Raw genomic sequence first — 144,179 nt, forward strand, 5'->3', positions numbered from 1 at the left:
GTCAACTGTAACTTTCGCCTACCCTTGCGTAGTATCGTTGGAGTGGTACGCAATAATTTTCTTCCATCGGTTGTGAACGTGTAGCTGAATGCATTGCACTGTACTCTTCGCGACCTGGCTTTTCATTATCAAGTATTGGTTCGGTATCTTGTCTGGCTAACCTTGCCGCTTCATTGCACGATCCAGACTGTCTTGAAACATACATTTGTGGTTCTGCATGTATTTGTGGTGCCGTTTGTTCATCAAGAATTTCGAAACGTGTTTGTTGCGGTGCAGGCTGTCTGATTTCACGTATGTTATTTTCCGCCCTTGATTGGAGTCGAAAATGCATGATATCTTCGTTAATTGCTTGTTTTTCCGGTGCTGTTACAGATACGGATGTGGTTGCAGACTCAGTGCTTGTTCGATCCTGTTCACTACGCTCTTCAATGGTTTGCGACAACTCTGTTCGCAATTTCTGAAATTGTTGCTTCGTTTGCGCTTCTATTTTGGCTATGCGGTTATCATATCTTTTCAGCGCTGCTTTTGTGATACGTTTGTGTAACACACTGTTTTCAACAATTTCACGCGCTGTACCTGCTGATTGTCTAGTAATTACGTTTACCTGTTTCTCTAGTTTCTTGACTTCTCCCTGGGTGTTGTTACGTAATGTTTTGATCTCGTCCTGAGCGTCATTACGCAATGTTTGTACGTCCGCTTGTACCGCGTCAATGTCCTCAATTGATTGTGACCTGTTACTAAGCTTCCTATCACTTCTCGAGATTCTTTTGCCTCGTCTTCAATACGACTTAGGTGTAATTGAATTTTTTTGTTTTGTTCTTTAATCTCACGCATTTGTCTCGTGGTTTTTGCAATTTTGTTCGTCGTTTCTGCATTCCGAATTTTAATTTGGTTCGCAATTTCTTTATTTTGTCTTGTCATGGTTTCCGTTATTAATTGTAATAATTCTGCCAGATTGGTGGGTCCTATTGCGTTTTCTTCCGACGTCCTACGCTCTGTGTTTTCGCCCAAGTGTTAGTTTGCAACCGATTGCATTGAACTGTGCGGTGACACGTTTCTGCTCGAATTCCTTGTACTCTGTGGTGAGGGAGCTCTGATTACTTGTACTATGGGTTCTACGTATTCAAGACGCAAGTTAGAAGCCTCATCGCCTGTCTCTCTACTTTCCTGCTCCTCTGTCGTATGCTGACCTAGGTTTTCTGTGCCTTGGCGTACATTATCCTCGTTATGGTGCGTTATCTGTCCTATTTCTCACTATACTGCATCGTCTGTTGTTCTGTCCTCTATTCTCTGTCCATCTTCATGTTGGGTCTCTACCTCAATTCGGTCAAGGTCTCGATCTGCCATTGCTAATCTTACCGAATCCCTTATTTTCTGTTTTAAAAGCAATTCACGCGCCCTACTTCGCGTCAACATGCGCTCATACGATCTCATGCGTTTCATAAAATTTTTGTTCACACGACTTGACACTTATTATACCCAAGACTGATATTCCATTCACTTACTTGTTGGGTCAGAACCAACTTGTCAACGATGTATCCGCCACCTGTGCGCTTGCATTGGAGAGAAAACTTAATTCTAACAATATTAAAATTCATAACTTAATTATGCTATTGTCTCTGCTAGAATGTCTCACGTTCTATTGAATACTTTCTTGCTATCTATCGCTGTAGCTGCTGTTTTCGACTGTTTATAACTTTCAAAAAAAATTTTTATTAGGAAAATTTTTCAACAAGATATTTTTCTGACCTAGTTAGGCATGTGGTCGACCTTCAATCATGGTATTTTACCATCCTGGCAGGGTCGCCATTCTCTAACATTCCGCCTGGTGTCTGTCTGTTCTAAGTCGTGTCTCCCTACCGCTTTCGTGCAACGACGCTCTGAGCGTGTTTTTTTAGGGAATTGACTAGTTTGAACCCAGGACCTGTCGCTCGTAAGGAGACGCTAGACCACACATGACATGTAGACTTCAGAAGAGTTCAGTGAAACTAGCGATGATATAAGCAAATACTTAATGATTTCAGCGTCAGCTCCACTGCACTCCCTGTAAAAGAATCTTAATACTAACTAAATTTAGTGGAAGGGGTTCAAGGCTTTCTTATTTTTAGTTAGCTGGTAAAAGAACGTCGAAAAAGCAGTTAAGTTTACCATTGAAAATTTTATTCTACTCACAAAACATTGTTTATAAATTGCACTATTGATAAAAGGAAAGATTTTAATACAGATGATAAAAACCAACTGTGTTCAACAAAAATGTGAACGAATATTCCCTGAGTGGGTTTCCAAGTTCTATAATGGATCGAAGGATGACCTATGCTATATCACATCTATAATCTAGGTTTAAATTAAGTTTCACAAAAGAGAAAACTATTAAAATGGTCTACAGTGACCCTCAATTATCTTTAATTGCTTATCTAACTTGTCGTAAATTACAGTGGCTGATGTGGCTTCTCAATAATTATATAACAGAAAAATCATAGCGTTTCAGATTTTTACTTCAAGTAGCAAATGTGAACACCAGGAGATTTAATTGACGATCGACACTACTATTACGTAAAAAGGGGATGTAACAGATGTGACTTCTGCAGTTCTGTGTGAAGACTTATGTGCTCAAAAATGCGGCATCGCGTGCGTTCATCACCTTGTCGGTGTTCGTCAGGGGGCGGCGGCCGGCGCAGCTCCATACAGCTCGCCGTCTCGGAAGCAACTCTCTCCTTACTACAATTTACCGAAGTTGGTTAAAAAAAACTATCTGGCTGTGTTTTCATCTGACCAATCAGGGTCTCAATGTTAACCTTAAGCTCTGCCTACAAAAATTCTGTCTGTCCAATGAGAAACGTTATACTTTTCGTGGTGGGGCAATGTTTTTAACGTTTGCAACGTAACAGAGACGCGAAAAAGTCTCACGCTAAAACTTGCAGCTGGTGTGGCCCTTTTAGTGTTATCGTAATATATATACTGTTCTTCTGGAGGGCTCTATCTTTTAACATGGGCTGGGGGGTGGTCCTGGCGGTTACTTTTCGTGGTGGGGCAATGTTTTTAACGTTTGCAACGTAACAGAGACGCGAAAAAGTCTCTCGCTAAAACTTGCAGCTGGTGTGGCCCTTTTAGTGTTATCGTAAGATCTATACTGTTCTTCTGTAGGGCTCTATCTTTTAACATGGGCTGGGGGTGGTCCTGGCGGTTGCTGGCGACGTGGGTGTCCGTCCCTTATCGTAGGGCCTTCTAGCTTAACACGGTTCTGCTCTCGGCTTCTGTTCTCGTTTCTCCCCTTGGAACTGCGTCTGTCTCACGGTGGGAAGGTATGACATGCATTTAGGCATTCTTGTGTTAGTCTGTGGTATTCCATTTGCTCACTCGTTACTCGTATTACTTTGGTTAATTTAATGTCACGATTTATTCGGAGGTATGTGACATACTGCTGGATTTGCTGTTCATGTCAGGGTTTTCATGGAAGGTGTTGGATTTGCCTGACACCTTACATACTATTTACCTGCGGAAGCCTACCAAGGATTTATCGAAAGCTGGTACGCAGAGTCGCTTCTGTATTGCTTTCAGAAAATGGACCAACGCGCTATTAATCAGATCATGAAGTTTTGGTTCGCCCGTGTATGATTTCTGTGTGAACGGTATTAGCCCTTTCTGCGAAGACGTCTTGTAAAACATATTATTGCACTATGTGTAACTACGCCTTAAAGGATAACTAGTTTCACGATAGGCTCCACGACAGAGTGTTTCGCGTTGGGTTGCATGCCCTCACACTCCATCAGTTCTCATCAGCCTGTTACACTAATTTGATTCTATATACATTCTTTAAGATTGGATCCTAGCTGAAGTACTGCATGATTTGTAACTACCAAGGAGTTAGCCTTCGATCTTGATAGTGAATGTTTGTGATCACTGTGGCGCGCCATTTTTCGTTCGCTGCACATGGTGCAAGTAAATGGTTTGTTTTGAACATTTCTTGAATGTCGACGATGTCCATTTTGTGAACTGTAAGGCCCTCAGAAGGTTGGTCTCTGCACCTCCCGGACACTCATTTTCTGTCGCCCTTGTGATGCCCTTGGTGAATTATTAGCAGCCAATATTTTTCCTGTCATAAGTGTTAACACAGTGCCTTAGAATGAGCTTTACTAAAGACTGAACTTGCGACCCCGCATTCGAGGTGTTCCTTGTAAGCCAATCCAAGGCCAAGTTACATCTTTTATTTTATTATATGTCTGCCCCGACTTCTGCCCCTACCCCTATCCTCTCGACCCACTGTGCTGATACCAACCGTTATAGCTGTATATAGAGGGTCGTGTCAGTTTAGGAGCCAAGTATCGACATGTTTTCTAGTGAAGCTGAAGATGCCGACGAAACCGCAATTAATAATGCACAGATAGTTAATTTGATATCTGGGCGTACAATTGTGTTACAAAAACTTAGAATACCGAAGGTACTGTTAGACAATAAGGATGCATGTAATATTATTGTACATGAACACTACCACGGAACTGACAAACAGTACAGTTTTGCACGACTTAATCCTTAAAATACCAAGGAGGAGAGGGGGGGGGGATTCTTTATGCTCACCTTTTGAAAAAATATTGTAATCTAGTCAGTTACTTTGTATCTTAGAATTTTCAAAAAAATATTGTTTTTAATGAATTCTTCTACCAGATTCTGTATATGTTTTAAATTTTTCTGTTAAATTTAACCCAAAAATATAAGCCTCCGTAGCAGATGTCCCTTTTCTCCAGTGAATGTCGTATTCAGTATTTCGAGGTTCTGAGTCTTACTTAGAGATCACTATTTTCTTAACAAGTATGTTGAGAGCAAAAGTCATCAACAATGAACGGAATTTGCATTTTTTAATTTTTTTGTGGTGCTCACGAAGTCTGTAGAACACGTTGTTGAAGTGAAGTCCTGAGGAGCGGTCGTCAGTCGTGCTTGGTTAGCTCAGTTAGTAGAGCGCTTGCCCGTGAAAGGGAAAAGTCCCGAGTTCGAGTCTCGTCCCTGCACACAGGAAGTTTCAACGAAGAAGTATCTCCATCTGCTTCGGGAAGTCTTGGCTTCTCCACGTGGTTCATCAAGTTCTGGCATAAATTCAGCAGTTAAAACGTTCATATTTTCAGTTTCACATCTAACAGCTCCTTACATCGATTAAGATCCCTCCGAATCTGGTAACTTTTCTCACGTCTGAGGTACAGGAACATCGCCGTGGCGCAGACTGACTAACTATGCTTAAGAGCTAACATGCCCCACCACTACCTTACGAATAACCTAGGTGTATCTCAGAAAATTAGATTGTACTCTTTATTCACAGCTTAAATCTAGCCCACCCGAAAAAGCCAAGATGCACTTTCGCATGTTAGAATCTACAACTTAGATAGGTATCGTTGTTATTGACAGCACTCACTGATTGACGTTGGAACACATGGGGCTGCGGCAAAGCCTCATGTCAACATGTGCGCTGGACGGCGTGCTCCGAAACACTTGACTGCACCAGCTTTTTCCTCTGTCCTCTAATCTGCCACAGATCGCTGCGTTGTCTGCTCTGCAAAGCGGGTAAGTCTCCACACCGGCGCATAACGATCCGCCCTTTGTCAAAGTCGCTTACGCAATTGACTTTCCAGATTTTCAGCCCGTATCGTCGCTATAATTATTCCTCTTTCGTGCCTGTTCCTCTTATACAGGGTGGTCAGGACCAGTATGAAAAGCTTGTGTGTTCCAGAGTAACTAGTTAAGAAAAAAAATTGATGCATTGCACCGTTTCCGATTTCATTAGCACTGAAGTTAGCCAATGAGGACGTTCCGCGGGCAAATTCAAGCAGCTTGCCAGAGATGGTGTTACCAAATGTGTTCTTCGTTTGGTTTCCTCAAACCGAACAAGAGAGAGCGATGCAAAAACTGGGACTTGAATGGCAGCAAGGATCGAACACGATACCGACAATGGTTTCCTGCGTTTTTTTCCAATTTGTTTTCCAATAACAAAGAACACGTTTGGCAACACCACCTCTGGCAGGCTGCATGGACTGAGCGCGCAAAGACCTGATTGACTAATTCAGTGTTATTTAATTCGGAAATGTTGCAACCTATGGAATTTTTTTCTTAACGTTTATTTCGTAGCACAACCTGCCCTGCAACATCCTTACAAGCTTTTCGGACTGTTCCTGACTACCCCCTATTTTTCCTATCGCATCACGTGTCCTCAACCTTACCTGACAGCATTCATTCTCGCGGTGGGCAGTCTCAGAGGTTTATGGCACATCTGTGTATTTTTTTATAAGAAACATTTAAAGAGACATTTATGTGAAATCGAGACAGATGAGAAAAAGTGTTAAGCCAAAAGTAATCGTCATGACTGTTAATACGTTTATCCCACTGTGACACAAGTGCCTTCATGGAAAAATGTTTTCATGCCATGATTGTACCCAGGTGTGAACCCTCTGTCCGAAGCAAATCGACGACCACGAGTGTCTCCCTTCAAGGCCCCAAAAACATGGAAATCGCACTGTTAGACATCAGGACATTATGGAGGATATCTAAGGGCTTGCCAATGAAACTTCTGCAGCGTACTCGAAATAACCTCGGCAACAAGTGAGCTGGCCCCATGAAGGCATCCATAAAGGCACTGCCCTCCTTGTCTTTATTCATTTGTTTGCTATTTTCTTTTACTCTGTTATCTATATAAAAGAACTGACTGAATGTTGCACATGAATTGGCATGAATAAAGCACATAATATTTTAACATAATTTCAGATGTGTTAGTAATAACATTGAGGTTCGCCGATGACATTGTAATTCTGTCAGATACAGCAAAGGACCTGGAAAAGCAGTTGAACGGAATGGACACTGTCTTGAAAGGAGGATATAGGATGAACAGCAACAAAAGCAAAACGAGAATAATGGAATGTAGTCGAATTAAATCGGGTGATGCTGCGGGAATTAGATTAGGAAAAGAGACGCTTAAAGCAGTAAATGAGTTTTGCTGTTTGTGGAGCAAAATAACTGATGATGGTCGAAGTAGAGAGGATATACGATGTAGACTGGCAATGGCAAGGAAAGCGTTTCTGAAGAAGAGAAATTTGTTAACATCGTGTATAGATTTAAGTGTCAGGAAGTCGTTTCTGAAAGTATTCGTATGAAGTGTAGCCATGTATGGAAGTGAAACGTGGACGATAAATAGTTTAGACAAGAAGAGAATAGAAGCTTTCGAAATGTGTTTCTACAGAAGAATGCTGAAGATTAGATGGATAGATCGCATAAGTAATGAGGAGGTACTGAATAGAATTGGAGAGAAGAGAAATTTGTGGCGCAACTTGACTAAAAGAAGGAATCGGTTGGTAGGGCATATTCTGAGGCATCAAGGGACCACCAATTTGGTGTTGGAGGGCAGCGAGGAGGGTAAATATCGTAGAGGGAGACCAAGAGATGAATACACTTAACAGATTCAGAAGGATGTAGGTTGCAGTAGGTACTGGGAGATGAAGAAGCTTGCACAGGATAGAGTAGCATGGAGAGCTGCATCAAACCAGTCTCAGGACTGAAGACCACAACAACAACAGTAATAACTAAGTAGTGTGCTATTTAAGTGGGGAAAATCTACGTAGAATAACTACATTAAAACGAGAAAAAAAATAACTTCAACAAAAGTTTGTGTACTACCATTTGACCATCTGGCGCACAGATCTCTGTTGATCCGGAATCCAGAAAACACACGCTACTGCTCTATTACACTATGCGGCATCGGTAGGCCACACATTTTGTAATTCTGGACTACACTACCAGTACAGTACACTACGCTCCAAAACAGTACCCTACACTATTGTATCTGGTATTAAAACCAGGCTGGATCTCTCATTTGTCTGGATGGTTAACCTTGGCGTGCTGAGGTTCAACTCAGGATTCACAGAGGCTGTGCTGCTGTGCCACATAAGGTGTAGAGGTTGGGGGATGGCTGTCGGGGTCCCAGGAAGTCCTTCCTGAGGCTCATCTCCTCATTGCTTCCTGAAGGTTGTTGTAGGTGGATGTTCTGCCGTGGCACATCTCGTTGTCATGCTATAGGGCCTCTTCTTGGTTGTCTCTCGGCCATGTAGGCTTGCTGTTCATCGGCTGATAGCTGTAAGCGAGTTCACCTTATGTCACAGTTCCTCACTCCTTATTATAAGAGACTGTTGCATTTCCAGATGCGTTCCTGCCCTTGTCTTTAACATCTTATCTAATGGCACACTCCCAGACGATGTGATCCGGGGTACAGATTACTCCGTGTTCACAAGTGCCTGTGGTGACTGTCGTCTTGTTAGTAAGTCGCTGTGGTATGAGCCATACCCTGACAAGTAATGTATAGCTCCCTCGGTTGGAAGGAAGTGTGTCACTCTTGTTCTTTCTTCTATGTTGGCAAGAAACTGGTAGGTTCCCCTTCCTGTTTCTGCCGTGTCTCAGATTCCTTGCCATTCTCTATCAGTGCATGCTTTTATTTCCTTATTCGATAGGGCTCTTGTGCCCAGTATATGCTTTACCTTATGATATTCTCGCTTCTTGAACCAATACCGTGCACCTAGCCTACAAAAGTAAGTAAGATTGCCTTATGGTAAGTTCTTATTGCAGCTAAAAACTTCTTTGGTTAACTGTTGCTATTTTATTTAGGATTTTAATGCCTCTCTGGCAGACGATTGTTACATGTGCATGAAAATTTGTCATTTCATCGATGGTAATTCCAAGGTACCTATATACACTTCTTTTCTTTTCACAGATTGGTTGTTTATTCTAATTGCGGCATTTCTCATTATTGATAATGTTCATTTTAGTGAAAGTTGTGGACTGCTATCTCTAGTTTGTTTTCCATGCATCACTTGAATAGTCTTTCGAGAACTACCCTGTTGTTTTCCTACAGTTTAGCGCTCGTGTTAGCAGATACGATAATTAGCAGATGGTCTGCGTGGGCGATGCAGCCTCTTAATTTTTGTTATACTCTGAGGCTGGTTCAGTAATGGCTCTATGCCAACACCTCAGAACTCTGTATCACAAACAGAACCCTATAGGCTGCCTTCGGTGATGTCTTTCACAATTATCTTTCCAGGACACTCTAATTGCACCTGTCCCTCTGTGAAATAATGTCGTAGACTGTTATAGAGATAACTTGAACAGTCTTTTGAACAGGACAGACCACCACAAATAATCAAACGCCCCAGTATTATCAATGATTATGCCTGTAACATACTTGTTGTCTGAGGTATTCACAATATTTATTGCGCGATTTATCGCATCCTCGCTGCTCACTGGCTTACTCTTTCCTGAAACCGTACTAAAAGAGGCTCTTGGCTTCAAACCGTCTGTGGTCCCCCAGGCGGTGGCACAGAAACTTTTACTTTTGCTCTTATAAGCAGTTTACTTTCTCCCCATAGAGGTGTCGTATATGTGACTGTAGGCTTTCCCGGCGTATACTATTGATGAAGGTTTCTCGGGTCTCCAGCCGGGTGGTAGCGTTGATATCTCGCGACGTTTCGGGAAGTGTCATACTACCCATGTTCTGGCGACTTCGCCAGAAGATGGGTAAGTCGAAGTCGCCAGAAGATGGGTAGTATGACACTTCCCGAAACGTCGCGAGATATCAACGCTACCACCCGGCTGGAGACCCGAGAAACCTTCATCAATAGTTTACTTACTTTTTTCATAAACCACCACATTTTCATTTAACTGGCTCTTATAGTTGAAAAGCGAATACGTGTTCATCATGGAGTAAGGCAGCCTACACTACTGTCTTGCTTCTTGTGTGAACTGATATCCTGGCTAATGTCTCTGATCTTATTGTACCGTACTAATTAAGTGGATTCCTTTTCTCGTTTTGACACACATTTGTGTTATATTTTGCAGCAGCGCATTGCCTGTGGCGCTTGGAACCGCCCAATTTGCGGGTGGCTCTGGGCAAGCACTACCGGAAGTACAGCATACACAGCAATTTCACCCAGATCAGGGACGTGAGTACGAACGCACGTGTTGCTTACCCATCTCTACTTAATTTAACGAGCTCAAGTTTCTTTTGCTCTACCTGTCTTATTTCGCTTCTTTCTTTTCAATTATTTTGTTTCGCAGTAAGAAAACTCGCGACCAACGCAAATACGCTGCCTGGCAAAAGAAGTGAAGCACCCAGAAGGCGAGGATATGAAATGAAACTTGTAACCTTCCCGTATAAATAAAAAATATATGAAATAGTGCTGTATAACCTTCCCGAACAGAAAATAAAAATAATTAAATTTGGATGATTAAATTCTGACGTATGAAAACTGATAAATCTTAACTAATGAAAAACTGATAAATTTTGACGTAAGCAGCGCTACGCCACGGCCATGTGAATTCAATCTGAATCTGTCCGTGAGAAATAAACTGAAAAATTCTTACCTTGTCACCGGATAACGCTGTCTATATATCTGCTCGTACATGGCACAGCTTAATGCAATGCTGGCCTATCCACTAATACTGGATAACATTTATCTGAGATCTGAATTACGAGAAAAATTAACATTACTTAGTGACACAGCTGCACAGCTGGTCGTCTGATTAATAAAGAACACATGACTACAATCAGAAAAAATTTTGGAATAATTTAATTTAGATAAATGACTGGATCGGGACTGGCGATGACTTAAGGGGAAATTATACTTTTATAGTTGACTGGTAAAAACAATTATATTCTGAAAATTTTTTACGTTATTGATAAGGATCTACAGTCCATTACACGGAAAAATTGAATATATTACGCATTACAAAAGAGAAGATTGAAACAAATTCAGATTAACATGTCAGACAAGTGACTTAACTTCGCGCATGCCAATAAAAATAATAAAATTGACCTTACAATAGATGGTTGATTTAATTACGCTATTGATTTTTCATTATATTAACAATTATTCATTTGTTCATCATCATCTCATTCCATGGTATCATTTAGCTCTGCGGCTGATCACAATTATTATTCAGTTCCATATAATAAAATTTTACAATTTGTTCTGCACTGTGACCTTAATTACTACTAACTGTAAACTGCGCTGTACCAGCGACAGACTACAACTATACTGTAGCAGCGAGCGACTGCAACTGCGGCAGAGACTGCTCTGAACTGCGACTCTATTGCAGCTCTCTTTTTAACAGGGGCAAAGATATTTTATGTCTCAGGCAGCGCCTGTGAATTGTCGTTCTAGCAAGTGAGATTACATTTGCTCCAGCCGAGTGGTGAACCCCTTACAAACTTCACTGCTTTGGAGGGTATAATATGTTTCAACGATTACGAAATCGAGTGTAATTTAGATAGGACTTGGCAGTGTGGGCCCACTTATCACTATGACGTTATCCCCCCTCCCTCTGGTCTGGAGGCGTGCACTGATTCAGTTGAGAAGGGTGTGTTGAAGCAGCGGCATCGTCTCCTGAGGCAAGCTGACCCACGAGTGTTGTAACTGGTCCTTGATATCTTGGATACTGGCCCATGGACAGAGTTAATGTTTGTGGTGATCCCACACATGTTCTATTGGGGACAGATCTGGGGATCTTGCTGATCACAGGAGTACCTCAACATCATGCACACAGTTAACAGACACACGTGCAATGCGTGGATGACCTTTGTTCTGTTGAAAAATGGCACCATGATACTGCTGCAAGAAAGGTGACACATGGAGACACAGGACGTCTATGACATACCATTGTGCTATCAGAGTTCCCTCAATCACTACCGTTATAGGTCTGAAGACGAACCTGATGGTTCCCCATCCATCAGACCAGGAGCAACATCTCCAAATGTTGGAAGAAGGTGATCTCTCTCCAGGTCACCACTGTACTCGCCCACGATGGTCATCCAGGGTAGTGCAGATCACTGAACGCAATGCAATGCCATTCACCAGGAGTCCATACTTCTCGATTATGATGCAGTTCCAAATGCAGTTGTTTGTGATCTATAGAGTTTACAATGAAATTTTCCTCGAGACATTTGAGTCTCATTTTTATGTATGATAATGATAGAAACTGAAGAAATGAATTAAAATTTTTCCCACTGCGTCCATCGATGGGGTGCTATTTCAATGCCAGAGAGCCTCGGCAATAATGACTATCTAAGAAGAGTAAAATAAGCTCAAGATATGAAATGGAGTTTGTGTTGGGGTGGGCCCTGGACTTCGGTAGCAGCAATGTTAGCTGATATAATGCTAGCATTCTTGCCTAGTAAGCAAGGAGACCCGGGTTCAAGTCCTAGCTGTGGTACAAATTTTAATTTATTTCTTCAGATTCCACCGTCATCGCAGTTGTTTGTGTTGTGTTGTTAATGGCACGGGACGGTAGGTCCTTTGTCTAGCTGCAGCTAGATTGTGACCAGTGGTGTGGGATTGCACAGGATATTGTAGGGAGTCCATTAAATGTTCTTTGGTGACAGGCGCAGGAATTATTACGTGCGTGGCGCACAATACACGGCGATCCTACCTTATATTCGTCAGACATAGAGGACCGTAATGTTGACGACACAAATATTTATGCCCATACTCTCCCATGCAGTCCTACATTGGGCTACTGTCACATCCAAATGACAGAAAATCTGAATATTGCACGGTTCGATTTGCTGGGCAAATGGAGACCCACAATGAGCCCCCTTTCAGAGTTTACGCCAACCAGACAGAATTTTCACACTACTATTACAACTACAAGTTTTGTCCAAAGGTGTATTTCGTCTGTCTATGATATTTCTTTCATAACAGGAAGAAGTCAATGACAGACAACCTATAAAAACTGACGAGCAATTTTTTAACCCTGTGGTTGATAGTTAAGGACGTGAGGATAGGCTTGGTTCTGGTCTCCAGCTCGGGAAATTTATTTACCATTTATTAACTACAGATAATGCATTTACGTGTGGAAAACTGAGTTCAGAAATAATAGTTAAGCTGATGAACCAAAGTGTGGTATTTGTAATAATAAAATAGAACAATTAGGTGTACCAGCTAGAACAATACAATTAATTTACATCCTAATGGTATTTATGTCTGCAAAATTTACCTACGTTCGAAGACAGGTAAAGTAATTATAGTTATATTTTCAAAATTTACAGTTTACTCTGAAATGTCTAAACCAAAACAACTACCATATTTCCATAACAAATTAACATCTACAATTACATGCCAGATTCGTTAATTGTAATCTCAGCATCACTTTCTGGTTGTTAGTTATTACTGTGAGACAAACGGAACGACGGTCGGCAGACTTTTACTCGAGTACATAATAATCCAAATTCCAAGGAAGCAGGTGCTGACAGGTGTGAACATTGCCGAACCATCAGTTTAATAATCCATACTTGCAAAACACTGAGATGAATTATTTGCAGAAGCTGGGAAAAATTGGTAAAAGCCAACCTTGGGGAAGATTGGTTTGAGTTCTGCAGAAATTTAGGAACACACAATACAATGCTGACCCTGTGACTTACAAGACAGACTCAAAAAAGGCAAACGTTCGTTTATAGCACTTGTAGATTTAGAGAAAGCGTTTAACAATATTTATGGGAACGCACTGTCTGAAACTATTAAGGTAGCAGGAATCAAAGTGCAGTACTGAAATGTAGTTGAATTAAATCAGAAGATATTGAGGAATTAGGATAGGAAAAAAGACAATAAGTTTCGTTATTTTCACAATAAAAGAAGTAACAATGGGCTAAGTAGAGAGGACCTAAAATATACAGACGCAACAGCAAAGAAAGCGTATATGAAAAGAAATTGTTAACATTGAATATAAATTTAAATGTTAGGCAGTATTCTCTGTAGGTATTTGGAGTGTAGCCTTGTACAAAAGTGAAACTTGGACGCTACACAGTACTGACAAGAAGAGAGCAGATCCTTTGGAAAAGAGGCGCTGCAGGAGAAGGAGGAGATAAGTAGATCGGGTAACTAATGAGCAGGTAATGAAGTGAACTGGGGTAACAGCAGGGCGGAGGTGGGTGAAGGAACGAATCGAATCGATTTGATAGCTGGTGACTGTAGAAGATGTCGTGCGTTATTTTCACAATAAAAGAAGTAACAATGGGCTAAGTAGAGAGGACCTAAAATATACAGACGCAACAGCAAAGAAAGCGTATATGAAAAGAAATTGTTAACATTGAATATAAATTTAAATGTTAGGCAGTATTCTCTGTAGGTATTTGGAGTGTAGCCTTGTACAAAAGTGAAACTTGGACGCTACACAGTACTGACAAGAAGAGAGCAGATCCTTTGGAAAAGAGGCGCTGCAGGAGAAGGAGGAGATAAGTAGATCGGGTAACTAATGAGCAGGTAATGAAGTGAACTGGGGTAACAGCAGGGCGGAGGTGGGTGAAGGAACGAATCGAATCGATTTGATAGCTGGTGACTGTAGAAGATGTCGTGCAATGAAATCAATCCACAATGATTAAATCTTCGATCCTCTGCTCTGGCAATGCGGACTTGTTGGCCTACTTGCAGAAGTGCTTCGTGTCCTGTGTCAGGGAGAGCATAAGGGAACACCTGACAGGAATGGGGGAAAGAAATACAGTAGAAGAAGAATGGGTAGCTTTGAGGGATGAAGTAGCGAAGGCAGCAGAGGATCAAGTAGGTAAAAAGACGAGGGCTAGTAGAAATCCTTGGGTAACAGAAGAAATATTGAATTTAATTGATGAAAGGAGAAAATATAAAAATGCAGTAAATGAAGCAGGCAAAAAGGAATACAAACGTCTCAAAAATGAGATCGACAGGAAGTGGAAAATGGCTAAGCAGGGATGGCTAGAGGACAAATGTAAGGATGTAGAGGCCTATCTCACTAGGGGCAAGATAGATACTGCCTACAGGAAAATTAGAGAGACCTTTGGAGATAAGAGAACGACTTGTATGAATATCAAGAGCTCAGATGGAAACCCAGTTCTAAGCAAAGAAGGGGAAGCAGAAAGGTGGAAGGAGCGTATAGAGGGTCTATACAAGGGCGATGTACTTGAGGACAATATTATGGAAATGGAAGAGGATGTAAATGAAGATGAAATGGGAGATATGATACTGCGTGAAGAGTTTGACAGAGCACTGAAAGACCTGAGTCGAAACAAGGCCCCCGGAGTAGACAACATTCCACTGGAACTACTGACGGTCTTGGGAGAGCCAGTCCTGACAAAACTCTACCATCTGGTGAGCAAGATGTATGAAACAGGCGAAATACCCTCAGACTTCAAGAAGAATATAATAATTCCAATCCCAAAGAAAGCAGGTGTTGACAGATGTGAATATTACCGAACTATCAGTTTAATAAGTCACAGCTGCAAAATACTAACACGAATTCTTTACAGACGAATGGAAAAACTAGTAGAAGCCGACCTCGGGGAAGATCGGTTTGGATTCCGTAGAAACACTGGAACACGTGAGGCAATACTCACCTTACGACTAATCTTAGAAGAAAGATTAAGGAAAGGCAAACCTACGTTTCTAGCATTTGTAGACTTAGAGAAAGCTTTTGACAATGTTGACTGGAATACTCTCTTTCAAATTCTAAAGGTGGCAGGGGTAAAATACAGGGAGCGAAAGGCTATTTACAATTTGTACAGAAACCAGATAGCAGTTATAAGAGTCGAGGGACATGAAAGGGAAGCAGTGGTTGGGAAGGGAGTAAGACAGGTTTGTAGCCTCTCCCCGATGTTGTTCAATCAGTATATTGAGCAAGCAGTAAAGGAAACAAAAGAAAAATTTGGAGTAGGTATTAAAATTCATGGAGAAGAAATAAAAACTTTGAGGTTCGCCAATGACATTGTAATTCTGTCAGAGACAGCAGAGGACTTGGAAGAGCAGTTGAACGGAATGGACAGTGTCTTGAAAGGAGGATATAAGATGAACATCAACAAAAGCAAAACAAGGATAATGGAATGTAATCTAATTAAGTCGGGTGATGCTGAGGGAATTAGATTAGGAAATGAGACACTTAAAGTAGTAAAGGAGTTTTGCTATTTGGGGAGCAAAATAACTGATGATGGTCGAAGTAGAGAGGATATAAAATGTAGACTGGCAATGGCAAGGAAAGCGTTTCTGAAGAAGAGAAATTTGTTAACATCGAGTATAGATTTAAGTGTCAGGAAGTCATTTCTGAATGTATTTGTATGGAGTGTAGCCATTTATGGAAGTGAAACATGGACGATAAATAGTTTGGACAAGAAGAGAATAGAAGCTTTCGAAATGTGGTACTACAGAAGAATGCTGAAGATTAGATGGGTAGAACACATAACTAATGAGGAAGTATTGAATAGGATTGGGGAGAAGAGAAGTTTGTGGCACAACTTGACCAGAAGAAGGGATCGGTTGGTAGGACATGTTCTGAGGCATCAAGGGATCACCAATTTAGTATTGGAGGGCAGCGTGGAGGGTAAAAATCGTAGAGGGAGACCAAGAGATGAATACACTAAGCAGATTCAGAAGGATGTAGGTTGCAGTAGGTACTGGGAGATGAAAAAGCTTGCACAGGATAGAGTAGCATGGAGAGCTGCATCAAACCAGTCTCAGGACTGAAGACCACAACAACAACAACAGGTGACCATGTCATGCGAGCGTTAGGTAACACCTTCTTACATGCGTTACTGAATACAATGATAAGATAAAATTTTCACTGAGAAAAAACTGCCTGAACTTTATTATGGAATTTAGACAATAGTAGGGGAGACCAGAGCACATTTACACGGATTTCTTTTCGGAATTTTTTGGATTTTATTGTTGAGATTTATCGTGTTTAGTCTTATAACATGGTTATTAAAGTATAACTTGATATGTATATACTCCTAACCCAACACTACATTTAAGAGTGAAAATAATTTTGCATAGGTCAAGTCGAGTGCATAAAAGTGCCCCGGCTATGGGGCAGGTTTACTCACCTGTGGTGGCGAGTTTACGCATATCATAGAACAGATTAATAAGAAAACAAAATACACTATTAAATTTTTCAAAACACGTTTTAGTGGCAGTAAACGAAATTACAAGCTTGCTTACACCGTTTAACATGGCAAAATACAAACATTTTACTGGCAGTAAACAAGTTTTTTTGCCGAAGTTCCATCTGTTAGCATAAAATGGCCTACATAAAAGTGTGACTGTTTATTGAAGCCTTATTCATCAACATTTTCCGAGTTGCAATTTATGCACACGAAAAATTATATGTTTCCCGCGGCACACTCGTCAAGAGCCCACATTTAGCATTTAAGGCACTGGACCCATTCTTAATTTTTTTTTTGTTGTTGTATCGTTTCAATCAGTAAATACAAAGGCAGTTTTCATTCTCTTCATCAGACTGCTGCATGTTATAAGGGAAAGGAAGAAAAACTGAATGGGACTGGAGTACATGGCACTGTGGAAGGACTAGTGTCTAAGAGGAGACTGGGAGGAAGGTGGAGGTACAAGATGACAGACGATATAACAGGAAACAGAAATTAAGCGTAACTGAAGAGGATCGCAGAAGACAGGAGAGCATGGAGAGTTACCATGTGAAAAACTGCCTTTGGGCAGAATGCTAGTGATGACATCAGACGTAGACCTATCCACTTTTTTTTCCTGTTCTTACTTTCATCAATTTCTCCCCCTTATCAGTGCCTGCTCTCATAGAATTCGTTGAGAATTGCCTGAGATACGTTAGGTTCAAACAGCTTTTTAGCACTTTCTACCTTTTATTCTCTTGTGCCTTCATTGTTTTTGGATTAGGTTTCCAATTGCTGGGGTATAAGTCAGGAACACAATGCAAAATAGTACGTAAGCGTGCAGCAACAGAACTGTGTAAACGTACCATATCGCCATATATGAATTAATTTAGAAAATACAGTAGTAACTTACAGGCTTTCAAATTACTCAAATGTACCTTCTGAAGTAGAATAATCTCTTGCAACGGAACATACACAGGGTGTCTCAAAAGAAGGTTTATATTAAATCTGTCAGAATAAAACAGAGGTTGAAGTCTATCGACAAAATTTTTTATTTATTGTTGAAATATACAGTTTAGGGATTTCCTTCTTAAAAATAATGGCATTTAAATGCAATTCAGCACACATGTGGCACTCATTTAAACGACGAGCAAAATTTTGCATGACTGCTTGGCATACAGACACTGAGATGGCTGCCATTTCGTTACGGATATTTTCTTTCAGTTGCCCCAGATAAGTCGGATTATTTACATACACTTTATATTTGACATATCCCCATAAGAAAAAATCCATGGGACTCAAATCTGGACTGCATGGAGGACAATTTATGTCACCCTCCAGGAGATCAATGCGTCAGGGAAAGGTTCACGATTTGGCAGTATAGACGCCTTGGACATATGTGCTGTCGCTCTGTCTTGCTGCAACCATGTTCTATGGTTATAACTAGGTAAGTTTTCTAATTCAGGCACCAAAAAGTCATTTAACATCGTCACATAACGTTCCGAACCTACTGTAGCTTCACAACCGCTCTCGTCCTCGAGCCAACTTAGCAACTCTGGCGAATGAAAGGGTTTCTCATGCTTCAGTTTAGGGTTCTTTGCACTCCAGTAGCGGTAATTTGGTTTCTTGACGCAACCATTCACATGAAAATGAGCTCGTTAGAAAAAGAATGTTGTTAAAAGAAGTGCACACAGTCACATCATTAACAAACTACAGTCTATATCTGGCATCCTGAGGCTTCAATTCTTGCACCATTTGGATTTTGTAAGGGCACACTTTAAGGTATTTTTATAGAATTCGGTGCAGTGATGATATACGCACATTTAAAGTACTTGCGCACTTAAGAATGGAGAGGTTGGGATCGTCACGAATTTCCACCTTCCATGGATTCGCCTGTTCTTGATGACCTTGATCGCCCGGATTTCGTTGTGGCCAACGTTGAACCGGCCTCCTCAAACGTTTTGATCTATTCCCACGTAAAGGGAACACTTGTAGTATCACTTACATCATGCGATCCACGATCACTTCAATATTTCCTCCGTGCATTTGTTACCGAATCACCGTTTTTATAAAATTTTCGCACACAACGCGATTCGTTCCCGAGAGGCGCTTCATATCGACTGAATTCCTAAAGGCCAAGCAAGCGATGAACGTACGCCCACTTTTCTCCGATTTGTTGCACATGCGCAGGGAGCTCTTCAAGTACAAACTTTCTTTTGAGACAAACTGTGTTTTTCTATTGTCGATTCTAAAAGGTATGCTCCCTAGGAGCTCCGTTGTTTGAGTATGAAAATTTACTCACCGTACTCAAAAACTGAAATACGTTCTCCGCGCTGTTAGGTACACTCGAGTGGTAGCGTGAAGCTTGTGAGAGTCCTCAGTAATGACAGTACTAATCGTCCATTATCGGAACTCTAGCAAGATTGCTTCTCGAGAAAAGTGCAATTTGTAACAGGAAACGATCAAGAGTCTTAACACCTACAGTGCTGTTCCCCCTAGGTTATATGGCCTTTCGAAGGTACACAAGGAAGGGGTTCCCTTCTTTCCTACAGCGAGCAATATCGGCGCTCCGACATATCGTGTAGCCAAGCATCTTGCTTCTCTGTTAAGTCCACAAGCTGGTCGGTGTGAACATCATATTACAAACTCAGCTGATTTCTTGCGTGGTTTGGAGGGAATGCGTTTGAATGACTCTGATATTTTAGTAAGTTTTGATATGGTCTCTCTCTTCACTCGTGTTCCTCTGTCTGATTCATTGCGGTTAATTGAGTTTAGGTTTGGTATTGAATTAACTAATCTCTTTCGGCATATGTTGACATCCACTTATTTTTTATGTAATGACCAGTATTACGAGCAGACAAATGGAGTTGCGATGGGTAGTCAGTTGTTTCCTGTGATTGCAAATTTGTTTATGGAAGACTTCGAGGAACGTGCATTGGAGTCACCATAACTTTACACCGCTCCATTTGCACCTTCAACACAACAGGCTATGCTATCGGTATACTACGCCTTCCACATCGCTGGCAACGGGCTCTACACAACGCTGGTGAATACTTTGAAGGACAGTAACACGTGCAAATATGTAACTCTTTTGTATCGGTTGCCACTATTTAAGTTCCAATCCTCGTATATTGATCAGACTATCAGGACCGTAGCGGACCGATGTACTGAGCATAAACGCCACACACGATTACAGAAGCCAAGTACACCTGCTTTTGCCGAACATTGTTTGGATACTGGTCAGCCTATGTTACACAAGCATACCGAGATAGTGACATGCTCTTCCAGCTACTGGGAAAGTGTTATTAAGGAGGCCCTTGAGATTAAATTAGCTAACAACCTTGTGAATATGGATGGAGGTTTTTGCTTAACTCTGATTGGAATCCTGCTCTCTCCCTTGTCAAAAAATAGAGGGACAGAGTCAATGTTACCTAACTTGCTAGTCCGTAGTCTTTCACTATCGATACCACTGATTCGGTCATCTTTGGTGACACTAGTGTTCAGTGTGTGTGTGTGTGTGTGTGTTATCTTTCCTGAATTTCTCCAAGAACCGACGTTTTAAATTTGTCTGTACATCGCCTATCCGTTACATCTTTTGTACGTAATCCTGTTTGTTTAAAACAACGGTGGCATTGCCCTTGTCTGCAGGTAAAAGAACAATATCAGGATCCACTCTGAGAGGGCGTAAAGCAGCTCTCTCGGCTGCTGTTACATTACTCTTGGATGGACGAGCCCTAGTCAACACACAGTATGCATCCCTCCTCCCCTCGTCTACAGCGTCAGGAGGTAGTTTGCCAACTGCCTGTTCAATTGAAGTAATAAAATCAACTACCGGTAAACTCTTCGGTGTGGGTGCAAAATTTGAACCCTTACCTAGCACCATTGTTTAAACGAACGTGATTAGGTATAAAACTTAAACGTTTACTATCTGACTCAGCGTACCGCAGAATCGATGCTGACCCCACGAAATGTGTTGGGAGAAAGACCAACACCCTCCTGTAGAAAAGTGGTTTGTCGCAGGACACTATCAAGAGTATTAATACCTATAGTACTGTTCCCCATAGGTTACATGGCCTTCCGAAGGTACACAAGGAAGGGGTTCCTTTCCGTCCTATAGTGAGCAAATCGTTACTCCGACATATCACGTAAAAAATGGTTCAAATGGTTCTGAGCACTATGGGACTTAACTTTTGAGGTCATCAGTCCCTATAACTTAGAACTACTTAAACCTAACTAACCTAAGGACAACACACACATCCATGCCCGAGGCAGGATTCGAACCTGCGACCGTAGCGGCCGCGCGGTTCCAGGCAGTAGCGCCTAGAACCGTTCGGCCACTCCAGCCGGCCATATTACGTAGCCAAGCACCTTGCTTCTCTGTTGAGTCCACAAGGTGGTCGGTGTGAACATCATATCAGAAACTCAGCTGATTGCTTGCGTCGTTTGGAGGGAATGCGGCTGAATGACTCTGACTTATATTTTAGTAAGTTCTGATGTGGTCTCTCTCTTCACTCGTGTTCCTCTGTCCGATTCGTTGCGGTTAATTGAGATTAGGTTTGGTATTGAATTAACTAATCTCTTTTGGTATGTGCTGACATCCACTTACTTTTTATTCAACGACCAGTGTTACGAGCAGAGATGGAGTTGCGATGAGTAGCCCGTTGTTTGCTGTGATTGAAAATTTGTTTATGGAATGGGTCATTGGGACATACAGTTTACCGGAAACGCACTCTCACTGACTTGTATTTACGGGCTGATAGTTGTCACAATTCGGCTCAGTGTGAAGGGGTACTTCGTACCTTGGTACACAGAGCACATCTCATTTCCGACACTGAGACTTTGCCAGCTGAGCTGTCCCATCTTGAAGTTATATTTCGTCAAAATGGGTATAGTGAAAGACAGACTGAACGTGCGTTGCCTATCGACCAACTGTGCATAGGGTGTTGATGATAATACTGAGTCGACACATAAGGCTACTGGCTTTTTGCTTTACGTAGGAAGCACTTCCAACAAGATCGGTATATGATGTGAAATGTATTTTCCGACCTCCTTCTAAAATCAGAGTGCTCTTGGGTTCTGTTAACGATGATCTTGGTTTACGTAAGGCGGGTGTATATCGTATTCCTTGTAGCTGTGGTATGGCATACATTGGTCAGATTATCAGGACCGTGGTGGACCGTTGGACTGAGCATAAACGTCACACACGATTACAGCAGCACAGTAGATCTACTTTAGTCGAACATTGTTTGGATACTGGTCAGCTTATGTTACACAACAATACCGAGATATTGGCCTGCACGTCCAGCTATTAAGACAGTGTTATTAAGGAGGCTATTGAGATCAAACTCGCGAGCAACCTTGTAAACACAGATGGAGGTTTTTGCTTAACTCTAATTGGATTCCTGCTCTCTCCCTTGTCAAAACACAGAGGGACAGATCATGTTACCTAACTTGCTACTTCGTAGTTTTTCACTATCGATACCTCAGACTTTGGTCTTCTTTGGTGGCACTAATGTTCAGTGTGTGTGTGTGTGTGTGTGTGTGTGTGTGTGTGTGTGTGTGTTTTATCTTTCCTGAATTTCTCCAAAAACCGAGGTTTTAAATTTGTCTGCACGCCGCCTGTCCGTTGCAGTTTGGGCCTTGAAAATGGCGGTGTGTACTCTAGCCGAATTATCGGCGGTCGCTGTAAACATTACTTGGCTGAATTCCCGCAAGTTGTTTGAAAGTTGTATACGCCAGGAGAAACTCAGGTCTCAATTTACAGGATGTGCATTATAGTGACGTACTACGTTATGCACGTCAAATTGTGCGCGACAAAGATTACAGTGATTTCGAGGGAAGCAGTGGATGGTTGCGCGACTTCAAGCAGTGCTATAAAAATGGAAGACGTAGGATAACGAAATTTCAAACAAAGATGCAGAGCAAACTGCGAAATTGGCCCGAAAATATGTGGATGAGTTAAACAAACTCATCCCATCGTTCAGTAAGGAGTTTGTTCTCAACTACGACCATTTGGGATTTGAAGAGGACGTGCATACTAAAGGAACCCCGGAAATTAGAAGTACCAAGAGTTGTATCAAGATCAGCTAACATTATTGCTATAATGCATTCGTATACAATCATGCCGACTGTTAATCTGGAGCCGGCCGGAGTGGCCGTGCAGTTCTAGGCGCTACAGTCGGGAGCCGAGCGACCGTTACGGTCACAGGTTCGAATCCTGCCTCGGGAATGGACGTGTGTGATGTCCTTAGGTTAGTTAGGTTTAATTAGTTCTAAGTTCTAGGCGACTGATAACCTCAGAAGTTAAGCCACATAGTGCTCAGAGCCATTTGTTAATCTGGAAAGTAATTTATAGTGCTCCGAGAAGTTGGAGATGCTTTGCCCCGTACGACTCTTTCTCGTGTGCGTGATGTTGCAAGGGGAGTGGTGAATATTTACGTCGCAGCAAGCAAGAGTGGGAGATTGAGCGTGAGACAACTACTGCTCTGGTATGAGTCCTGCTTTTGGCCAATAACTGGTCAAAATAATTTGTTTTTGTTTGATTCCTAGTGTACATATAAAAATCATAATGTCTTTTTACAAAAAATCAAAATTTTGTAAAAGTGATTAATTGCGACTTCTTGTAATATCTTTCTTCTTGTTTATCGCTGTGTATGTAGTTGTTGGAGGAAATGCGTTGTGAGTCCTTGAACTGTGAAGTAGTGTGTTGACAATGGAGAAAATATTTTGTTAACAATGGTAGTTTGTAGACTGAATTAATGAAGCTGTGCATATTTTAAAAACGTTTTAGCATTTTAATAGTAAAAGTAAGAGAACCCGAACCTATTACAGTCCCACAGCGTAATTTTAATTTATCCGAGCGAGGACTATAAAGAAATCTATCGTGAAAAGCTTCGTCAGAAGTTAAATAGCAGTGAACTTCGTTATGTTTTCATGTTATTGCTACGTGAATACTAACATTTTCCCCCGTGTCTTCATTAATATTCGAAACTAGAGACAATGATATGGAACTGTGTGCACGTATGCACGTGGCTCTTCGTAACATTACTTTTAGTTACTTGCTCAATAAATGAAAATTTCAGACATTTCAAAAGGAAGAGTATGTTAAGGTGTGCATACAAAACACTGCCTGCAAAATGTTTTCAGAATGAGCCACGCCGCCTTGGCTGTATGTGAGCTGTACATCTCTGCCTTCATCTTTGTGAAGATGGTGTAGAAGTGTGGGTGAAAGAGCGAGGTGCCGCGCCGCCGCGGGCTGGTGCTCACCTCATGCTGCAGGTCTGGAACACCGGCCCGACTCCGCTATCGCTGTTGTAGACGCCACCGCCTGCGGCACACAGAGCAGTGCAACAGAGTTGTATCAAGATCAGCTAACATCACTGCCTTAACGCATTCGTATACAATTATGCCGCCTGTTAACGTGGATGGTAAATTGCCTGGGAAGTTATTTATTGTGCTGCGAGAAGTTGGTGGTGCTCTGCCCGCTACGATTGTTTCTCGTGTGCGTGATCTTGCAAGGGCAGTTGTGAATATTTAAGTCACAACAAGCAACAGTGGGAAATTGGGTGTAAGACAACTACAGCTACGGTATTAGCCATGCTGTTGGCCAATACCTGGTCAAAATAACTTACTTTTGCTTGATTCTTGGTGTGCGTGTAAAAATCGTACTCCTTTAGAGCAAACTACCCCTCCTGAAAAGCGTGTGACATTTCAATTCATACCACCCTGAATCACTGGAAAAATCCAGCCACTAGTTATTTGTACCTATAGAAAATATTATCGCACTATCTGCAGGTACCCCTTAAAGGATAGCCAGTTTCACTATAAGCTCCACGACACACTGTTTCACATTTGGTTGCATACCATCACATTCCATCAGTTCTCACCACATCGTTACACCTGTATGATTCTATATGGATTCTTTAAGAGTGGATACTTAGCTGAAGTCCTGCACGGTTTGTAAGTACCAAGCAGTTCGCCTTCGATCTTGATGGTACGAACCTCTGTGATCACCGTGGCGCTCCATGTTTCATTCGGTATTCATGGTGCAAGTAAATGGTTTCTTTTGAACGTTTCTTGGATGTCGACGGTGTCCATTTTGTGAAGTGCAATACATACTCGTACTTCCCATAGATGGTTGATGTCTGCAACTCCTGGACACTCATTTTCTGTCACCCTCCTGAAGAAAATGGTGATTCATTAGCAGCAAATATCTTTCCTGTCATAATTATTAACACAGTACTTTCAAATGAGCCTTACTAAAGATTGAACTTGTGACCTCGCACTCAAGGGGTTCCTTATGAGTATGCCACAAGGGAGAGCATTGATGGGAGGGCTCAGCTCCAGGAAGCAGCTTATACGCCGGTTGCACAGGCGTCAGAGGCGGACCGCGGAACATCACGTAACTCGAATAGCGTCTGCGAAAAATTGAAAGAAAATGAGAGAGGAAAACAAGGTGCTGGTGGTTTTGTAAACTCACGGTGCAAGGTCCACGCCACCTGGCACCGCTATTAGGAAAAGTGGGCGTGACTTGTAAGAATTACCCACCGACTGTTCCCTAGCGCAAGCTAATGGCGCTCATCCTCTACGGTTGGCAGGACGTGACCAAGTAGTGCCGAATACAGTGGTGGAGTGCAGTGCTTGGGGCCCCTAGTGTCAAGCTGTCGGGACTGTAGTGTATCCCTTGGCCCAACAGCCAAAATTGATGGCCTTTTTACTGGCCTGACGGTTCCCAGGCAGCAGTCTGCGACGACAGAAAAGTGGGAGTAGAGTTTAGCGGGGTGACTAGCTGTTCTGGCAATATCTTTAATTGGCCAATATTTAAACTATAAATTTTCTAAAAGAGAGATTGGCAGCTGTTCCTTCGCACTCCGTTTTAGAAACGAAGAGCTACAGGAAGAAAATAAATTTATGGCAAAATTTGACTAAAAGAAAGGATCTGTTGCTAAGACACCTCGTGAGGCATCAGTGAATCGCCAGTTTGGTTAATGGAGGGACGTGTTGGTAATAATGATGGAGATAGAGCAAGGCTTGACTGCAATAACTAGGATGAAGTGGATGCAGGTCGCAGTAATTACTCTTACGGAAAAAAATATCGCAATACCAAAAAATAATTAATGTAGATAATGAAATTTTGGGAATACATTTGTCTAGGTAACGTATTTAAGTGATTAACGTATATATATACTACTGGCCATTAAAATTGCTACACCACGAAGATGACGTGCTACAGACGTGAAATTTAATCGACAGGAAGAAGATGCTGTCATATACAAATGATTAGCTTTTCAGAGCATTCATACAAGATTGGTGGCGGTGGTGACACCTACAACGTGCTGACATGAGGGAAGTTTCCAACCGATTTCTCATACACAAACATCAGTTGACCGGCGTTGCCTGGTGAAACGTTGTTGTGATGCCTCGTGTAAGGAGGAGAAATGCGAACCATCACGTTTCCGACTTTTACAAAGGTCGGATTGTAGCCTGTCGCGATTGCGGTTTATCGTATCGCGACATTGCTGATCGCGTTGGTCGAGATCCAATGACTGTTAGCAGAATATGGAATCGATGGGTTCAGGAGGGTAATACGGAATGCCGTGCTGGATCTCAACGGTCTCGTATCATTAGCAGTCGAGATGACAGGCATCTTATCCGCATGGCTGTAACGGATCGTGCAGCCACGTCTCGATCCCTGAGTCAACAGATGGGGACGTTTGCGAGACAACAACCATCTGCACGAATAGTTCGACGACGTTTGCATCACAGACAGGAGCGCCTGCGATGGTGTACTCAACGACAAACCTGGGTGCACGAATGGCAAAACGTCATTTTTCCGGATGAATCCAGGTTCTGTTTACAGCATCATGATGGTCGCACCCGTGTTTGGCGACATCGCGGTGAATGCACGTTGGAAGGGTGTATTCGCCATCGCCATACTGGCGTATTACCGGGCGTGATGGTATAGGGTGCCATTGGTTATACGTCTCAGTCACCTCTTGTTCGCATTGACGGCACTTTGAACAGTGGACGTTACATTTCAGATGTGTTACGACCCGTGGCTCTACCCCTCATTCGAACCCTGCCAAACCCTACATTTCTGCAGGATAATGCACGACCGCATGTTGCAGGTACTGTACGGGCCTTTCTGGATACAGAAAATGTTCGACTGCTGCCCTGGTCAGCACATTCTCCAGGTCTCTCACCAACTGAAAACGTCTGGTCAATGGTGCCTGAGCAACTGGCTCGTCACAATACGCCAGTCACTACTCTTGATGAACTGCGGTATCGTGTTGAAGCTGCATGGGCAGCTGTACCTGTACACGTCATCCAAGCTCTGTTTGACTCAATGCCCAGGCGTATCAAGATCGTTATGACGGCCAGAGGTGGTTGTTCTGGGTACTAATTTCTCAGGATCTTTGCACCCAAACTGCGTGAAAATGTAATCACATGTCAGTTCTACTGTAATATATTTGTCCAATGAATACCCGTTTATCATCTGCATATCTTCGTGGTGTAGCAATTTTAATGGCCAGTATATATATATATATATATATATATATATATATATATATATATATATATATATTGGAAAACTTCCCCTGGAATGCCGCCACGAATGACAGCACAATCTATAATAACCAGACTGATGTAAAATTTTCCAGTTAGGGTGCGAGGGACGAGAGAGCTCCTGCTGTCATACCAGGTCATAACTCAGGTGTAGGTCCGCTGCCAGTTGATGTGTGGCTGGTGTGTTGGCATTACGTGACTCTTTATTTTTACAACGGTTGCCTGATCACATACCATTTGCTGCTCTTCAGTAACACGTTGTTGCACTATGCTTAACAAAATATGCCGAAAATATTTTCTCCTAACAGTATCCCAGGTGACCCATTCTCCGTGTCCCTTTGGGTCTCTACGTTTATGGTCCTTAACAGGACCCTGGACCATCGAGTGTGGTCTGTCCTAGCTGACACTGTTGACCAACAACGTGCAGAGGTTCTTCTTGCAAGTAGAATAGCGATTGGAGAGGGACGTCTTATCTGGCAAGACGTATGTTTTTCTTGTCTGTGGTCTGTCTTTGTACAGACAAACGAAACTTTATTAAGGGCTGATGTACACAACGTTTTAATTGTTATGGGGGGGGGGGGTGGATTGTCTGGAAATGGTATGTGCCAGAAATTATCTTTTGTTTAATAGCAATATCAGGATTTATCGATAATTGCCTTGTGCTTAGAAATTAAGGCCTTAGATCACATTAATAAAATAAAAAAATACAAATAATGAATGATCACAATGCGGCTGGGAATGTAGCACAGTCCCAAAATGACAATAACAGCTTTCCAAAAATTTTCTTTAAATGCAAGTAAAATAGTACTGCAGTAACCTCAGCAGTGACTTATCACACTAAATACTAATCAGTAGTCTACGTTAAAGTAAACTGCGGAGTACCAGACAGCCGCAGAATGACCAAAATAACGCTTAACAAAATTTTCCTTAAGGCACTTTAAACAAGACTCCAGCAACCACAGTAGCGATTTGTCAGCTTAAATGCTAATGATTTCACACCGTTAAATTATATTGTGGAATACCACACAGCTGCTAAATGACGAAAATACCACGTAATAAAATTTTCTTTACGGCAGGCTACATAGTACTTCAGGAACGTCAGCAGTGACTTATCAGCTTAAATACTAATGAGTAGTTACCGTCAGACTAAACTGTGCAATACAACATAGAAGCAAAATGACACTAATAAATTTTAATAAAAATTTTCTTAAGGCAGGTTAAATAGTAGTTCGACAACCTCAGTAGCGATTTATAATGAGTCACCGTTTAATTACCAATAACAGACACAGCGCGAAAAGGCAATAATAAAAATTATTTTAAGGAATATTTGTTTAAGTGAGTTTTCATTAGTTGCGAAAATCAGCTGACTTCAGGAGTAATTTATCGTGTTACATACTGCTGAGTAAACAACTAAACAGCTAAATACGACGCGCCACCAAAATGCCAGTAACAGATTTTCAAATTTTTTTTTAAAATCATGAAATCCTTAGAAAAAACCTTAGGGCATTCAATACATATGGCCAAATGTTCACAAGATCTCCTTAGTATAAAAATTAAGATGAGCAAATAGCTCCTTGCGGGTTTGCGTACTCTCATTACGCCTGGACGAAGGGGACTTCCATGGCGACTCAACCAGTCAATCGCAAAACAAGTGCAATGCTAAGTTAGTTTAACACTGGCCTCTACTACAATAGGTAAACCACCATTAGGTACACTGATCAGCCAAAACATTGTGACCATTGCCCACCGCGACGTTGGATGCCGCCTGGTGGCGTTGCGAACACATAACGTGGTAACAAAAGTATGTAAGCGGAGCAGACACTGACGGGGGATCACCCTAGCGAGGATATGGGGTGCAAATGGGGGAATCCATTTACATAAGAGACTTTGCCAAAGGACAGATTATTATTACGCAGAACCTGTGAACGGGTATCTCGAAAATGGGGAAGCTGGTCGAATGTTCACGTGCTACTGCCGTGAGCATCTACGGAAGGAGGTAGAAGGACAGTGAAACCACCACTAGGCACTAAATGGTTGGATGTCCACGACTCTTCATAGAACGTGTGGTTCGGAGGCTTGTCTGGTGTACCGAGCGAGGTGGCGCAGTTGCTAGCACACTGGACTCGCATTCGGGAGGACGACGGTTCAATGCCGCGTCCGGCCATCCTGATTTAGGTTTTCCGTGATTTCCCTAATTCGCTCCAGGCAAATTCCGGGATGGTTCCTTTGAAAGGGCACGGCCGGCTTCCTTCCCTAATCCGATGAGACCAATGACCTCGCTGTCTGGTCTCCTCCCCCAAACAATCCAATCCTCCAATCCAAAATCCTCCGCTTGTCTGCTCTGTAAAGAAGGATAGATGGTGATATGTGGCATCTCTGCAGAAAGAGCACAATACTGATGCACGTACAAGTGTTTTAGAGCTCACCGTTCGTCGTACATTATTGAATACGGAACCCCGCAGCAGACCACCCCTACGCGTTCGCACGTTGACCCAACGACCTAGTCAGTTACGACTGCAGTGGGCACAGGGCCATCGGGATTCGTCCGTCTATCAATGGAAACGTGTCGGCTCTTCGGGCGAATCATGTTTTTGCTACACTAGGTCCATGGTCGTCTCCACAAACGCCGCCTTCGAGATGAACGGCGTTTCGAAACGTTCAGCGCACCACGGGTGCAAGCTGGTGGGAGCAGTATTTTGCTATGCGAGACATTCTCCTGAGCTTGCATGGGACCTGTGGTAGTAATCAAAGAAGCACTGACAGCTGCGAACCACCTGCATCCCTTCATGCTTGAGCCGGCCGAAGCGGCCGAGCGGTTCTAGGCGCTGCAGTCTTGAACCGCGAGACCGCTACGGTCGCAGGTTCGAATCCTGCCTCGGGCATGGATGTGTGTGATGTCCTTAGGTTAGTTAGATTTAACTAGTTCTAAGTTCTAGGGGACTAATGACCTCAGAAGTTGAGTCCCATAGTGCTCAGAGCCATTTGAACCATTTTTTGAACCTTCATGCTTGATGTCTCCTCCGACAGCGACGTTATCTTTCAGCAGTATAGATGTCTGTATCTGGGAGCCAGAATCGTGTTACAGTGGTTTGAGGAACATTATAGTGAACTCACGTTAATGTCTCAGCGACCAAATTAGCCCGATGCAAATCTTATGGAAACCCTCTTGGTCGCAATCAGGCGCCATCACCGCGTACGCAGTTCAGCGGCCCGTTATTTACTCGAATTACGTGACCTGTGCGTATATATCTATTGCTGCTGTGTCGTCCGAACAAGACACGGCCGGGGCAAAAGCACCAAAGGCCCAAAGATGCCAGATTGGGCCAGTGCCACATTTGCGCGAGTTCCACCATCGCCACGAGCGGCGCTGAGGATGAAGATATCGACTTCGCCTCGGCCAACTGCCAGCCGAGTACAATCCGCAATTGATCGGGCGACAAGGGACAGAAGCCTACTCGGAAGATATAAGAGCAGTTCTCACCCACTTGGTTATAGATCATCGTCCAGAGCTGACTTCTACAGGGAACGTCGTTTAGTGAACTCTTAGAAGTGAACAGACAGTTGTTGTAAATTGCATTTGCTATGTACTGTGAAGTTTACCTACGACTATTTGCACTTAGCCATTGAGGGCCTTTTTTGTGTAATATTATATGCAGTGTTGAAGACTTCATTATCCAACAAGTCACAAAGATAAGTAAATCTTTTTAACTCATTTGTGTGACTTTGTTACTAATCTGTTGGAGGATTGTAGAACCTTCGTTCTCCTATTCTGTTACCTGACGCTGGGGCATAGCAGTGTAATAATGTCAGGGAGAAATTATCTTAGCGGTGTACTGCACCAGAAAAATGGTTCAAATGGCTCTGAGCACTATGGGACTTAACTTCTGAGGTCATCAGTCCCCTAGAACTAAGAACTATTTAAACCTAACTAACCTAAGGACATCACACACATCCATGCCCGAGGTTTGGATTCGAACCTGCGACCGTAGCGGTCGCGCAGCTCAAGACTGTAGCGCCTAGAACCGCTTGGCCACTCCGGCCAGCGTACTGCACCAGAAGCTGTTTCACTAACTCACAGCCTCGGCCTACCGTAGCAACACTGCAACTCGGCCTCCGCAGCAGTAGCGACGAGGCCTTTAAAAACCTATTGACAAGGGTTTACAAAAAATACCACATGCCTCCACAAACCTACCATCAAACTGTCGGACCCCTGATATCCAGAATCAGAGCAAGCTAATAAGAAGGTGGTCATAATGTTTTGGCTCACCTGCGTACAAGGTAAATATTCTGTCTGAAACAGCACTATAACTGAAACTTTTGGGGATCACATGGATGCAGCTAGTAAACGTTGAAGGAGAAACAGAATTAAATACTAAATTCTTTTCCAAAGTTGAAACTTATCCACTGACAAAAGACTGTGAACGTTCATCACTGCAGAACATTAAATTCAAAGTCAACAGTCACTTTGATCCAGACAAGAAGTGTTCGAACCTTGCGGCAACGGAGAAAATTTTCGCGTTCAGGGAACGCGTCAATTATTCAGTTTTTGCTCACCAAAAGGTTGCTCCCGGCGCCACAGTTTCCGTATGGGCAACGAAGGTCGGCCAATATAAATTAGCTTAGGGTCATCCTCGCTGAAGTTGAGATCCCTTCTGTTTTCTCAGCGGGTACCCTGACATTCCGTATACACACTCGCCGCGCGGCCCTAACTTCCTCGTTCACGCCGCACCACCAGCACAAGGAAAAAAGCCCAACTCCCTGTAGCGCCTCGTCCTAGCTCTCACACGGCGACCAACGTTTCAAAACCGCTCGCACTGCCCCCTTTCAGCAGACCAGAGAAATTCCCTGTAATTATCGATCCGCAAAGATAATCGAGCATTAATAGATCGAGGTACGAACTCGCACAGCTCGTTAATGTCAGTGGTCGCCTGATGCTCGATCATTGCACTCCAGGTGCGGGATCTGATTCTGCCGCCGACGTACCAGGACCAGGAGGGACACTATGCGTCTGACCTGGCGCTCGTCGTGCTGGCCGCGCCCGCCAACTTGTCGGTGGCCGTGCAGCCCGTCTGCATAGACTGGGAGCTGCGCCACATGGACCGGCAACTCGCCCCGGGCAGCATCGGACAGGTAAACAACAGTGGCCACGACCTGTATGGTTGTAAGTACATCTGGAGTAACTCAATCCACTGAAAGTTTCTTCTTCAAGAGGAGACATTCTGGAAAGAAATTCTTTCAAATTGCATTGAATACTTTAACTACTCGGTATTATTTAGCGGATGAACGTTTCTAAGCTCACCGGGCAACAAATTAGTCACCCCTAGAGATATCCTTTCAAGCATCATTTAATACCATGTAATTCCACTCCTGGACTCGATAACCGCCTGAATTCCGTTAGTTGTGCGGGGACTTCGCATCCTGGTTAGGTCAATGGCTGAAGATTTGGTCATACATTTCCGCCAAATTGTGGGGATTCTGATGTTGGCGTTTTAGCCCCCCTGTTATGACACGTCCCACCGATTTTCTATGGGGTTCAGTTGAGGTGCTTTTGCAGGCCAATCGAGACGTAACAGTTATTTTGCAAATAAAACCGCCATTTCTTGCTGCACTGTAATTTATCTATCCCAGATGCGTTTTTTTTTTTACTCAAAAGCATCTTCAGTGGGCTCTAAAACGATACAGTTTTGTTTTGGTATGCGTTACTTTTCGATTATCAAACAGTTCACGTCGCCTTTTTTTATGTAAATAAGTAATTACTTAAATAACCCGTTGCCAGCGATGAGGAAGTCGTAGAATACTCTTAGCAGTGCCAGTTGTGTTGACAATTCGAGCGGCGCGGTCTATTGCCCGACGAATTTGTAGCAGTTTTGAAGCGACTGCCGCAAAGTGTTTCCTTCAGTTTAGAAATCGAGTTGAACTCGCGAGGGCTCAAGTCAGGTGAGTGCAGTGGGTGGTATAGCACTTAGCAGCTCCGTCAGTCAAACAAATCAGTAACAGCTTGCACTGCACGTGCTTGAGCATTATCCTGCAAAATGATGGTCAGGTCCTGCAGAAAGTGTCATCACTTCTGTCTTTAAGCTGGTCGTAGGTTGTGTTCCAAAAAAATGAACAGCATAGAGACAGAAGTGATGACACTTTCTACAGGACCTGACCATCATTTTAAGGACAATGCTCAAGCACCTACAGTGCTCGATTTTTAAACTGAAGGAAACACTTCACGGCAGTCGCTTCAGAACTGCTACAAATTCGTCGGGCAATAGACCGCGCCGCTCGCACTGCTAAGAGTATTCTACGACTTCCTCATCGCTGGCAATGGGTTATACACAATGCTGGTGACTACTATGTTGTTGTTGTTGTTGTTGTGGTCTTCAGTCCTGAGACTGGTTTGATGCAGCTCTCCATGCTACTCTATCCTGTGCAAGCTTTTTCATCTCCCAGTACCTACTGCAACCTACATCCTTCTGAATCTGCTTAGTGTATTCATCTCTTGGTCTCCCTCTACGATTTTTACCCTCCACGCTGCCCTCCAATACTAAATTGGTGATCCCTTGATGCCTCAGAACATGTCCTACCAACCGATCCCTTCTTCTGGTCAAGTTGTGCCACAAACTTCTCTTTTCCCCAATCCTATTCAATACTTCCTCATTAGTTATGTGATCTACCCATCTAATCTTCAGCATTCTTCTGTAGCACCACATTTCGAAAGCTTCTATTCTCTTCTTGTCCAAACTATTTATCGTCCATGTTTCACTTCCATACATGGCTACACTCCATACAAATACTTTCAGAAATGACTTCCTGACACTTAAATCAATACTGGATGTTAACAAATTTCTCTTCTTCAGAAACGCTTTCCTTGCCATTGCCAGCCTACATTTTATATCCTCTCTACTTCGACCATCATCAGTTATTTTGCTCCCCAGATAGCAAAACTCCTTTACTACTTTAAGTGCCTCATTTCCTAATCTAATTCCCTCAGCATCACCCGACTTAATTAGACTACATTCCATTATCCTTGTTTTGCTTTTGTTGATGTTCATCTTATATCCTCCTTTCAAGACACTGTCCATTCCATTCAACTGCTCTTCCAAGTCCTTAACTATCTCTGACAGAATTACAATGTCATCGGCGAACCTCAAAGTTTTTATTTCTTCTCCATGAATTTTAATACCTACTCCGAATTTTTCTTTTGTTTCCTTCACTGCTTGCTCAATATACAGATTGAACAACATCGGGGAGAGGCTACAACCCTGTCTTACTCCCTTCCCAACCACTGCTTCCCTTTCATGTCCCTCGACTCTTATAACTGCCATCTGGTTTCTGTACAAATTGTAAATAGCCTTTCGCTCCCTGTATTTTACCCCTGCCACCTTTAGAATTTGAAAGAGAGTATTCCAGTCAACATTGTCAAAAGCTTTCTCTAAGTCTACAAATGCTAGAAACGTAGGTTTGCCTTTCCTGAATCTTTCTTCTAAGATAAGTCGTAAGGTCAGTATTGCCTCACGTGTTCCAGTGTTTCTACGGAATCCAAACTGATCTTCCCCGAGGTTGGCTTCTACTAGTTTTTCCATTCGTCTGTAAAGAATTCGTGTTAGTATTTTGCATCTGTGACTTATTAAGCTGATAGTTCGGTAATTTTCACATCTGTCAACACCTGCTTTCTTTGGGATTGGAATTATTATATTCTTCTTGAAGTCTGAGGGTATTTCACCTGTTTCATACATCTTGCTCACCAGATGGTAGAGTTTTGTCAGGACTGGCTCTCCCACGGCCGTCAGTAGTTCCAATGGAATGTTGTCTACTCCCGGGGCCTTGTTTTGACTCAGGTCTTTCAGTGCTCTGTCAAACTCTTCACGCAGTATCGTATCTCCCATTTCATCTTCATCTACATCCTCTTCCATTTCCATAATATTGTCCTCAAGTACATCGCCCTTGTATAGACCCTCTATATACTCCTTCCACCTTTCTGCTTTCCCTTCTTTGCTTAGAACTGGGTTTCCATCTGAGCTCTTGATATTCATACAAGTCGTTCTCTTATCTCCAAAGGTCTCTTTAATTTTCCTGTAGGCGGTATCTATCTTACCCCTAGTGAGATAGGCCTCTACATCCTTACATTTGTCCTCTAGCCATCCCTGCTTAGCCATTTTGCACTTCCTGTCGATCTCATTTTTGAGACGTTTGTATTCCTTTTTGCCTGTTTCACTTACTGCATTTTTATATTTTCTCCTTTCATCAATTAAATTCAATATTTCTTCTGTTACCCAAGGATTTCTACTAGCCCTCGTCTTTTTACCTACTTGATCCTCTGCTGCCTTCACTACTTCATCCCTCAAAGCTACCCATTCTTCTTCTACTGTATTTATTTCCCCCATTCCTGTCAATTGCTCCCTTATGCTCTCCCTGAATCTCTGTACAACCTCTGGTTCTTTTAGTTTATCCAGGTCCCATCTCCTTAAATTCCCACCTTTTTGCAGTTTCTTCAGTTTTAATCTACAGGTCATAACCAATAGATTGTGGTCAGAGTCCACATCTGCCCCTGGAAATGTCTTACAATTTAAAACCTGGTTCCTAAATCTCTGTCTTACCATTATATAATCTATCTGATACCTTTTAGTATCTCCAGGGTTCTTCCATGTATACAACCTTCTTTCATGATTCTTAAACCAAGTGTTAGTTATGATTATGTTGTGCTCTGTGCAAAATTCTACCAGGCGGCTCAGTAAAACTTTGAAACACGCATCTACGAGGGCAGTTCAATAAGTAATGCAACACATTTTTTTTCTCGGCCAATTTTGGTTGAAAAAACCGGAAATTTCTTGTGGAATATTTTCAAACATTCCCGCTTCGTCTCGTATAGTTTCATTGACTTCCGACAGGTGGCAGCGCTCGCTGTACGGAGCTGTTAAAATGGCGTCTGTAACGGATGTGTGTTGCAAACAACGGGCATTGATCGAGTTTCTTTTGGCGGAAAACCAGGGCATCTCAGATATTCATAGGCGCTTGCAGAATGTATACGGTGATTTGGCAGTGGACAAAAGCACGGTGAGTCGTTGGGCAAAGCGTGTGTCATCATCGCCGCAAGGTCAAGGAAGACTGTCTGATCTCCCGCGTGCGGGCCGGCCGTGCACAGCTGTGACTCCTGCAATGGCGGAGCGTGCGAACACACTCGTTCGAGATGATCGACGGATCACCATCAAACAACTCAGTGCTCAACTTGACATCTCTGTTGGTAGTGCTGTCACAATTGTTCACCAGTTGGGATATTCAAAGGTTTGTTCCCGCTGGGTCCCTCGTTGTCTAACCGAACACCATAAAGAGCAAAGGAGAACCATCTGTGCGGAATTGCTTGCTCGTCATGTGGCTGAGGGTGACAATTTCTTGTCAAAGATTGTTACAGGCGATGAAACATGGGTTCATCACTTCGAACCTGAAACAAAATGGCAATCAATGGAGTGGCGCCACACCCACTCCCCTACCAAGAAAAAGTTTAAAGCCATACCCTCAGCCGGTAAATCATGGTTACAGTCTTCTGGGACGCTGAAGGGGTTATTCTGTTCGATGTCCTTCCCCATGGTCAAACGATCAACTCTGAAGTGTATTGTGCTACTCTTCAGAAATTGAAGAAACGACTTCAGCGTGTTCGTAGGCACAAAAATCTGAACGAACTTCTCCTTCCTCATGACAACGCAAGACCTCACACAAGTCTTCACACCCGAGAGGAGCTGACAAAACTTCAGTGGACTGTTCTTCCTCATGCACCCTACAGCCCCGATCTCGCACCGTCGGATTTCCATATGTTTGGCCCAATGAAGGACGCAATCCGTGGGGGGCACTACGCGGATGATGAAGAAGTTATTGATGCAGTACGACGCTGGCTCCGACATCGACCAGTGGAATGGTACCGTGCAGGCATACAGGCCCTCATTTGAAGGTGGCGTAAGGCCGTAGCATTGAATGGAGATTACGTTGAAAAATAGTGTTGTGTAGCTAAAAGATTGGGGAATAACCTGGTGTATTTCAATGCTGAATAAAACAACCCCTGTTTCAGAAAAAAAATGTGTTGCATTACTTATTGAACTGCCCTCGTATTTTGTACGAGCTGTAAATAAATAGTTGTGACTATTAAAGTTCCAACCCTCGTATAATACTCCTCAAACAAATGTAGCACGGTTCTGGCTCCTAGACACGGACAGTTGAACTGCTGAAAGACGACATCAAGCATGAAGGGGTGCAGGTAGTTCGCAGCTGTCAGTGCATCTTCGATTACTACCATAGGTCCTAAGCAAACGCAGGAGAATGCCTCCCATACCATAATAACTACCACGTGCCTGCGTCAGTGGCGCACTGCACGCTTCGGGCCGCCTCTGTGACGGTGTTTGTGGAGACGAGCAAAGGCCTAGTGTAGGAAAAATGATTCACCTGAGGAGCCGACACGTTTCCATTGATCGACGGTCGAATTCCGATGGTCCCATGCCCACTGCAATCGTAATTTGTAATGGCGTTGGGTCAAAATTTGAACACATAGGGATCGTCTACTGTGGAGCTCCATGTTCAACAACGTACCGTGAACGGTGTACTCTGAAACATTTGTGCGTGCACCAGCATTGTGCTCTTTCGGCAGAGATGCCGCACATCACCATCTATCGTACTTTACAGAGCGGACAAGCCTCCGAAACCCATGTTCTGTGAACAGTCCAACCATTTAGCGTCTAGTGGTACTTTCACTGTCCTCTCACCTCTTGCTGTAGATGCTCACGACAGTAGCGCGTGAACATTCGCCCGCCTTCGCCCTCTCGAGATACTCGTTCACAGGCTCTGCGTAATAATAATCTTTCCTTTGTCGAAGTCGCTTATCTCAAGAGACTTCCCCATTTGCACCCCATATCATCGCTATGGTGATCCCCTGTCCACGTCTGCTCCGCTTACATATGTTTCTTACCGCGTCACGTGTCCTCAGCACCACCAGGCGGCATTCAACGTCGCGGTGGGCACTGGTCATAATATTTTGGCTTATCAGTGTGGTACTATGCTATAATTTTGCAGGTACATCAAGTAGTGTGCATATGGGGTGAATAGAGTTAGTAGTAAAGCAATAATAAATTAAAACGTCATACCTGTGAGACTCGGCTCTGTTTCGGAAGTGTTGTTTTAAGCGATGATTTATTGAGAAAAAGCCGAAATTCCAACGCAGGGATCCAGAAATTGCAATGAGAATTAGGTGCTTTGTATTAAAAATGGAAGCAGCTACAAAAATATGCTGTAATATTGTAGGAGTTTCAGAAATGAAAAGTAACACTTTTCTTTTATAACCTGGGAACATAGATCAGGTCACTTCTTTAAAAGTCATTACTATGGAAGAAGATACCAATTTTTAATCAGTCGACGGTTGATGACAAAGGTTTATGCATGGAATCGATCATCTGAGAAATAAAGATTCTGAGTGTGCAGTTGCAGACGCGAAGAGACGAGAGTATAGCGAATATGAAACTCAACAATTCACTAAGTTGCGAAGTTATGCACTTCGTCGTCATCATCTTGGACAGTTTCCAGCCTCTGGCCGGGTCTGTATGGAACATGAACCTCTCCATCGTCTTCTGTCTTGCCACCATCTCTCCGTCTTCACCTTGGTCCAGTCTTCTCATTCCTTCTGGACGCATTCCTCTACTCCTTTCAGCCATCTGTCTCTCGGTCTTCCTCTTGAGCTCTTTCCTTCCAGTTTCATCTCGTGTATCCTCCTGGGTATCCTCTTCTCCTCCATTCTCTTAACGTGTCCATACCATCTCAGCCTTGACTTCTCTATCTCCTCCTGTAATGTTTCCACCTTCAATAACTCTCCGATCCTCTCATTTCTTAACGTGTCTACCTTTGTCACTCCAATACTGTTTCTCAAGAATTTCATCTCACTAGCTTGCACTTTGATTTTCTCTGTTCCTTTCATAACCCAGGTTTCTGATGCATATGTCAGGATTGGCACATAGTATGACCGGTATACTGATTTGGGGTACATCCTTGGTCCATTTCAGGCTTCTGACACTTTTCCGAAATGCTTCTGCTTTTCTCTCCCGCTCGTTTATTTTTCTGTCGTTTTTTCCATCTTCCTGTATCAGGCTTCCTAGGTACTTGAAACTCTCCACTCTCCTCAATCGTTTCTCACCAATTGTTATTCCAGTTGTTCCTCCCTCCTTCTTTCTTGTTGTGATAATTATCTCACTCTTACTTATACTAAATTTCATCCCAAATTCTTGTACTGTTCGTTTCCATACACCCAACTGCTCTTTTACTTCCTCCTCCTTATTTCCCTAAATCATCAGATCATCTGCAAACACTATAGCTTTCATCTGCCTATCACCAATTACTTGTGCTACTGTACTCATTATATCATCCATCACTACAATGCAGAGTAATGGTGAAAGTGCACGTCCCTGCCTCAAGCCAATCTTCTGTTCAGTCCAAGCTGATCTCTCTCCTCCCTCTTTCACACAGCTCACACTTCCATGGTACATTTCCCGTATCCTCCAAATAATCTGTTTTGCTGCTCCTCTGTTCTCCAGAGCTTTCCACACTTTGCTTCTACGTACACTATCATATGCTTTTTGAATGTCTAGGAAGGTCATTAGTTGATCTATTCCATATTCATAGTGCTGTTCCTGCAGCTGTCTTACTGCAAAAATTAGATCCACTGTGGACCTTCCTGTTCTGAAGTCTGTTGCTCTTCCCTCAATCTTCTTTCTAATTTTGCCCAAATTCGTGCTTCCAAAATTTTCTCAAAAATCTTTGCACAATGAGTCATCAATGTTATCCCTCGATAGTTCTTGCACTCTTTTCTATTCACCTTCTTAAAGATCGGGACTATTATTCCCATCTTCCAGTCTTCTGGGATCATCTTCTGTCCCCACACAATTTTCATTACTCGATATAGCCTTTGTATCCTCACCTCCCTTGCTGCTCTCTCCATCTCTACACTTAGCTCATCCAGACCTGGTGACTGCCCTCCCTTCATCTTGCCCAATGCCTCTTCCACTTCTCCCCATGTAAGGTCTTATTCTATTTGCTCTTCCTCCTCTTTTTTTCTCCTTGGCTTGTTCTTCCTCATCCAGGTCCCATCCAGGTTCAGGAGATCTTCAAAATACTCCTTCACATATTCTTGAGTTCCTCCTTATTCTCTACATCTTGTCCACTTTTGTTCACTATTCGAGCATAATCTGTCATACCGTTCTTCCTCTTACTTTTAATCATCCCACATAACACCTTTTTTGAACCTTCACTATCCTCCTCCATCATTCTGGTCCACTGTTCCATCCACTTTCTTCTTTCCTCCGCCACCACTCGTTTTGCTTCTTCCTTGCCTGATACTCTTCCCTTGTCTCTGCTGTTCTCTTCTGGAACCATACCCTAAAGGATCTATTCTTCTTTTGAACTATATCATTTCTTTTATCATTCCACCAGGATGTTTCTTTTCATCTCTTTTTGTTGCTTGTCCTCCCACATATTGCTTCCGCCACACATACTAATGTTTCCTTGAATCCACCTCATTCCTCTTTTTTTGGTACATCCTTTGCGATGCTTTCCTTTACTACTTGTAGGTACTGTAGCCTGCTTTCTCCTCCTTCAACTTCCATACCCTTATATGTCTTTCCTGGTTTTCTGTCCCTTTATTATCCTTAGTCCCCCTCAGGTTAATTACCAGCAAACGGTGGTCGTTATCCAAGGCCTCTGATGGTAATACCTTAAAGTCAATGATGTTCCTATTCATCTCACTATCATATAGAAAGTAGTCAGCTATCGACTTTCTCTTTAAGTCTTGACTGTACAGGTTATGCACTTACAATGTAAATTTATACCACAAATTATCTCAGAATAGAAAAAGGAAGAAAAGAAAATACACTACTAATTCAAAGCTAGTAATTTTACTCACATTTTGGTCATTAACTTACTGTGGAAAATAGCAGGCAAAAGTTGTCTCTGAAACTCTCACTGAAGAGTGCTTTTCAGTGCTATGGTGAGGCATTGGTTGGCAACATAATTAAGTACGAGAAAATTCGGAAGTGCGTGCATGTGTTTTACTTAAAACTATTCTAGAAAGATACTTCTTGTATTTATCTTACAGCATCATGAGAAAAATTAAGATTAAAATAAAAAATAAAGAAATGTAAAGAAAACGGATAGGCGGTGCTTTACGAAAAACTTTTACATTGCTGTGAACAATGATGTGACACAGTAATTATTTTCCTTTTTGAGTATTTCTTTTCGTATGCAGAGGATGAGTCGAAGCCAATATACAATCCTTTTGTAATTCTTCTTTTTAATATATGGTTACTATGATATTATGGAAACAACTACCGCTGTGTTGGGATCAGGTTTCCAAAATTTTAGAATTTTGGAGTTCTTTCCAGTAGCCTTTGTCGATTTTCGATATTAGAATATTGAGTTTGCTCAGTTTGAAACCTTAATTTACTAGTTCTCATTGGATTAGTTGGTGTTTCACAGTGTAGAAGTTTCTTAAATTATTCGATAGAATTTCGCTGTTTTCCTCACTCGGTGTTCAGAGGGCTTCATCTTACTTTCGAAAACGAAGGATTATGGTGATGATGATGAGGGGGGGGGGGTGGTATTGGGTGGTGTGGAGGGGTGTCCTGTCGCCCTTGAATCCTCTTTTTAAAAGGGGACTTATTTCTCTGGAAATTTTGATCTACCTTGTCCAGCATTCCTTCTCCGTATTTCCACTTATCACTGCAGAATTTTAGTGATTGCGGTATTATTATTAATGATATGTTTTTCTAGTGAAGTATACATACAAAACACTACCTTGTAGAATCTAGAAAAAGGCTACGTTTCAGGCAGCTGGGTGGGGTATGAACGAGTACGACGATTTCGCTGACACGCTGCACGTCGTCGACATGCCAGTCATCGACGACAGACGCTGCATCGAGGAACAAGAGCGAGACTTCAGAAAGTACGTGCGTTATACCACGTTCTGCGCCGGTTACCGTAATGGTAAGTTCATGATTGTGACAAATAATGCTGTTCCCGCATTACTCTGTGCTTGTAGCTAGAAAGAATTTCTTTCCTTGAGTAAGTGCTGTGTCTAAATTAGTAAAGAGAATGTGTTGTTCCTTGCCACCACCACAAGTCAGCTAGACCAATTCGGGAAACGCCATAGTGATCACTTGACAATGGCAGCTTTGTACCTTTAATGTCTGTTGTTGTTTTCTGCAGTCACATCTAACATAATTTTTTACGACATTTCTTTTTCTCTGACTTTCATCCGACTTGAGACTATGTAAGGGGGGCACCAGTGCAATTTGTTAGTGTAAGTTGCCTACATTCAGGGGCAAGGATAAATTCAGAGGCAAACCTATTGTTCTCTTTTAATCGACAGGTCTTTAACCTATTGTTCTGCTAAGAGGATTATGGCCCCCGGGGGATAATCCATCCTTTTTACTGACAGATCCTTTACCTATTGTTAGATTGAGTGGTTTTCTAAGAATTTAACCATATAATTCCAAGAAGAGATGTTTGAGTGGTCAACAAAATCCCTGCCCACACTGTTACGAGTCCTCCTCGATATGTCTCTTTCCACAAAGTTTGGGTCCCAAAATAGTGTTTCACGCTCTCTCCAGATGCGAATTCATCGAGAATCACTGTCCCGGCCAAACTGAGACTCATCTATGTAAAGAACATTGGCTCAATGTTCGACCATCCAGGTGGCATGTTGATGGCTCCACTCTAGATGTTCCCTTCTTTGAAGATGCGTCAGAGGTACACATACAGTGGATCCCTGACAATAAAGGCTACTCTGCCAAGGCCTTCTATACACCGCTTCTTTCTATACAACACGTCCAGTTATTGCTGCAACGTCAGATGCTAGTTGTCGTACAGTACTAAGGCTGTACAGCCAAATAACGGTCCTCTCTTTCTGATGTTACATGCGATCGGCCCTGGCCTGGTCTTCAGGATATAGTTTCGATCTCTGTAAGCTGTTGCCACATCCGAAAAACAACAGAACGATTCACATTAAGCCATTGGACCACGTCAGTTTCCGACTATCCTGCTTCCATTCTTTCCATGGCCCTTCGTCGCAGAGAGCCTTGTAGGCGTCTTGTCTGTGCCATACTGCACCGTATGTGGCTGTGTACACAGTGACTGTGGATCTGGGCCTACCCGGCACACACTATCCCGTTTGATAGGTGCCCTGATGTCATCGTTGACAACGTTGACCGAAATGTCATCTTCCATGCAGGAAACTATTGTACAGACAACTGTTTGTATAAACATATCATGAATTAGACACAGGACGGGGAAATAGTGGTTTGTTGCTTTAAATATGGATGCAGCGACAACAACAGCAACAACAACAACTACTACTACTGCTACAGATTGGATCATGGTTTAACTGTGGGTAAGGGTCTCTCTCCCGGCCAGTGCAGAAGGGCTGCTCTGTAGTCAGCAGACTGGCGCGCCTCACGATCGCTACTTGGTGTGCTCGATAGGATTTTTTTCACCAGGTACGTTTAGTGGAAACATTGTGATGGAGGAGGCTGTTTGTGATCTCAAACGTTGGTGCCTACAAGACCTCGGATATATTTAGCACCATGATATTTTTGTGGTGAAAATTTCATTACTTGATTTGCATAATGTTTGTGTGTCTTAGTCAAACGTTGAAAATATACTTTTATTACGAAGAAGCATCATCGTAAGGTGCAGGTGAGTGTTGTAAGCGATCTGTTTGATTCCTGTAAATTGCTAAGCAATTAATTTGATAGGCTAGTGCAAATGGCTTATTCCACTCTCCCTTTGCTTCCAGTGTTAGCCAATAGGAACACTGTGTTCTGAGGAGAGATGAAAATCTCCATGTGCATGTTCTATGTCGTTGGTTCTCGCAGACAAACAGGGAGTGACCTATTGAGAAAGACAGAGACAGGAAGTGTGTCTGAAATTTTCTGATCAAACAGAATGCCATCACTTGATGCTGTGTTTGAGGGGTGTGATATTAAAGGAGGCTGATATGTGGTCCGTGGTCGATGGTTTTTAGCAATTTGATCTGTAAAATTGGACATTGGGCAGTTAAGACCCCCCTGGTGGTACCCTGACGATAGACACTCGCAGAAAGACCTCGAACAGTGGCCACTATACCACACTTCATTCAATTTGCGATCTGTAGACCTCTTTTGCAGGGTGTAACAGTCAGTGGAGTATGTATGTATCTTTGCTGCTGGAATTCTCGTAATTTGTAAATCTGCAGAAAGTGGCGGTGGGTTCCGAAATATGTCATGAACTTTTAGATATATAATTGTTCTGATTTTCCTGTCTGTGCTTCTAAAGGTGAGAAAAGTAAAAATAAGATCCTTAACATCCCTGACTCTGGCAGCTAATATAAACGAAGTCCACTCAGTGTTTCCATGCGCAATCAGAATAAAAAAGCGCTGAAATTGTCTAAATATTCCATATTGCTTTGTCACCCACAAATTGTCTCAATGAACAGTATTCCATACTCTTTAGTCAATTTTCTGACAAATTCTTTAACTATGTAAATAAACTATATTCCAAACACTGCCTTGTAACCCATAAATTATTTAAATAAACAATATTCCACATATTTTCCAAATTGTTTAAACAATATTTCATACACTGCAATCGATTTCCTACGAAATGGCCGACCAAATGAGTCTTTTTCCCTCCAATTTCATGGTGGGAGTGGGGGGCTGGGAGGTTTCCTAGAGGAAGTGGGTTAATTAATTGATATATTTAATTAATTAGTCGATCAAATTGATATTAAGTGTCTTGTATCAGTGATGGGAGTTGCCAAAGAGATGGGGGAGGGGGAGGGGTATGGGGAGGAGGGGAGTTGGGGGTATCTTGGAAGACCACATAACTGAACAATAGGTAAAGGACATGTCAATCAAAAGGATGGATTATCCCCAGGGGGTCATAGTCGTCTTAGCAGACTGATGGGTTAAGGACCTGTCAATCAAAAGACAACAAAAGGTTTGCACCTGAATTTGTGCTTGCCCCTGAATGTACAAAACCCACACTAACAAATTTCACTGGTGCCCCTCCTTGTTCCACTACTAATATTTGCCTGCTAATTTTACAGGTGTTTATGAGGTGCAGTTGTGACACAAGATGGGCTGCTCTTTTCGACGTGTTACAGATATCCCGTTTTGTTCAAAAACTATTAATATTTTTCGCAACTTTTAGTATTATTCACGTCAGTGATTTCTTAGCATACTGAGATGATGCATTGTAGAATGATTAACACTTGCTGTTCGTAACGAAGACACACATTATTACATCTTTTTTATGGCACTGTGGTGCAACATGTGATATGGTCGAAGTGAAGAGAATAGCCGATCTGCTTTTCAAACCAAATGTTTCTTCCCTTCATAGACATTGAGTATGGTTTTGACAAAATGCACAGTTAAAGAAGTCGTTTTCCATACATGAAGTGTAAGTATTTTGATTGATGCGTGATGTGCAATATACAAGTCAGTAACGTGAGACACTTACCATGTGAAGCTAGTAGTACTAATTCAGGAGGTGATAATGTTTCCCTATCTCACCCTTCCACTATAAAGATGTTCTGGCTCTAGACAACAGAAGCGTAAAACAGCCATACTAGCATGTAACTCTTCAGATACTTGAATATTTGAGTACAGATTCCGAAAGATTAAAATAATTTTACGCAATATGCAGGAAGTCTTCTGATTTATTTTGTATTGAAATCCCCAAAGTACAATAAACGGCGATTTGAATAAAATCTGTCTCATAGTCACTCCATGCGTGTGAAACACGCTGTTTCCCCATCACTGTAAAGCCATGTAGACGACCAAACTGACAACTACGTATCTTTTTAAGTCATCAGCCCTCTGACATATCCCATAGAGCCCACCATAACGTACTCTCCTTTACCAGTGTCCTTAGGATATGAATTGCCATGAAGGTATGTTAATGTGAGAATTACTTGTGATTAATTTCTGCATCTGGTTGACAGCACACAGTTGGTTTTTGATTTGGGGGAGGGGACAAAACAGTGAGGTCATCGGTCCCATCGGATTACGGAAGAAAACCGACCGTGCCCTTTCAAAGGAACCATCCCCCTGGCACAGAACCATCCTTGATATACACTACTGTAATCTGTGCACAGGGGTCTGCCTAAACGTATATCAATAACATGTGGCCCCAGTAGTGTGGCCTAAGTTGGAAAATTCGTAACAAAACAATAAACGACAAAAATCAAGAAAACGACTTAAACCGTCAAGTGGACAAGATATACACTGATGAAAAAAAACCACAACAACAAATAATTAACGTAGAGTAATGAAATTACGGGAATAGATTTGTCTAGGTAACATATGTAACCGATTAATATTGAAAGATCACAGATTAATATAAGTGCAAGATAACCCATTGAAAATGTGAAATGCTGATACTTTAATAACTGGTGTAACCGCCAGAATGTTGAATGCAAGCTTACAAACGTGTATGCATTGTATTTTACAGGTGCCAGATGTGAGTTTATGTTGCACTTGGTTAGTGAATACAAGGATAGTTAAAGCTGGTTCAGATGACGCTGGAGTTGTCGTCTGATGATGTTCCACACGTCCTCTATTGGAGACAGATCTGATGATCGAACAGACCAAGACAACATGTCGACACTCTGCAGAGCACGTTGGGTTACAGCAGTGGTATGTGGGCGAGCGTTATCCTGTTGGAAAACACTCCCTGGAATGCTGCTCATAAAAGCCAGTACAACATGTCGAATCACCAGACTGACGTTCAAATCTGCAGTAAGTTTGCGTGAGATAATCAAGAGAGTACTCCTACTGTCCCAGACTGTAAGTCCAGGTGTAGGTCCGGAGTGTGTATCACGCAGACAAGGTGGTTGCATGTCCTCAACTGGCCTCCTTACTACAAACACACAGCCATTACTGGACGGAGGCAGATCCAACTTTCACCATAAAACGCAACAGAACTCAACTGTGCCCTTCACTGAGCTCTTACTTAACACCACGGAAATCACAAATGGCGGTGGTTTGTGGTCAATGGAATGCACGCTACAGGGCATTTGGCTCGGAGCAGTCCTTGAAGTAACCGATTTGTAACAGTCTGTTGTGTCACTGTGATTCCAACTGCTGCTCAAATTGCTGCTGCAGATGCTGTACGATGCGCCAGAGCTGTATGCCGACCATGATTGTGTTCCCTCTCGGTAGTGCCACATGGCCGTGCAGAATCCAGTCATGTTACGACCGTACACTCTCGTTACCACAGCCGGCAGCAATCATGTACAGTGGTTACATTCCTGCCAAGTCTGTCTGCAATACCGCAGAAGGAACATCCAGCTTCTTGTAGCCCTATTACATAACCTTGTTGAAACTCACTGGGGTGTTAATAATGGCGCCCTTGGTGCCCTAAGACATTCATGACTAACATCAGCTCACCATTTCCAGTCTCAAAGGAAGCTAACGCTCACTACCGTTACATCGTATATTTACAGCAAACCTAATTTGCATCCCCCTAGTGGCGCTACCAGCGCCATTCTCATGCGACCGGCGCAAAATTCGAATAGACGCCGTCTTTCAGATGTAGAAAGACTCCTTCCAACTTTCGTTTATGTCACACAACTCCTTCTCAGTGTTGCGATTTTTGTTTCTGTCATTGTAATTTCTTCTAAAGTGAGAGAGGTTATTCGTTATGACGATGTATTTATTGCAAAGCAGTGTTTATGAAATATGGTATTCAACCTCAATTTTTAAGAGCAGACATGCTATTAAAACACCTATAAATCACAATCACATCAGCACTGATGCTCAGTTGGCAAGTTCGATGAAATTGCTGGAATTCACTACACGCCGCCTCCGCCTTTCAGTATTAACATTACCGCTATCTGGCTGATTGTATCTTAAGCGACAGCGATTGTGAACCACCAAACTGTAAGAGTGTGCTACCCACATTAATTGAATAATTCCTGCTGTAGGTCGAAAGAACGTCACGGAGGGTGTAAAGAACCTTCGACAATTCCTAACGTGCTGGAGCTGCAAAGATACTCACCACAGGCAGCTGCCCATCGTACATAAATCCTGTGGCCGGTTCTGAAAGTCTGCGAGTCCACGACCAGTGCGCCTATCACAGATTTGAACGTCGGACTCCGCACCGATTGCTACCCTTGCGGGACTACTTCAATCTTCACTCTGCGCCGGTGCCAGACCCACTCTCTCTAAATACCTCCGAAAACCTCATCCTCCTAAAAATGCTCCATGTGGACAACATCTGAAAATTCTCGCTACCCATTACACACGACAAGATTTCACCACGCATATGGCGTAATCAAATATCAGCGCACAATATTCCTCCATGCGACGGGCCAAAATCACTCCAACAATAGAGTGGCTTGCTGCCAAAAATTACTGACAACCCAGGGACGTCACCGTTTGATTCTCCTGAAAGCTGGCCCGAAAAATATCTACAGTTTCTGAAAAAGTTTCTCGCCTGACAGGGAACAATTTCCAGGCCGCCAACACGTCATGCATTAAAGCCTGAAAGCAGTATGAAAGGCCCTACTGCTAGGGAACAAACAGTAGTGTGTTAATGGCAGGACTCTGGCCGTCGCTGGGCGACTGTCTGGCAGCACGGGCCTTCCACAATCCACCTCTGTGACCGACCCCATCCCCCCCCCCCCCCCCACTCCCCAAACGGTCCTTGGCATCGTTGTTCCTGCAGCAGGGTGCTTTCGTCTCCCCAGAGCCGTTGCCAATTAAGGAGAGGTATCAGTGAAATTTCAACACGATCAGAAAAAAATCGCAAGGAGCTGGAAATTTGTTTCATAACACATCTTGGCGTACTGAATTAAGTGGCAAAACCAATTTGCCAACAAAATTTTTTTCATACTTTTGGATTTTTGAGTTTTGAAACTATCATTTCTTCAAACCCATACGTGGAGTTGTTGGTTATCACAGATTGTATTCACAAAAACAGTTTGAGCCAAAAATGTTTAAAATTGACGGAGGAGTAGCATTTTTTCGTTTCGGCCATTTCGATTTTTTCTAAGAAATTGAAGTATTGTGACATTTTTAACACTATATAAAAACGAAAGTTGTAGAGAAATTATAAAAATTTTGTTTCTATAATACATGAAAAAATTATATCCCAAAATAGAATTACTACGACATTATACAGTGTTTCGCCCTGTATGAGGGACAAATAAATAAAAGACGACTCTATACGTTTGAAAATTGTTATCTTTCTTTATTTTCAGTTTCTACATCACATCAGCATCGTATAAATGTGAGTAATATCCAATAACATCAAAACAATCCGGCATCATAGGTTACAACATCATGTTCGAATATACACTTCTGGCCATTAAAATTACTACACCAAGAAGAAATGCAGATGATAAACGAGTATTCATTGGACAAATATATTATACTAGAACTGTCATGTGATTACATTTTCACGCAGTTTGGGTGCATAGATCCTGAGAAATCAGTACCCAGAACAACCACCTCTGGACGTAATAACGGCCTTGATACGCCTGGGCATTGAGTCAAACAGAGCTTGGATGGCGTGTACAGGTACAGCTGCCCATGCAACTTCAACACGATACCACAGTTCATCAAGAGTAGTGACTGGCCTATTGTGACGAGCCAGTTGCTCGGCCACCATTGACCAGACGTTTCCAATCGGTGAGAGATCTGGCGAATGTGCTGGGCAGGGCAGCAGTCTAACATTTTCTGTATCCAGAGAGGCCCGTACAGGACATGCAACATGCGGTCGTGCATTAGCCTGCTGAGATGTAGGGTTTCGCAGGGATCGAATGAAGGGTAGAGCCACGGGTCGTAACACATCTGAAATGTAACGTCCACTGTTCAAAGTGCCGTCAATGCGAACAAGAGGTGACCGAGACGTGTAACTAATGGCACCCCATATCATCATGTCGGGTGATACGCCAGTATGGCGATGACGAATACACGCTTCCAATGTGCGTTCACCGCGATGTAGCCAAAAACGGATGCGACCATAATGATTCTGTAAACAGAACCTGCATTCATCCGGAAAAATGACGTTTTGCCATTCGTGCACCCAGGTTCGTCGTTGAGTACACCATCCCAGGCGCTCCTATCTGTGATGCAGCGTCAAGGGTAACCGCAGCCATGGTCTCCGAGCTGATAGTCCATGCTGCTGCAAACGACGTCGAACTGTTCGTGCAGATGGTTGTTGCCTTGCAAACGTCCCCATCTGTTGACTCAGGGATCGAGACGTGGCTGCACGATCCGTTACAGCCATGCGGATAAGATGCCTGTCATCTCGACTGCTAGCGGTACGAGGCCGTTGGGATCCAGCACGGCGTTCCGTATTACCCTCCTGAAGCCACCGATTCCATATTCTGCTAACAGTTATTGGATCTCGACCAACGCGAGCAACAATGCCGCGATACGATAAACCGCAATCGCGATAGGCTACAATCCGACCTTTATCAAAGTCGGAAACGTGATGGTACGCATTTCGCCTCCTTACACGAAGCATCACAACAACGTTTCACCAGGCAACGCCGGTCAACTGCTGTTTGTGTATGAGAAATCGGTTGGAAACTTTCCTCATGTCAGCACGTTATAGATGTCGCCACCGGCGCCAACCTTTTGTGAATGCTCTGAAAAGCTAATCATTTGTATATCACAGCATCTTCTTCATGTCGGTTAAATTTCGCGTCTGTAGCACGTCATCTTCGTGGTGTAGCAATTTTAATGGCCAGTAGTATAGCTTCTTCTCTTTGATGCTTGGCAAATCAATTTTTGGACGAATTTTTTCGATTATTTCACTTCAACTTGCTGCAATGCTCCTTTTCCCTTTTTGCTGATGCTTGTGCTGTTTGATTAGTCTATTTGAGCCCTAATTTTGTGATTATTTCTAAAATAACTATGTGAGAGCCAACATTATATTCACAAACACTGATACAAGCCGCTACTTTTACTCTCATTGCAGAAACATGGGTCTCTTTGGGACACCTATTCCATGTATCACTGTGTGAATTCTCATTAACATTTTGAGTTAGACACCAAGCACATCATATTAGTAGAGAATTATCAGTTAACCGAGTATAAAGAGGCAGTTTTTCATCTAACCAAAGTTAATTTATTGGTGTTTTTATATTAGAAGTATGAGATCCAGACTCAGTTTCTTTTGTGAATGCTGATTGGTAAAAACACCATGATGACTCTCCTTTTGAGCAGTGACAATGCTGAGGAGTTTTGTCAGTAGAAGCACAATGATACATTGATGTAAATGTTGCATCTTTCACATTCTGTAAATAATAAATTATTTGACACTCTTGCAGCTGTAAAATGTCAATCATATCGAAAAGTATGTTTATATGCACCTTTATATCACCTTTATATCTATATATTGCTTTTTTGTAATACTCAGCATGTTTTTTTATCGTAGAGTCCTTCAGCTATCCATGACACTTTCCACCAAACGTATCGAGTATTCTTTTATTTTTACTTCGTACTGGGCCAGACATTGTATAATGTCGTAGTAATTCTATTTTACGCTCAATTCTTGTCATTATAAAAACAAAATTTTTATAATTTATCTACATTTTCTGTTTGTATATAGTATTAAAAAGGCCACAATATTTCAATTTCTTAGAAAAATATCAAAATGGCCGAAACGGAAACATGCTACTCCTCCGTAAATTTTAAACATTTTTGGCTCAAAATTTTTTGTGAATACATTCCGTGATAACCAACGGCTCCACGCATGGGTTTGAAAAAAGAATGTTTTTTTTTTTCAAAACTCAAAAATCCAGAAGTATGAAAAAATATTTGTGTAGCAACTTGGATTTACCCACTTAATTCAGCATACCAAGATATATTATGAAACAAATTTTTAACCTCCTGTGATCTTTTTGCGACCGCACTGAAATTTCGCCGATGCCTCTCCTTAAGGCGGCAATGCGGTAACTTCTCAAGCAGCTTGGATTGGATTGGATTGTTTGGGGGAAGAGACCAAACAGCGAGGTCATCGGTCTCATCGGATTAGGGAAGGACGGGGAAGGAAGTCGGCCGTGCCCTTTCAAAGGAACCATCCCGGAATTTTCCTGGAGCGATTTAGGGAAATCACGGAAAACCTAAATCAGGATGGCCGGACGCGGGATTGAACCGTCGTCCTCCCGAATGCGAGTCCAGTGTGCTAACCACTGCGCCACCTCGCTCGATCAGGCAGCTTGTATCTGCCCCCACAGTAGCAACACAAACAAATCACAAAATTTTATTTAGTCAACAGAAAGAAAGACCCATCACCTCCAATTACCCAGCGCAACTAGATACCGAGGCAAGCATTTCGCAGTCACTCTCTGACCACTTTATTAAAATCGGTTATTACTCGTTTCTCCATGTGTTGTAAGCATTACCAACCTGTGAAAATATGTAACACATCTTTTCTTTTAATATACGTAATTCACGCACGCATGCGCGCGCCTATGTGTGTGTGTGTGTGTGTGTGTGTGTGTGTGTGTGTGTAGGCGGATCTCTCTCTCCCTCTCTCTCTGTCACACACACACACACATGAGCAGCGGGCCACACGCACGCGCAACGTCAGACCTGCTTCTTTTACGCATTTACCTTTCCTAAAACCAGTCTAAGTGGCAACTAATCGATCCTCAATTTTTTCCCTTCTTCTGTGTACTATTATTGTCAGCAACGTGGATGCATGGTGATAATTCTTGAACTTAACTGCCCTTGGTGTATTTGGAATATTGTGGATGACATTTTCCGAAAGTCTGATGATGTGTCTACTATCATTTAGCTTCTACTCACCAACTTGTATTGTCGTTTGGTTGCCGTTTCCCCCAGTGACATTAGAAATCGTGAATAGATATTATCTATGCCTTCTACTTATTTGATCGCAACTCATCCAAATCACTGTCAGACTCTGACCGGACCTCATGTGTCTACCAAATGGACTTCCATTTCTTCTATCACGTCAGTAGACAGTTGCGACTCCTCGCAGAGTCCTATTATGTATCCTTTCCAACTATTTGTTCTCTCCTCTACGTTTGACAGCACGGTCAATGTTAACACTTTTGATTTTAATTTCACCTTCGTTAAGATACATCAGACCAACTCACAGTGCAATGTCGTTGAAGAATCGGCTACGTGATTTCTCTTTGAGGCTAAGGGGAGTTACAGATGAAAAACGTTATATCTACGAGATATGTGAGCATAGATTACTGAAACATTTCTTGTGTATTGATGAAGTTAAATCTCGTTGGGTTTTCTTATTGCACCATTACTTCTAGTTTCTTTGAATACTACGTTTCTGTCCTCTTGCTGAGAAACCCATCGGTCAAACAATCGCAGTAGTAAGATGAAGTCTGAATTTCACCATTTCACCCTCCAAGATTCCAACATAAGAAATCGTCTGTCCAGTGGAACCCTCGTTAACTCTTTTCTCCAGAGTAATAGCTGGGGAAGTAAAACAAGAAGTTACATGTGTCTTACGTCGCTTTCGCCCAACCAAACCAAATATCACCACAACTTAAAGGAAAGCAGGGAACTAGAGCTGTAAATATGGTAAAAGGTCTCGTCGTCGTGGGAAATGCCACTTAGTGACAAAATATCTGAACTATTGGCAGATACTGTGTTCTGCAAGCTCAAGGCCGACCCTGCTTCGAAGGACTGTTAAGAAACTCACAGTTGCTATATAAATGATAATATCCGAAACCTCATTCCACAGATATCTCTGCTACAGAAAATTTAAGGCCTACCCACTACCCACAAGGCAAAATGTTCGTTGCATCCCACTTTAAAGAGAATCAACTCGCCGACTTATCTGTGGGTGCAACACTCGTATATGAAATTGTGACACTTAATTGGACAGACCGACTCGTTTGTGAAGGATTCCGCACATTTTGAGGCAATGCAGATTTATTGCTGAGTTTTGCATAAAATCTTTATTTACAAATGTTCCTACACGAAGAGTTCCACCTGCTTGAGATATCACCAAACATAGTGTACCTGTGAAAAATTTCCTGAGATAGCGACGAGATGCAGGAAAAGAGGGCAAAAATATTGTAACTGTTCAAAAATGGTTCAAATGGCTCTGAGCACTATGGGACTCAACTGCTGAGGTCATTAGTCCCCTAGAACTTAGAACTAGTTAAACCTAACTAACCTAAGGACATCACAAACATCCATGCCCGAGGCAGGATTCGAACCTGCGACCGTAGCGGTCTTGCGGTTCCAGACTGCAGCGCCTCTAACCGCACGGCCACTTCGGCCGGCAATTGTAACTGTATCTGTGGGAAAATATCCACCAGGTTGCTAAGACATTGATGCACACATTGCCAGCAGAAAAGCTAGCAATAGTTGACTGCTGTAAGAAGTACCAGGATCTTGGAAAACAGCAAGCATCAAATTAACTTTAAAATAAAAGCATATTTTAATTCAACCGAAGACAGCCAGTGTGCCAGAAAATCTGTGATGATTATGGACTCTATCTATATCTGTTGTTGTTGTTGTGGTCTTCAGTTAGAAGAGTGGTTTGATGCAACTCTTCATGTTACTCTATCGTGTGAAAGCCTCTTCATCTCCAAATAACTACTGGAATCAACATCCATTTGAACCTACGAGCGTTGCCCAGAAAGTAATGCACCGCATTTTTTTTCTCAGCCGGCAACAATGCTACGAATGCGAAACGTTATTTGTGTATTATTTGAAGTATCCAGAGTGAGCGCGCCAAGTTTCTGTCACTTCCAACAGATAGCATAGCTGCAGGACTGTTTCAAAATGGCGTCTGTAGGTACGTTACAAACAACGTGCCGTCATTGAATATCTCACTGCAGAGAAAGAAACTGTGGGGAATACTCACAAACGCTTGTGCAAAGTCTATGGACCATCTGCTGTGGACAGAAGTATAGTTGGTCGCTGGGCACGGAGGGTGAGGTCATCAGAAGGCAGAGCTCCACGATTTGCAGCGGTCGGGGAGACCATCCACGGCTGTCGCACCTGACATGTTGCAGCAAGCTGGTGTTGCCATTCGCCATTGAAGGATGCCATTCGTGTAAGACATTTTGAGGACGATGAGGTGGACATTCACACAGTGAAGTACTGGCTCCGCCACCAGGACAAGGATTGGTACCGACAGGACACACACGCTCTTGTTTCGCACTGGAGGAAGGCCACAGAACGGGAAGGAGATTACTTGGGAAAATAGGGTGTGTAGATAAAATACCATTCTTTCGTGTGTGTAGTTCTCATTATGTTCAAAAAAGAATTGTTGAAGAAAAAATGCGGTGCATTACTTTCTGGGCAGTCCTCGTACTAACTGTGGTGTCACCGCCAGACACCACACTTGCTAGGTGGTAGCCTTTAAATCGGCCGTGGTCCGTTAGTATACGTCGGATCCGCGTGTCGCCACTATCAGAGATTGCAGACCGAGCGCCGCCACACGGCAGGTCTAGAGAGACTTCCTAGCACTCGCCCCAGTTGTACAGCCGACTTTGCTAGCGATGGTTCACTGACAAATTACGCTCTCATTTGCCGAGACGATGGTTAGCATAGCCTTCAGCTACGACATTTGCTACGACCTAGCAAGGCGCCATTATCAGTTACTATTGATATTGTAAATAATGTACAGACAAGAGCTACGTTCAACATTAATGGATTAAAGTTAAGTATTCTACCAGTTACCTCCTTTTTTCTAAGTTCTAATTACCTTGTCCTGTTCCAGACCTCACGCCAGCCTGCGTGAGCTTAAACGCGTGCCTTTCGGCTTCCTCTCATAGTGGGTCGGCTCTCTTGCCAATCCACAACACTAACTGCATTCACCCCTTGGTCTCCCTCTGCAATTTTTACCCTTACACTTCCTTAGATTACCAAACCGACGAGCCCTTGATGCCCCAGGATGTGTCCTATCAACTGAGTCATTCTTTTAGTCAAGTTGTGCCATAAATGTTTCTTCCCAGTTCTATATAGTTACTCTTCATCTCTTGCACAATCTACCCATGTAATCTTCAGCATTTTCCTGTAGCATCACTTTAAAAAATGCTTTCCTTGCAGTAGCTAGTCTGCATTTGATATCAGCTCTGCTAAACTGATCCATTTTATTGTGTCAGCTTTAGCTTTACTGTGAATTACGTAGATTTCCATGGTATATCTATTTAATCTGGTTGGTTAGATTCTTTTAATATACCTAATGAATCTTAGCTTGGGTTTTTCAGTATTCAAATAAATGTTCTATACATATCAATTTCCTTATTTGCTATTAGTCTGTGTGTAACGTCTTCAGTATAATTTGCACGTAAAATTTTCGTAATTACTTTCATTTATCTTTTTTGGATTTCTTCAAAGCCTCCCTTTCTGGTTAAATTGGGCGTTTCAGCCACATAGACACTTTGGTTTGATGACTGTAGCAGTGTCTCAGCTTTTTGTATTTTCCTCTTTGTTATTAAAATACTATAAATCTGTGGCGCATTAGAAATGGAGGTAAGGGCAGACGAAGAAAAATACAGGGGACGAGGGGGATGGAAACGAAAATGAAATAAGAGGTTATATGTATTTCTCGTCAAGTCGAATGATAACTGAGCTAAGTATCGAATGTGAAGATATGTCTGTTACCAAATCAACCCCGATTTTCCGCATCAATTCTTCCTTCGCTTATCCTCCTCCATCTTACCACAAATGACGCTTACTGCCTCCAGTTGTACTGGAAATGCAGGACTTGCGAGGGGCCTAGTCGTGTTCTGTCGCTTCAACGTAGAAAACGGAAATACTATTACACTTCATTAACCTGACATCTTCAACACATATCGTTTTCCCACGTTGCGAGTTCGTTGTTCTTGATGTGAGGCTCTAACGTAACTTCTGAGAGGGCTAAGTCTCTTGATTCTACTAAATGATTTGGTAAGTTGCATATTAGCGATGCCAAGAGATTTTTTATTGACAAAACTCGAAGCAGATAAAGCTATAATTTGCTGCTAAGTACTTTTGCGTATGTTTGGTTTAAGTTCACTGATGTGAAAAGAGGGATGCTAATCTTTACTTCACACCTCACTGAATTAGAACTTCTACGCTTTGTCAATGCAAACCGAGAGAAATGTTTAAAATTTTGAGCAGAACGTATTTTCTGCCACACCTTTGCCGCACGATTCAGTGTTGCAGTTGCAGATAAGACTTATTGTCTAATACGTCGAGAGTAGCTATGATTGTCGTGTTGTTAATGAAATGAACCACATACCAAGCATACGAATGGTGTCATGTCCCTGGGAACATTCCCCAGTCAGGTTGCAAAATGACATTCAAATTGATGGAGCTGCTCGTTTTTGTAATTAAAGCCATTTTCTTCCTTGTCAATAAGCTAATTGTATTTTGATCTGACCGAATGAAACTATGTGCGAGGGTATTCTGTAACTGACACTTTCTGCTGAGAGGATTTGGCGTTACAGTGATGTGGAACTTCACTCTAGTGAAACTATCTCACATGTTACATCCAACTAAGTGGAACTGACATGTGATAAGAAGTTTTGTTGAACCATTCCCCAGGATCTGCTGCAATCTGTCGATGGAAACTCCTGTAATGTGGTTTCACTAGACGATACTAAAATGTTTGTTGGTATAAAAAACTTTGAGATAAGAGGATTCCTTCACCATGTAAATTACTGTAATGAAATAAGACTGTACGTAAAGGTGGGGTTTCTGTGTCAGGCATGAATATTGGCGGTGGCATATCGACCGAACCACGAGTTGTTGCGCATATCAACTGATTTATTGTGAAGAGCAATGGCGGTGGCACTAAAATAAAATGTGGAGTTTCTAAAATTATAAAATAGCGTTAAACTGACAAAGAAAAGAAAATTAATTTGCAGTTCGGTGCAACACAAATTTTATAATATTTGTACAGGCAATAACATCACTCACGCCTCTGCTGTTAACGAGAGTGCTCGCATGCCATCAAATGCAGCCTCACTAAAAACCTCCAACATTTTACACTCTTCAACCATCTCAGAAGCTATAACAGATATGTGACGCTCAATGGCTAAAATGCGACTGGCTGGTGACTAATATTAGCATGGAAGTATGGATTAAACACGTTAAGGACTGTAGAAGCACTGTATTCATTAAGTTGTATCATGTAGAACATTCTCACAAACACGATGAAGTTCAAAGGTCAGAGTAAATAGCTTTTTCAAAGAGTAATTATGACTCCATATTTCGCGTTATGTTCTTCAGATCAGTAAATATCTTGTTCTACACACTTTATAAAGTAGCCTATGTTATTCCTCAGCGTTCAAGTCACCTCCATTCCAAATGTCATCAAAACCAGATAAACGGTTTGGTCGTGAAGCGTTACAGACAGTTACTTTCACATTTATGATGTTAGTATGGGTATAAATGTGTATTAAAAAATAAGGCGTCGTGATTTATAAGATGTTGTCCATAGATCACTGATTCGAATCAAACCAAAAGAATAATTTATTCTCGACAGTCCTCTCATTTGAGAACCAAATCACAATTACAAAACTTCACCACACCGATCACAAACGGAATATTATTGTTTTCCTTGCTGTTTACATGCACTTACATAAGCAATTGTTGTTCAAACATGTCACTTTCCAAAAAAATATTTTCTAGTTAATGTGACCACATACCTTTTACTTTATTAGAAATGTTTTTTTAATCTTCGTATTGTCCAGCTAGGATCCTTATTGTTTAAACTTTTGAAGTTTCGTCATCTTATATAGCGATGAAGTTAGTATGCTTCAGACACTGACATCAGTTTACATGTTGTATTGTTTTAAATCTCTCTGCATACAAAACCTCATCGTCTACACCTTGTTGTAGTGTGGGCGTATGGTGACATCTTCACTACTAGCAATGCTTTCCAGAAAGTGAACTGTTTGTTCGCAAAGCAAATGCATGTATCCTTTGTAGTCCACTTCCCAAAATAAGATTAATGTGAAGCTTTTAATGCATCCCACCACAGAAACAACTGCTACAGTCAGTTCTTACTAATGCGCGTAGAACTTTTAAAAATATATGTCCCTTCCAGGGTACGAACATTTGACATCGTCGCCAGTCTACTGCGCTGTCCGTTGCGCCATGGAATACCTATTGTTGGCGATACCTTGCTGAGTGTCTTCTGTAAAGAAAATCAGCACTATGGTTTGTCAAGACTAATTTTATTTGCTTTGCGTTTTAGCCCATGACTGACAGTAGCCAATCCAGTTATAATATACGAACGCATTTGCAATAGTTCTATAATTCCTTAGTTTTGAGCGAGTTTAATGATGTTGCAGGGACCAGGGAAAATGTCTGTTGTTGCACATATCGCCGCTCTAAATGGACAGAGCATAAACGCATCAACTTTTGCAGTGTTTCGCCTAAAAAAATTCCTTTCCATTGTTAAAAGTTGTAATTGTTTCCCATCACTAAGTAGCTAGACTGTTTGCAGAAAAAGTACGTAAAAACCTCGTAACTTTGGCTAACACTGCTGTAGCACATGCAAGCTTCATCTTTCTTCTGGTCTGTGACATCACCAGAGCTTCAGCCATTAACACAGCGTTTTCGATCACGTGGCCAAATCTTCATACTTAATAATTTTTAAGTTTTAACTACATAAAAATAACAGATATTTTCTGACAATATTGACGATAAATACTATTTTAATGTTATGATCAAACAGAATAAGAACTATCTGAACGTTATTTTTAATAGCCTATTATGAGAGAAAAATATTAGTTGCTAATGACCCACCACATTGTTCAGGAGGGCAACCGAAAATGAATGTGCGGGAGTATTACAATGTCACACACTTTTCAGGAGGGATAGTTCGCTGTAAAGGAGTATGATATTTATACGCAGACCAGTAATGGAACAAAACCAACTTATTTTGATGAGCTATTAGCCAAAAGCAGTGATCATACCATAGTTGTAATTCTCGTACTCCCATTTCCGATTCTTGCTTGCTGTGACCTGATTATTCCCTATAGCCCATGTGAGATCGTGCAAACGAGAAAGAACTGTAGAGGGCAGAGCTCTTCCAACTTCACACAGCGCAATAAACATTCATATTAACAGTTAGCATCGGGTATTGGCCAAAAGCAGAGGTCACATCGTAATTATAGTCGTCTTCCCATTCTTGTGTGCTGTGACGTAAATATTCTCTGCTGCCTTTGCGACATCACACACAGAAGAATGAATCACAGGGGGCAAAACACAACCAACTTCCCGCAGTACAGTAAATAAATATTCAGCCAAGATTCAGATTAACAGTTAGCATAATTGCATACAAGTGCATTAAGGCATTGAAGTTATTTGATCTTGAAAACTTCCAGGGTTCCTCTTTAATATGCATTTCCTCTTCAAATCCCGATTGGTCAGAGTTCAGAAAAAATTCCTTACTAAACGATCGGGTAAGGCTGTTTACCTCATCTACAAACTTTCAGACCGATTCCGCAATTTGCTGTGTATCAAGTCGACACTTTGTTTGAAATTTCGTCATCTTACGGCTTCCAATTTTGTAGCGCTGTTTGAAGTTATGCACCACCCACTGCTTCCCTTGAAATCACTGTAATCTATGTCGCGCGCAGTCTGATGTGCATAATGTAGTAGGTCATTATCATGCACACCTTGTAAATTGCATCGAGCATCCTTGAAACGCGCAAAGACTACTTTCTGTAAGGAGAGCATCTTGTCCTGGCTTAAATATCCGTAGTTTTCCTTATGCACTACACAGTTATATTGCTGTGTCGTTATTCGAAGTCTGTTTATAATTTTTTTCACTATGCAGCGGTTGATCTTCCATGCACGTAATTACACTGGCCATTAAAATTGCTACACCACGAAGATGATGTGCTATAGACGCGAAATTTAACTGACATGAAGAAGATGCTGTGATATACAAATGATTAGCTTTTCAGATTATTCACACAAGGTTGGCGCCAGTGGCAATACCTATAACGTGCTGACATGAGGAAAGTTTCCAACCGATTTCTCATACACAAACAGCAGTTGACCGGCGTAGCCTGGTGAAACGTTGTTGTGATGCCTCGTGTCAGGAGGCGAAGTGCGTACCATCACGTTTCCGACTTTGATAAAGGTCGGATTGTAGCCTATCGCGATTGCGGTTTATCGTATCGCGTCATTGCTGCTTGCGTTGGTCGAGATCCAATGACTGTTAGCAGAATATGGAATCGGTGAGTTCAGGAGGGTAATACGGAACGCCGTGCTGGATCCCAACGACCTCGTATCACTAGCAGTCGAGATGACAGGCATCTTATCCGCATGGCTGTAACGGATCGTGCAGCCACGTCTCGATCCCTGAATCAACAGATGGGGACGTTTGCAAGACAACAACCATCTGCACGAACAGTTCGACGACGTTTGCAGCACCATGGATTATCAGCTCGGAGACCATGGCTGCGGCTACCCTTGACGCTACATCACAGACAGGAGCGCCTGCGCTGGTGTACTCAACGACGAACCTGGGTGCACGAATGGCAAAACGTCATTTTTCCGGATGAATCCAGGTTCCGTTTACAGAATCATGATGGTCGCATCCATGTTTGGCGACATCGCGGTGAACGCACTTTGGAAGCGCATATTCGTCATCACCATACTGGCGTATCACCTGGCGTGATGGTATGGGGAGCCATTGGTTACACGTCTCGGTCACCTCTTGTTAGAATTGACAGCACTTTGAACAGTGGACGTTACATTTCAGGTGTGTTACGACCCGTGGCTCTACCCTACATTCAATCCCTGCGAAACCCTAAATTTCAGCAGTATAATGCACGACCGCATGCTGCATGTCCTGTACGGACCTCTCTGGATACAGAAAATGTTCGACTGCTGCCCTGGCCTGCACGTTCTCCAGATCTCTCACCAACTGAAAACGTCTGGTCAATGGTGGCTGAGCAACTGGCTCGTCACAATACGCCAGACACTACTCTTGATGAACTGCGGTATGGTGTTGAAGCTGCATGGGCGGCTGTACCTGTACACGCCATCCAAGCTCTGTTTGACTCAATGCCCAGGCGTATCAAGGCCGTTATTACGTCCAGAGGTGGTTATTCTGGGTACTGATTTCTCAGGATCTATGCACCCAAATTGCGTGAAAATGTAATCACATGACAGTTCTAGTATAATATATTTGTCCAATGAATACCCGTTTATCATCTGCATTTCTTCTTGGTGTAGCAATTTTAATGGACAGTAGTGTATGTTGAGTACCCGCTCCTTGGACTGTGACTGTCCTTGATGATGAACATGGCACGACACCTGTTTCAGTATTAGTATCACTTTCACTTTTTAAGCACGTATCATCAGCATTGTACTCCTCATGTACGTTATCTGTACAGTTGTGATTGTACGGCACCGTTCCACTGACTCATCTTGTAGAAACGCTAATAGTTCATCTGCCACTTCTTTCTCACTCTGAAATATTCCTTGTGTTCCGTTACGAGGAAGTGTCAATTTCGGCAATTGTTGTTGTAGATATAATGCAGCATTTGCTTTGCTTATCGTTCCTATTGCTCTGTTTTGTATCAACAACTCTAGTACTGAATCACTTTTGTGAGTTGTTAATCGACTGAACAGTTCAACTTTGTTCCGTAGCCTCATGCGGCGCTCGCTATTGGAGACTTTCAGTCCTGCCAGCTGCTACCACCACCACCACCACCACCACCACCACCACCATCATCATTTAAGACTGATTTTGCCTTTCAGCGTTCAGTCCCCCTTATAAAATTCCTCCATGATCCGCTGTTCAGTGCTAACATTGGTGCCTCTTCTGATGTTACGCCTATTACTTCAAAATCATTCTTAACTGAATCCAGGTACCTTCTCCCTGGTTTACCCCGACTCCTCCTACCCTCTACTACTGAACCTATGAGTCTCTTGGGTAACCTTGCTTCTCCCATCTATAGACTTCATTCCCAGTTTTTCTCTGATTTCCTCATTGTGGACACCCTCCTGCCATTGTTCCCATCTACTAGTACTTGCAATGATCCTAGCTACTTTCATATCCGTAACCTCAACCTTGTTGATAAGGTAACCTGAATCCACCCAGCTTTCGATCTCATACAACAAAGTTGGTCGAAAGATTGAACGGTGCACAGATAACTTAGTCTTGGTACTGACTTCCTTCTTGCAGAAGAGTAGATCGTAGCTGAGCGCTCACTGCATTAGCTTTGCTACAACTCGCTTCCAGTTCTTTCACTATGTTGCCATCCTGTGAGAATATGCATCCTAACTCCTTGAAACCGTCCACGTGTTCTAACTTTGTTCCTCCTATTTGGCACACAATCCGTTTATGTCTCCTTCCCACTGACATTACTTTAGTTTTGGAGATGCTAATCTTCATACCATAGTCCTTACGTTTCTGATCTAGCTCTGAAATATTACTTTGCAAACTTTCAATCGAATCTGCCATCACAACTAAGTCATCCGCCTATGCGAGGCTGCTAATTTTGTGTTCACATATCTTAATCTCACCCAACCAGTCTATTGTTTTCAACATATGATCCATAAATAATATGAACAACAGTGGAGACAGGTTGCAGCCTTGTCTTACCCCCGAAACTACTCTGAACCATGAAAATTTACCTTCAACTCTAACTGCTGCCTGACTATCTATGTAAAGACCTGTAATTGCTTGCAAAAGTTTGCCTCCTATCCCATAATCTCGTAGAACAGACAATAACTTCCTCCTAGGAACACGGTCATATGCCTTTTCTAGATCTATAAAGCATAGATACAATTCCCTATTCCACTCGTAACGTTTCTCCATTATTTGCCGTAAGCTAAAGATCTGGTCCTGACAACCTCTAAGAGGTCTAAACCCACACTGATTTTCATTCAATTTGTCCTCAACTAATACTCGCACTTTCCTTTCAACAATATCTGAGAAGATTTTACCCACAACGCTGATTAAAGAGATACCTCTGTAGTTGTTACAATCTTTTCTGTTTCCATGTTTAAAGATTGGTGTGATTACTGCTTTCGTCCAGTCTGATGGAACCTGTCCCGATTCCCATGCCATTTCAATTATCCTGTGCAGCCATTTAAGACCTGACATTCCACTGTATTTGATGAGTTCCGACTTAATTTCATCCATCCCAGCCGCTTTATTGCACTGCAATCTATTGACCATTTTCTCCACTTCCTCAAATGTGATCCTATTTCCATCATCATTTCTATCCCATTGTACATCGACATCTGAAACATTACTGATCGTATTTTTACCTACATTGAGCAACTCTTTGAAATATTCCCTCCATCTGCCCAAGGCATCAACAGGATTCACCAGCACTTTTCCTGACCTGTCCAAAATACTTGTCATTTCCTTCTTACCCCCCGTTTCGAAGACTGCTAATTACATTCCAGAAAGGTTTTCCAGCAGCTTGACCCGAAGTCTCCAACCTGTTTCCAAAGTCTTCCCAAGATTTGTTTTTGGATGCTGCAATTATCTGTTTGGCTTTATTTCTTTCTTCAACATAACTGTTACCATTAGCAGCTAAAATTGTGGTTGCGTGGCAGACAATATGTGGGGCCTAGAATGCCATGAAAATCGTTGGTCTTTTTCGAACTCGCACTCGAGGAGTTCCTTGTGAGGTTATGCACTGCTCCGTTTACCGCAGGCAGTGGCGTCTGCAACGGCGACAGCGGGGGCGGGCTGGTGTTCCAGACGGACGAGGGCGCCTGGTACCTGCAAGGCGTCGTCAGCATCAGCCCGCGGCGGCGCGGCACCTCGCTCTGCGACCCGCACTTCTACACCATCTTCACCAAGGTGAGGGCGGAAACAGCCGAGTCAGCTCGTCTCACTCAGAAAACATTTTGCAGGCAGTGTTTTGTATGCACACTCCAACATTCCTCTCCTTTTAACATGTCTCAAATTTTCACTTATTGAGGAATTAACCACAAACAATGTTACGAAGAGCCAAGTGCACACCTTTCCAAATTATTGTCTCCAGTTTTGAACACCAATGAAGACCATGGAGAAATGTTATAATCACGTAGAAATCAAATGAAAACATAAAAAAATCCTTTTACTTAAGTCCTGACGAAGCAATTCATTGTAGACTTCCTTATACTCGTAGCCCTGGCTGGCATAAATTAAAATTACGCTTCGGTACTGTATTAGCTTCGGGTTCTCTTATTTTTATAATTAAACTAGTAACTCATGCTTAAAACGTGCACAACTTCACTAATTCTCCAATCTACCATTGCTAACAAAAGATTTCCTCCATTGCCAATGCACAATTTCACAATCCAACCATTCACAAGATACTTCCTCGAATGACTAGATGCACAGTGGTAAACAAGAAAAAAGACTAGAATGAAATTTTCACTCTACAGCGGAGTGTGCGCTGATATGAAACTTCCTGGCAGATTAAAACTGTGTGCCGGGCCGAGACTCGAACTCGGGACCTAGAGCACTTGCCCACGAAAGGCAAAGTTCCGAGTTCGAGTCTCGGCCCGGCACACAGTTTTAATCTGTCAGGAAGTTTCAAGAAAAAAGACATCGCAAAAGTCGCAGTACATAAATTTTACAAAATTTTGATTTTATGTAAAAACATTTTAATACACAATTAGTCCTTTTACAGCTACTGTAAATTATTACTCAGAACAAATTATGGGAAGACATTAACAATTTTAAATGCAATTACAATTTCGAATTAAACAGGAAATGTGAAAAATAATTATGATTTCTGGAACCAGATCTTCTGTTAGCCTCATTCTTTATTTCTGTCTATAAAATGTAAGATCTATTTGGTTATGATATCAAAATTATAGTAGATACAAAATTAAAAACTCGATAGCATTTGATCTTTTTCTGAACTAATTTGTATCTAATTCTCCAATATATGACAAAAAAAGAAAAGGTACACTGACCAGTTCGCAACTGAACCCACTGACTGTAAAATGTCAACGGTTCGCATAAATTGTTAAAGTACACAAATTGCGTGTAATCGAACTTTTTGAAAATTTTCGGTCCAATGAAAATATTTCTTTTTAACTACGAAAATCGCAATTTTTCAGCTAATACGAAAGCTGTGTTTACGGAATATTTGATAGCTGTAGAATAGTAGTTTGTCACTGGAGGAAACTTGATTCGGCGACTTAGGGAGTTCAGAGAATTTCTGGCGCTGGCCGCTTTCTGTGGCGACGGAGCTACTAGGGAGACATGTCGTCCGCCACATCATAAAAAATAAAAAAACGGCTCTCTTCTCCCAGTGAACCGTAAGCTTTATCGCTCAATTAATCATTAGCGTTTGCTCTGCACTTAAAAACTATTAATTTTATACTGACTTAAAGGATTTTAATTATTTGTGGCCATCCTTAATCTAACAGAAAGTAAATTTTTATTTTAAGGCTGCTAATTTATTAGTCGGCAGCTGTTGCCAAGCGGTTCTAGGTGCTTCAGTCCGGAACCGCGCTGCTCGGGATTAGCCGAGCGGTCAAAGGCGCTGCAGTCATGGACTGTGCGGCTGGTCCCGGCGGAGGTTCGAGTCCTCCCTCGGGCATGGGTGTGTGTGTTTGCCCTTAGGATAATTTAGGTTAAGTAGTGTGTAAGCTTTGGGACTGATGACCTTAGCAGATAAGTCCCATAAGATTTCACACACATTTGAACATTTTTTGAACCGCGCTGCTGCTACGGTCGCAGGTTAGAATCCTGCCTCGGGCATGGATGTGCGATGTCCTTAGGTTAGTTAGGTTTAAGTAATTCTAAGTCTAGGGGACTGATCACCTCAGATGTTAAGTCCCATAGTGCTTAGAGCCATTTGAACCAAGAGCTAATTTATTATGGATCTCTTTCCAAAGCGACATTTGGATATCACGGCTTTATTTGTACTTATTTCGACACATTGTGAGGGGGAAACACACTGTACAGTCGCTTCAGTACCCACCTTGTAGTTTTACCTGCATCTCAGAAGACCAGAAGACTGGTTCTTATCTTACCTCACGACAGTCCCGGTGTAAAAAAAAAAAAAAAAAAAAAAAAAAAAAATTATTTCTACGAAGATTTACCGTCACCAGCGCTGAAAGAGTAATTTACTTTACTGTTTCTGAAACTATTTTACTTCAGTACCTAATTAATCTGCTTTAATAAAATTTGTTTGAATTTTTTTTATTTGGAATCAAGATGGATGTAGGCTGTGAGATTATGATGTATCATAATGGCTTGAAATTGTTTCTAACGATGTTTTGATTGTCTGAATTTACACGAAATCGGTGAAGATCATTGACAAAGAAATGAGAATGTAGCTTTTCAAATATCAGTGAAGTAACTTAGATCAGAGTTTTTAAAGTGCCTTAGTGGATGTCGCAGTGGTAATGCTGTATTTATGGATTTCAGTATGATTAATGGTTGGGCTCTTCACGGCTCAATTAAGATGGAATTAATATATCATTATCACGCCGCTTGCCATAGCCATTTTCCTGATGTACCAAAATTCCATCATACATTAACCGTGGAAAATCTTGCTTTCGAAAAGTCATAATTTCCAGAGACGACTTTGGTAAAAAAATGTCGCTGCCATAGCTTATTCCACACCAACAACCACTGTTTTAGCACTTTTACCACTTAACATCGCTCGACATGACACACTACGATCGCAAGACAGGCTTCCTCACCTGCGGCTCTGCTGCAACTGTCTTACACCTGCCTCTTTTCGATTCTGCCTGCGCACCCTGTGTGCCAACGATATGCACGCAGCTGGGGTTTGAAAACCGGTAGTAGATTCTCTTGCTCTCTATTTCCATTGGCAAATACTTTTTACATTTTTAAACTAAGTCGTGAATATCACTGTCGTTGTTTTACTCTTAGTTTAATAAAGAATTCCTTTATGCTTCTTACTACTGTAATTGACACCTGATGTATCGATTTTCAAAGTGTTTGCTAAAAAAAATTAACAAATCTTATATCAAATTTCGTTCGCAACGTTAAAAGTTCCAGCTCAACACATAGGCCCAATATTTGTTTCATCTCTACCTACATCTACAGACAAACTTCCATAAGCCACTACACGGAGTAGGGCTGAGAGTACCACGTACTACTAAAGTGCGCGGCATTTATGTTGGCGGCTGAGTTTAGGTTCGTTCTGCGCATCTGACGTCACAAAACACAGTCAGCCAATGAACAGAGAACGACGTTGCCAAATCTCGACTACAGTGTAGAGCATGGACGAGTGTCTTCAGTTTTAGAAACGTTCAGTCATAAATAAAGTAATAGAACAAAAGCTATGTCTTGATAGCAAACTTTCTTTTATACCGCTTTTTCACAATAAAGAACAGCGGTAATTGTTTATTTCCTATTGTACTCCGACAAAGCGTGAGTAATTCATAGTTATACCAAGTGTTTGTCAGTATTTTGCGTGATGTGTTACAGTCCTCATGGCATCCTGTAGGCAGACGAGCCATGATAGTGTAACGGTTAAGGTGTTTGGCTTCTATCTGAAAGGTTATGAGTTCAAACCTTGTGTGTGATAGTGTAACGGTTAAGGTGTTTGGCTTCTATCTCAAAGGTTATGAGTTCAAACCTTGTGTGGTGCTTAATATTTTCATTATTTAAAAACAATATCTAAGCGCCTTACTTCACGAATTATATTCGTTTGAATGCAATTTTTTGAAATTTCTAGTGCTTTGTCTCTTCATTAACCCTTTCACTGCTATAGACACGTGCTCCCCGCATTCCGCGCTGTGTGCGATTTTGTCATCACTGCACTGCTCGCCTGTGCAGACACATGGTGTTCCCACTGCTTTGACACGCTTATCATTCGATTTCACAAAAACTATTTGGCCCAAAAATTTGATTTTTACACGTCTTCTTGACTGATACCTTCCCCCCATAAATGACTTAATTTTGTTTCTATGTTCAACGCAGTTATTATGCAGCATTAAATGTAGTGAACCACTGTACGAAATTTTGAAGAGTTTGCAGAGGTAGAAGTCCATAGCGTATACTTTCCGTATGGTCGATTTTAGAAGCCACAATGTTGAGAGTGAAATGTGGACAAGATACCTAAATTTCATATAAAATTTACTGTACAACGATATCTCATTTAGTTTAAGTACCACATAGGTGTCGTATGTAATATTGAGAAATATTCCGTCTTTCGCGACTGTAATAAAAGTTTTATTTACACCGGACGTGTTTGGCTTTATTTTAAAGCACTTCAATCAATGAAAGGTATGGCACATACACAATGGTACTCACGTTCTCTTTCTTGTTTTTGTTCCACACTCGCAGTTTTACCAATGGTACTGAAATATATTCCTCTTCTGCAACTGTAATAAGCGACTTATTTAGACCAGACGCGTTTTTCTCTTTTGAAGCATCTTCAGTGGACAGTATTTTGTCTCCTCCATTGCCAAGTCACCTTTCGTAGTTTTGTGCTGCGGTAACACGATATTCAAAATTTGTGTTGGCTGATCAGTGTTTTGACAAATAAATGATGTTTGTGTGTGCCACACACAAAAATTATATTTGACATAGCTCAGAGCACTTCACTGATAGACGGTATATTCAAGTCCTAATGTTTTTGTAAGTCCACAGTTTTGTGTATTTTGTCTACTTCCTTTTGATTGATTAAAGTGCCTTAAAATAAAGCCAAACGTGCTCAGTGTAAATAAAACTTTTGTTACAGTCGCGAAAGACGGAATATTTCTCAATATTACATACGACACCTATGTGGTATATAAATGAGACATTGTTATACAGTAAATTTTATATGAAATTTGGGTATCTTGTCCACATTTCATTCTCAACATTGTGGCAACTAAAATCGACCATACGGAAAGTATACTCTATGGACTTTTACCTCTGCAAACTCTTCAAAATTTCGTGCAATGGTTTACTATATTTAATGCTGCATAATAACTGCGTTGAACATCGAAACAAAATTGTCATTTATGGGGGGAAAGTATCAGTCAAGAAGATGTGTAAAAATCTAATTTTTGTGCCAAATAATTTTTGTGGAATCGAATGATAAGTGTCAAAGCAGTCGGAACACGATGTGTCTGCACAGGCGAGCAGTGCAGCGACAAAACCGCGCACAGCGCGGAATGCAGGGAGCACGTCTTTGTAGCAGCGAAAGGGTTAATGCGGCCATGGTGGCTTTACTTCATGAACTGCGCGCTCCCCCCTAGACGTAAGCTTGCGAACTATGCAATACTATGGCGCTGCTTCTATTGGCGCGTGCGTCGTGTGCAACTGGCAACGCAGCAATCTCCCGCGTCTGGGCGGGCATGCGCGAGCCGCCAAGATAAAAGAATTGAACTATAGTAATCATTTCCTTTCCTATTCCACTCGCAAACTGAGTGAGAGAAAAACGACTGTCTAAAAACCTACATATGAGCCCCAATTTCTTTTATCTTGTCTTCGCGATCCTTACAGGAAATTTATGTTGCCAGCACTATAATCGTTCCGCAGCCGGTATAGATGCTTGTTCCCTAAACTTTCTCAACCGTCTAAAGCGAAAATTGCGACGGCTTCCCTCCAGGTACCGGTATTCTCATTTGATTTCAGGAAACATCTCCATAACATGTGTGTTGATGGAACCTGCCAGTAATGGATATACACACAACAAAAAAAGTTTTGCATTACTTCGGTTCCAAGAGTCCCGGAACCTGTAAAGAAAATTGGAATAGAGACCAACATAAACATCATTTCCTCCCTTTTTATTGCTCATGAAACCCGCGTATTGAATTTTGTAACACCATACAGTGAGACCTTCAGAGGTGGTGGTCCAGATTGCTGTACACAGCGGTACCTCTAATACCCAGCAGCACGTCATCTTGCATTAATGCATGCCTGTATTCGTCGTGGCATACTATCCACAAGTTCATCAAGGCACTGTTGATCCAGATCGTCCCACTCCTCAACGGCGATTCGACGTAGATTCCTCAGAGTGGTTGGTGGGTCACGTCGTCCATAAAAAGCCCTTTTCAATCTATCCCAGGCAGGTCGATAGGGTTTCTGTCTGGAGAACATGCTGGCCACTGTAGTCGAGCGATGTCGTTATCCTGAAGCAAGTCATTCACAAGATGTGCACGATGGGGGCGCGAATTGTCGTGCATGAAGACGAATGCTTCGCGAATATGCTGCCGATATGGTTTCACTGTAGGTCGGAGGATGGCATTCACGTGTCGTACAACCGTTACGGCGCCTTCCATGACCACCAGCGGGTACGTCGGCCCCACATGAAGCCACCCCAAAACAGCAGGGAACCCACACCTTGCTGCACTCGCTGGACAGTGTGTCTAAGGCGTTCAGCCTGACTGGGTTGCCTCCAAACACGTCTCATCCGATTGTCTGGTTGAAGGCATATGCGACACTCATCGGTGGAGAGAACGTGACGCCAATCCTGAGTGGTCCATTCGGCAAGTTGTTGGGCCCATATGTACGTGCTGCATGGTGTCGTGGTTGCAAAGATGGGCTTACCATGGACGTCGGGAGTGACGTTGCGCATCATGCAGCCTATTGGGCACAGTTTGAGTTGTAACACGCCGTGCTGTGGCTGCACGAAAAGCATTATTTAACATGGTAGCGTTGCTGTCACGGTTCCTCCGAGCCATAATCCGTAGGTAACGGTCATCCACTGCAGTAATAGCCCTTGGGCGGCCTGAGCGAGGCATGTCATCGACATTTCCTGTCTCTCTGTACCTCCTCCATGTCCGAACAACATCGCTTTGGCTCACTCCGATACACCTGGACACTCCCCTTGTTGAGAGCTCTTCCTGGCACAAAGTAACAATGCGGACGCGATCGAACCGCGGTATTGACCATCTAGGCATGGTTGAACTGCAGACATCACGAGCCGTGTACCTCCTTCCTGGTGGACTGACTGGAACTTATCGGCTGTCGGATCCCCTCCGTCTAATATGCGCTGCTTACGCGTGGTTGTCTACATCTTTGGGCGGGTTTAGTGACATCTCTCAACAGTCAAAGGGGCTGTGTCTGTGATACAATATCCATAGTCAACGTCTATCTCAGGAGTTCTGGGACCCCACGTGATGCAAAACTTTTTTTGATGTGTGTACTATCACGCTTCTGAATTACTTCGATGTCTTCCGAGCTGGCGGGTATCCAAAACACTCGAGCAGCCCTTTCACGTAACAGCGCTTTTACATAGCAGGAATGAGTGACTTCTTTACCATACTAATCATATTGCCCCCCAGTTTTATTAATTCATCATCGCCTGTTTTGGTTCTCTCCACTTGTAACTGAAGAGAGACTATATAATTAATGTAGCTGAGGGTCAAACACGTAAAAACATAAGTCCTGTCGTTTGATAACAAGAGACATAGAATTTAATTGATAAAGAGAGAAATACACTGAAGCGCCAAAAAAAAAAATGGTATAGGGATGCGTATTCAGATTCAGAGATACATAAACTGGCAGAGTAGGCGCTGCGGTCGGCAGCACCTATATAAGACAAGAAGTGTCTGGCGCAGTTGTTAGATCGGTTACTACTGGTACAATGGCAGGTTATCAAGATTCAAGTGAGTTTGAACGTGGTGAAACAGTCGCCGCATGAGCGATGGGACACACCATCTCCCACGTAGCGATGAAGTGGAGATTTTCCCGTACTTCCACTTCGCGAGTGTATCACGAATATCAGGGATACAATCAAACATCAAATCCTCGACATCGCTGCGGTCGGAAAAAGATGCTGCAAGATTTGAAGAGAATCGTTCAACCTGATAGAAGTGCAACCCTTTCGTAAATTGCTGCAGATTTTAATGCAGGGCCATCTGAAAGTGTCAGTGTGCGAACCATTCAACGAAATATCATCGATATGGGCTTTCGGATCCGAAGGCCCACTCGTGTACCCTTAATGACTACACGACACACAACCTTACGCCTCGCCTGGGTCCGTCAACACCGACATTGGGCTTTGGATGACTGGAAACATGTTGCCTGTTCGGATGAGTCTCGTTTCAAATTGTATCGAGCAGATGGACGTGTATCGATATGGAGACAACGTTAGGAATCCATGTACCCTGCATGTCAGCAGGGAACTGGTCAAGGTGGTGGAGGCTCTGTAATGGTGTGGGGCGTGTGCAGTTGGAGTGATATGGGACCCCTGATACGTCTAGATGCGACTCTGACAGGTGACACGTACATAAGCATCCTGTCTGGTCACCTGCATCCATTCATGTCCATTGTGCATTCTGACAGACTCGGACAATTCCAACAGGACAATGAAACATCTCACACGTCCATAATTGCCACGGAGTGGCTCCAGGAATACTCTTCTGATATACACTTCCGATGACCACCAAACTTCCCAGACATGAACATTATTGAGCATATCTGGGATGCCTTGCAACATGATGTTCAGAAGAGATCTCCACCCCCTCCTACTCTTCCGGATTTATGGGCAGTCCTGCACGATTCATGGTGTCAGTTCACTCCAGCACTACTTCAGACATTAGTGCAATCCATGCCACGTTGTGTTGCGGCACTTCTGCGTGCTCGCTAGGGCCCTACACGATATTAGGCAGGTGTACCAGTTTGTTTAGCTGTTCAGTGAATAAAAATAAAGTAAATGAAGCAGGCGAAAGGAAAAATGGGATTGAGAGAAAGTGCAAACTGGCTAAGCAGGAATGGTCAGAAGACAGACGGAAGACTCTAGAAGTATGAATGCTTGTGGGAAATGTAGAAGCAGCCTACAGTACAAATAAATTTTTAGAGAAAAGTGCAGCAGTTGTATGAATATCAATAATTCAGAAGGCAAACCAGTAGCAGGTAAATTGAAGGGTCATCAGAATGGAGGTAAACACACACTAGTAAATGGATTGACTGTGTGCTACTGTTTGCACAGAACTGGATATCATGGGTACAGTTCCGGAGGTCGGTAATAACTTAAATTGTTTTATTATATCACGTTTTCATCTAATGCCTATGTACTATTTTTGCCTGTACTTGCACAGTATTTAATTTTAATTTTACTTTATTGCATATCAGGCAAACTGCACACTGCCCATGAAATTTAATGGCTGTAATCCAAAGCGTATGTATTACACGGGTTACATATTGTAAGTGTTCTTTTTATTCTGTTGACTGTTACCAATAGTTACTTTGCATCTTTTATGCTAATTACGTTTTTCTGATCGGTATGCAGTTGCTTGAAAATTGCTACACGATCGAAACGTTATAATATACGAAGGGTGTTCAGTAAGTAATACAGCATAATTTTTTCTCGCCTGTTTCCTTTGAAAAAATGCGGAATTTGTTGTGGGACATAGTGTAATAGCCCCTATAGTTCATGAATTTCTGATAGGCGCCCCGCTAGGCGCTACATAGACTTCAAAATGGCATCTGTAACACAGTGCATTCCAAGCAGGGTGGTTAAGAAAACCAGATATTCATAGACGTTAGGAGAATGTCTACGACCTGGCAGATAGGTCGTTGGACGAGGCACCTGTCATCATCGCAACATGTTTGCTGCAACCTGTCTGATCTATCGCGTGGCGGCTGGCCACACACAGCTGTGACCCCCGGTTGGCACTCTCTTTCGAGGTGATCGACGGATCACAATCAAACACCTCGCTGCTCAACTGCACTTCTCTGTTAGTAATGCTGACATGCTTGTCCACCAGTTAGGGTTCCTTGCTGCCTAGGAGGAGACTATAAACGGCAACGAAGAACCATCTGTGCGGAGTTGCTTGCACGTTACAAGGCTAATCGTGACAAATTTTTGTCGAACATCATCACAGGCGATGAAACATGGGTCCATCACCTCGAACCGGACGCCAATTAATGGAGTGGTGTGGTAGCATCTCTCCCTCGAAGAAAAGGTTCAAAGCCACACCCTCAGCCGATAAAATCATGACAACCGTCTTCTGCGACCTAAAGTTATTCTGTTTTATGCCCCCCCCCCCCCCCCCTCATGGTGTAACGGTCAATCCCGAAGTGTATTTTGCTACCCTCAGAAAACTGAAGTAACGACTTCAGGGTGTTCAATTGTCGCAAGAATGTAAACGGACTTCTCCTTCTCCGTGACAACGCAAGGCCTCACATACAAGTCTGCTTACCTGAAAGGAGTCCACTTTTTTTTTTCATCAGTCTACTGACTGGTTTGATGCGGCCCGCCACGAATTCCTCTCCTGTGCTAACCTCTTCATCTCAGAGTAGCACTTGCAATCTACGTCCTCAATTATTTGCTTGACGTATTCCAATCTCTGTCTTCCTCTACAGTTTTTGCCCTCTACAGCTCCCTCTAGGACCATGGAAATCATACCGTCAGGTCTTAGCAGATGTCCTATCATCCTGTCCCTTCTCCTTATCAGTGTTTTCCACATATTCCTTTCCTCTCCCATTCTGCGTAGAACCTCCTCATTCCTTACCTTATCAGTCCACCTAATTTTCAACATTCGTCTATAGCACCACATCTCAAATGCTTCGATTCTCTTCTGTTCCGGTTTTCCCACAGTCCATGTTTCACTACCGTACAATGCTGTACTCCAGACGTACATCCTCAGAAATTTCTTCCTCAAATTAAGGCCGGTATTTGATATTAGTAGACTTCTCTTGGCCAGAAATGCCTTTTTTGCCATAGCGAGTCTGCTTTTGATGTCCTCCTTGCTCCGTCCGTCATTGGTTATTTTACTGCCTAGGTAGCAGAATTCCTTAACTTCATTGACTTGGTGACCATCAATCCTGATGTTAAGTTTCTCGCTGTTCTCATTTCTACTACTTCTCATTACCTTCGTCTTTCTCCGATTTACTCTCAAACCATACTGTGTACTCATTAGACTGTTCATTCCGTTCAGCAGATCATTTAATTCTTCTTCACTTTCACTCAGGATAGCAATGTCATCAGCGAATCGTATCATTGATATCCTTTCACCCTGTATTTTAATTCCACTCTTGAACCTTTCTTTTATTTCCATCATTGCTTCCTCGATGTACAGATTGAAGAGTAGGGGCGAAAGGCTACAGCCTTGTCTTACACCCTTCTTAATACGAGCACTTCGTTCTTGATCGTCCACTCTTATTATTCCCTCTTGATTGTTGTACATATTGTTTACGACCCGTCTCTCCCTATAGCTTACCCCTACTTTTTTCAGAATCTCGAACAGCTTGCACCATTTAATACTGTCGAACGCTTTTTCCAGGTCGACAAATCCTATGAAAGTGTCTTGATTTTTCTTTAGCCTTGCTTCCATTATTAGCCGTAACGTCAGAATTGCCTCTCTCGTCCCTTTACTTTTCCTAAAGCCAAACTGATCGTCACCTAGCGCATTCTCAATTTCCTTTTCCATTCTTCTGTATATTATTCTTGTAAGCAGCTTCGATGCATGAGCTGTTAAGCTGATTGTGCGATAATTCTCGCACTTGTCAGCTCTTGCCGTCTTCGGAATTGTGTGGATGATGCTTTTCCGAAAGTCAGATGGTATATCGCCAGACTCTATATTCTACACACCAACGTGAATAGTCGTTTTGTTGCCACTTCCCCCAATGATTTTAGAAATTCTGATGGAATGTTATCTATCCCTTCTGCCTTATTTGACCGTAAGTCCTCCAAAGCTCTTTTAAATTCCGATTCTAATACTGGATCCCCTATCTCTTCTAAATCGACTCTTGTTTCTTCCTCTATCACATCAGACAAATCTTCACCCTCATAGAGGCTTTCAATGTATTCTTTCCACCTATCTGCTCTCTCCTCTGCATTTAACAGTGGAATTCCCGTTGCACTCTTAATGTTACCACCGTTGCTTTTAATGTCACCAAAGGTTGTTTTGACTTTCCTGTATGCTGAGTCTGTCCTTCCGACAATCATATCTTTTTCGATGTCTTCACATTTTTCCTGCAGCCATTTCATCTTAGCTTCCCTGCACTTCCTATTTATTTCATTCCTCAGCGACTTGTATTTCTGTATTCCTGATTTTCCCGGAACATGTTTGTATTTCCTCCTTTCATCAATCAACTGAAGTGTTTCTTCTGTTACCCGTGGTTTCTTCGCAGCTACCTTCTTTGTACCTATGTTTTCCTTCCCAACTTCTGTGATGGCCCTTTTTAGAGATGTCCATTCCTCTTTAACTGTACTGCCTACTGCGCTATTCCTTATTGCTATATCTATAGCGTTAGAGAACTTCAAACGTATCTCGTCATTCCTTAGTACTTCCGTATCCTACTTCTTTGCGTATTCATTCTTCCTGACTAATGTCTTAAACTTCAGCCTACTCTTCATGACTACTATATTGTGATCTGAGTCTATATCTGCTCCTGGGTACGCCTTACAATCCAGTATCTGATTTCGGAATCTCTGTCTGACCATGATGTAATCTAATTGAAATCTTCCCGTATCTCCCGGCCTTTTCCAAGTATACCTCCTCCTCTTGTGATTCTTGAACAGGGTATTCGCTATTACTAACTGAAACTTGTTACAGAACTCAATTAGTCTTTCTCCTCTTTCATTCCTTGTCCCAAGCCCATATTCTCCTGTAACCTTTTCTTCTACTCCTTCCCCTACAACTGCATTCCAGTCGCCCATGACTATTAGATTTTCGTCCCCCTTTACATACTGCATTACCCTTCCAATACCCTCACACACTTTCTCTATCTGTTCTTCAGCTTGCGACGTCGGCATGTATACCTGAACTATCGTTGTCGGTGTTGGTCTGCTGTCGATTCTGATTAGAACAATCCGGTCACTGAACTGTTCACAGTAACACACCCTCTGCCCTACCTTCCTATTCATAACGAATCCTACACCTGTTATACCATTTTCTGCTGCTGTTGATATTACCCGATACTCATCTGGCCAGAAACCCTTGTCTTCCTTCCACTTCACTTCACTGATCCCTACTATATCTAGATTGAGCCTTTGCATTTCCCTTTTCAGATTTTCTAGTTTCCCTACCACGTTCAAGCTTCTGACATTCCACGCCCCGACTCGTAGAACGTTATCCTGTCGTTGATTATTCAATCTTTTTCTCATGGTAACCTCCCCCTTGGCAGTCCCCTCCCAGAGATCCGAATGGGGGACTATTCCGGAATCTTTTGCCAATGGAAAGATCATCATGACACTTCTTCAAATACAGGCCACATGTCCTGTGGATACACGTTACATGTCTTTAATTCAGTGGTTTCCATTGCCTTCTGCATCCTCATGTCGTTGATCATTGCTGATTCTTCCGCCTTTAGGGGCAATTTCCCACCCCTAGGACAAGAGAGTGCCCTGAACCTCTGTCCGCTCCTCCGCCCTCTTTGACAAGGCCGTTGGCAGAAACAGGCTGACTTCTTATGCCGGAAGTCTTCGGCCGCCAATGCTGATCGTCCACCCTACAGCCTGGATATCTCGACTTCCATCTGTCTGGAAGAGATACGTGCATGATGGGAACGTTATTGATGCAGCAAGAAATTGATTCCGAAACCTGCCGGGTCCGTGGTACCATGCTGGCATACAGGAGCTCCCATAAGGCGTTTTGTCCGCCCCCAGTCGCTGAGCGAGGTGCCGGCACGGTAGGTCAAGGTGCTCGGTCAGAGGGTTAGCTACCCTCTGTAATAAACTGAGTGAACGGATCAACAAAGAACCTGAAGGGGTGTTATCGGACATCCGCCACGAACAAATTCAACAACCAACATAGAGCAAAATGAGACTAAAAAAAAAAAAAGTGGTCAGCGCGACAGAATGTCAATCCTGAGGGCCCGGGTTCGATTCCCGGCTGGGTCAGAGATTTTCTCCGCGCAGGGACTGGGTGTTGTGTTGTCCTAATCATCATCTTTTCATCTCCATCGACGCGCAAGTCGCCGAAGTGGCGTCAGATCGAAAGACTTGCACCCGACGAACGGTCTACCCAACGGGAGGCCCTAGTCACACGGCGTTAGAAGGCGTCTTAAGGCCACCGTATTGAGAGGAGTTTAACAGTGAGGTTTTGCAGCCAAAACAGTGGGGAATAATATGGAGTGTTGGAATCTTGAATAACATCAAACTGCTTTCAGAAAAAAATGTTGCATTGCTTTTTCAGTGGCCACTCATAAAAAATAAAAATGAAGACGGGAACGAAAACCAATTTCTTTCATGAATTCTAGTTACTTGTACTCCCCTCTCTTCCCTGGGATTGTTAACCTCTGACTTCCCCGTGAGCTTCGAACAAACATGTGGGGGTACTTGCTACTGTTACATAAATGAAAGTAGTATTTTGTAAACAGTGCAACTAAAAACGCTACGTGATGTCTGTATGTTGCAGGTTGGCATCCATTTGCGATGGCTGTACAACGTGATGAATACAATTTAACTCTCCAGCAGACACGAGGATAGCCTTGCCATTCTTGCAGATATTACTACTGTGGGAAAAACTTCCAGCTTGAGAAGTGTTACAAATGAAACCTAATTTATACGTGAGGCATCCAGTGTAATTTACCAAAGAATTGGTTACTGAATTTTAAGTCTGTCTATTATGTGGACAACTGTTTTTTGACAATATGCCTGAACATGTTTGAGCACCTTTGTGCCATCATCAGTAAACACTCTTAGAGCTTTAAAACCAAATAATGACTCAAAATTTTGTACTTATATGTAGCACTGAGTAAAATAAACTTGTGAGTTGGAATTGTGTATCAGCTTTTGCGTCTTTAACAAAAATCCGAACATTAGAGAAAAAATACTCCTTCACCTAAGATTGCTTAAATAAACTAGTGAGTGTACATGGACATCAGTTCTCCTGTTTTCAGTCTGCAGCAAATTCTCATAGAACCCAGGTCACTCCCGCATCAGGCGAACAGAGATTTGTTAAGTCCCTAGTGACTTGTTAGGGAATATTTTTTATTCTTGTCGTGAATACTTTGTAACTATTCATCTTGCCGTTGCTGGAAGCTCCTTTTGCTGCTTTTCCATGTGTACGAATTAAATTTGGGTTTTTAAACTCCACGTTCTGCAAAACAAAACTTTTTTCCTTTTTTATTGTTCACCCAAACGTTTTTCGACCCCTATGTGTCACCCTCACCTTGTTTTACTTCTGTATAATATTAATAAAACTTTCAGTTACTTTTCTGTTTTAAGCCTGCAAATTATAACACATGCATTTTAATTTTTTTGTGACTGATTACCTGAAACTTTTCAACTAAAAATTTGATCGTACTGATTGTTCTACTTTTATTTGTCCTATGGCTTCATGAAGTGAGATAGCAATCCAGTGCCATGTTGTGTTATGAAATGAAGCGGATGGGGCTCTTTGTATTATATTTAAATGAAAAATTGCGCATCAGATACAATTTTTAACAAGCAGTATTGTTATTCTTATCGAAAAAATATGTATACCAGGGAAATTGTGCAGAATATACGTACAAGAAGTATGGACGACGGTTTCACATCAGCAGCAGCTAGGTTAGCGTTCAGCTTGATACGAACAGAGATTTTGAATTTACTCTGTATTTTAATGAACGTATCTTACGTATAACAAAAGAAACAATAAAATGCTGTATTATTAATTCCTTGAATATTCACTCGTACAATTTGTTATTTTTCCTTATACATATTCGTCTTTTAAATTTTTGTCCGCAATATTCTCAATTGACTTTGCTGTTACATACTACACTCAGTGTCTTCTATAGTGAAATTTGTATAGCCAGATCGTATTGTATTTCACTTACTCTTCGGTTTCCAGGTTGCCTATCCCTAAACTTTGTATCCCTTGACACACTAACTACTAAGTTCTCTTCCAATGATGGTAAGTAAATGTGATCATATCCGTCACGGTGGGGTCTTTAGTGCAGTAAAAAAAAATTGCAATAAAAACTCGTTATAAGTAGAAAAACTTCAAAAATTACTTCCAGAATAAATGTAAATTCACTGCCAACATAAAAAAGCGAAGCACCCAGAAGAGGAGGGGGAAATTAAATGAAAATTCACGAGTTGAGAAGGTACGTGATGTTTCAGTGATTACAAAATTGAATCAAATTTGCAAACAACTTGGCAGTATGAACCCACTCATCAGTAAGACGTTGTAGAGCCTCTGGTCTGGATGCGCGCACTGCTTCAATTGGGTAGGGTGGGATAGAGACATTGGATCCTCTCCTGAGGCAAACTCCTGAGCAAACTGGCTCACAACTGTTGTACCTGGTCCTTGATATCCCAGATACTGTGCACTAGGACAGAGTTGACTTCTGTCATATTTCCACATTATTCTATAGAGGTCAGATCTGCAGATCTTCTTGGTCACACGAGTATATCAGGGTCATGCAGACTGTTCATAGACACGTGCCATGTGTGGATAAGGATTGTCCTGTTGAAAAATGGAACTGATATTGTCGCATGACTGGCAATACATGAGGACGCGAAATGTCTGTGACATACCGTCGTGCCATCAGAGTATCCGCAGTCACTACCAACTGTCACTTGAAGTCATACCCGATGACCATCTACACCACGACACTAGGAATAACACCGCTGTGTCTCTCCAAAACATTGGAAGAATGGGACCTCTCCCTTGGTCGCCGCCATGCTCGCCGACAATGATCATCCACTGAAATGCAGAAACGAGATTCATTATTAAACATAATGCGACGCCACTCATGTTTTACGCCAGCGGCACCACTCCAAATAGGAATCCGTTCGTATTGTGGTGTTAACGGCAACCTATCCATGGGATGGTAATAGCTAATTTCCAGCCAATGGCGCAGGACGACACAATAAGTTCACTACTTGTTTTCGGATGACAGACACAGATATGAAGTCCCTTATGGTGGTCAGCCGTGATCAGTGATGTGTCCACCGAAGGTGGCGCAGGAAAAACATCCAGGTGGAAAATGAATCTGAAGTTTATTGTAACACATACACAAACAGTATATTCTAATGGGAGTTAGTATGGAACACAATAATTGAAAATGGGTCACTTTTTGAATATTGAAAGAACAGTAACAATCTCTGAAGGCTGAAGGCCCGAAAACGTCATAGTAAACTGAAAGTTCCAAAAAGCCGCTGACCATGTACAAAGCTTGCCACAATCAGATTCTAGAAGGGATGCACAAAATTTAAAATCCCGAATGTACGAGTAAAAGTTAAAGTTTCGAAGGGATGCACAAAGTCTAAGTTCGGCGTATTGCCAGTGAAAAGCAAAGACAAATATTATGAAGTCCAGTTGCTGGTCATGGCATCGGATGCCTTGTCTCTTCACTGATAGGCATCGAATAGTATAGCAGACAGTTACTGGTGGCAAAGGTCGACATGGACGACGACGTTGACGTTACAGAGGTTCCAGAGTGAGACACGGATTTTGGAAATGCTTTCACAATCGGCGCCTGGCCCAGGAAACTCACTCGAAGCGATTTTCTGAGCGTAGACCGGGCGCCAGCCAAAATACTGCCGGGTGCTGGAACATTGCATGTACTACTTTTGGCCTTATGGTCCGTGGATGAGAAAAGATTCACGGGGTCAGTGACCTCTTGCGGCACTTGGGAAGTCGCCTAGTGGCTGGCTGGAGTGTGGCCATCCCTTCGCTGTTGTCTGAAGAGCTGCCTCTGCAAGGTTCGTGCCCGTATAACCCATCTGTCTTGTAGGTTATGACTGACAAAGTGCAGGCCATCTATGTTGTCGGTTGTAGCTGACTAAGTGCAAGGCCTCGACACAGCAATCGACTGAAACATTGACGACCAGCATGCCTGCCCTCTTTTCTTATGCAGTCCAACACTTATACCACCAGTCAACATCTAATTTCTGCTATTTAAGCCATCATATAAAATACTGTATCTATGATTTAAATGGTATACCCCAAATACCTTTTTACATGTATTCATTTGAATTTGAATTAATTCTTTTGGGGAAATAGGATTTTATTCAGACTGACATTGTCTGTGGAAGCCATCATATGCATATGTTAATTTTAATTACATTATTCATTTACTTGGGCAGTTCATTGTACAGTATGATTCGCTGGTTGTAAATACTGTTTTCAGTGTTTTGTTTTATTTTTATCGATAGCTCTTGTTCCATTAACGTGTAGTAATTATTAATGTTTACCTTTATGTGCAAAGTGTTTGATGGATCTACTCGATGATGTCGTTAGAATCCTCATCTATTAAAGACATCTTTACAATGCGCCTCATTATTGTTTTCATTTTTCTTGTCGTCCTTTTCTGTAGTTTGAATGTTGTGGAATATTATCCACACTTTATCCCCAAAAACTGATAACATACCTAGAAACTAAGTGTTCATAGGAGCATTTACTGTTACACACTGGTTGCAGGAATCTATAGGCATAACATACTGATTAAATTTGCTAGTATCCTTGCACTGTCATTCCGTTTCAGCTGACAATCGTGTTTCTCTAAAAATGCTGCGTGTGCTACACCGTCTATGGTATTGTCGTCTACATTTAATGTTTTTCCTTTTCAAACTGAAATTCACGCGGTTTTTTTTCTTTATGCTCAGCGTTTATTTATTGCTTGTGGCCAATTTTAAACACATGTTAAGGCTTTACTCACTTTATCTGGCGTTCTTGGGTTTTGTCTGCAATTAAACTGTGCCTGTCATTCGCAAAAAGTATTTTACTTATTTATTTATCGTATCGCATACATAGCTATTCTTATACACTTTCTATACAATTTAACTAGTATTTATTAATTTAATTGGTATTTTTTCTCTATGCATAACGCTGCCTGGAAAGCCACTGATGTGTTTAAAAAAGTACAGTTATCTTCCTAAGATACTACTGTTCGATAACAGACGAAACACTGAATTAACTGATGTAAGGAGAAAACAGAAAAGTGCAGCAAATGAAGCAGTCAAAAGACGATATTGACTTCTTCAAATTAAATTGTCAGAAAGTGAAAAATAGCAAAGCACGAGTGGCTTGAGGAGAAATGCAGAGCTGTAGAAACATGCGTGACTGTGGGATGTTGCATACAGGAAAATGAAAGAAAAATGTGGAGAGGAGAGCAGCAACTGGGTGAATATCAAGAGCTCAGATGGGAAGCGAATACCAAGCGAAGAAGGGAAAGATGGAAGGAATAAATAGATGGACTTTATAAATGAAAGACATCTCATACAGTATTGTGTAAATGGAAGAAGAAATAAGTGAAGATGGTATAGGGAATATGATAGTGAGAGAAGAATTTGAAAAATCACTAAAAGATCACCTAAGTTGAAACAAGGCATCTATTGTAAAACTGTAGAGGTAGACCAAGGCCTAACCCTAAGCAGGCAAGTTCAAGTTGTAGGTTGCGATAGTTATGTAGCGTGCACAAGCCGGAGAAGTGCATCAAACCGTCTTTGGACGGAAGACCACGACATGAGCTATCTTGAGGCTCTGATAAATATGTTGCAAAAAGATTATCATTTGCGGCCTGTGCTCTCTCTATCGTCTGTACCCCAGTTCCCAAGTATGATTGGAACCATTAATTTGCTGCTCTTCTTACCCTTAACGAATCTAGTCACTAAAATTTTGTGTTCAAGGTCATCCACGGATAGAAAAATATTCCTGTTACACAGTTACCGCTGTCTACGTCATGAAAGAGTACCTTTATAAACTCAACTATGACCGATGTTGTACTTCTACTACATCAGAATTAATTCTATAATTATTGAGAATAATGACGGTAGAGATATATTTGATGTCTTCTACTTTGCCGTTCTTTGGTAGAGAGGAGCCTTTGCTTTGTTTACACTTTAAAATTACTTGAGCTGATGGAGTTAAGTGAGCTTCATGCTGTGTTCACAGTTTTTCAATACACGGACTGGCACTCCCTAGCATTTCTAACTTTTCATTTTTTAATTATTTTATTGTTTTCTTAATTTCAAGCTTCGTGGTGGGTGTCAATATCATTGTACATTGTCCTTGTTAACTTTTTGCAGTGCTACGTGGAAATGATTATTCAAACTTTGATGCGTCCTAATAGCTTAGAATGAAGCCCATACAGAACATTAAGTTTTAGTAGATCAAAATAGGTGCTACAATCGAATACAGATACCCACTTAAATTTATACTAGACTAAATAGAATAAAAAACGCAAACAGTCGAAATGTGGCAAAAAGTGATTAGTACATCCCAAGAACCGCAAAATGGTGGTAGAGGCCCTCCAGCTAGAGGACAAGATATGACGTGTTAAGGAACAGCATCTCGGGCATCATTCGCGGCCTCTTTGCATTGGACTGACCCGAACGTATACATGAAAATGGGACACTTGGCTGCACGGACCACAGCTTACTGCTTCTCTCCATTAAGCACTAATTATCCCACAGCAGGATTGCTCTCTGACCTGACAGCAACATGACAGCTTGCAGAAAAATGGCACAGTGTCTTCCCTGCCCTGTGTTTGGCCCTCATGAGCAGGCAGACGCTGAGTTCTTTGTGCAGGCAGATAGATCTCCAATGTCATCAAATTGTCAGTGAGCTTAACAGAAATTTATGGGGTAATACAACATAATGATATCGGAAAATGTCAGATAATGTGTATAAAACCATTAGAGATTTGACGAAAGGAAAACCATAGGACAAGACGGTGTTTGACTAGAAATGTTTAAAACTTGAGGTACAATTATAGAAAAGGAAACTGCTAAAGTGTTTACAGAACGTTCACAAACGGAGATGGTTTCTCAAAGCTGGAGTAATGCTGCAACTGCACTCTATGAAAAGAAAGAACACTAAGTACAAAAAATAAAAACTACAACCCAACTTGCCTACACCACATAAGCGCTAAAATTATCACGACCATCGTAGAAAATAACATAGGATTGTAGTTAAGCAAATGAATATATTAGAGTTAGGAGTGGATATAGCACAAGTGACCACTTGCAAGCCGTGAACAAAATTGCAGAGCGGCGCAGTACGTATGAATCACCACTTAGTCTTAGATTTTTAAAAGCTTTGATTCAATATCAACAAAATATTTACTACCAACTCTTCAGAAACAAAGAATTTATTCAACTTAGAACAGTATACTGAAAATATAATCGGCGCTACAACTTCCATTAGAAATTAGCAGGGCGGTGTGAAGTTCTGATTTGAAGGAGGACTCATCCAAGATGAATCCTTATTACCAATATTTTCACACGTTCGAAGGGAAGTCTGTGTGTCCTTAAAATGAAAAAAAAAAAAACCGAAAAGGGATACGTATTGCTGGAACATAATTGAACAGATTTAGTTTTTCTGATGATAACTGTTTCCTCTAGCGCAGGTAAACTTCAACTGATGGAAGAGAAACACAGTGAAACCAGGGCTGAACATCTTCACTGTGACTTAAATAGTGAAGTCATGTCTGTGGAAAGGAGTAATAGAATTTAAAATGAAATCGTAGAAAGAGTTGATGAGGTTACATATTTCAGAAATCTGAAGACGGCAGTACGAACAGGAAAATACATATACAGAAAAGTAAAAATAGTATGGTGTGGTTCTGGCAAAATGGAGCTTGTAACGTGTCAGGAACTGGAGATTTATAATCAGCATTTCCAATTTTGACTTATGGTGGTGAGATAAAAACTTTTAAAATGTTAATCATAAAAAATAGAAGACTCTGTGATCGATGGAGAGATGTATTTTGGGAATTATTAGACGGTACAGAACGAACTCTAGTGTCGAACTCTTTCACTGTACAGTGTAAAATACACTCACTGAAGCACTGGCACAGCACAAATGATAACCACAGCCACGAGAAGTGAGGTCATTCTAAGCACGTCTGAAACACTGTAACACCATAGCTTACACACTACATACTCTTTGTTGATTCATTTAGCTTTCTATTTTGTTCAACATCCCAACGTTGAACTTCTGTAATTAGTGTACGATTAATTCGATACTGTAATGAAGTGTAATCTCTGTAATATGCACAATATGAACAAATGATCTTTTGTCTCCTCATATAATCTCTTTGGTTATCTTTAAAATTAAATTATTTTATTTAAATAATTTTGTGTAGAACTACCAATATATACAAATGTTCTGTTTTATTTAAAATGTTTGTTTGCTGTTATGTAAACTGCTGACCTTCACTTAGGGTTCTTAGTTATTTTTTATGTAAAAGGTGTTGTGGTTCCCCTCGGGAACGGAACTGTGTAGCGCGCGCAAATTGTGGTTGGCCTAGATAGAAAAGGTGGAACCATGAGTCAGTCGGGGACGAGCTACCAAACTATCAACTACTCATGTAAAAGTTGTGTATTGTGCTGATTCCGAGAGCGGCTTTTCCTGACGTTTTCCAGTGCCTTGGACGGATGGAAAAAGAACTGGAACTATTCTGAAATTGGTATCTATCATCGCCACCAAGAGATGCGGAGTCCAGCAATTCTACCTGCAAATCCACCTACCAACATGCAATCGCCACCACATTGCGCAATCACTGTAATGGAACACTATAGTAATGTACAGTGAAGGATCAGCTCATAGGATGTTATAGTGTACCCAAATATCAGGTAAAATTTGAGTGAACTCTTGTACCTGCCGTGATTTATCGTCAGTCACGTATCCACTTAGGGTCCCTCCCACGCTAAAGTATTTACCGAGTGCCCTTTATTAAAAGCATATTAAAATTAATATGGCATTAGGGTGTGCTAAAATTAATATTGTTTGTTGAAAGGGCCTTACAAATATCTCAAATTTGTGTTTCACTGCAGTAAAAGTTCAGAACTGCAACTGTTGAGAGTTATATGTTCATGCTTGCTAAGTACTTGTTTCTCTAGTGTACTGAAAGTGTGTTTAGTTTACTCTGCTACAGAGGGCAAGATTAAGGGCCCCCTCCATTGAAAGTAGTTCAAATGCACAAAGTTACTTAAGTATAGAATGTTTTAATTACTCTTGCTATTCAAGTCAAATTCTGTACAATATTGGGTTCCTCTTGTGTATTGAAAGTGCATATTAATAGTGTAATAGGATCCACAATTTATCCTTTATGCTCATGATAAATAACAATTAATAGAAAGACCACTATCTATGAATAGAGTAACTTTTTTAATTCAAAATTCCGTGAGAAATTGTTTGTTAATGAAATACACTTAACTTTCATTCTACATAGAAAAGTATTCAGCTGAGAGAGACTTAACCTATGACCAGTTCATAATAATGCAGTGAACTACATTTACAATTTTTGTCAGATAGGAAAATGTTTGAAAAGTAATACTGAACCTATGTCCAATCTATGATTCTACGGTGAATATTAATAGTAATGTTATGAAGACCAATCAGTTTGAATAAGCCCTGAAAGTTATAGTGTGTATGGTTATCTGTTACATTTATGCAAATAGTTTGTTCTGCTCTGTCAGTTCCAACCTTACCGTGAACATATGCAGATGTCAGAGTTCATTGCACTCTCGAGTGACAAAAGTATAGGCTGTGTTTGCCCATTGAAGTTACTTATTTTCAGTTCTTGAATAAGAACGTTACTTATTCTCTTGCCTTATTAGGCTGGAGACCATTTTCTTTATTCTTTGAACAGTGTAGACAGGTAAAACATTGTTTGTTTCTGTTTAAATATTTACGTAATTTCGACTTTCACTTCCGATAAGCCACCTCCGTTAGATACAACACGGTCAACATAAGAAAATTCCTCTCAGAGGGTAACACTGTTCTGCTTCTTTATACTATAACTGCTTGAGTAAAAATAATTTCATTATACAAACTGCCTCCAGCTTTGAGGTTATAGTGTAGCAGTAACGGACGGAAGTGCTGTGCGTGGCTTTTCCGTGACAGGACTATTTGTTCTGTTGGGGCATAGTACGTTATAAACCAAATTTGGTATTTGATTGCACAAGCTACGTAAATGCAATTGTAGTGTTCCGGAAGGAATGCCCAAGCCTGTCTGTAAGTTAAACGGAAGGATCGAGAATGAAACATGTGCATACACAACCAAGAACGAAACAACCACAAAAAATTCCAATAACGGAAGTCAATCTGAGGTATATTATGTTCAGAGGTGATTCAGTTGCGAAAGCAAAAGGTAAACAGTGAAGGTTCATACTGTAGTGGTGACAGCCCCCATGTGTTAGTCGCGATCTTCATTTGTTTCGCCGTGCATTCGAGTAATAGTTCTGGTCCAGATGTAAGATGTCCATTCCCCCTCCCGTCTCGAATTTACTGCATAGGGCGACTTTGTACCACAATGGCATTCCAACGTTGCTCTCCGACTGCGCACTGGATCTGTGGTAACGACGTCGTCGGCCATGTCCATTGTAGATGATGATGGCTCCAGGTTCACTGTGCATTTGATCGTCTGGCGGCTGCTACTCCAGAGGCCGATGTGGAGTTCTCTGTGAACAGAAGAACTAGACGTCAGCTTGATGGTCCCTTCCTAGGAATGCTGCCGCTTCGTTGTTTCTGTGCAACGCCCGTTGCATCACTTTGTTTTGGTGGAAGGACAAGTCCGCAGGTTGTAGGTGTGTTTGGCTCTAGCGGCAATAGTTTGGCCTGCGGGGATGTCTATCTCCATCATAGGTCTGCCTCCGGAGACCACCGCAGAGAGTGGCGCCCAATTCGATTGGCATCTGTTCATCTGCGAGCAAACTGGCGTACCTGGTATGTTGCGGTCATGACACTCGTAAGAGGTATGAGGCTAGAACACGTACACATTGCCTCCATAACATTGCCTTTTAACCAACAGCTATATAGTTAACGTTGTCCTTTTGTGTACGGTGAAAATTACCGTGCAGTTACGTTTACAAATGGCCGGTACGTTGCCTTTGCATGAGAACGTTAAAGCAAGAGTACACGTGCACAAAAAGAATAGCTGTGCAGTACGTTTTGCTAGCGGTGAGGCTCTTTCCTTTAGAAAACAAGAGCACTGTTTACCCCAAACAAATACCGTCATTCACGGCACAAATGTACCATCTAATGAAACTGATTACCGCAAAAAACTTGCCTTGCAATTAACATTAACCTTCTTTGAGAAAATCAACACAGCATTCAATGACCAGATGAGAAGCGCTGCATGTTTAACAACTTCAGCGACAAAGCTAGTGAATGGACGTCGTGAAAAAACCGCCATTAGAAGTGTGTACCATAAACAAGCCGCAAAATTTCGTATCTTCCACCTAGCCTACTTTAACTACCGGCAAGGACGTAATAACGCAACATCATTATCATAACGTCTCACAATCATACATCAATGGTGACCAGTTAACACACTGTAAACAAAATCGGAGCACAATTTGACAAGGACACTCATCATTCCTAAAATTGAAGTTCCTATGTGCTGTTTCTCTAGTATATGAGCAGGAGGAAACAGACAGGCGCACTTACACGCTTGCTCGATAGCGCTCAGACGCACCACTGACGGCTCCAGTCCTCGTGTGTTCCCCTAGCATGCCTTCCCCATACACCGAACGGCAAGCCGCTCTTCACACATTGCCCTTTCCCGCCAGCTGACTTCATGTGGGGTCCCTCCACTGGCGTCCTGATCCTGATCCATCCAGAGTATGCGCCGAACCTTTAAATTTCCGCAATCGTGCGAAAGGCGCCTTCCCGTCACGGAACTCAGTGCTGTTGAAAGAGGCTCTCTGAGCCCGAGTATCAATACAGCGGTATGGCGTCTATTATGTCCGAGGCATTTTCCAACATGAGTCATGAAGAAAATGTCAGCCCTTGTTTTTACTAATTCGTAATGCGGATGTGGCAGTTATGTTCACTGAAGAGCCAAAGAACTGGTACACCTGCCTAATACCGTGTAGGGCCCCCGCGAGCATTCAGAAGTTCCGCAACAAGAGTCACGGGTTCGACTAATGTCTGAAGTAGTGCTGGAGGGAATTGACACCACGAAGCTTGCAGGACTGTCCATAAATCCGTTAAGGGTACGACGGGGTGGAGATCTCTCCTGACAGCGCTTTGCAAGGCATCCCAGATACGGTCAAAAATGTTCATGTCAGGCGAGTTTGGTGGCCAACGGAAGGGTTTAAACTCGGAACAGTATTCCTGGAGCCACTCTGTAGCAGTTCTGGACGTGTGGGGTGCCGCTTTGTCCTGCTGGAATTGCCCAAGTCAGTCGGAACGCATAATGGACGTGAATGGATGCAGGTGATTAGACAGGACGCTTACGTACGTGTCACATGTCAGAGTCGTATCTAAGCGTATCCGGGGCACATACCACTCCAAGTGCACACGCCCCACACCATTACAGAGTCTCCACCAGCTTGAACAGTCCCCTGTTGACATGCAGGGTCCATTGATTCATGAGGTTGTCGTCCATCCGCTCGATGCAATTTGTAACGAGACTCGCCCGACCAGGCAACGTGTTTCCAATCATTAACAGTACCATGTCGATATTGACGGACCCAAGCGCGGCGAAAAGCTTTGTATCGTGGAGTCATCAAGGGTACATGAGTGTGCCCTCAGCTCCGTAAGCCTATATCGATGATGTTTCGTTGAACAGTTCGCACGCTGATATTCGTTGATGGCCCAGCATTGGAATCTGCTGCAATTTGTGGAAGGGTTGCACTTCTGTCAGGTTGAACGATTCTCTTCAGTCGTCGTTGGTCCCGTTTTTGCAGGATCTTTTTCCGGCCACAGCGATCTGGGAGATTTGATGTTTCACCGGATTCGTGATATTCACGGTACACTCGTGAAATGGTCGTACGAGAAAATCGCCACTTCATCTCTGCCTCGGAGATGGTGTGTCCCATCGCACGTGCACCGACTATAATCAACGTTCAAACGCACTCAGATCTTGATAGCCTGCCACTGTAGCAGCAGTAACCGACCTAACAAGTGCGTGAGACACTTGTTGTCTTGTATAGGCGTTGCCGACCGCAGTGCCATATTCTGCCTGTTTACACATCTCTGTGTTCGCATATCTATACCAGTTTAAGTGTATTAATTTGAAGATATTTGCACTAGTGACTGAGGACTGTTTTTTGAACAACATTACGTCAGTGTTTACGTCATCCGCACACTAATAATTATAGCTGTTACAAGTTATCTGTTTTTATGTAGGATAATACAAGTGGCAACAGCAAGCCATTACAGCTTATTTTCCCATGGCAGTAGGTCAGCTGTTGATCTGTCGACGTGTGGACGCAAAGCGGTTAGTTTGTACTGACAGTAGGAGTCCACTTAGTGGTGCAGTTATGACCATGCAGAAAACGTCAGGTCGTAAAGTTTGTGACGTGTTTGCGGGAAGACTGTTCGACGCAGAGGAAAAACAACCAACATACTGAGGTGTGCATTTATTAAGGCACCACATATAAAAATATCTGCACTTACAAACGTTGGCAACGGCCTTGCCGCAGTGGATACACCGGTTCCCGTGAAATCACGGAAGTTAAACGCTGTCGGGCGTGGACGGCACTTGGATGGGTGACCATGCGCTGTTGCCATTTTTCGGGGTGCACTCAGCTTCGTGATGCCAATTGAGGAGGCACTCGACCGAATAGTAGCGGCTCCGGTCGAAGAAAACCATCATAACGACCAAGAGAGCGGTGTGCTGACCCCACGCCCCTCCTATCCACATCCTCCTCCGGGGATGACACGGCGGTCGGATGGTCCTGATGGGCCACTTGTGAACTGAAGACGGAGTGCGGAGTGTACTTACAAACGTTACACGCTGTTTATAAAGATTACTCAACTCAACTTCGTTCTGAAGAAAAACACATGGCTTGTGTATAGTAAAAGATTTTTCTCGATTTGGAAAAAAATTATTTTCGGCGCACAATAGCGGTTTGAACGCTCACGCTACTGATTATTCCATGTTGTTTTGTGTGCTCTAAGACGGCGGCTGTATCATTTTGTGATGCACCTAATGTAATACTATAGACTGTTCCGGTGAAAACGTCAGTTGACCTTAATACCGTTTTCAAGTATTAAAAAGCTTTCCTCGTCTTGTGACCAACTGAAAAACACTATTGTCTGTGGCAGATATTCACTGGGTGCGTTAAATTGGTTGCTTTAGAAATTAACTTCACGCAGTAGTTCCCCTTACAGAGGAATGCCCACAGTTGCTTTAAATTTGAAGGGCAACTTCTCACTCGTTTTGAAGGAAGGAACTAAAATTAGGGTTTTAAGTCCCGTCAACGACGCAGACATTAGAGACAGAGTGCAGACATGGATTTAGGAAAGACGGAGAATAACGTAGATCGTGCCCCGCGATTCGCCTGAAGCAGTTCAGAGAAATCATGGAAAAGCTAAATCTTAACGGCTTTAGTGGAATTTGAACTGCCGCATCGCAGTCCCAAATGCGACTGCAATTTCTGCACTACCTCGCTCGGCAATTGCTCTGACATATTATTGTGTAAGAACTGTGCCGTCTGACTCTAGAACTGACGTACGTACTCGATGTATACTGGGAAGAACTCTCTCTCATATATCTAATCTAATCTAATCTAATCTAATCTAATCGACGCCGCCACCTAACTCCTTATCTATTGAAACAGATTTAAGATTGCGTAAACACTCGTCGCACTGTGCACTTATAACGGTGACATCATAAAGGTAGTTATCAGAAGTTGGACTCTGTTGAATGAGTTGTTAGCGATAAAGTTCAAACATGGCGGCAGCACTTGTGATACCGAATGATAGGCGTTTAACATAGTATAATCCGAAATGACGACCTTGAAGTGCTGTGACGCCACGTCAATAGGCAATTACAGAAATGACTACGTTATGTCTACGTTTGAGAAAAACTTCCCCCTTGTAATTTCATTAAAAGTTCTGATGGCGTCTATATTGTAGGTATCGATTTGAACGTTGCGCGTTTCTGCTGGGTTTTAGGTCGCCACACAACAATCGCAAGGAAACGTTTGGCTTGTTGATGATTACTAACGGCGTAGCACATGCACTTGACGCGATTGGATCGAAGAGACTTTCCTTAGGTAACCTGTCCAGTTCGATTTTTACCGCTTCCCACGAGGCAAATAGGATGGGTCGGGCCTTGCAGAATATGTCAGTGTCGTTTTGTGAACACGTTAGGACAACCTGATGTTGGCGCTCGTGTAAATACAAACTTTGTGCACAGTTCATCTATTTGCTTGAACGATTGCTTTGACATAATAGTCCTTTGGTACCGCTGACCTTCTCAATGGTTTTACTAGTGTAACAACAACGGATATTTTATGGATGCCAGGTGAGGGCTATAGGGAGGTTGATAAAGTTGCTCGCAGTCGTATGAGATGATGATGAGATTTTATGTTCGTTGGCCCGAATTCCAACAGCCTAGTTGAGGTCCCGCACCAATGTAACAGAACTGATTCTTTTACCTTGAGGCAAAAAATCCATAACAGTAACCCTAAGCATATCCTCTTGATTATTAGGGCTGAAATTGTTTTCTACAATTTCGGAGATCGAATATTAGAGAATTGGCCTACAGTGCAATAGCGTCATGGGTCCTAATTCGATCTCAGCCATTTCTTAAATTTTGAATAAAAATCATCAGTAATGGGAGTCGAAGACTTCCGGCATAACGAGTCACGCGTGTTCTGCCAACGGTCTTGTCAAGAGGACTAAGGGACGGATGGAGATTCAGGACACCATCTTGCCCTTGTGATGGGGAATTGCTCCTGAAAGGCAGAAGATGATCAACGACCGGAGGATGCAGAAGGCAATGAAACCATTACATTAAAGACACTTGATATGCATCGCCTGCTTATGTGGCCTGTAATTGAAAAAAGGTCATGGTGATCTGTCCGTTGGCAAAAGGAAAGGGATTAGTCCCCCATTCTGATTTCTAGGATGAGACTGTCAAGGTAAAGATAAACATGAAAAAAATATCGAATAATCAACAAAAGGGTCTCGTTCTACGAGCGGAATGTGGAAAGTCTGAAAGTGCAGAGGCTCCGTCTAGATATAGTGGGGTCAGCGAAACAGAAAGAAAGATTTCTGATCAGATGAATATAGAGGTACATCAGCAGCAGCAGAAAATGGTATAAAGGGAGTAGGAATTGTCATAAATAGGAAGGTAGGTCAGGAATGAGTTACTCTGAACAGTTCATTGATACTAATAACTATCAGAGTAGACAGAAAACCAACGCCAACAACGGCAATTCAGGCGTATATGCCGACGCCACAACTAGAAGATGAAGTAATAGAGGTAGTATATGAAGTCACTGAACAGGTACATCTACATCTACATCTACATTTATACTCCACAAGCCACCCAACGGTGTGTGGCGGAGGGCACTTTACGTGCCACTGTCATTACCTCCGTTTCCTGTTCCAGTCGCGTATGGTTCGCGGGAAGAACGACTGCCGGAAAGCCTCCGTGCGCGCTCGAATCTCTCTAATTTTACATTCGCGATCTCCTCGGGAGGTATAAGTAGGGGGAAGCAATATATTCGGTACCTCATCCAGAAACGCACCCTCTCGAAACCTGGACAGCAAGCTACACCGCGATGCAGAGCGCCTTTCTTGCAGAGTCTGCCACTTGAGTTTGCTAAACATCTCCGTAACGCTATCACGCTTACCAAATAACCCTGTGACGAAACGCGCCGCTCTTCTTTGTATCTTCTCTATCTCCTCCGTCAACCCGACCTGGTACGGATCCCACACTGATGAGCAATACTTAAGTAAAGGTCGAACGAGTGTTTTGTAAGCCACCTCCTTTGTTGATGGACTACATTTTCTAAGGACTCTCCCAATGAATCTCAACCTGGTACCCGCCTTACCAACAATTAATTTCATATGATCATTCCACTTCAAATAGTTCCGCACGCATACTCCCAGATATTTTACTGCAGTAACTGATGCCAGTGTTTGTTCCGCTATCATATAATCATACAATAAAGGATCCTTCTTTCTATGTACTCGCAATACATTACATTTGTCTATGATAAGGGTCAGTTGCCACTCCCTGCACCAAGTGCCTATCCACTGCAGATCTTCCTGTATTTCGCTGCAATTTTCTAATGCTGCAACTTCTCTGTATACTACAGCGTCATCCGCGAAAAGCAGCATGGAACTTCCGACACTATCTACTAGGTCATTTATATATATTGTGAAAAGCAATGGTCCCATGACACTCATCTGTGGCACGCCAGAGGTTACTTTAACGTCTGTAGACGTCTCTCCATTGAGAACAACATGCTGTGTTCTGTTTGCTAAAAACTCTTCAATCCAGCCACACAGCTGGTCTGATATTCCGTAGGCTCTTACTTTGTGTATCAGGCGACAGTGCGGAACTGTATCGAAAGCCTTCCAGAAGTCAAGGAAAATAGCATCTACCTGGGAGCCTGTATCTAATATTTTCTGGGTCTCATGAACAAATAAAGCGAGTTGTGTCTCACACGATCGCTGTTTCCGGAATCCATGTTGATTCCTACAGAGTAGATTCTGGGTTTCCAGAAACGACATGATACGCGAGCAAAAAACATGTTCTAAAATTCTACAACAGATCGACATCTGAGATACAGATCTATAGTTTTGCATATCTGCTCGACGACCCTTCTTGAACACTGGGATTACCTGTGCTCTTTTCCAATAATTTGGAACCTTCCGTTCCTCTAGAGACTTGCGGTACACGGCTGTTAGAAGTGGGGCATGTAAAGGGAGATGTTAATCTAATAATCATGGTGGATTGAAATAATGTGGCAGAGGAAGGAGATGAAGACGGTGTTACGGGAGAATACGGTTCGGAATTAGTAATGAGAAAGGAGAAAGATTAATGGGACACTGCAGTAAACTTCAGCTGGAAATACCGAATGCACTGTTCAGGAATTACAAAAGGAGGAGAAAAAGACCTGGAGTTACAGTAAGATTCCAGCTGAATTACATCATTGTGAGACAGAGATTCCGAAATCAGATATTGGACTTTAAGGCGTATCAAGGGGCAGGGATGGACTCACACCACAATTAAGAAATCATGACTTGGCTCAAGTTTCAGAGAATCATCAAGAAGAATCCACATGCAAAGAAGTGGGATACTGAAGTGCTGAGGAACGACGATATACATTTCAAGATCTCTCAAGCTGCAGACACTGCGATACTGAATGTCACGGTAGGCAGTTTAGTTGAAAAGGAATGGACATCTTTGAAAAGGGCAGTCACAGGATTTGGACGGACAAGTATGGGTACAAGGAAGTTAACTGCAAAAAAACAAACTTGGGTAACAGAAGAAATACTCCAACTGATCACAGGGAAAGGAAGTACAAAAATACGTTGGAACTAAAAACGAATGTAGCAATATAAAGCTTTAGGAATTAAATAAATAGGAAGTGCTCGACAGCCAAGGTGAAATGGTTGCAGCAAAAATCTGAAAAACTGGCAAAAGAAACGATAGTCGAAAGGACAGAAATTAAAAGCAAGCCTTAAGAGTGCAAGAAAAATTTCGCTTGTGACCGTAGACGAAGAGTGGATAGATGGAAAGAGTACATTGAGGTACTCGACGAGGCGTACAATGACGTGGTAGAAGAAATGGAAGTTGTCATGGAACACATAGGGGATTCAGTATTAGATTCGGAATTTAACAGAGCTTCGGAAGAATTGCTAACAAATAAAGCAGAGGGCGTAGCGAACGTTCCTGGGGTATTTCTAAAATCATTGGAGAAAGAAGTATCGGAATGACTATTCAGGTTGGTGTAGAATCTGTGAGACTGGGGACATACCATTAGACTTTCGAAAAATAGTATTCACAAAATTCCATAGGTAGAGAAGCCAGATAAGTGCAAAAATTATTGCACAACCAGCTTAACAAGACACCTTCATAGCATCCTTGTACTTAGAAAAAGCGTTCGACAATATAAAATAACACAAGAAATTCGAAATCCTCAGAGAAATAGATGCAAGCTATAGGGAAAGACGGATAATATACAATCCGTATAGGTATCAAGAAAGAACAAAAAGAATGGAAAACCAAATCCGAAATGCTCATTTTAAAAAGGGTGTAGGATAGGGAACCAATATTTCTTCCCTACTAGTCATAGAAGAAGCTCTGATGAAAATGTAAGACAGGTTTAGGACTAGGGTAAAAATTCAGGGTCAAAAATATCAACGATATGATTCGCTGATGATATTGATATCCTCAGTGAAATTGAAAAAGAATTACAGGCTCTGCTGAATAGAATGAAGTCTAGTAAGCACAGAATATGGATTGAGAGTAAACTGAAGAAAGACGAAAGTAATGAGGAGCAGCACAAATAAGATTAGTGACAAACTTTACTTCAGAATTGCGGACCGAAGTAGACCTTGCAAGTGAATCTTGGATTACACTGAAACAAAAAAGAAGAGATTGAAGCGTTTGAGATGTGATGCTATAGAAAAAGTTAAAAATGAGATGGGCTGATAAAAAACGAAATTCTCCTGGAATCATCGAGGAAAGAAATATGCGGACAACACTAGCAAGGAGAAAGAAAGGACGATGGAAGATTGGGGATGGGAGATGTGTTGAGACATTACGGAATAATTTTCATGACATTAGCCTCTTCAGATCCAAGCAAAATTTTTATATAATTTTAATTGCCTTTTCCTAAGGTTGTGTCACATGGATGTCATAAATAAGCATCGTAGTGGTAGTTTCATGTTACTGCTCATCCGGGTAGAGATTGTTCTACGTCCAGCTGGCTGGACACTGGAACTCAAAGCGACCATTCATGATACATGGCAGTGGAAGCAGTAACACTAATTTATGTTTTTAATTATTTATTTAACACTTAGATATATTACTTACAGAGTATTAAAAAATTATGCCACTAGAAAAGCAGTCTCAATCATCAATGTTTCTGTAATTCTGTTAGTACATCGCAATCACTTTTCAGTTGTGGAAGTCAAAGAAACTTTTTATGTCATTAGGAACACACAGATATACTTTGTTTTTGGATCATGTGAACTGGTTTTATCTTCGCAGTTCTTGTTTCAGTATCTCATCCATTCATTTTTGTCTGTAATTGGGCAGGGAGGCAAATGTCTACTCTCACCTTTCCTAACATTCTGTTTGTAATTTGACTTATCTTTGCACGTTTTCTAAGAGCTGCTTCATGAGATTCAGATTCAGAGCCGGCGGAGCAAATGTCTTGTCGTACTGCAGTTGCAGCCAAACTCGGGGATTCACCAATACAAATCTTAAAGCAGGATAGGTGCATGCCTGATTTCTTGCTAGCACCTAGTGCCTGCTGATCCTAGCTGTACTAAGTCCACAAGTTCACAATTGTCAAGTCAACGAGATGGAAGAAGACAGGCCGCTTCTTTGCGCCACCATGACGCAGTGAATGGAACATCTCAAAGTAGCTAACAGCAGAAACTAAATATGACTGAGGGAAAAAAAAGTCCAGAGACGGCTAAAGTGTCCAGTGTACTAGACACATTTCCAAAAAGAAAAATAGGGAAGTAACGTCCAGCTGGATGGCGCGGGGACTGAAGAGGTTAGAGGGGGCTGCACAGGGTAAAAACTGTAGATATAGATTGTAATACATCCAAAAAATAACTGAGGATGATAAGTGCAAGCGCTACTCTGAAATGAAGAGGTTTCCCACAGGAGACGTCTAACCAGAGGACTGACACAACAAAAAGAAACTTCACTCTCTTTGGTGGAGTTCAGCGCTTCCGTTTCATGGATTTTTTATTTACGTTCTGGTGTACCATAACCCACGCATGTTCCGTCTCCCACAAGAATTTGGCTTGAAAATTCACCACCCTCGTTACGTACTACTCGCTGCATACTGATGCTACTGGCACTGGTTTTTTGCAATTCATTCAGAAATTTCGGTATGTAGTGTGTGCACTATTTCCGCTAGTGAAAGCGATTTGAAATAATTTCACAAAGAATACGTGTTGAAACTTAAGGAAGTTCATTAAATGCTAGTGAAAGTTTCTCTTTTCTCAAAATTCTACATAAAAATTATATACTATATCTTCAGTGATCGTCGCCCACTTCGCACTTCACAATGAATATTAGTGCAGATATCCTTAAGCACTCTAATTTTGTTAGCATTACATCACCCATAGTGTATTATTCCATAAATTTCACTCCATAATTTCTCATCTTTCGTACACAGAAAACGAATCATTACCCGATATTTAAAATTGACTAAATTTAAAACTGGCAGACAAATTTAAGAAAAAAATGCAAACATAAGCACGGACGAACTTTGTGGCATCTGTCAATAGTAAGTAGTTGCAGGTGCTCAGCAAGCATGCGCCGATCGCCGACCACAGCCTGCAGTGGCCGAACTATTAAAAAAAAAAGATTCAATGAATAATAAGGCGAAATACAGCCCATCAGTGATGAATGGCCAAAATTAACATCTGTACAGCTGCAGATCAATTAGTTTCTTGAGAATGAGAAGCAGAAAGAGCTGATAATCCAGTATCTTCGTCTGAGGTCACCGACGCTATACTCTGCACATTACCACAGATAATGCTACATTTTGTTCCTTATCGGTGTGCTAGAGCGGTATCAGATCGTGGTGCAACATTGCGACACTTCTGCAAATTTCCTTGTTTCCGTCACCGCCTTTCTCTACAGTAAGCCGGCTGGCTACTCTCGAGTCGCTTTTATTCCAGTAAGAGGAATGTGAGGCTGTGTGCTGGCATTATTTACTTTGGACACTGTTCGTCACTTTCTGTTCGACAACGTGAAGAACTGAATGAAGCCTAAACGTTTATCCCTACTGTGGTACATATTTGGGCAACTGGACTGTGGTATGGTGCATTGAGAGCTACGAAATACAACTCACAGGGTTCAATACATTTTATTTCAATAACTTCTTTCGAGCGCTGACGGTAGACAGCAGTCTTATAGATATCGCTACAGTGAATGAAAAGCGAAAGTTTGCTTTTTTCTACTGTATTAATTTTATTGTGTTAACCGGTTTTCGGCTTACAAGGCCATCTTCAGACTCTGACATGTGAATGTCTGAAGATGGCGTTGTAGGCCGAAAACCGGTTAACACAATAATAGTAATACTGTAGAATAAAAGCAAATCGGCTAACACAATAAAAGTAATCTGTAGAACAAAAGTAAACTAGCGCTTTTCATTTATTGTAATGTTGTTCCACCAAGAACCGACGGAAGATTCAGTTAATATACGAGCGGTGTCCAGAAAGTAAGTTCCGATCGTTGCGAAATGGAAACGACTATGAAAATCCGATAAAGCTTTGCACAGATGTGTTGGGCAGTGTCTCTTGTATGACCCTAGATAGAATCACGTCGCTCTTCTCATTTCTGAGCTTACAGTGAGCGCGTAAAGATGTTTAGAAATTTGTGTCTCCCGCCAAGTACGAGGGCCTGGTGAGAAATTTCGCCTGAAGCTATGCAGCCAACATTACATAACCATCGTGCGGTTTCTTCTTCAAGACAATTCTCAGCCGCATTCTGCAGGGGCAATGAAGATGCTCCTGCAGCGTTTTCAGTTGGAAATGTTTGATTACCCACAATGCAGCCCGTAAATATCTCCCTCTGAGTTTCATCTCTGCTCACATGAACCGCTGGCTATGAAGACAACATTTTGGCACAGACAACGAGCTGTAGGCCAGCGTAGAGAATTGGCGGAAAGCACTGGCGGCTGTCTTCTATGATGAGGGTATTGGAAAGTTGTTACAATGCTACGACAAATGTCTAAGTCAGAACGGCGACTACGTAGAGAAGTAGCTGGAAGGTGTAGGTAACTGTTACAAATAAAACATTTCTGATTTTCACTGTGGTTTTCATTTCGCGATCAATGGGAACTTACTTTCTGGACAGCCCTCGTAACTGCAGTGTATGGAGAGCAAATAAAGGATCTGCATGCTTTATGGTTGTAGGGCTATGCTAACAATTTTACAAAAAAATATGATTGCAGTTAGTTAGTAAGCTTGCAAAACTTCCTGCATGTAGAAATGTTTAACCTGACCCATATTCGCAACGGCCTTGCCGCAGTGGATACACCGGTTCCCGTGAGATCACCAAAGTTAAGCGCTGTCGGGCGTGGTCGGCACTTGGATGGGTAACCATCCAGGCCGCCATGCGCTGTTGCTATTTTCGGGGTGCACTCAGCCTCGTGATGTCAATTGAGGAGCTACTCGACCGAATAGTAGCTGCTTCGGTCAAGAATACCATCTTGCGACCGGGAGAGCGGTGTGCTGACCCCACGTCCCTCCTATCCGCTTCCTCCTCCGAGGATGACACGGTGGTCGGATGGTCCCGGTAGGCCACTCGTGGCCTGAAGACGGCGTGCTGACCCATATTATTAATTGAGTCAGACACGCTTTTAAGACCCAAGCTGTGAGTATTGTGCACAATGGAAAGGATAATGCGAAGAATTTACAGCCCTAGCTGTGGATTCTAAAGTGGAGAATTATAAAAAAATAAATTTGATATGAATGGTAGGTGGTAAACAGAAATAAACTTTGCTTTCAAGCAGTAGTTTATTTAATTAAAACACATCAAACGGATCTGAATATGAAAGAGTATCAACTGATTTTACAAATTTCATGTTAGTGAATTTTACCACGTAAACTTATTGGTTTTCAGCGTTCCTTGGACGAACAAGAAAACAATACCCATGAGACGGAGGCAAAATTACTCACAAATTTTGATGTAGAGGAATACAGTGACTGTTGGTCTGAGAGTTACATTGAAAAACTCATGCATCTACTAAAGCAATGCTGGATTTGAGACAGCTGATTGCAATGACCTGAGGAAATATGGACCAAGGGTTGTTCCACAATGCCAGTACTACTAATTATGGTCACCTTAATTCATCAGCATGAGACGCACAGACCTCCGCCGTTGTACATGTGCGTCTGTAGTACAGGACGAGGGTCGAGCTTCCGCCATCACAAACTCTGGACCCTGCATGTCTCCTAAGATACACTGAAGAGCCGAAGAAACTGGTACGCGCGTCTAATATCGTGCAGGGTCCCTGCGAGCACGCAGAAGAGCCGAAACACGACGTGGCATGGACTCGACTAATGTATGACGTAGTGCTGGAGAGAACTGACTCCATGAATCCTGCAGGACTGTCAATGAATCCGTGAGAGTATGAGGGGGTGGAGATCTCTTCTGAACATCATGTTGCAAGGCATCCCAGATACGGTCAATAATGTTCATGTCTGGGGGGGGGGGGGGGGTTTGGTGGTCAGCGGAAGTGTTCAAACGCAGAAGAGTGTTACCGGAGCCACTCTGTAGCAATTATGGACGTGTGGGGTGACCAGACAGGATGCTTACGTACTCTTCATCTGTCAGAGTCGCATCCAGACCTATCAGAGGTCCCATATCACTCCAACTGCACACGGTCCACACCATTACAGAGCCTCCACCAGCTTGAACAGTCCCCTGCTGTCATGCAGGGTCCATGGATTCAGCCGTGTAACGCAAGTCTTTAGATGAACGGAAGGTTCCAAATTATTGGAAAAGAGCACAAGTAGTCCCAGTTTTCAAGAAGGGTCGTCGAGCAGATATGCAAAACTATAGGCCTATGTCTCTGACATCGATCTGTTGTAGAATTTTAGAACATGTTTTTTGCTCGCGTATCATGTCATTTCTAGAAACCCAGAATCTACTCTGTAGAAATCAACATGGATTCCGGAAACAGCGATCGTGTGAGACCCAAATCGCTTTATTTGTTCATGAGACCCAGAAAATATTAGATACAGGCTCCCAGGTAGACGCCATTTTCCTTGACTTCCGGAAGGCGTTCGATACAGTTCCGCACTGTCACCTGATAAACAAAGTAAGAGCCTACGGAATATCAGACCAGCTGTGTGGCTGGATTGAAGAGTTTTTAGCAAACAGAACACAGCATGTTGTTCTCAATGGAGAGACGTCTACAGACGTTAAAGTGACCTCTGGCGTACCACAGGGGTGTGTTATGGGACCATTGCTTTTCACAATATATATAAATGACGCAGTAGATAGTGTCGGAAGTTCCATGCGGCTTTTCGCGGATGATGCTGTAGTATACAGAGAAGTTGCAGCGAAATGCAGGAAGATCTGCAGCGGATAGGCATTTGGTGTAGGGAGTGGCAACTGACCCTTAACATAGACAAATGTAATGTATTGCGAATACATAGAAAGAAGGATCCTTATTGTATGATTATATGATGGCGGAACAAACACTGGTAACAGTTACTTCTGTAAAACATCTGGGAGTATGCGTACGGAACGATTTGTAGTGGAGTGATCATATGAAATTAATTGTTGGTAAAGCGGGTACCAGGTTGAGATTCATTGGGAGAGTCCTTAGAAAATGTAGTCCATCAACAAAGGAGGTGGCTTACAAAATACTCGTTCGGCCTATACTTGAGTATTGCTCATCAGTGTGGGATCCGTACCAGGTTGGGTTGACAGAGGAGATAGAGAAGATACAAAGAAGAGCGGCGCGTTTCGTCACAGGGTTGTTTGGTAAGCGTGATAGCGTTACGGAGATGTTCAGCAAACCCAAGTGGCAGACTCTTCAAGAGAGGCGCTTTGCATCGCGGTGTAGCTTGCTGTCCAGGTTTCGAGAGGGTGTGATTCTGGATGAGGTATCGAATATATTGATTCCCCCTACTTATACCTCCCGAGGAGATCACGAATGTAAAATTAGAGAGATTCTAGCGCGCACGGAGGCTTTCCGGCTGTCGTTCTTCCCGCGAACCACACCGTTGGATGGGTTGCGGAGTATAAATGTACATGTAGATGTAGACGCTCTGTCCATACCGATACACGTCCATCTGCTCGGTACAATTTGAAAGGATATTCGTCCGAACAGGCAACATGTTTCCAGTCATCAACAGTCAAATGTCAGTGTTGACGGGCCCAGGCGCGACGTAAAGCTTCGTATCATGCAGTCATCAAGGGTCATCAAGTGTACACCAGTGGTCCTTCACCTCCGAAAGCCCAAATCGATGATGTTTCGTTGAATGGTTCGCACGCTGAGACTTGTTGATGGCCCAGCATTGAAATCTGTTGCAATTTGTTGAATGGTTGCACTTCTGTCACGTTGATCGATTCTCTTCAGTCGTCGTTGGTCCCGTTCTTGCAGAATCGTTTTCCTACCGCAGTGATGTCGGAGATTTCATGTTTTACCGGATTCCTGATATTCATGGTACACTCGTGAAATGCTCCTACGGAGAAATTCCCACTTCATCACTACCTTGGAGTTGCTGTGTCCCACAGCTCGTGCGCCGACTATAACACTAAGTTCAAACTCTCTTAAATCTTAATAAGCTGCCATTTTAGCAGCAGTAACCGATCTAGCAACTCCACCAGACACTTTTTGTCTAACGTAGGCGTTGCCGACCGCAGCGCCGTATTCTGTCAGTTGACATATATCTGTATTTGAATATGCATGCCTAAACCAGTTTCTTTGTGCGCTTCAGTGTATTTGCCAAATGCGCAGGGCTCTCCATCTCCAAACAAACGCTAGTGATGTGCACAAGATGCGCACAGCTCCCCGTCTTCCAGTGAACTCAAAATTTTGTTAGCTGAAAAATACAGCTTGCTATTTCTTCCCGCCAAACAGGGCATCTCCACCAATAGTGAAATATGAGCACTCATCCGGCCAATGGCGAGTTTCCTTCATGCACAAAAATCCCGCCAAGAGCAACACGTCGTGATAAAACGCCAATGACTTCTCGACTCATCCTTCTTCTTCAAAAAGCTGTCGCTTCTTCTTCATCTCCATGACATCACAAACATATTTTGCCAGTTTCACGTTTTGCACCCAGAAAGTAGCGTCGCGTCAGAGGTTCTCTGAAAGTAAAAGCTGCACCCGAGGCTAGGCTCTGATTTTTCTTTAGGAAACAGTGACATTATCTCCTGAAGACACACTTCAGAACACAGCAAAGTGCCGGCTCCCGCTGACAGAGTAACTTCCCTGAGCTCAGCTCGGCTGCAGGACAGGACTCAGCAATAAATGCTTAATAGCTGATACCCCCAAGGCTGATCCAGTGTAGCGACTTTCATGGAGACAACACCAGAAGCTGCTAGCCTGTGATGATGACAGAGGACAGTTTTTTTTCGTTACGTCTGTCATTTCATTGCCTGTCCAGTGTGCTTCATGTTCCCTCGAACCCACACTCGTTGATTTCACATTTCTTGTCAATACGTCTCGTACCACTGTGCGGATTCATTAGCGTCGTAGCCAGAACAGCTTCTTTGTGTTCCCTGTCAGTTGCAGTCTTCTTCCTTCTCCTTTTTTATAATGCGGATTCCACCACTGTGCCCTCCTATTCTAGGACATTTCTCGATTTTTTTACGACAGATTTCACATCAACGTTAACAAACGCTATAACACTGTAATTGTCTTCTCAAGAGCTATCGAAAGCAGTTATAAGAAATGTACGATTCCACATAAAAAGAAAAAGGCGCTTGCTTCAATATCTCCGTTGATACCAGCACTAAAAACATCAACTAAACGAAAAACTATGTGCCCCTCGACGCTCTAACATTTGCTGAAAACCGCTTTTCTATATGTGTAACAGTTCACGAAATAAAAAGGGTGTTACGTATTACGTGACCAACCCTATATATCAGATATAACATGGTCATCGCAAAAAATGTAGTATAAAATATACAGAATGCCTCGTTAGATTAAGAGAGGATTTGAGGGCTCTGATCATACAAGTTAAATAAATAAATAAAGAGATAAATCCAAGATTCACAAATTGGGAAAAAAATACATCACAATGGACCATCCTTCTTCTTCTCCTCCTTTCCCACCGTTTGTCCCGCAATGTAGCCGTATCCGTTCTTTTGGCTCTCTATTTCCACACGACCTTCTACTTGGGTAGGTTGGAGGCTCGCTATGCTGAGGTCTGTATGGAGAACATCTGGTAAACGTTGCCTCTGTTTCCCGATGAGTCGTTTACCATAGACTTTCAACGAAATCCTGCGTTTTATTGTTGTATCTTGGGCTGCTCGAAGTACGTGTCTATACCACCATATACAGATTTCCCTCATGAAATGTGTTCCATTGTCACAGAGAAAACTCAAAGTAAGAAATACAGACGCCTTAGTTAATCCTGTCATAGATGTAAGCACATAATGAAGTACGTCATTGAAAACCACAAAATCTTCGAAAGGTACATCCCGTCGCACTTCGAAGACGACGACCAAACTGTTCTCCATGCAACAAGGAATGTAAGATACATAGGTACAAAAAAAGACAGAACATGGACTGGTGTATTAAAATAAACTGAGAACATACTGAATCACAAACATATTCTGTTTTATATATACAAGTGAAAGAATTATAAATGTTGGTTTAAAACAGACAGAGGCCATCTGATCATCAAAGACGTTTATCATCCAGCAAAAGGAAAATATGAGGAAACATTAGATGGTTTATGTGTAACTCCAAAAAAGAAATAAGTGGGGTTAAGTCCACTGCTAAAGGAATCATTTGCAGGCACCTTAATGTCACAATAATTTTTTAAAGCAAATTATTTAGAGTGTCCGTTCGTGTGTCTTTCATGAGGTTCAATCACAGTCTGTCCGCCCGATAGATGAATGGTCAGCGTGACGGACGGCCGTCCTGAGGGGCCCGGGTTCGATTCCCGGTTTGGTCGGGGATTTTCTCCGCTCAGGGACTGGGTGTTGTGTTGTCTTAATCGTCATTTCATCCCCATCCAGTGCGCAGGTCGCCCAATGTGGCGTCGAATGCAATAAGACCTGCACCAAGGCGGCCGGACCTACCCCGTAAGGGGCCTCCCGGCCAATGACGCTGAACGTTTATTTCCATTTTCCATCACAGTCTGAATTTAAAAAAAGACTATGTATAATAATCATCACATAAATTCATATTGTCTCATCTCATCTTTTCATAATATTGACTTCAACAACTACATCTGCACCTACATCTATACCTACATCCTTATCGAGACTCCGCAATCCACCTTACGGTCAGTGGCGGAGGGCACCCCGTACAACTACTAGCCAGTTCCTTTCCTGTTCCGCTCGCAAACAGAACGAGGGAAAAATGACTTGTCTATGTACAAAAATGATGAAGAAAAATCAGTAATACAATACATTGTTATGTCACTCAGTAAAAATATTTCCAGATTAGGGTAGGTGCCATTGTGCAATACCGCGGATGTCCGGCGACGACAGCGAGAAACTGCCTTATAGGCCAGGTAGGGACAAGTCTTGGACACTACACGTACACGCGTGTCTTAAGCCACGACACACGGAAACAGGAAGGCTATTGTCTCAGCAATGCTGTACCGATTCTTAATTTTGCTGCTCGTTTCTGTCGGTTTTGCTATTAAAATAACACTAATTGCTTTTCTCATTTTCTGTAACAACACTAGATTTCAAAATTAAGCAAATTTTAAGTATAATATTACGTCTTTTCCTAAGAAAGGTGTGTTTAGAAACGAAAAATTTTAGCGTTGTTGCTATGGCTAATTGAAGTTTCGGTTACTTTTACTCGGTTATTAGTGAAAACTAAAAAGACATCTGTTTTAACCGAGACGAAATAATTACCCGGTTATTCAGAACTAAAATACCGGTATCGGTTCTAACCTGTCGGTTTTTAGTATCCCTAACCTGCAGCGTGGGAATATGAGTCGGTGTAACTAAACTTGCGATACACGGTATGCTCAATAAAGGGGTCCCAGTCGTACACTGAATATTTTGAACGAGTAAACTTAATGTTGAAGCAAGGTGGTAATGTTTCTGTTCCATGAAAAAAAAAAATGTTCAAATGTGTGTGAAATCTTATGGGACTTAACTGCTAAGGTCATCAGTCCCTAAGCTTACACATTACTTAACCTATATTATCCTAAGGACAAACACACACACCCATGCCCGAGGGAGGACTCGAACCTCCGCTGGGACCAGCCGCACAGTCCATGACTGCAGCCCCTTAGATCGCTCCGCTAATCCCTCGCGGCTCTTTTCCATGAAGCTACATCAAATGATCACCAAATCAGGAAGGTTTCGAGAATATCAACAGTGAAGCCTCTTCTTCAGTGGTTCAAATGGCTCTGAGCACTATGGGACTTAACTTCTGAGGTCATCAGTCCCCTAGAACTTAGAACTACTTAAACCTAACTAACCTAAGGACATCACACACATCCATGCCCGAGGCAGGATTCGAACCTGCGACCATATCGGTCGCCCCGGTTCCAGACTGTAGCGCCTAGAACCGTTCGGCCACCCCGGCCGGCTTTTCTTTAGTTCTAAATAAAATAACCACCAGAAGTTTTCTCATCCCGATACCGTCTAGTACTGAAAACTGAATGAAAAGTATATTGTAGTAATCACTCGTTAAAAAGCACTGTAATGCCCTCCTATAACATGCTACTACTGAATGCCGAAGACTTTTGTAAAGGGACTTTCGTAAATAAAGACACAACGTCAAAACTAACTAAAAGAGCCAGTGGTTGAGCTTGGGCGCTTTTAGACGAACTGTAAAGTCCTCTGAGTTCCCGATTTGGTGGTCGCATTTGCCTATGAACGGAGCAGAAATGATGTAAAATGTGTAGCTACGAACTAGGTGGGCCGTCCAATATCGCTCACTATGGGGCGAAATCCTTGTGGATTTTCAAAAGATCATATTCCTGGAGGAACGGCAGTCTCCTGGTGCAAACTATTAAAGACGTTTGGGTGCATATGAATCGTCTTGAATCGTGCCGGGTATTTAATATGTTCGACAGTTCTGTTCACCACCGATTAAATAACGACTCCACTGGTAAGATTCAGAGGAAAAACCTACTCTTCCTTTCAGATTTAGATTTTTTAGCGTTTTCTCTAAACTGTTTGTTGCCAAGGCCGGAATGGTTAATTTGTAAAAACAGAACAAAACCGAAGTAGCTCTTCAATATATTTCAGATTGTCCTCGTGCTCCGGCTCCAATGATCACGTCGTCAACGGTATATTAAACACAATGCTTCTCTTATTTTTCAATCCTACAGGACAATTAGATATATATTAGTTTTCTATGAAAAAGACAACAACTTATATCACAAATCCTCTTAAAATTGTTGAGACACCCATGGCCTTACTGTAAACAACTGTTGGTTATCTCTACAGATAGAGAACGCACCGTGCTGTTTTTTTGTTTTTTGCGTGCTATGACAAGGTTTCAATTTTCCGTTGATGAGAGTTCATTAGGGATAGAAACCGTGATTATTAACACAACGTAATTTTATTCAGAGTCAGCGGAATTAAAATTCCCGTCCGACGATTCTGATTCATATTTTCTGTAACTTTTCTAAATTACTTTAGAACGAATGCCACAAAGAAACTTTAAGCGACGCTTCGGCTGATCTGTTCTCCTCTTCATCAACATTTCAGACTGACCGGAGTCACCATTCATATATTCTTTTCACATTTAAATGATTGTCTGAGTAATCATTGTTCTTTTCTACCCAAAGAGATGATCTCAGACCAACGGCTTTCGTGTGCCTGTACTCTCCTTCTGACTATTAGTAATTTCGAACGATAGGTTCACAATCCTTCAGTTGAAGCAGTTAATATAATTTGAACAAGCGATAGAAACTTCCATCTCACTGTTTTTGCCAAAGAGTATGATCATTAAAGATTTCTAATATGTCGCGATGTTTCTGCTTACGGAAGTTAAAGTTAATTCAGTTCGCTCGAGTGGAGTTCACATGCCTGCTTGGCCATCGAGATTTAGATTTAGTGTGGTTTCCAGGAAGGTCACATACGCTTCCTCCCAGCATTCCTAATCAACTGGTTTTGTGGATTTGGCATCTACCTTTTCTATTGCTATTGTGGTCGACGGAACTTTCCTTCCTGGTGCCAACTTTCGAAAATGCAGATAGCTTTGGTGCAACGTTTGTGCCACACTTAGTGAAGAGAAGAAGGTTATTAAAATATAACACCATTCCGACACGTGGTCAACGGTGATGAATCACAGTCTGGATGTGTGGGGAGCGAGAGAGAGGGAGAGAGAGATTTGAATCTGGCTCATCCTTTCTACATTTCCATTGCTATATCCAGTACATGCATAACGACGATCGCTCAGTGGTATGACGATTGAGCGTAAGCTGCTTGATGAAATTTCCTTGTACAACTTCTGGCTCCGTGTCATACCGGGCCAAACAGATAACGTCTATCAGGGTGGCGTAATAGATACGTCTCGAGTAGAGAGAAAGAGCGTATCTCGAACGGTATCTCTGTGACATTAGACTGAAGGGGACTATTTATACTCGTGCTGCGTACGCTCACCAGTCAGCGGTCAGCAGCTAGCAGCGAGTAAGTCAGCAGCCATGGACAGGTACGCAGGCCGCGTCGCTCTGGTCACAGGCGCCAGCGTCGGCATCGGCGCAGCCATCACCCAAAGTCTGCTCCGGCACGGACTCACCGTGGTGGGGCTGGCTAGGAGAGTCGACAAGGTCAAGGTAAGCTGCACCAGCCACTGCTCGACACTCCTGTAGCCCTAGAACAGGCCTGGGAAAGATTTGGGGAGCTGAGTCTGCTCACCTCTCCTGCTTCCCCCACCACTACGCTATTCCGAGCAGGTGTATCAGTGAGGTGACTGTATGCTGAAAGCTACACACATGATAAACTTAGGAATATACACAACTGGCCATTAAAATTGCTACACCAAGAAGAAATGCAGATGATGAACGAGTATTCATTGGACAAATATATTATACTAGAACTGACTTGTGATTACATTTTAACGCAATTTGGGTGAAGAGATCCTGAGAAATCACAATCTAGAACAACCACCTCTGGCCGTAATAACGGCCTTGATACGCCTCGGCTTTGAGTCAAACAGAGCTTGGATGGCGTGTACAGGTACAGCTGCCCATGCAGCTTCAGCACGATACCACAGTTCATCAAGAGTAGTGACAGGTGTATTGTGACGAGCCAGTTGCTCAGGCACCATTGACCAGACGTTTTCAGTTGGTGAGATATCTGGAGAATGTGCTGGCCAGGGCAGCAGTCGAACGTTTTCTGTATCCAGAAAGGCCCGTACAGGACCTGCGACATGCGGTCGTGCATTATCCTGCTGAAATGTAGGGTTTCGCAGGGATTGAATGAAGGGTAGAGCCACGAGTCGTAACACATCTGAACTGTAACGTCCACTGTTCAAAGTGCCAACAATGCGAACAAGAGGTGACCGAGATGTGTAACCAATGGCACCCCATACCATCACGCCGGGTGATATGCCAGTATGGTGATGACAAATACACGCTTCCAATGTGCATTCACCGCGATGTCGCCAAACACGGATGCGACCATCATGATGCTGTAAACAGAACCTGGATGACGTTTTGCCATTCGTGCACCCAGGTTCGTCGTTGAGTACACCATCGCAGGCGCTCCTGTCTGTGATGCAGCCGCAAGGGTAACCGCAGCCATGGTCTCCGAGATGATAGTCCATGCTGCTGCAAACGTCGTCGAACTGTTCGTGCAGATGGTTGTTGTCTTGCAAACGTCCCCATCTGTTGACTCAGGTATCGAGACGTGGCTGCACGATCCGTTGCAGCCATGCGGATAAGATGCCTGTCATCTGGACTGCTAGTGATACGAGGCCGTTGGGATCCAGCATGGCGTTCTGTATTACCCTCCTGAACCCACCGATTCCACTTTCTGCTAACAGTCATTGGATCTCGACCAACGAGGTCGTTGGGGTCCAGCACGGCGTTCCGTATTACCCTCCTGAACCCACCGATTCCATATTCTGCTAACAGTAATTTGATCTCGACCAACGCGAGCAGCAATGTCGCGATACGATAAACCGCAATCGCGATAGGTTACAATCCGAGCTTTATCAAAGTCGGAAACGTGATGGTACGCATTTCTCTTCCTTACACGAGGCATCACAACAACGTTTCACCAGGCAATGTCGGTCAACTGCTGTTTGTGTATGAGAAATCGGTTGGAAACTTTCCTCATGTCAGCACGTTGTAGGTGTCGCCACCGGCGCCAACCTTGTGTGAATGCTCTGAAAAGCTAATCATTTGCATATCACAGCATCTTCTTCCTGTCGGTTAAATTTCGCGTCTGTAGCACGTCATCTTCGTGGTGTAGCAATTTTAATGGCAAATATTTAACGTTTGCAACACAGTACAACTACTTTTATAAGCAGGATTTCATCACATGTGCTTATTTTCACTTTTTTCTTTCAAAGCAACAACTTTTATAACACGTAATAAATCCGGAAATCATGATCCGTGATAGTCACACCTGAATGTTGCTACATTGTTGTCAATTGCATAAAAAAATTATGCACCCATATGTTGTACCAAACACTAAAAACACTGAAATACTTTAGCAACTTGTCTGTACTATCGAGGACATTACTCTTGGGGTGACATTTTATAAAAGTCTCGTAAATACCTGGATTGGATAAACAGGTTGCTGAGAAGGGTGCTCTACTGTACATCTGTCAGCTCAAGTTGGAAGTAATGATATGGTAAGATCCTACGGGACCAAACTTCTGAGGTCATCGGTTCGTAAGCTAACACACAACTTAATTTACCTTAAACTGGCTTACGCTAAGGTCAACAGGCCCACCCATGCCCGAGGGTGGACTCGGACCTCCGACGTGGGAACCGCGCGGACCGTGACAAGGCGTCTCAGACCGCTTTTGCTATTCCGCGCCGCTGGAAGTAACGAGGTACATTAGCAGCCAAAAGCGAGAACGATCTGACAAATAAATCGAAATCTGTCCTCAGTCATACAATGTTTTGGTATCTTTTTGGGAAATTGTGATGAAGTGTTTCAGATAGTCATGTCTGGCCCAGGAGTGATTGCCTTGACTTGCAGGAAATGTTCCATATCATGAAAACGAAGCTGATTTTTCCATAGTAGTACTTTTGTTTGATGGCATCAGTCTTGACCGCCATATGTCACCAAATGATTCTGCCCTTGTGTTAAGACACTTGAGGAATTCAAATAATACTCTATGTTTGTGAGCAACTTCCCAAAGATGTTCGGGCTCACATGCGGTTCCTCTTCGTCGAAATGTCTCGGCTCAAACTCGTCTAGGGGTTGAACCGCAAGTGTCGCATCACGTGCCCTAGTTTAGACACTTGTGACCCTTTGGTTAAATTGTCTGGCTGATGGCAAGTTTGCGAAATACAAAGTTAACATAACATATAATGACAGTAATAATAATATTGGGAACCAAATTAACGACCCATAAATCATGTAGGCCACACAGTTGCGATTCGGTTAGAATAATGTTTATTCAGAAAGAAAACTAACAGCGAAAGTAGTCGTATTTAGAGTTACTGTTACACTCGAGCGCATACCTATTTGATACAGTTTGATCATTCACAATCTCACCGCGAAACACAAGTCCAATAGTCCGCCTCCTTAACTACACGAGAAGTTGGAGTTCACACCAGGCGCGCGGCTGCTCACCGCTCAGAGACGAAGTCTCGCGATACCACACAACGCGAAATTTTCTAAGCCACTTCACTTCCTAGCTACCTAAAAACCGACCTTCCCCTCCTCCAGCACTGTTTACTTTGGTGTCTTCTAGCCGAAATGCCCGTTTTCGCGTCTCCATCCGAACTGTCCCGTTTGGTGTCTCGACCAGAACTGCCCTCTGCCCGTACCCGGCGTCGTTTCCCGTGTGCCGGACACCTTCGCTCAACTGACTAGGGCAGTTCCCTTTCCTGAAGCCGTCCATCTGATTGGCTACAGCTAATTCTACATTACATTACATTTTAATATATTTAAATAATCAAAGCTTGACCACTTTCACGTTCTTAATAAAGTAACAATAATATCCATTACATAATAAACGTTAAATTCTTTTACATAAAACCAACACAATTTCCTTCTTAGCTTTGAAAGCCTCTGCCAGTATTCTTGCACCAATGTGCTTTCTGATAAATAAATAAAAAACAAAAGTAACTCAACTTTACAAAAAATATTCTATTACCTAATGATTCAATAAGGTGTCATGCTGTCGTCGTTCAATGTGTTTTGTTTGGAGGAAAAGATGATCTGATGCTTAACTGAAAATATTAATCATTTAAATTTACTATATCTTTTAAACAAATAAAGTTACAGAGTTGATATTTACAACATTTGCCATTTTAATGACGCGCTTCTATATGAAATGTCGATCGTTAAGATCGATCAAAGCGTTCAGATTTTAGCATTCAGATTTTTGTTACAAAACTTGTTAATTTCACTTTAACAGTGAATCCTAAACTATTATAGATATGATCAATATTCAAGTTTTATTGGGATTACCATGAAAATTTATGGAGGATGGCAGATTAAAATTACTGTGGCTTGATTCCCTGAATTGCTACAGAATTAAATGGTTTCCATAAATGTTTCCCCTTTATGGCCGTTCTTAGGTCCGCCATATTTAACACTGCTACGTCTCCTTGGCTTCTGCTGGGTTTCCCTATGACGCAGGCTCTCGTCTGTCTCACTCGCACACTACAGCGCTTAGGCCTCAATAGACAATAGACGCCTGTGAATTTCCCCATCTCGTGGTGAAACTGCGCCCTTTGTGGCACGCTGTTCTGGGCGACAGGGTTCGTTTCACAGTCCCTGAAGGCTGTCTCTTTCGGCCATATACTTAAACGAGAGCGAAATGCTTGTTAACTCATATGTTGACTACAAAAGATATTGTCAGCACTCTGCTTACCCTTAACTCAGTTTATGCCGTAATGGCTGCCTTCAATTCACTCAACATTCATTGTCATTCGTCAGAAGACAAGAGCATCAAATTGTCTTTGTGGTTGGTGTTGTAATGATGTTCCAGTAAGTGTTTATCCATATTAAGTATTTTGTACGGCTTTAATATTACACGAATAGTGAGGCAATTTCCATTGGGCATTGAGCGATATGGCTTTTCCACTTTTCATTTTTTAGACATAGATATAGACGCTATAGTATTACTGATACAGAACGTAAATCTAGATTAACGCAAGTAGTATTGTCAGCAAACTGCTTGCTGTATGACAAGGTAAATGCTTTGCTCTAGCGACGTCCGTCTGCAGCCTTCATTCTGTTCTTCCTCCTCACCCCTCAACCACACTCGCCGCTGCGCTCGCGGAACGCTGTTTGGCCATGCCTGTCCTAAACTGTAAGCATCCATTTAGTCACTTAAAGTGCGTCTTAAAGCGAACTAGGAAAAACCCGTGTGGTTATACGTGCCGCAAGGCGCACATCAATATTCTACTGATAGCAAGTTATCTAGACATCGAGTACCAAAAGGAAATTGGACACTCTTGATTTTTCTGCAGTCATTGCGCTAAATACGGCGGCAGTGAAGTAAACGATCAATATGGGTGAAAAAACAGAACTTCTTTTAGAGGACTTATCACTGAAATATTGTTGTTGTTGCTGTGGTCTTCAGTCCAGAGACTGGTTTGATGCAGCCCTCCATGCTACTCCATCCTGTGCAAGCTTCTTCATCTTCAAGTACCTACTGCAACGTTCGTCCTTCTGCATCTGCTTAGTGTATTCATCTCTTGGTCTCCCGCTACGATTTTTAGCCTACACGCTGCCCTCCAACACTGTATTGGTGATCCCTTGATGCCTCAGAACGTGTCAAATGTTCAAATGTGTGTGAAATCTTATGGGACTTAACTGCTAAGGTCATCAGTCCCTACGCTTAGCCGGCCGCGATGGTCTCGCGGTTCTAGGCGCGCAGTCCGGAACCGTGGGACTGCTACGGTCGCAGGTTCGAGTCCTGCCTCGGGCATGGATGTGTGTGATGTCCTTAGGTTAGTTAGGTTTAAGTAGTTCTAAGTTCTAGGGGACTGATAACCACAGCAGTTGAGTCCCATAGTGCTCAGAGCCAGCCCTAAGTTTACACACTACTTAAATTATCCTAAGGATAAACACACACACCCATGCCCGAGGGAGGACTCGAACCTCCGCCAGGACCAGCCTCACAGTCCATGACTGCAGCGCCTGAAACCGCTCGGCTAATCCCGCGCGGCTCAGAACATGTCCTACGAACCGATCCCTTCTTCTAGTCAAATTGTGCCGCAAATTTCTCTTCTCCCCAATTCTTTTCAGTATATCCTCATTAATTACGTGATCTACCCATCTAATCTTCAGCATTCTTCTGTAGCACCACATTTCGAAAGTTTCTATTCTCATCTTGTCTGAACTATTTATCGTCCATGTTTCACTTCCATGTATGGCTACACTCCATACAAATACTTTCAGAAAAGACATCCTGAGACTTAAATCTATACTCGATGTTAACAAATTTCTCTTCTTAAGAAATGCTTTCCTTGCCATTGCCAGTCTACATTTTATATCCTCTCTACTTCGACCATCATCAGTTATTTTGCTCCCCAAATAGCAAAACTCCTTTACTACTTTAAGTGTCTCATTTCCCAATCTAATTCCCTCAGCATCACCCGACTTAATTCGAGTACATTCCTTTATCCTCGTTTTGCTTTTGTTGATGTTCATCTTATATCCTCCTTTCAAGACACTATCCTTTCCGTTCAACTGCTCTTCCAAGTCGTTTGCTGTCTCTGAGAGAATTACAATGTCATCAGCAAACCTCAAAGTTTATATTTCTTCTCCATGGATTTTAATACATACTCCGAATTTTTCTTTTGTTTCCCTCACTGCTTGCTCAATATACAGATTGAATAACATGGGGGATAGGCTACAACCCTGTCTCACTCCCTTCCCAACCAATGCTTGCCTTTCATGCCCCTCGACTCTTATAACTGCCATCTGGTTTCAGTATTGCCTCACGTGTTCCAACGTTTCTACGGAATCCAAACTGATCTTCCCCGAGGTTGGCTTCTACCAGTTTTTCCATTCTTGTGTAAGGAATTCGTGATAGTATTTTGCGGCTGTGACTTATTAAACTGATTGTTTGGTAATTTTCACACCTGTCAACACCTGCTTTCTTTGGAAATGGAATTTGCATATTCTTCTTGACGTCTGAGGGTATTTCACCTGTTTCATGCATCTTGCTCACCTAATGGTAGAGTTTTGTCAGGGCTGGCTCTCCCAAGGCTATCAGTAGTTCGAATGGAATTTTGTCTACTCGCGGGGCCTTGTTTCGACTTAGGCTTCCAGTGCTCTGGCAAACTCTTCGCGCAGTATCGTATCTGCCATTTCATCTTTATCTTCGTCCTCTTCCATCTACATAATAATGCACTCAAGGACATCGCCCTTGTACAGACCCTCGTCTTTTTACGTACTTGATCCTCTGCTGCCTTCACTATTTCATCTCTCAAAGCTACTCTCTTCTTCTACTGTATTTCTTTACCCTGTTCTTGTCAATCGTTTCCTAATGTTCTCTCTGAAACTCCCTACAACCTCCTGTTCTTTCACTTTATCCTGGTCCCATCTCCTAAATTCCCACCTTTTTGCACTTTATTTAGTTTTAATCTACAGTTCATAAACAATAGATTGTGGTCAGAGTCCACATCTGCCCTAGAAATGTCTTACAATTCAAGACTTGGTTCCTAAACCTCTGTCTTACATTTATATAATATACCTGAAACCTTCCAGTGACTCCAGGCCTCTTTCACGTATACAATCTTCTTTCATGATTCTTGAACCAAGTGTTAGCTATGGTTAAGTTACGCTCTGTGCAAAATTCTACCAGACGGCTTCGTCTTTCATTCCTTACCCCCATTCCATATCCACTTACTGCTTTTCCTTCTCTTACTTTTACTACTGTCAAATTCCAGTCCCCCATGACTATTAAATTTTCGTCACTATTTGAAAATTTCTTTTATCTCATCATACATTTCTTCAATCTCTTCGTCATCTGCGGAGCTAGTTGACATATAAACTTGTACTACTCTGGCAGGCATGTGCTTCGTATCTATCTCCGCTACAATAATTTTTTCACTATGCTGTTGTAGTAGCTTACCCGCGCTTCTATATTTTTATTCATTATCAAACCTACTCGTGCATTACCCCTATTTGTTTTTGTATTTATAACCGTGTATTCACCTGACTAAAAGTCTTGTTCCGCCTGTCACCGAACTTCACTAATTCCCACTATATCTAACTTTAACCTATCAATTTCCCTTTTTAAATTTTCTAACCTACCTGCCAGATTAAGGGATTTGATATTCCACGCTCCGATCCGTAGAGCGCCAGTTTTGGTTCTGCTGATAACGACGTCCTCCTCTGTAGTCCTCGCCCGGAGATCCGAATAGGGGACTATTCTACCTACGGAATATTTTACCCAAGAGAACGCCATCATCATTTAACCATACAATAAGCTGCATGCCCTAGGGAAAAATTGCGGCTGTAATTTCCCATTGCTTTCAGCTGTTCGCAGTACCAGCACAGCAAGGTCGTTTTGGTTAGTGTTACAGGGCCAGATCAGTCAATCATCCAGACTGTTGCCCCTGCAACTACTGGAAAGGCTGCTGCCCCTCTTCAGGAACCACACGATTGTCTGGCCTCCCAACAGATACCCCTCCGTTGTAATTGCACCTACGGTACGGTTATCTGTCTTACTGAGACACGCAAGCCTCCCCACCAGCGGCAAGATCCATGGTTCATGGAGAGGGATCACTAAAATATTGTAACAAAAATACAAAATTTTGTTTGTCGCATGTATATCCAGATAACGAAAGCTCTTAAAAAACCAAACTTTCAGTACAAAAAAAAAAAAAATACTTGTGACCAGTATTGAGGTTTCAATGGCATGCCTTCCTCTCCTGTATCGTGAATGCAGAATTCATATTTTCTTTTTATTTTCCATCAATGTTGTCGGCGTCCCACACACTTAACATACAGCACATTTCGAGTAGTGTTGTATCGCATTTGGTGCCGATATAATACTCTTCACTTCCAATGTCAAAGACACATAGACCTAGAACATATTACTCTCTTAAAACCGTCCGTAGCTCGTGGACCAGTGGCTAGCGTTGCTGCCTCTGGATGACGGTGTCCGGGGTTCGGTTCCCGGCCGGGTTGGGGAATTTCTCTGCCCGGGGACTGGGTATTTGTGTTGTCCTCATCATTTCATTATCATCGTCTTCATTCGTGACAGTGGCTAGACTGGACTGTGTAAAAATTGGGACTTTATACGGGCACTGATGACCGTGCAGTTGACCGCCCCACAATCCGAACATCATCATCTTCATCAGTTAAAACCCTCTCTTGCTAAATACGCCAAGTTGCCACATTCTGCCTTTTTCTTCTCGAAATAACTATGTCGGTGCGGGCCGAGCACTGCTGAAGCTGTGAAGCATGGTCGATAGCACGCCATTAGGTGAACGCTTAGGCAACTTTCGTGTAACATCGGATGCGCTGTAACACATGGATATAGCCTCGTCCTCGATTCCGTTCAGTATGCTACAATAGGATGGAGGAAGGAGTTTACGCAATACGTGAAACTCCACAGACTCTTGTTGCACGAGAAAACTAACGTAGGACTATATAGTTATGTTCTATCTAAATTTAGACCTTGGGACCGCGCTAGGCTGTTCTTCTTTCATTATTGGCAGTAAGCAATTAAGCTAGCTTTATGCTCTCTTCAATAGTTCTTCGTCTGCTCACCTTTTCTTTCCTCGCTTCTACTGTGCGTCATCTTCAGTGTTCCTGGGACTCATTTACTTGAGGAAATACTTGTTTCCGCATTTTGTTCAGTCTTCAGTTCTTGCTTCTTTGTACCAATTTCTTATAGGTCTTCATGCATTTTCCTAAGCCAGTTGTGTTAATTTTTCTAAATTCTGTACGATTTTTCCTGGAATTCTGTTAGGACTCATTCTTCACCTCTACCGCTATAACTTTATTGTACGTTATTGTTTATTTCTGTGTGACTTCTTAATTTAAATACTTCTACAGTTCGTGTACTTGTTAATATCTTCCTCACAATATTTCTTTTCTTTTCCCTGATTACTTACTTTTCTTTTATTGATCATAAAATTAGTATTTATGTTACATATGTGCATTCTGAATGCATCTATGTCTCGCAGTGATGAATTTTTGCATTTACAAAACAATTTTTTAATGCAAACATATTTTGTTAAGTCAAATGCTAAGTATCTCTTTTGTAGTCTTGATCTGATTGCTTCTCTATATAAGGAGAGTCTTTCTTTCAGGAAGCAGTTACGAAAATTTATTTATTTGCAGGCTACGTTTGGATTATTACAGCTCCATTAAGTTACTGACACAAATTTTTGCATCGAAAACAGAGTTATAATATTCTAAACAGGTTTGCAAATGAATAAATTTTGGTCGTCGATTGATGAAAACTTTTTGCCCCTCTGTAAACTAAGACTAAGTGCCTGGCCTATACAATTGAATTCGAAAGGAGCATGGTTCCAGGCAACCTGTGCCTACCTAATGTAGCCTATTCAAGATCTGTCTAAACCAGTTCAGTAGAATACGTGGTCCCTGAAAAAGGGCACAGCTGATTTCCTTTTCCATCCTCGTTCAGCTGAGGTAGTACCCAGTCTCTAATGATCCTGATGTCAACTGAAAATTAAACTCCTTTTTCGACGTGCGCTAGACCCTTGGCAACAGGTTAGTGATCGGCATACAGTTTTGTTGCAGGGATGTATTTAACGAAGCCATTCGCCGCCATCTTGTCCAACATTGTTGTCCAGCAGCTGATTACCTAAATATAGACAGGGCGCTAGGTTCTAGCCTCGTTTCCTCTGTTTATCTCTTTTTCCCTGCCTTGGTAGTACTGTGAGTACATCTCCTCGCCACAGGTCCTGTCTCGCTTGAAGGTTTTCCAACTGTGTCACCTACACGATAAACTTTTATTTAGGCCGACTATGTAAGAGTTATGAACATTGCACATATTTAAAATTTCTTCATTTCTGCCAGTACACGCCTTCCATAGTGAGAAATGTAGAGGCCATGTTCCAACAATTTGCACAGGGAGGGGAATGGTTTAGATGTCCACATGGGCACACAGATGTAGGTTTTCGGTGTGATTTCCGATGGTCCCTTTGGAAGGGTACGGCCGATATCCTTCCCGTTCCTTGCGTGGAAGTTCCGAGGTCTGTAAAGAGACAGACTGGGATTTTACATTAGTTATGCTGTGGGGATAGCATAGGCCTATACAAAACAAGAAAAATTACTAGACCTACTCAATTGAGGAGATAAAAAATACTGTTAAGCTGCAAAGCAATATAAATCTGCAAACCATGACGACGAAAAGAAAACGTACAAGGTAGAACGACTAATTACTTAGCAAGCTCAACATGTTAACATTTTCTCTGCGTATGTAAGCTAAGAAAAACTAGTAAGCGAGTATGGCTCCGATGAGATACTTGAAGTTTTTTCGTGGATGTTCCGTTCTCGTTTTCAAACCAGTTTTAATATTTTGTTCACTAAAATTCCACATCATTGTAGTCTTTCTGTAAATAATCACCACGTTAGAGTTTGGTTAGAATATATGCTTTACCAGACATGGTCGTGGAACTGGAACCACAGGGCACACTGACATTTTGCACATTTACAAAGTGTCATCAGGATTGGGCGCTACATTAAGTGCGAGAAGAATCGAGCAAAGATCTGGTCCCGAATCTTGGGATTTGTGCAATGACAACTAGCAGCGAAGTAACCGACCAGGCTAACAAGAAGTATTTTTAGCACTTTCAGTTTCTTCAATTTATGATACTGTTTTCTTCTTTTCAGTTGATACCACTACGTTCAGTTTACAGAAAAATTTATAACTTACAGCAAGGCATTTAACACAAATAAATTTCATTTAATTGTATCTATAAAGGAACATGTTTTTGCAATTCGTTATTATATAAATATTACTGGCAAGATAGTTTTGGATATAGTAACAAGCAGCACCATCTTGTTCTACGTATTTTAATATCATCTCTGACCCTTGTTTCTTTCTGCTAACCATAAACAGTAACTCCACGATGTTCATGTAATATTAAATTTTTTCCTGGTAATCTTATTTTTGTGTAGGCACTGGCACTAAAAGATGCTCCTGGAAAGTTGTACGCTCTAGAAGGAGATGTCAGCAACGAGAAAAGCATCCTTGCTGCTTTCAAATGGATTAAGGACAATCTGAAAGGTGTCGACATCCTCATTAACAACGCTGGGCTTGTCGTAGAGAGCGACCTATCATGTAAGTAAATATCGCAGTTTATGAGTTTGTTTCGGCATCTCAGTGAAGCAAAACATATTTGTATTCAGTTTGGCAATATCAGTGGATTTGGTGTGTTATAAATGCTATGCTTTCCGATATAAGCTTTTAATGCTGTCATACTGCATCATATATATTTGTATTAATACGTCTGGCGCATTTTATAATATCTGATAACCGATGAGATGTCACAGGGAGTTTCTTTTGTCTACTGCTGCCATAGACAAAAAAAAGCATGAAGTGTCGCTGTAGGCATATCCCATTAGTGTTAGAACCTGAGTATGCTTCGTAGAAAGAACTTTACAGTTTTATGCAGTTGCCCGAAAGATCATAGATAAATTGTCGTAAATAGACTGTAAGAAGTTTCTTAAGATAAAGCTGTGTATACATTTTTATATTAGTTATTTACATTAGAGCTGGATATAGCACTATGCATCACTGACCGACCATAATTATATTTGGAGATTGAACTTTGATTTTTGGCATCTCGCTTTTATTTTCAGTGGTACGCAAAATTTCATCATGATCATGAAATGAGGAAATTGTTGTTGGACATTACTTCGCAGAAATAAGAGTAAAGGCTAATTACCCTTTGGATACTACAGTGTATTTATCAAGAAATTAGAAAGTGGTGAGACCGAATATAAAGTTTACAAGAAAAGAAACTGAGCCAAAAAATATCTTTCGTCGACAGCAAAAGAGTGATGGTTATGGATAGCACTACATGTTTAAGTGGTGTTCCGTACTCTACATGAAATCGTTTAAAGGCTCTTTTGCAGTAGATCCCAGTTCCAGGAAAAAAAATTGTGCGTATGTGTGGAAGACATGCCAAGTTTGGTCCTTCGCAGTCAGCTACAGAGATAATGGTGGACAATCAACGTGAATGAAGCTTTGCTCAGCGAAATAATTCATCAGAGCAGTTCGAAACTGTAAGACATTATTGTACCTGGAGAGCATCTGCATAGCGCTGGGCGTTAACACTCCGAAAAGAACGGGAATACATTTGTGAAGAGTATGTAACCTGCTAAAATGTTTAGGTTCAGCCACTTTTACGAAAAGAATAATTGGCAACTTTGCGGAGATATAAATCATTTAAGTTACCTTAACGTGCATATCTTCTTTCACTGATTTGCTAATGTACAATATTCTGAGATAACTCCTCACTTAGGCAACAAATGTTGGTAGCACAAAAAAAGTTCACTGTGTGCAAAACTTAGGGATCAAAGTAACATTCACATGACGGGTTACTGCTAACTAGTACAGCTCCATGAAACTTGGACCACACTTAGAAAGAATTGCTATAACGTGGTACAGAAGGTAACTGAAAAGAATACGTATTGAGACAAATAGAGATTGTATTGTTATTCAGAGATAATAATTATACTGCGACCACCGAGATCTATGGTGGTCCACTGGACGTGATTCTCAATAGGTGCCTACTGTCGTAAGAGAACTAGACAGGATATACTGGGGATGATATAGTCGATTATTCTGTAAATTGAAGAGCGAGCAGCTCTCGTGTTGGAAAACTGACCTTTTCCAGAAGAAAGCAGCAACAGTCCTACAGGATGACTAACAGTCAGTTTCCCTACTGGCAGTAGAAGGCAGTGTGGCAGAGATTTGCGTTGCTTCTTTTCGTATGTGTAGTTTTATTAGTTGCTAATATCTCTATCCCAATTAGTGCTAACTACGAGGTGTGCTGCGGAAGAGCCAGCATTATTATGAAACAGCGTGTAGTTGTGTCCTGCGACGTAGTGGTCTAGAGAGAGTGGGAACTTACTACCTCGACCTCCATTTCGCAGATGCACATATGAGGGAAGTAAGTGACTTCATTCTGGCGACCCAGCATCCCACATACTTCTACTATCCATCCCTGCTCCCTTCCACTACCACCAGTTACATCCCCAGAACACAATTTATCCCTCAATACGGCTCTGCTGTACTTAGATACGCTACAGCCATTTAATATTTAGCCTTAACATACTTCATTTAACTATAAACATTAATTTTATACCATTATAACACTTGTTATTTTTCCATCCCCTGCAACGCAGAAACTGTTACTTCTAGAGAAAAAAATTAATACGACCTTTTTTTAGGAAATTTTAGTTTAATTTTGTACTGTAAAACATTTTCGCTAGACGCTACAGTTTTCGAGTTATTCAAGAAAAACGTCAAAAAGTGACCTCCAAACGCCACCCACCCTACACTCACTTCCCGCATGTCGACATTTTCAGTATGTTGTTCATTACACTTCCCCCTACCACCGTTCAAAAATTTGTGACTACGCGAATTTTTCCCCTATTCACCCTTTCTTGGTCTTTGTTGGCTGGATACAGCTGACGCTTCAATTTTAGTCACGTTTGTTTGAAGTATTCTTTTCACTGTCGTAATTATTATGTAGGACAATGCAAATGTAACCCGTACATAGTATTTGCAGACGTGTAGCCTACCTCCGTTGTGCTACACATATGTGCCATCGAATGAAAAAGTAACAACATTTAGCTTATAACAATTCTGTCGTGTTGAAAAGCAGATGAATTTATGTTAGTGTGTACACTTTTATATGCCAGCTAGTCACATAAAGCTTTGATTGTCAATTATTAGGTTGTTACATAGTCGGGTTATTTTCCTATATTTGTCAGTCAAGGTAATTTTATTTTATTTGTTTCCTGTGCGACCAGCGCGTAATCCACGTTCCACTTTCCTCTGAGCCCGAATGTAACGTTCTCGCGTCTTTCGAAAAAACTAAAGGCAGATATGCGTTCAGATGACAGCAGTAGATGACAATAGTAGATGACAGGAAAGCTGTGTAGCATGGAAGAAATTTGGAAGGAATGTAGTGGCCTGCCCTCCAATTATCGGCTATGCCAACCAGAGGTGATGCAGGTTGTAGACACATGGTTGACGACGTATGTAAGTTTGGGTCTGGCCGTGACGCGTGATTGGATAGCCTAATGGTAAGGCGACCGGTCACGATAAGCGGGAAATAGGGGTTCGAGGCCTGGTCGGACACAAATTTTCATTGTCGTTATTCCTTTATAGAGCTGATGGTTGTTCATCTTCACAAGCAAGAGGTTACAGTATTCTGTAGCCAATGGCCTATCATACCATCACGCTAAGAGTTGTGCCTATATGAACATGACGATTGCAGTCTGCCAACGTTCGTTTTCCTCGAAGCCTCCTCACACACGCCCGTTGTGAACTTGCCAGAAAAGACGACGTGGTGCCACATCTGAATCCAGTGTTGCTGTGGAGGGCCCACTCTCTACTGTTGTGTCAAAGTAATACACAACAGCGGTCGCCATGTTGACAGTCTGTGGTGCTCCGGGCATCTTTGGACTGTCCGTGTTGATATTCGTCTTGCAGTGAACATTCTCATTTCCTGACTCAAGGTTCGTGGCGCGTCTGGACCATCCTACACGACCTGTATGTCTTTCCTCGCTGGCGCTAATCGCTAGCAGCTCCTGCTACTCTGCATGGTGTTGAGTATAGTTCTCCTGATCCTAAAGGCTCCAGATTCACACGGAAGTCGCAAAGGATCCCAATCAATGAGAACAACAACGTTGTGGGACGATAGATCTTAGTCTCGATACGCCATTATCACATCGACGAATCTGATGCCTGCTGGTAGACTTTTCTTCTACTGACACAGCCAACACTCCAATGCGGTTTTTGGATGAGTAACCCAATGAGCAAATTTTTCTTTTATTAAGAATGTGGAGGGGTTTGATCCTACCTATACCACACTTCATGAGACTTTGATGTTCGTTGCATGCCACCTTCATAATAAAGCAATTACACTCTAAGATAAGAAAAACGACGCACCACGAAGGAATTATCCAAGTGTGACGGAAATCGTTAGATGTGATGTACATGTACAGACAAACGCTCCTGATGCGTCACATCGAAATTAAACACACAACCAGGCTGTAGTTGCCAAACACTTTATTACAAACATATGCTGTTAATGAAACCAAGAGTAACACGATTATAATAAAAGGCATCTCGCTTATAGAACCAGCAGCAGTACTCAGGTTGGAACATTGCTGCATTTAAATGTAACAGACCTAGATCTTTCAAAATTTACTCAAGCAATTTTCACTAATAAAAACAATGTTCATAATACCCCATTAATAAAATTTAACTGACGTAGCTGAATGCTTCATGACTTACATAGGAACTGGCTTTCACACAACCCATATCAAATTCTAAAACTGCTTCCATGGACTGATTTTAAGCAATTGTAACAAATTAAAAGTGTTTTCAGATTAATGCACTCGACTAAGCTACTCTTTAGTATTACTCACAGGTATGAGGTTTACATACATTTCATTGCCAGGATATAATAATAGGATATTAAATAGTCTTAACATGGAGCCGTTACAATTTTTACGTTGAAAATTAGTGATGGACGCGAGCAGACCGAAAGGTGCTACCAGATAGAGGAGATTCACGGACGAGAAGGTAAAATGGAACTATACTCAACTTTGGGCTACAGTTAAGCTTCCAGAAAACCATAACGCCCCACCGGAAAGATGAAATTGCAGGACACTAACAATATAACCACAAACATCGATCCGGGTCCTTAAATCTCCCTCTTCCACCGTGATATCCCGATCAGAGTTTGCTCGCGTCGACCACTGCCAGTTATCTGAAACTTAAACACATCAGCGGCAGAAACATTCTGGCACATCACATAGACAAACATATCTGCCCATCTGGTTATAAATAAACCTTTAATTATACCGGACTAATCTAGGTGACCACTTGCCAGGTAACGGCTCTTAAAATTTGATTAGCCAGTTCTCTAGAACAAAGAAATAAAATAATAACAAAGGAACAAGAAATAGGAAAATTATTTCGGCCCGCTCTTGAACGTCAGGCACAGACTTGTGTACTGTTTGGCATGACCTCTAGCTACGCATTAAGCACGGCTATTTGTTGTGCGTAGCTAGCACTCCCTTAAATAGCATCAACATAACAGGCGCGCATCTAAGTACAGTGACAAATAACTGAAACAATCAAGATAGTGAAACTTCCTGGCAGATTAAAACTGTGTGCCCGACCGAGACTCGAACTCGGGACCTTTGCCTTTCGCGGGCAAGTGCTCTACCAACTGAGCTACCGAAGCACGACTCATGCCCGGTACTCACAGCTTTACTTCTGCCAGTACCTCGTCTCCTACCTTCCAAACTTTACAGAAGCTCTCCTTCGCAGGAGGCGAAACACGCTGCAGCGGCTGCCCACGCTCCTTCGTCGTACCGACTCGGCCACTCGCCGGCGCCACACGTGACTGTCGCTCACACAGCTGATACCCGAACTCAAGCCCCTGCAGAGCGCGAGCGCCGCAGTTAAATAGCCACCCGCCAAAGATGCGAAGAAGACAAGCTGGCATCGAAAATCGACTCAGAACGATCGGGATGACAATCGATGGAGAAAGGCGCTAGCAGCGCACCAGCTCAGCTCCGACAACCATGAGTGATGTTCTGAGGTGCTTTCATAGCAGGACCCCTATGGTTGTCATCCGCAGTACCCTTTAAGCAAAGCGCTCTGTTACCCTTCATGACAGATTATCCTGGGCTTACATTTCAGCAAAATGATGCCTGCCCGCGCACGGCGAGATTTTCTGCTGCTTGTCTTCATGAATGCCAAACCCTACATTGACCAGCAAGATCGTCGGGTCTCTCCCCAATGGAGAAGGTTTGGATCATTGTGGGCAGGGTCCTCCAACCAGCTCGAGATTTTGACTATCTAACGCTCTGATTGGACACATCTTATCATGATATCCGTCAGGACGACACCAACTCTGTCGATCAGTGTCAAGCCGAATAACTGCTTGCATAAGAGCCAGAGGTGGATCAACGCGTTATTGACTTGCTTAATTTGTGAAGTTCTTTCTCTTAATAGCCCATCTACATTTTCTGAAACTGTAATCATTTGCTTGTCTGTAGACTTACATCACATCGGGATAATTCCTTGGTGCTGAGTCCTTTTTTGTCTTAGAGTGTACGCGGCCAGCAGCGTATTTTTCTGAGAACATTCTAACTAGTATTTGTTGTTGTCGCCTGAGAGTATTAAAGTTTGACTCTTTGCTGTCTTGATGTGGACAGCCGCACCTACGGAATCGTGGAAGCGCATGCTGGACGTGAACGTGCTGGGACTGTGTATCTGCACCAGGGAGGCCGTGCAGGACATGCTGAGCAGGGGCGTTGACGACGGCTTCATCATCCACATCAGCAGGTAAGCCCGTGTCCAGTATAATCCAAACTTTCAACTTGTCCCCTTACAGTGCACCAATCTACACGGCGAGAAGTAACCATTCTAATATAATAAATCATAACCTGCATGGGAAGACATAAGTGTCATTTTTCCCAAGCCCTCTTCGGAAGTGCAACCGTAGAGAAATAGTGAGAATGTGATTTTATGAAACCTCTGCCAAACATTTTGGCGTGTCTCTCGGCTTCGCCTTCAAACATTATGAATCACCTCGAAGGGAACGATCTATTGACACGTAATCAGCATGGTTTCAGAAAACATCGTTCTTGTGCAACGCAGCTAGCTCTTTATTCGCACGAAGTAATGGCCGCTATCGACAGGGGATCTCAAGTTGATTCCGTATTTCTAGATTTCCGGAAAGCTTTTGACACCGTTCCTTACAAGCGACTTCTAATCAAGCTGCGGGCCTATGGGGTATCGTCTCAGTTGTGCGACCGGATTCGTGATTTCCTGTCAGGAAGGTCGCAGTTCGTAGTAATAGACGGCAAATCGTCGAGTAAAACTGAAGTGATATCAGGTGTTCCCCAGGGAAGCGTCCTGGGACCTCTGCTGTTCCTGATCTATATAAATGACCTGGGTGACAATCTGAGCAGTTCTCTTAGGTTGTTCGCAGATGATGCTGTAATTTACCGTCTAGTAAGGTCATCCGAAGACCAGTATAAGTTGCAAAGCGATTTAGAAAAGATTGCTGTATGGTGTGGCAGGTGGCAGTTGACGCCAAAAAACGAAAAGTGTGAGGTGATCCACATGAGTTCCAAAAGAAATTCGTTGGAATTCGATTACTCGATAAATAGTGCAATTCTCAAGGCTGTCAATTCAACTAAGTACTGGGTGTAAAAATTACGAACAACTTCAGTTGGAAAGGCCACATAGATAATATTGTGGGGAAGGCGAGCCAAAGGTTGCGTTTCATTGGCAGGACACTTAGAAGATGCAACAAGTCCACCAAAGAGACAGCTTACACTACACTCGTTCGTCCTCTGTTAGAATATTGCTGCGCGGTGTGGGATCCTTACCAGGTGGGATTGACGGAGGACATCGAAAGGGTGCAAAAAAGGGCAGCTCGTTTTGTATTATCACGTAACAGGGGAGAGAGTGTGGCAGATATGATACGCGAGTTGGGATGGAAGTCATTAAAGCAAAGACGTTTTTCGTCGCGGCGAGATCTATTACGAAATTTCAGTCACCAACTTTCTCTTCCGAATGCGAAAATATTTTGTTGAGCCCAACCTACATAGGTAGGAATGATCATCAAAAAAAATAAGAGAAATCAGAGCTCGAACAGAAAGGTTTAGGTGTTCGTTTTTCCCGCGCGCTGTTCGGGAGTGGAATGGTAGAGAGATAGTATGATTGTGGTTCGATGAACCCTCTGCCAAGCACTTAAATGTGAATTGCAGAGTAATCACGTAGATGTAGAATGTCGCCAACCCGCAGCGCATTCTTGCGTAGCGGGTTATCGTCAGCTCGTCCCAGGCATTCAGGTTCGTTTCCGTGGTATCCGGCTCAGCCCCTATTTGGGCCTCCCGGTAAGCAGCCAGAGCCCGTAGAAGATAGCAGCAGGGATCGATTTCGATAGCCGATAGGAAAATTGTAACCTTCCGCCCCGCTATTATTTCTGGTCGCTCGGAGCCGGCTAGAGTCAGTTCCGCCCTCGCCTGCCAGCGACTAATATACTACCACCGTTTGGACAGCGCCTCGGATTGGACGCTCCATTCGCCATCCGGACGGCTGCGCTCTCGCGACCTGTGTTCCGATCCGTGGTGTTCTGCGCCGTGGTTACGTTGTGCTGCTCGATAGAACTATGAAGACGTACTTTATTTAGAGATAGACTCTCCACTGGTCAAGAGAACGTAATCTACACTCTCAAGAGTATAGCCGGCACGGTAGCTCAGCGTGTTCGGTCAGAGAGCCGGTTGGCCTCTGTAATAAAAAACTGAGTGGAAGGATGAACCACCGAACTTGAACAGGATGTCTTGCGACATCCGCAAGGACCAAATACAATGATAAAAAAAGTATATTTTCGTTTCGTTGGAGAAGAATTGTTGCGACGAACTTTTCCTTTGCTTTGCTAAGAAGAATTTCTGGAAAATGTTTACTATCTTTTGTCGTGTAGAATCAGAAACAGCAGACTCCTTTTTTTTATTCGAAGTTTGCTGGTTCGAGTAAACAAAGTTTAATTACAGCTATTTTCGATCTTATGAAAGTATTCCGTGTGAGGAATACTTCACAATTAACGTGTGATTTGAAGGTTAATCATGTATACAGAGATATTGACTTCTGTGGGCTGCTCTAACAAAGTGGTTGTTAGTCATGACGATGTCCTAAATGATTAATCTTACACTTCACTTAGACTGTGCTTTAATAAGTTTGACTCTTTACGTCTCCAATCTTCTCGTTGCTTCAATTATTGCAAGTACTTGCTATACTGCCAACGACCTTGCCGCAATGGTAACGCTGGTTCCCGTCAAATTACCGAAGTTAAGCGCTGTCGGGCTGAGTTAGAACTTGAATGGGTGACCATCCGGTCTGTCGAGCGCTGCTCGAGAGCAGGATGCACTCAGCCTTTGTGTGGCAAACTGAGGAGCAACTTGTTTGAGAAGTAGCGGCTCCGGTCTCGTAAACCGAAATACGACCTGGAGAGTGATGTGTTGACTACATGCCTCTCCATCTCAGCATCCAGTGACGCCTATGGGCTGACGATGACACGGCGGCCGATCGGTACCGTTGGGCCTCCACGGCGTGTTCAGGCGGAATTTAGTTTAGTTTTACTTACTATACTCGATGTCTTGCGTAAGTACTCTGATAATTTTTCCATCTGATACTTCTTTTTGAGCCTGCAAGGTGTCTATTTTAGTTCGTGAACTATACTGGAAGTTTATTCTGAAATGCTCATAGCCCGCGCCTTGATTTTGGGCCGCCGACGATTCCTGTGAAGATATGTGGAGCAGATTTCACTGACACATGACAAGAAAGTAATAGCTGTGCCATTTTCTTTTGGCTCCTCTAGTGGAGTGCTACGGCACAGTGAGGTGTGAATATCAATGTGCATCAGAACTGCAGACATCAACCTGCCAACAATCACGAAATTAATTACGTAACTTTATTTAGTCAAGGTGACAGTTAAAAAACTCTGTGATTATCCCTCGAAAATACTTTATGTTAAACTGGGGCTCTTTTTCTCATTTAAATTACGTAATTATTTCGATTCGAGACGTCTGAATAGTCTTTAGATCTTCTCAATTACTGTCTATATTATAATGTGAAATCTGGTTTCGCCATTACATACTGTGTGAACTCTGTCCACGGAAGATTTGAATTCCACGTAGTGAAACTCTTGTTAGCACACAATTTGATACCTCTACCCTCTCACATTAGAACGAAATTGACATTTCACAGCAAATCAAGGAATTACTTCCAAGAAGCAGTTCTATAATGTATTAACTGTTCTCATACATATGTATGAGTTTGCAAGTCGCAAATTTACGCTGTAGTAGGTGACAAAAGTCGTGGAGTACCTCCTAATATAGTGTCGGACATCCTTTTGCTCTGTGTAGTGCAGCAGCTAGACTTGGTATGGACTCAACAAGTCGTTGGAAGTCCCCTGCAGAAATATTGAGCCACGCTGCCTCTATAGTCGTCAATAATTGCGAAAGTAGTGCCGGTAAAATATTTTGTGCAAGAACCGATCTCTCGATTACGTCCCATGAATCTTCGATGGAATTCATGTCGGGCGATCTGGTGGCCAAATCATCTGCTCAAACAGTCCAGAATGTTCCTCAAACCAATCGTGAACAATCGCGGCCCAGTGATATGGCGCATTGTCATCCACAAAAATTACATCGTTGTATGGGAACAAGACGTCCATGACGGCTGCAAATGGTTTCCAAGAGGACGACGAACCATAGGCTCCAGTCCATTCCATGTAAACACCTTTATGGGGCCACCACCAATCCTGCACAGTGCATTGTTGACAACTTGGATCCATGGCTTCGTGGGGTCTGCGCCACACTCGAACCCTGTCACCAGCTCTTACTAAGTTAAATCGTAGCTCATCTGACCGCCCTGTGATTTCCAGTCGCCTAGGGTCCAACCGATATGGTTTCGAGCCCAGGAGAGTCCCTGCAGACGATGTCGTGCTTGTTAGCAAAGGCACTCGCGTCGGTCATTTGCTGCCGTAGCCTATTAACGTAACGTTTCGTCGCACTGTCCTAAATGATACATTCGTCGCACATCCACCATTGATTTCTGAGGCTATGTCACCCAGTTTTATTTGTCTGTTAGCACAGACAACTCTACGCGAACACTGCTGCTGTCGACCGTTAAATGAAGGACATTAGCCACTGGGTTGTTCGTGGTGGGAGGTAATGCCTGAAATTTAGTGTTCTCGGCACACTATTGACACTGTAGGTCTCGAATGTTGAATTCCCTATCAATATCCCAAATGAAATGTACGATTCGTCTAGCTCCAACTACCATTCCGCGTTCAGTCTGTTAATTCCAATTGTGCTATCATAATCACGTCTGAAATCTTTTCACATGAATCACCTGAGTACAAATGACAGCTCCGGCAGTGCACTGCCGTTTTATATCTTGTGTACGCGATACTACCGCCATCTGTAGATGTTCAAATCACCTGATTCTATTACGTAAAGGAATGACCTGCTATACTTTGTGGTTTTTAATGACCTCCGTATCTAGTGTAACACATTCAATCACACGAATCTTTATTTGTATCACCTACGAAATTTCCAATTGAACGAGGTTGTTTCCTGACAATTACATTTAATTTAGGTCAGATGCACCATATGCAGATGAGCAATGCGTTTTCACAGCCGCAGATCATCAAGATTTTCTGGGCGAGATCGGATATTTCTTAGGATTCTCAAGACAGTCTACACAGTGCTCTCATATAATGTGCTCCTTAATATTAACTGGCAAGAACATGTGGCAATGCAGATGTAGTCCTGAATTACAAGAATAATAACTCATCGTTGTTCTAACTGGTCATTCAAGTCGAAAACTAGGATGTTTTTATTAAATTTGACCGATTATTACCTTCAGTTTCCCCAGGGCGGTTTTTGACGTGGCTCAACAAATGTGACGAAACCAAGACGCTCTTGGCTCTGTAATATGAATGAAAATGTTTGTATTCTTCGACGAGGTCGCTGGAATGCCAGTACAAGAGCGGACTGGAATAGACCAGAAAATTGTCCGAGGGGTATTCAAGAGGGAAAAATATAAAATAATAAGTACCAAAATCAAACAATAAAGGAAAGTACAGAGAATGAATAAAATCCACCTCGGTATCCGCCTGAAATGATTTCGGGGAAATGATGAGAAAGATAAATCTGGAAATTCGGACAAATATCTCAAACTTTATCCTCTAATTCTGCTCCGTGAACAGACGGTGAGCGCAAGACTGCCAGCAGTGAGTACTGTAACACCCCCCCCCTCCCCCCACCCGAGGGTGTGAAATGGAATGACATTTGGATCCCTGTGCTGAAGAAGATGTGTACCAGTCTTCCACCATGGGGTGATAGCAATAGCTGACGACGGCAGTCGACAACGGCCAACTGCGCGCGGGTATTTAAAACATGTGACGTCACGCCACTGCGTGGGAGCTGGCGTAGACGAAATTTTACTGCAGTCAGCAGCCAGCTACGGTGTAAATCGGGCACTCAAAGAAACTACGATAGCCCTTGAAAATGTCCTCTGAAGATGTGGACGAAACGTTGGGTTTAAAAGTGAAATCCTTTCCATCTCGGTGTAAAAGCCCAGAACATTTTATTATCTGTGACATTGCGGTGAAAGTTAGCATTTTGCAATTTGACAGTTCGTTAACACTCTCCTTGACTGGATATTATTTGCCGCACATAGGTTCCTCTCCATTAAGAATCTGCATATACACATACATCACACTCCTCAAGCCACCTAATGGTGTGTGGCGGAGGGTACTTTCTGTACCACTATCTGATCCCTCCAACCCTGTTCCACTCGCGAATAGTGCATGGGAAGAATGAAGCCTCTGTATTGGCTCTAATTTCTCGAATTTTCTCCTCGTGGTCAATACTCGAGATGTATGTGGAGGGAAGTAATACGTTGTCTGACTCCTCCCGAAAAGTGCTGTCCCGAAATTTCAATAGTAAATCTCTCCGCGATGCACAACGTCTCTCTTGTAACGTCTGCCAGTGGAGTTTGTTTAGCATCTCCGTAACGCTCTCTCGCCAGCTAAACGATCCCGTGATGAAATGTGTCGCTCTTTTTTGGATCTTCTCTACCTCCTCTATCAGTTCTAACTCGTAGGGATCCCAGACAGATGAACAATACTCAATAATCGGGCGAACAAGCGCCTTATAAGCCACCTCTTTCGTGGATGAGTCACATTTCCTTCAGATTCTTCCGATGAATCGGAGTCTTGGGTCTGCTTTTCCCACTATCTGTTTCATATGGTCATTCCACTTAAGGTAGCTCTGGACAGTTACATCTAGGTATTTTACGGCAGACGCTGTCTCCAGCTGTTTCTCATCAATAGTGTAGCTGTACAGTAGTGGATTTCTTTTCCTATGTATGCGCAGTACGTTACATCTTGTATCTGTTGTTTGTCCGGGACTGCAGGTAGTCTCACAGTTTCCTGTCCTTGTTTCCAGCTTAACTGCACACCTGCCAGCGTTCGGAACAGAAACCGCCATGTACTCTGCCACCAAGCACGCCGTCAACGTGCTGCTCGAAGGCCTCAGGAAGGACCTCGTCGCCAAAAAGAGCAAGATTCGCGTGGGGGTAAGTCAACATCTGTTACTAAATTGCACCTTAACGGGACCAAGCAGGGATAAATAGCATCAAATCTCTTGTTCTAGAAACAATGCAGATTATTTGACTCAATAAGTACGTTTCTCGCCATACTTTCTAGAATGGTAACAGAGACACGTGTAGGTATTTACTCTTAACATGTCTTCTGCCTTAGCCTTACCGAATGTGAGCATGTTTGTCCATCTTTTTAATAGGATATCACGAATAGTTGGTGTTTAGACCGGTAAGAACAGGACTGTCATTAACAGACTCCTATGTTTCATTCAGTTTCATTACTGTTTCTAATTTGTTTCTTGATGAATTTCATCGTTTCCTGTTCATTTATAGTTCTTACCAACATCTCTATCTCTCTCACTTGATGAACAACTCAATACAATTTCATAACTCATTTCGGTAATTCAGAACTGGTCGCACACACTGATTATAAACTTTTCCTTTTGGGCACAACACCTATTTCCCAAAAGCAGTAAAGGACTTTTGGATTCTTCTGATTATTTATTTTATTGTCCATACAGCAATACTTTGCATTTACCCTAAATGGAAAATGTCCGTCATCTAGTAGTATATTATTATAGGCAAAACAATTGTGTTTCAGGCACATCCTAGTAACACGTATCCCTTTTTGGTTTCCGCTGTTTACCTGGGGTTATAGAGAGTAGGTTTCGTGATATTGCATCTTCGAGCTCTTCTTTCAGTTCTGAATTTCTCACTATCTTTATGAAGTCTAACAGAAGCTACAGTATTCAAACGTATGTTCCTTACCACACTATCGTAGTTTCAGCCAGCGTCTGGTTTCTCAAGAACTGTTGGTAACGATAGTTACCAAACTTTACATTGTCCATTACAGAGTATGTTGGGTCACTAGCATTTTTATACAGTCTGGAACCGCGCGACCGCTACGGTCGCGGGTTCGAATCCTGCCTCCGGCATGGATGTGTGTGATGTCCTTAGGTTAGTTAGGTTTAGGTAGTTCTAAGTTCTAGGGTACTGATGACCTTAGAAGTTAAGTCCCATAGTGCTCAGAGCCATTTGAACCATTTTTGGACTAGCATATTTAACCCACCTGTGTTCTTTCACGTAGACCGTGAGTTCCCAAACTTTTCCTCTGACGGAACACTTGGGGGATCTTGGTACTCTGATGGAACGCATTGTTTATTTTGAAGACTGAAAAACTTGTTTTGTTCAGTGAGTACTTCAATTTTAAATCATAGCTAATAATACAGAAATTATAATAAAAGTTTAAAAATATTCAATATCGTAACGATATCGAAAAAACCTCATGTTATTAATAGTTTTTCACGGAGTACTTACTCACTTCCCGCGGAAAGTCAGTGTTCCGCAGAACGCCTTTTGAGTAACTATGATGTACAGTGTAACAAATGCAACGTCACTCCAGCTTTCGGAATTTCTTCTTCTCAGACGTTCTGTAACTAATTTTGCAACCTCCATTTGTATCACCTAATTTCCATATTTAGCATATTATTATTACCAGCCTGTGTTCCTGATTCATGTTTGAACTACACAAACATTTAAAAAGTTGTATATTTGTACAATTTCCTCTCTATTGTAAGTCAGTTCGACATTTATTAATGTAAATCGTAGGCCGAAGAGAAATTTATATAATTTTAAGAGTCGAAGAGATAGTAATATGTATTGAAACAGCATAAATAAAAATGTATTCGACCCTACATTTCCTTCATTAGTAAGCTAGCGCGCTTAATTAGTTAAAAAAATTTTTTTGTAATGCATTTAGGACGGTATTCCAACTTTATTTCCCTGTGTTAATGCGTGAATAGCTGGCAAAGTGAAATCGCGTCCCCTCATGACGGAATCCCCAGAAGATCTGGAGTAAATACCCTCCTTACGAAGTACCCAGAACATTTGTCTGCAATTTTCTCAGTCCTCCCTCTTTGGTGACATGCTGATGGCTGAGAGTGTTGCAACGGACGACTCTTGCAGTTTTAGATGGATTCTACCGTGGGAGGAGGCACGGTGGTCATGACAGTGGACTAGATGTCGTGAAGAGAGGAGCTCAATTCCTGTTGCAGTTTTTCAGATATGGGGCTGATGTAGTTTTCGAAAGAGATTAATGTGAATGCTGGGATGGTTCCTTTGGAACGGTTATGGTCGATTTATATCTCCAGCTATGCTACCTGTATATTCGTGCTTCCTTTCCAGCGACTTCTTCGTCGACGAAAATTGATTCATAATCATATGTAATGGACTCTGACAAAAGGCTTGAGTGATGGAATACTTATTTTTATCTGCGTAATATTACAATCTGTGATAAGAGAAATTCGCTTACTCACTTAGAGGTGCTTTAAGGTTGAGCCACATTGTTGCTTGCTATTTCAATAAAATACCTTTGAGAATTAGTATCTATCGCAAGGGGTTCACAGCATAATGAACAACGCGTTATTGCTACCTTACTGAACAACGAGACAGAAATATTAACATTTTTCCCCAGATGAGTTATGTTAGTTTTTGGGTTCGAATAAGCGATTATTGGTGAGATACGTTTCGTAGTTTTGATGTAGAAGGTGAGGATAAAAATGAATCTGAACTTTGAATCTGCATGAACCTGAACTTTGTTTGCTGTTGTTATGGTTAGTTGAATGGCATACCACATGGGCGTCTCTACCGTTCTCACAAGAAATGTGCGTCACCATCATAGTAGGAGATACAATAATAATAATAACTATAAAAGGAAAGGTGATGATAATAATTTTGACGGAACTCCAGAGAGTGTTACAAAAATTGCTAACGTGAAGACGGTGCGCACTTTTTATTGCTGTCCCACGTACCTGGTTTTTATTGGCTACTCTGTCAGTCTATGCTCCATTCTAAGATGTTACCAGACTGTTGTGTATGAGGAGAATGGGCTGCCACATCAAAGCCTCTTTATGTAGCAACAGGGAATCATAGCATTACCATTACGTTGTGCTACATTTCCTATTTCATTGACAAGTTTTACATTGTATAGAAGAGAGAAGCTGTCAAACTCACAGAGCGAAATTCCGTTACAGGCAGTTTCTCCGGGCACTGTGAAGACAGAGCTGCTAAACAACGGGAAATTCTGGCCTAAAGACCTTTACGATAGAGCCCCGTACATGGAACCAGAGGATGTAGCAGAAGCCGTGGTTTACATGTTATCCCAGCATCCTCGAGTACAGGTAAGCTTCTTTCACAGTTCTTTCAGCGCAAAATAATTTAGTTTATCGATCACGGCTTAGAAGCCTTGTGTATTTCGAAAGTGTCACGTGTTTTGAACTACGTTCTTATAAACCGATCGGTAGTAAGTGTCCTAATTTTTAGCTGACACTACTGTTGCGCAAAGCAGGTTTTTTTTCGCTTTTACTGCGCTTAACAATTGAAACACTTTCTTTTGATGTTGCAGGTTCATGACATCGTTTTACGTCCAAACGGCAGTGCTGCATAAGGACAATAATAGTGGAGACTTACAGATGTTGCTATTGTAGACAAGTAACGCTGTGTGATGCTGGATCTTCGTGAGCTGTGTCATTATAAAACACATTGACATAATACAACAAAAATACATTTGTATATTGAAATCTGCTTATTCCACGTTTACTATTTTACGTGGAACATATTGAAGCCCTTGTACGTGTTTCACGCTTTTGTTTCACAGAATGCCGGTCATTTGTGTGGTTGTCAAAGATGAAAACGTTTCGTATTACGCTGTATGAGTGGAGTTGCGCTATGTATAAAAGTCCTGCTATTAATGAAATTGTCTGAAAAGACGAAGAATCAGAATAAGGTTTCCTTTACAAAGAAGAATTTACGAGGGTAATTCCAAAAGTAAGGTCTCCTATTTTTTTATAAGTACATAGACCTGTTTACTTCTACAATGCTTTACATCAGTTTACAGCTTGAACATTTAGCTATTTTTCGACATAATCACCCTTTCTGTAGATGCATTTTTGTAGACGCTGTGGTAGTTTTTGTATACCCATGTCACACCAGCTAGCCGCCATGCTGTTCAGAAAGCTATGAACCTCTTCTTTCACCTCGTCGTCGGAGCTGAATCGCTTTCCGGCCAAATGTTCTTTTAACCTTGGGAACAGGTGATAGTCACTGGGCGCCAAGTCAGGACTACAGGGTGGGTGGGTGATTATGTTCCACTCAAACTGTTGCAGGAGAGCAACGGTTTGTCGAGCGATGTGTGGGCGAGCGTTCTCATGGAGAATGTGTAAGCCCTTGCTCAACATTCCTCTTCTCCGGTTCTGAATTGCCCGTTTGAGTTTTTTCAGACAGTACCTGTCAGCGTTAATTGTGGTTTCAGTGAGCATAAAGTCGACTAACAATACCCCTTTCCGATCCCAGAAAACGATTGTCATGACTTTACCGGCAGACTGTGTTTGTTTGAATTTCTGCGGCTTTGGCGAAGAAGGATGCCGCCACTGGCGTGATTTTTGCTTGGTCTCAGATGTTAAGTGATATGCCCAGGTTTCGTTACCCGTGACAATTGGGGTCCAGAAAGTTGTCCTGTTCGGCTGCAAGGCGGTGAAGAAATGCGCGGGAAGCATCAACTCGTTGCCGCATGTGGTCCTCAGTCAGCATGCATGCGTGGCACCCATCTTGCGCACACCATCCAGTAATCCAATGTTTCCGTTAAAATTGTGTGAGCGGTGCTTCGGGAAACCTCAGAAACCAACGTGCAGAGATCATCCAGGGTGATCCGCCGATCTTCACGCAAGCTTTGCTCAACCTTCAACTCTGTCTCCTCAGAAACTGGCAGTCTCCCGCTGCTTTGTTCGTCGTGAATTTCGGTCCGACCAGCTGCAAACTCTCTACACCACTTACGAACATTTTTGACATCAATGTACGACTCACTTTCGTCACTTGGCGATGGATTTCAATCGGCGCAGTGCCCTTTGCGTTCAAAAACCGAATAACTGCGCGCAATTCGCACTTGGCGGTAACACCCAGCGGGAGCTCCATTCTCAACGGCTGCCAAGCCAAGACTGACCGCTCAGCGCGGCGTGCGCATGTTTACTCACAGCGCGTGAAGCACTCTTCATAACAGTGTGACCAACTCCCACACAAACAGAGTTCTGTACTTATAAAAAGTAGGAGACCTTACTTTTGGGATTACCCTCGTGCTTACCTGTCTTAACCACGCAGGAAGATTATTTTTATCATGGATAAAATTTTCTAAGTTATCATCAACAGGTCCAAGACCAGCAAATCATTAATAATAGACACATACACCAACTTCTGTACAAGTAACAAAATTCAAAGGACTTTGTTGACAAACTAAAAGCTAATGAAAGACGTACAAGTAATTACGATTAACAAATTACAAAGTACATTAAAGCACTTCGTTTATGAAATAAGAGTGGCCGTTACATACACAGTAGTCTTATTCGCCTACGGATAACTTTTGTATGAGTGTTGGACATGTGTTGGTATTACAGATTAAGTTCAAAATACAAAATTCATGTACTGGGAGGAATGGTAAATATTCAGAGATATGACAGGAACGATTATTTGAAGTAAAAAAAGCTCCTATGGACATAAGCCCTATTCCGAATGCCACAAGGTTGATAACGAGTTCCTGTGGTAAGGCGTTCCGTGCCTCCACTGGTACTGCTGAACACTGCTGGATTCTCGTTGTTGCATCTGGACGTACTACAATACGTCTCTCCAACGAAACCCGCACGTCCTCGATGGGATTTAAGTCGGAGAACCGACAGGGCAGTCCATTCGCCGAATATCCTTTAGTTCCAAGAGCTCTTCCATCTGCGCTATTCGATGCGCTCATGCATTGTCACCCCATAAGAGTGAAGTCAGGGCCAAGTGCAACCCTGAAAAGACGTACAGGGGGAAGATGTACAGTCACAATAACGTTGACTGGTGAGTGTTCTGTGTTCAAAGACATTGAGGACAGTATGTCAATGCAACATTACACTTCCCTACACCATAACACTCGGATCACCAGAACGATCATATCCGGCAATGTTCCTGGGTGCATTAAGCTTTCCCACCTCTCGCCATATGACGGTAAGCCTGGAATCTACATCTACGTACATATTCCGCAAGCCGTCGTACGGCGGGTGCCAGAGAGTACTTTGTACCACTACTAGTCGCTTCGTTTCCTATTGCACCCGCCAACAGAGCGAGGGAAGAACGACTATCTCCATGCATCCGTACGAGCCCCAATTTCTCTCATCTTACTTTCACGGTCCTTACGCGAAACGTACTTTGGTGTCAGCAGAATCGTTCTGCAATCACCTTCAAATGTCGGTTCTTTAAATTTTCTCTACATTGTTCCACGAAAAGATCGTCATCTTCCCTCCAGGGTTTCCAATTTGAGTTCCGGAAGCATCTTGTAATGTAAAAATATAAAAACAGTGATACCTAAAAAATATACGGCAGTCTGCCATTGTAATCGTATTCTTAATGATTCAATACTAGCGGTTGAAAACACTTTTCTGCAACTTACTCACAAGAATGCTCTTAATAGTGCAATATCTCCTTAGTTAGCCTGACACAGGTCAGTAATTAATAAACTAGCTTAGTTCTCAGGTTAGTTGCCTAATCGTCGACAGTTAATTGTCCTTTCCTTCTTTACCCAACAGCACAGATATTATTCCTGGTTCGTGAGAAGTCGTGTGCTTATTGCATCAGAGAATATTTCACAAGCCTGTTCGCTGTAAACTACTGCAATACGTAACTCAATATCGTGATTTCGTCTCGATTCCCCAATATAAGATAACAAGAGTAGCATCTACATATGAAATCCTGTAATGGAACTGGAATCCTGTGACCAGACCTTTTCTGCCAAGGATGTTATCTCGTTATATAAAGAAAAGCTGTAAGTAAAAATTGTTAAATTATTAGCAGCTTCCTCCGGGCTCGTAGGATCTGAAAGAAAGTTAATTGTCCTAACCGACGGCACGTCTCGTAGATGAGCTAAAAGAAAAACGTTAAAGATTTTCTAAGATAGCGCCTAACAATGAAAATTCTTTGTTTAGGCCCATATCTACTTAGGGCAATCCAGGTATCAGGTTACAAATTCATTGACCGCATGCACAAATTCTTTTGACATAATAACCATTATATGTATTTTTTGGTTTTATGTACAACTTACATTATTAGCTGGTAGAGAAAGATGAGCTTTACACAAGAACGTCCTCTTAGCTCCGAATCCAGGCAGATAAGATAAGCGAATGAGAAAGGAAAGATAGTTCACGCATAGAAGCGCAAGAGTCCATGGCATAACATGCCCATTGTAGTTCTCTCTCTTCTTCCTTGGCGTAACTTGTCAGTTGTTTATAAAATTTAGCTTAAATTTTTTTTAAAACACAAGGCCACCCAGGAGAAACACTACAATCTCCGTAGTACTTGCGTATTGTTCGAATCTACCAGTAGCAAATCTAGCAGCCCGCCTCTGAATTGCTTCGATGCCTTCCCTTAACCGGCCTGGTACGGATCTCAAACACTCGAGCAATATTGGAGAATGGCTCGTACTAGCGACCTATTTGCAGTCTCCTTTACGAATGAACCACACTTTCCTAAAATCCTCCCAATAATCCAAAGTCGACCATTCGCCTTTTCTATTACAATCTTCATATACTCGTTTCATTTCATATCGCTTTGCAACATTTCGCCTAGATACGTAATCGACGCGTTTGTTTTTCCTACTCGTCTGCATTAACGTACATTTTTCTGCGTTTAGAGTTAGCTGCCATTCATCACAACGACCAGATATTTTGGCGAAGTCAGTACATCACAGCATCATCAGCAAACAGCCTCAGACTGTTGTACATCAGATCATTTATGTATATAAATAATAAGAGCCATCCTACCAGACTTCCCTGGGGCGCTCCTCACGATATC

At 42.3% G+C, this 144,179-nt stretch overlaps 2 protein-coding genes across 2 annotated transcripts; both read left to right on the top strand.

The window, feature by feature from the left end:
- Positions 1–24,041: 24,041 nt before the first annotated feature.
- On the top strand, positions 24,042–79,710 carry LOC124775867 (limulus clotting factor C-like). The gene is made up of 5 exons (XM_047250701.1): positions 24,042–24,062; positions 32,414–32,590; positions 42,298–42,454; positions 65,097–65,245; positions 79,663–79,710. The coding sequence occupies exons 1-5, from the start codon at positions 24,042–24,044 to the stop codon at positions 79,708–79,710; spliced, it is 552 nt and encodes a 183-aa protein (XP_047106657.1).
- A 31,734-nt stretch (positions 79,711–111,444) lies between these two features.
- On the top strand, positions 111,445–139,755 carry LOC124775868 (dehydrogenase/reductase SDR family member 11-like). Its single transcript, XM_047250702.1, has 6 exons — positions 111,445–111,576; positions 123,050–123,212; positions 129,344–129,473; positions 136,157–136,286; positions 139,343–139,489; positions 139,714–139,755. Exons 1-6 carry the CDS (start codon positions 111,445–111,447, stop codon positions 139,753–139,755), a joined length of 744 nt encoding a protein of 247 aa, XP_047106658.1.
- The last annotated feature ends 4,424 nt before the right edge of the window (positions 139,756–144,179 follow it).

The sequence above is a fragment of the Schistocerca piceifrons genome, chromosome 2 (assembly GCF_021461385.2).
Source record: "Schistocerca piceifrons isolate TAMUIC-IGC-003096 chromosome 2, iqSchPice1.1, whole genome shotgun sequence".
Lineage (NCBI taxonomy): Eukaryota > Metazoa > Arthropoda > Insecta > Orthoptera > Acrididae > Schistocerca > Schistocerca piceifrons.

Bases quoted from the DNA above. Each gene is read 5' to 3' on its own strand.
- LOC124775867 (XM_047250701.1), top strand. From the start codon at position 24,042: ATGAGCCACGCCGCCTTGGCT. The intron at 24,063-32,413 runs GTATGTGAGCTG...ATTGCACTCCAG, and splicing joins TGAGCCACGCCGCCTTGGCT to GTGCGGGATCTGATTCTGCC. The intron at 65,246-79,662 runs GTGAGGGCGGAA...TGTATGTTGCAG, and splicing joins TCTACACCATCTTCACCAAG to GTTGGCATCCATTTGCGATG.
- LOC124775868 (XM_047250702.1), top strand. From the start codon at position 111,445: ATGGACAGGTACGCAGGCCGCGTCGCTCTGGTCACAGGCGCCAGCGTC. The intron at 111,577-123,049 runs GTAAGCTGCACC...ATTTTTGTGTAG, and splicing joins GGAGAGTCGACAAGGTCAAG to GCACTGGCACTAAAAGATGC. The intron at 129,474-136,156 runs GTAAGCCCGTGT...CCTTGTTTCCAG, and splicing joins TTCATCATCCACATCAGCAG to CTTAACTGCACACCTGCCAG.